Below are 137500 nucleotides of genomic sequence, written 5' to 3'. Positions count from 1 at the left end.
ACCTCTGGTCATAAACACGTCTGTGTTGTCACACGTCTGTCCGACAAAAACTAAAAGCTAACAGCTGAAGATAAAAATGACCAACTCTTAAGTCATGTCTTTTTCTGCTGTGCTGTAAAGTTTTAATTCTACCTCAAAAAACTGCAATGTGCTCTACAATGAATGCTCTACAATTGAAATGAATTATGGTGGTTCTGGTAGTTTCTATGAAGACGAGGGAGGCTTTATAGCTCTTTCTCTGATATGTATATTATGCAAGGATCCACTTCTTTCTGGGTCTTCATGGTGTTTCTAAGGTGAATTCGAGGGTTATCCCTCTTCTCTCTTGACAGGCATAAGGAGAAAAGCTGATCATCAACTTCGACTGATGAGTTTCTAAAATGGTTACCTTCGTAAGACTTCTACTAAAACTTCTCAAGTTTACCTTTTCAGCTTCTTTTGGCACACTCTCAAAAATAGAGGTACAAGATAAGGACATTTCTGTACCTAAAGGTACATTTTAAAGAAATGTTCTCTCAAAAGTACAATATTGGTCTTTAAGAGACCAGAAGCACACCTTCAGAGTACGAAAAAGGGTTCAAAGTGACATAAAGTACAAATTTGTACCATTTCGACCATAAGGGTACCGGCAGCATTGAAAAATGTAATGTTAATGGCTGTAATGTTACAAACTAGAGCAGAGTTAAGTGATGACAGTAGTACTACTTAACAGTCATTTACTAGACCAGACAATGAAGGTCAGATGCTGCAAACTAAGTGTATGGCTGGTCAATATTTGGAGTTTTTGAAGATTATTTCTAGATTAAAGATAAGATAATATTGCTAAGTTGCATGGACCAGGCCTAATTCTGTGAAAACATAAAAAAACATAACTTGATAAGGTAAGGTTGAACTTGATAAGGTACAAAAATAGACCAGAACTGAAGGTTACAGAAATGTCTCTCAAAAGAGTACACCCCCAGTGACAAGCATTTGTACCTTTTTAGGTACAAGCTGGTACCTCTATTTTTGAGTGTGCAGAGCTACTCATCAGACATTAAGTTTTCCTAGATAAACAGGGCCACTTTCCTCTGGTATTCAGTGAAAGTAATGCAGTTTTCCTTCAGGAGGAAATAACCATTTATTCCAGGCAAAATTACTCAAATAAAAAAGAAACATATATTTTAATTCAGACACTTTTGCAGAATCTTACGTGTTTCAGATTTATTTTGAGAACAGGATTATCAGTATAGTATTTGCAGTTGTTAAGATATACTTAGTTTGGATATGTAATTTCAGAAAGGAGGAAGAAAAAATGGGGCTTGTGAAGAAGAGGTTCGAATGAGTTGTTTTGCAAATCAGAACATCTGTACACCCCACAATAGATCTCATGTGGTTTTCATGCTTTGTTGTTTGTGCTTTGCCTGGTTTTTTATAGAGACAATAAACTTTGATTTTATTATATGCATGTGATGCCCCTTTTTTACCTTTAAAACAAGGAAATATTAGCAGCTATCTGCTGGTGTGCATTTGGGACTATAAAAACATCATACTTTACACACATCATGAACAGTTTCATGATGTGTGTTTTCCTAAAATGGATCTGAATATTTCATCTTCTGTGTTTTGTTATTATTTGAAATATTGATCTTTTATATTTAAATAATCTGTGATTATTATTATTATTTTTTTTAATCGTTGTTATGAAATGGATTGAGTCTCCTTGCTGGAGTGCTTGTGTTTGCTAAACCGACTTTATCCCCTTTTTCTTTTATTTCCACCAACCACAACTCTTACCCCACCCTCCTCTTTTTCTTTTAGCTACAAGTCTTACCTGCCTAGATGCATGCGAAGCCGCATCCAGGAATATAACCTGTTGACTCGAAAGAGAATCCGTTATCGCTTCAGAAAGTTCATCCGGCAGTTCAGCGACTGCAAGGCCACTGTTTGTAACCTCAAGCTCAAATACCTGATGAGTCTGGAGATGCTGCTGCCCTCTCTCTACTCTGAGCGCTTTCAGGTCGTTGACCTCTCCTCACAAGAGGTTACCATCGTTGTCATGGGCAACAAGGGAATCCAATGGTCTAAAGGGAAGGCTGAGGAAGGAGCAGATGAGGTGAATACCAGGAGAAATTTTATATTACTTAGCAAAAATAGAGAAAAAAAAAAAACAAACTGCTTAGTCGTACTTCTTTTTCTCTTCAGGAGCTCCAGAGTTACTGTGATTTCCCAGAGGTGATTGACATCAGCATCAAACAAGGCAATAAGGAAGGCTCAGCAGAGAGCCGCATAGTTTCCCTCACCCGGCAGGACAACCAGATGCTGGTATAGTACCTGATTCTACTACTGTACTGATATTACTAAATTCAGGCTTTCCTTCATGAATTTTTTAAAACTGCTTGGAAGTGCCCATGCCCAAAAACCACTGGAAAAAAAACAAAACACCATCAAAACTTACCTACACCATTAGTCTCCTCCACTACTTCTGACTATTTAGCAAACAGGCAGCGATTTTTTTTTATTCCTTCACATCAGTAATAAGATGCAGGTAATGTTGGGAACATTTTTTTAATGTTATATTTGCTCATAAATCACTTCTATTCCTCAGAACTTGAGGACAGAAAGTCATAATAAATCAGGAAGAGCAAACAACTCCAGTGTCTTACGTAACCGGACTCTCTCCTTCGGGTTTGTAAATAGTGACTCGTTAAAACTACCCAGTATCGTTCTGGTTTTTGAAATGTTACCGTAACTGATGCAGGTTGAACGGACAGTTTTACTGAGCAGCTGATCGAGGTGGTGAGAAAGTATGAAAATGTAAATAAAGATTTAGTAAATAAAGACACGGACACCAGCATGTGCACAACCCCACCCTGCTATGGAGGAAAGCTTTTACGTTAAATATGAAACAACCAGGTTGTTGAGGAAAAAAAGGAATTGACTGGACCAAAACATACTTTTTTCTTGTTCTTGCGACCTCGAGAACAACATTACAGTTCTTGTTTCTCATGGAGTAAATCACAAGCTTTTTTTCCACTCTGTCACCTCTTTCTGCACTTGAGTGAGCTGCAGTAGAACCAGACAGGAAGTTGAGACCCCAGTGTTCTTTTTTCAGAGTTAAGTTATTTGCAGAGCATTTCCTGAGTACAATCTTACACTCTTATTTTGGTCTGTAAATGTACGCTATTATAGTCTTTATGTTCATATGGATTCATTCATACCATATAATATACATTTGTTACACTTGAAAACAAATCATAATCCTGAATGCATGGTAACTTTTATTTTGCTGTGGTGATGCACCACAATCATTTACGTGCAGCATAATACTATTATTAATGATGATACTGTTCATGATCACAGGAAAATTTTAAATAGCTGTCTTCCTATCTTTATTGTACTTGTTAGAAGCCAGGAAACCAGGTTTAAAAACATTACCGCTCTGCACCAGACTGATCTGCTGATCACTTTAGAGTTGGATTACTGATTAACTAATTTGGGTTACAAGTGCTTTAGTTAGGTTTAGGCTCAGGGTCTGCAGTGTTTACTAATAATAGTCTTTTTTACCACCTGTCCCAACAAATAACATATTTAACTCTTAAACCTAATTCTATTACCGAAATCTTAAAACTTGAATTACATTTTATGCGTCATGACAAAAGAAAGTGCCAAACCTGTGCACCATCAGACTTCATTTACCTACACAATCCTGTCAGCTCATTATTGTCTGCATTGGCCGACCTGTTACAGGTGACAGAGTCTGCTGGCCCTGAATACGTTTGCTGAGTTCGGCTGTTTGTCATTAATTCAATGATACTATCCTTGATAGTCTTTGAAGGGTGACACATTTTGAAGTTTCGGAATTTTTCATGTTAGTTTTTAAGTTCAAGAGTAGATGTTTAGATATTTTAATGGCTAAGCTCCAGCTTCCCAGCAAATGAAGTGTTTTTGCTGTGTCATTGTCTTTCAACATAACATGTTTTGTTATTTGCTAATTTCACACCACAAATTAAGCATACATGTAAAGCCAGCTTTGTTGGAAATTAATGCAGAAACAGATTTTTACAGACTTAGACAAAGTAGAAGATGCAGATGTACTCATTTTGGTACTATGTGGGCCACGGTCCAGCAGGTTTCTATGTATCCTTGCTCCAATACGTCCGAAGCAATAAGTCACTGTAGAGAACCTGATAGGCTGTTTGATCCATTTAATGTGATTCAGGTGTGTTGAAGCAGGAGTGTCTGGAAAACCTGCTGGATTGTGGCCCTTGGAAGACCAAACTGAGTACCCCTAAATTAAAGGATTGAATCTGGTAGAATCTGCAGGTTACAGACCTCTGTTTTAGCTAAATGTATAAAAACTTGGGTTTGGGAAGGACAACAAATGTGGTGATATTTTTACATAACATACTTCAATTTTATTTACCCAATATAAAAAAGTTAAATAACTCACATTATAATAAAAGCTGCGTATAAATGATTTCCCACCAATAACTCTCTCATGGTTTCTTGTTTAAGATGCAGAGATGAGCAGTTTAACTTTACATGCATTTTTTACAGTCACAGCTGGAGTTTAGTTTGCTTTATAGTTTAACCTTTGTCTTGTACAAGGCTTAAGATTTCACATTTACGCAATTCAATTCAACTTTACGTGTATTGTGTCAGTTTAAATCATCATCTCAGGGAATTTTACAGACAAATCAGTTTAAACCAAATTATCACGATGTTTTATTTATATAAACCAGTTCCTAAAAAAATAATAACCTAGCTAAGGAAATGACATCGTACGAAACTGATCTAATTTTAAAATCATTGACAGAATGATTTATTTTTGTCCGTAACTGGACTTCTTGCTGTTCCCTTTTATGTATTTGGACCACAAGGAGCTGGAGTTTCATTCGCTTTCAGAGGCGCTCTCATTTGTATCGCTGGTTGATGGGTATTACAGACTAGTTGCCAATCCCCATCATTACCTGTGTAAAGAAGTAGCCCCGCCAAGACTTCTTGAGTGCATTCAGAGCTACTGCCATGGCCCTGTTTCGTGAGTATCACACTCACACACAAGTAAAACACAGCACACATTGCTTTGCATGTACATCCACAAACTAACAAAAGCACATTCTGTTGATCACAGGATGGATTTTACTATCAGTAAGCTGCGTCGATCGGGTAACTACCAAGGCTTGTACATCCTTCGCTGCAGCCCCAGGGACTATGACAAATTCTTCATGTCTTTTGTGGTTGGGGTAAGAACATTTCCTGTTGGATTGTCTTCAGTGTTGGGAAATGATGCATCGTTAAGGGATTCTTCAGACCATAAAAAGCATGCAAACAAAATGATCTCATTCATTAAAGACTGATGTAAAAATGCTTCTGGAAAAGAGGAAGGGAGACATTTAGAGTTGCATTAAGTTTTGCATCACTGTTTTGAAACTGCGGCTATATACACTGGTGAACAAAATGTATTTGTTCATTGACTTCTCATCATGCAGGCCTTTCATTCTCTTCTTCCTTTGTACTTCACATACTTTTAACCACAAGAGGGAGCAGTAGGATTTGATTTCTGTGGCATCACCAAGACAAACTGCATGTGTCTTACATGTCTTATCTGCACCTACATTGACATTAGTAACAGTAATGATGACAGTGTTGTTTGTGTGTGTGTGTGTGTTTGACTTTCAGTATGAAGCTAAGGTGGAATATAAACACTGTCAGATTCTGAAGACAGAATCAGGAGAGTATATTCTGAGTGGTGCCAAGAGGAGCTTTGGTTCACTCAAGGAACTTATGTATTGCTACCAGAAGGAGGCACTTCGCACCGATGGGTACACATTTCAGCTGAACAGGTGTTGCCCACCCTGTCCGAGAGGTCAGTGTTCAAATTCACACAATGTCACACAAAGCCATAGGGACTCTGTAACATGACTGAGCCAATGAAATTGGAATTATTACTCATGATAGCAGTAATCCACAAGGAAAATATGAATAATCTACAACATCCTTTACTTGTTATATGGATGAACTCCTATTTTAACCTGGATTTGGTGGAAAATGTTGAGTAGAGTTGTTACAAATGTCACACATTAATGTGTGGGAATATTGATATTCAAAACTCAGATTGTGCAAGCTGCAAACCACATAGTGGACTTTTATTTTAAGTGACAGTAATATCAATGAAAAGGATCATGAACATTAGAGATGCTGTCTGTAAGTTATTTTCATATTTATATTGCTACTTCCCAAAGCTTTAAATCTTGTTGCTTTTAGAAGCACCCACTATAAAGATTTTATTTATGCTAATGCAGTCATTTAATTATGTAATAATAAGATATGACTGATGGTCTAAATACTGTCTGTCTTTAATTCTTTTCAGACAAATCCAACCTGTTAGTGTGCAGAAATAATCAAGGAGCAGAAGTCCTTCTGTCTCCCTCGCTCCAGAAACACATCAGCCAGATGGTTTTCCACAAGATACGCAAAGAAGACCTGATCTTTGTAAGACAAAACTTAAATGACATCCTGCTTCAATTTTTCCCATCAAAACACAAGCATGCATTTATCCATTGTTTGCATTTTGTGTCAGTCCATTTGATGACGTGGGAAATGTGTTTTTACTTGTTTATTTTGGATGTTACATTTTGTTTTGGCAAATATTAAATAGTATTTAAAAGAAGAAATTATTAGCTGTAGATTTACAGGGCAGTAACTCTGGATATAAACTGAATATTTCAGTGGTCAGTTCCCTTTTCTTTTAACGCGACAGAGCTTTAAATGCACAGCCAAAGTAAATAATGGAATTCAGACTTCTTTGAAGTCAAAGAAATGTATTAATTTATTTTAAGGTTGTGTATATGGGTGAGCACGCAAAACATTTTAGCAGACAAGGAGAATTCCTGCATAGTGACTGAGCTTTCCACAGATAACTATGAACCTCCTAACAAAGACTGTCTGCTGTTGCCTTGCATCATTTGGAGTCTTGCAGGCTTAGACCAAGTTTGGTAAATGTGCTGTGTATGCCTACAGTTGTGCTCATATTTATTCATACCCTTTCATTGAAGGAGGAAAAAAACAGCTGCCTGTAAAATAGGCTGAAATTGACTAAAGTGATAATAAATATTTTATGAAAATCATTACATTATTTTCTAATTCTGGTTCAATGGAAATATTTTTTTTAAAAATTAAACAAATAAGATAATTTATTACATATTAAATCACTCATAAACTAAAATTTTGTTGAACAATCCTTTAATGTTTCTGCTACAGTCAGGTGTTTCTTTTCCTCTCAGTCAGACTTCTGCACCTTTTGACAGGTATTTTGTCCCACTGTTCAACAGAAAAGTGCACTAATTTGTCCAGGACCAATTTGTTTGTTTGTTTTTTTCTTTTTTCAACTCAATTATATGAAAACACAGTGTCTTATATTACTAAATTATATTTTTGCACATTTTTAGTCTCCAGTTATTTAATAATTAATTTTCTCATTGGTCAGTAGTCTAAAGTCTGAAAAATGCATTCTCCCTTGTTCTCCTAGTTTAATGACAACATTAAAACTGTTTCAGAATGAAAGTCTGGGCCAAGGAACGTTTACCAAGATCTTTTGCGGTGTGAGGAAAGAGCTGGGAGATTATGGAGAGATGCATCAGATCGACGTTGTCATCAAGATTCTGGACAAGGCTCATCGCAATTACTCCGAGGTTTGCATCTTGACTGAATGAATAAGCCAAAGATGATGGATTGAAATAAGAGAAAGACAAGATAAATAGAATATACATGTAATTAGACTAATGGGCTCAAATTACAGCTCTCTTTTTGTCATTTTCTTCCTCACAGTCTTTTTTTGAGGCAGCCAGCATGATGAGCCAGCTCTCCCACAAGCATTTGCTTCTCAACTATGGCGTGTGTGTTTGCAGCGATGAGAGTAAGGGCACAACACACAGTCCCACGAGCAGCAATAGTTTCCAAAAAAAGAAAAATACAGATGGTGGCTACACAGAACATTGGTGATTAATGAAGACAACATCCCGGTAGTCTCCTAAAACAGTCACAGAAAACATAAGCTTTCTGACCTGCTGACCCTGTCCTGCTGTGACCAGATTAAACTCCATGAATCAACCAGTCACCGAAGGCCAGTGCAGTCTTTATCTGTAGTGTACCTGGAATTGCACACATTCATCCCCAGATTTAAGGCAACAATTGGCAAAAAAAAAAAGAATAAAAACAATAATTAAAAAACTACAACTTAAAAACAAACATGTAAAACAGAGAATTTTTAGCATTTCACAGTTCATGTAAGTTTCTCCTCTGTTCAACTTTTCCATAGTTTATGTAAAACTCATGTAATGTTCTCATCAGTCTGCACACGCTGTGATCATAGTTGCAGAGCATGGAAGTACTCAGATTCTTTCCTTAATACTTAGTATAAGCAGCAGATTTACATGTGCTTAGCAATAATCCCAGAGGATTAGAGAATCTTTCACGTCCACTTGGGTTAGATGAGGTGTGCTGGTGGCACAGTCACTTTCTGGCCTCTGTAGATATGGGCTTTAGTCTACATATACCACATACATCAATATCCATATTATATTTCTCATTCTTATATTCATCTCATAAACATTAAACCCCTCGTTGCAATATTCCCTCAATTATTCATTATACTTTAATTTTCTTTTTATAAAATTCATAAAGGGGGCCCATTTTTTCCACGTCTCTTGTTTATTAAGTAAATTAACAGTTAGCTGTTCATAATTGACACCAACTGCACTCTGATGTGGATCAAATACGTGAAATGTGATCTGCTTGGACGCTGGGGGTCTTGGTTCACTTGCAAACAAACTATCAAGTGACCAAAAAAAAAAGTGACGTATTCCAACCATAATGAAGCATCAAGAAGCAGCAGGTGAGAAGAGTAAATCCAGAAAATGTAGGTTCTCCACACCACCATAAAATTAGGAACCCAAGAGTCCTGTATGGCCCTGTTACGACGACTCAACCCAACACTTTAACAACTCCTATGGAAATCTGGACCTGACCCGACCAGTTAATGTTTAACTCGCGACCCGACCCGCACGTTAACATTAAGTAGCCTAATTGTAAACACAACCTTGTGCCGCCCTTCATTTCATTACGTTTCTTTATTCATTCTTATATTTAATGTGATGAATGTTGTCATTTACAATAAAAAAGGAAAAGGCAAAACCACAGTAAATATATTTAAAGGTTTACTTGCAGCAGAACTTGCTCTTAAGATTTTTTTTTAACTTGTGTAATATTCCTCTAAACCACCACACCACCTTCGTTTAGTCTGTTATTTTGCTACTTGGGGGCTTTGTTCATTTGATTGTTAGAATGCTGCAGAAACCAGATATCTTCCTCCATCCCTGCTTTCAGCTGTGTTTTCTGTTCCTGAATCACATAACCTGCAGCGAAGAAATCAGTCCTCACAGTAAGTGGAAGGGTTGGAAATACTCTGCAAGGGTTCACAATAAAGGCGACCCCTGCGCCTGATCAGTAAAACACTTGTCATGTTCATAAAAGAAAAGAAGGAAATAAAGGAGAAAGGGGAAAAAAAACATCCCGCGACCCGCTCGCACTGAATAAATGTCCACTTGCGTCCATACCCGTGATATTTAATCTGTTGTTTATACCTGAAAATCTGTGTTTTTGCAGAAACATCACCCCGTAGCGGGTCGTTTTAATTATGCTACATTGTCCAGGTGGTTTGGTCCACTTGAGTTAAGTGCAGTTAGAAGAAAAAAACAAAGGAAGGTGTTAAATTTTAAGGAAGTCCACAACTCTCCTGCTGTGAGTGTCCCTGTAGATCCTCAGCACTCTAGAAAAGGGTTTCTTTTAGGAATAATTTATACTCTGCTCCAGTTATCTTTCCATCTAGCCTGACTTGTCTCTCAATCGTTCTCACCCTAAATGTCACTACAGACTGCTACAAATATTTTCTTGTGTCTTTTCCCAGACCTTTGTCTGGACACACACTAGTCTTGCTGGTCTATACACACTTCCCATGCCCATTCGACCTTGTTTTTACCCTAACACCCCATCAACCTTGAGATGCACACAAAGAAGTGTGCATTTTCTTTTGTGGTAAATTTATTGTTTAATTGTGCAGATGGAGATGTTAAGCTTTAAATATATTTTAAGATGAATCCTTAAAATATGGGAAACTTTAAAGTGTTTCAAAAGTTTTCTTCCGCAGTGTGTACTGCATTAGTGGCCTTATTCAGTGCACAGAAACTAAAGTAAGATTTGTGTTCATTAACAGCTTGTTCTGTGTTGAAGTGATGGAAAGACAAGGCTTATTGAATTAATGGGTGGAGAACATGTTTCAAACTGCTATTTACCACCGGACTACCTACAGGAAATCTGAGGAACTAAAGACAAGCTGATTTAAGTCTTTCAGGAAAAAGAGTTCCTGTTTAAATTGAAGTAAAAGGGGAAAAAATGACTTATTTGAAGTGACATTTTTCTTTTTTATTCCTGTCTCAGACATGATGGTGCAGGAATATGGTAAATTTGGGTCTCTGGACATCTACCTGAAGAAGAAAAAGACTTGTGTTAACATCACCTGGAAGCTAGAAGTGGCCAAGCAGCTAGCCTGGGCGATGCATTACCTGGTAAGACTTCATCAATTTTCACTCCTGTGAAAACAGAGACAGTATTATAACACAGTATTATAACATGTAATTCAAAAAGGCAAAAATCCACCCCGGTGTAAGAACAAAAAAACTAGTTTAATCTAACAGAGACAGTATTTTGTTAGAACATATTTAGGATTTCCTTGCACCATTTAAGTCTATATGATCTGTTATATTACAACACAGGAAGAAAAAAACCTCATTCATGGAAATGTTTGTGCCAAAAACGTCCTCCTGATCAGAGAGGAGGATCGGAAGACAGGCAGTCTGCCTTTCATCAAGCTCAGTGACCCTGGTATCAGCATCACTGTGCTGCCCAGAGAAGGTGAGAAACCCAGCTCTGTGTGCCGTCCTGAGGGCTTGTACGTCACAGCTGTGTGATGCCATGTGGGAATAAAATTCACCAGCGTTACTTTGGCCTGATTTGATTCTTTGTTAGCTACATCACACACTGTGGTTGCCTTCGCTTTTCTTTCTCTCACTTCTGTCTGCTCCTGTAACTCTGTCCAACAGTTCTGGTGGAGCGCATACCGTGGGTACCCCCCGAGTGCATTGAAAACCCCCGAAATCTGAGTTTAGCCACAGACAAGTGGGGATTTGGGACCACTCTTTGGGAGATTTGCAGTGGGGGAGAAAAACCACTCAGCACCTTGGACTGCTCAAAGGTCACACAAAACCACGAAAACACAGATTAATGTTGAATGTTTGATTGTTTTTAGGAATGAACACTACAGTCTGAGAAAGTGTGGATATTGATTATTCTGAATTGATTCAAGAAAGGGATATTAAATGTTCATTAATAAAAAGCACAAATTTACATCTGAAAGTGTAAACTTGATGCATTATGTTGCAAAAATACGAGAAGTTATTTAACTGGTATTTTGATTTAGTTTTTTTTTTTGTTTGTTTTTTTGTTTTTTTAACAACCAAAATTAAAAACACTCCGGTTGTAAATTTTCCTCTTTAAATGTGTAGAAAAACCTCTTTTATGAGGACAGACACCAGCTGCCGGCTCCCAAGTGGACAGAGCTCGCCAATCTGATAAACAGCTGCATGGATTACGAGCCTTCACACCGACCCTCCTTCAGAGCAGTTATCAGAGATCTCAACAGTCTTTTCACTCCAGGTAGAGTCAGCAGCTGATGCAAATATATTACACACCAGGCCCACACATTTGTCATTGAGGATTTTATCTCATTTTTCTGACAATATGATGTTGCAGACTATGAGCTTCTGGTGGAGAGTGACATGGTGCCCAACAGGACGCGAGGCTTTGGCTTCCCCTGGGCTTTTGAGAGCCAAGAGCCTGCTCATTTTGAGGAGCGGCATCTCATCTTCCTCAAGCAGTTGGGAAAAGTAAGCTTGACACAGGCAAACTTTCTGTCTAAACATTCAAACTCAAAATATACAGATATAATCCATCCAGGCTTATTTCTCTCTTAATCTGATACAGTATCAATGGTGGTAATTTCATTGTGCAGACATTTTCTGTGTAAGACGGGGAAGTAAAATTAGTGAAGAATTCATCAATCTTCCCCATGCCTCCTTGTCTCAGTGTAAATGTCTTTAATGGTTGATGGAAATACAATTTCAGATAAGTTATGATGAGCAGAGAGAAACATATTTCCAAAGCTAAACATCCGTTTCTTCTGACTCAACAGATATTCTCATAATTATGTCTGAAAAACCCATCAGTTCCATTTAAGTTCATGGAAAAGCATCATTATGTACCGATGATCATATTTAATGTGTTTACACCATGTTTGCTCAAAGCCTGTGTGTTTGTTTTTAAAATATTTTTTCTCCCTTCAGGGAAACTTTGGCAGTGTGGAGATGTGCAGGTACGACCCCCTGCAGGACAGCACAGGGGAGGTGGTGGCTGTGAAGAAACTGCAGCACAGCACAGCTGAGCATCTCCAGGACTTTGAGCGGGAAATTGAGATCCTCAAATCTCTTCATCATGAAAACATTGTGAAATACAAGGGAGTTTGCTACAGTGCAGGTATGAGCGTAATTACATGTGTAACGTGAAACTATTACACAACCCTGATCAAGGTTTTGATCATTTTAGGCTGACTCTTTTTTGTGGTACATTCATTCATTTATTCACATCTCCATTAGTTGTTTAAAACAGCTAGTCTTCCTGGAGTCTACCCGGCATGCTGCCATACAATATATTCACATTATTTTACAATGACCACATGAATAATTGTAATAGAGTAAAGACACAAATATGCAAAAACAAAACAAATACAAGTACAAACACAGGACCTAGTTTACATAAAAGGAAACAGCCTGTTCTCTAGTCTCGGTTTACAGGATTACTGTCAATGTTTGGCAGCACGCTGATTCATAGACTGGTAGTTCGGTTGTGGGCTCAAGAGGTTGCATTGCAGCTGTGATGTTTCTGACTGGTTTGTAAACCTGAATGGATGGACAGAACATCCACTGTAGACTCTTTTGGCAGCTTAAGTTATTGGTTGTATTTAAAACCAGATCATGAACCTTTCTGATTCTTTTGAACTGTATTGAGTCTTATGTTTATTTATGATGAAGTGACTATTAAATTGTTTGGATGCTGCACTTAATACTTGGCTAAAGCAACTTTGTTGCAGTTGTAAAAGTCCTGCAAGCTTGACTTCTCTGTGAGGTTTCTCCCATTCTGGTTGAAAGCTCCGTTTAGGCTTAACCAGAATGGATGGAGGGAGTCAGAGCATCATTACTAAGTCTCTGTAGTGACTCAAGTCTGGGATCTGGCTGGGTCACTTTAACAATTTCACAGAGTTTTCCTCAGTGTTTTCATGGTGGTTTCTTTAAAGTTCTTGTGTTGTTGAAATGTATTTGGAAATGCAGTCAAATGTTTGTTTTTCCATTAGCTCAGAGGATCTTCTTGTGTTTAAACTAATTCTAAGCAAGTTTTCACTCGTCCATTTAAATCAAATCCAATATATTCATAAAGATAATTTAAAACAAGCAGTTTACCAAAGAAATGTACACAATTTTAATGTACAATAATGAGAAATTGTGACCACTTGACTGCTGGTTTTCCTAATCTCTGTTCATCCAGTTTGGCAACAAAATGTTGTAAAGTCTATTTGTGGTTTCAAGCATCCTCCATTTTAGAATAACGGATGCTTCATTGCTCCAGAAATGTTCTGTTGCCTTTTACCAGATCTGTGTCATGACATAGCCACGCTTCACAGATATTACCGATGTGCTTTTCTCTCTAATGCACACCTTCAGCTCTGGGACCTGATAGGCAGATGCACACTTTCCTAAAAATGTCAAATGAATTTATTCAGATAGGCCCAAGTTGATTTTCAGTCAGTTTGGGAAAGAATCCAAATAAAAACCAAAACTTGCACCAGATTCACCAGAGTTCTGACAACAAAAGGTCTGAAAAAGAAAAAAGGGGAGATTTAAAGGAAAAGCTTCGCTTGTCTGCTGTAAACCTTGTAGCTCACAGTATAAGTGAGTTGGTTTGTGATGTGAGTGGATAAAACACAAGCTAAAGTAGAGTATTCCCATCTTCTCTGGTATCTAAAACCCATTTCAAATGTATAAATATTAGAGGAAAACAAGAGAAAGTCAACTTATGCACTGATCTAGTCATAAACATTCAAGGTCATGACAAGAAGGTTTTATTTTAGGGGCCCTAAATAGTTTAAACCACTGCTATAGATTAAATTAATAAATAAGAAAAACTTTTTTTTATATTGGATTTGTAATTGTAAATAAAGTTTATTTATTGAATAAAAACACATTTTAATTTTGCTAGGATATACGCTATTTCTCAATTCCCAATTCACTATTAGGATATTTATAAATGTTTACATTTCATTTAATCACTGACTTGGATTTTATACTTTGACTTTGATTTGTTGTAATTGTATTTCTTTAGTTGAATTTTGGCATTTGCCATAGTTGATGCAGTGACTGACCACTATAAATTTTATAGCTAGCTGATTCAGATATATTTTTCATTGCAGCGTCTTAATAATACTTTTTAAATATGAAATATCAAATGAAGTGTTAAAACACTAAATGTTTTTATAGATGGCTAAATAATCATGTATGTAATTTTAAAAACATTTATTTTAAATAGACTATTTTCAAAACAGCAATAAATATTAATACAATTAAGAGCAGTAAAATATTTTGCATGATGTATCCAAACCCTGAACTTGTTTATCCTGCAGCTTGTTTGCAGTCCGCAGGGCTTTTTACACGTGTGCCACCTTGGTTAGATAAACCAAATACTGTATTTTTCTTTTCACAAACGCCACTTCAAGCAAAGCATCAGCATTTGACTTCTTTCTGTCTGCAGGACGAAGAAACCTCCGACTGATCATGGAGTATCTCCCCTTCGGCAGCTTGAGAGACTATCTCGTCAAACATAAGGACCTCTTTGACTCCAAGAAACTGCTGCACTATGCTTCACAGATTTGCAAGGTAACACTGTGGCGCTTGATGAACACAGACTTCTACATCTGTACTGTTCATGCAGGTGAAGCAGTTGCAAACGTCTTGAAATGCCCTTGTACTGAACTTCTTTCAGGGCATGGACTACCTTGGTACTAAGCGTTACATTCACAGAGACCTGGCCACGAGAAACATCCTGGTGGAGAGTGAGATGAGGGTGAAGATCGGGGACTTTGGTCTGACCAAGATGCTGCCTCAGGACAAAGACTATTACACCGTCCGTGAACCTGGAGAAAGTCCCATCTTTTGGTGAGGACCATGCTGCTCGTTTCTATTTATTTTATTTTTTTAAATTTTCTTCTTTTAATAAAAAGAAGGAACACTTCTTTCTCTTTTTGGTGACTTTCGGGTGATTTCAGTTATATTTAATTTTGTTTGGCATCTTTAAAAACATGCACATTACTGTGCAAACATCTTATTGCTTTACAGTTGCTTACAGTTAGCTGTTGTTTTGTTATTATTATTGTATTTCATACATTTTCAGTCCAGTGCTCTTGACTGATCATCATCGCAGTAATGTTTTTTATTTATTAGATCACTCTTAAAGATCTTGAATATATTTTTAAAATTCTTTTGTTCTTGTGCAAGGTAGCTGTGTTTTGCGAGAAACCAATCAAAAAAAGCCACACACACTTAAAGGTAGAGTGTGTAAGATTTTCAATATTTTCAAAATAAATTAACTAATAAAATAACTACAATCATAATTAGATGTAGGTTCCAGTCTGTCCATATTTGATGCGTTATTAAATTACAAGTTTAATTAATGATAAATGACAAAAAGCACTTTTCTTTTACTGGTAGGCAAACATTTAAGAAGGGTCTTTGTCATTAATTAAACTTGTAATTTAATAACACATCAAATATGGACAGACTGGAACCTACATGTTTAAAAAAACTTTCTAATTATGATTGTAGTTATTTTTTAGTTAATTTATTTTGAAAATATTGAAAATCTTACATACTCCACCTTTAAAGTCTGTCTCCTTGGTGGGGACATAGAAAGAAGTGAGGAGGTAGTGCTTAAGTACTGCATATATTCATGTGTTCTGTGGCATTTTCCAGGTATGCACCGGAGTCTCTGGCAGAGAGTAAGTTCTCAGTGGCGTCAGATGTTTGGAGTTTTGGCGTCGTCCTTTATGAACTCTTCACATACAGCGACAAGAACTGCAGCCCGCCAGCGGTACAGCACCTCTCACTGTTTTTTTTTTTTTGTTAAACTATTCTTTTTAATTTACACATTTAGATCCACTTATGTAACCATGTTTTTCCATTTGACTGTTTTGTCATTCATTGATGTACCTGAACTGAGTAATTGTTGTGTAATGACTTTGTAGTTGAAAGAATCTGATATAGATCTGTTGCAGACGGACGTATTCAAACAAAATGTGGACTTTTTTTACACAATTAATGTTTATGAAACTGCATTTTCTAAGGCCAAATATCTGTCTTGCAGGTGTTCATGGACAAGATGGGAAATGAGAAGCAGGGCCAGATGATTGTTTATCATCTAATTGACCTGCTGAAACAAGGCTATAGGCTGCCTGCTCCTGACAGCTGTCCAGAGGAGGTCAGTAAATATTTAACCACAAAAGCTGCAACTGTAATCCCCCTGCCCTCCCCTGTTGATGTGGCTGAAATCTGTGTGACTTGTCTCTTTTGCAGTAATTTTCATGTTTTTGCTTCCGCAGATTCACAAGATAATGTCAGAGTGCTGGAGCAGTGACCAAAGATTGCGGCCGACTTTCAAGACCTTGATCCAGCGTGTGGAGACTGTACGAGACAGCAAGGATGCATGAGAGCCACGGATTCCTGAACTTTTGACTTGATGGTGTTGGGACTTGGCCGAGCCTGTCGTCACAGACAGTGGTTTACCTGGCTTTACTTCCACAGTTTGCATTTGAAGTGATGGAGATGTTCAGTTTCCATCAGGGTTTTCTCTCAGTGATCGTCATGGACGTACAAATGATGTGATCATTGAGTACACTACAGCCAACAAACATATGAATGTCTCCAATGATTTGAGATTTTTTTTTTATTCCTTTTTTGTTTTCTTTTGTGCCAGCAGCTATCGTGTACTTTTATCCGCATGTTCTTGTTTGGCCAATGAAACCAAACGTTCTGCACGTCCGTAACGAGACGGTGAAGATCTCTCCTGGTGGTTTGGAGTCAGATTTCTGCTGTTGTAAAAGACTTATTTGCACACTGAGGATGATATTGTGAGCAGGTGAAGCAATGAGTGGTTCTGATTTTCTACTATTCCTCTGAATAGTTTCCTCTTTTACATGTTTACATCATTTTATGAGGGCTCAAAGCATTCTGCACCAGGCTGGAACTCCGGCATGCAGAGTTTTTTTTTTTTTGCAGCAACAAGAGAAAGAGAGACAACTTTATAAACTTGATGTGTGTGTTTGCTATTGTGGACCCTCGTCACATTCAGTTAGGCTACCAATGGTGTGAAAGGATCTCCGCTCTCACAGAAGTTAATCAGGGCTTGGAAAAAGTGTGGAGGAGAGATCCAGCTGCAGTTTGAAGCTATGCTTGGCCACAAATGCGATACAGCAGAGACGTTGGTGGGATGAAGGGTAAGTTTGTGAAGCTGTTATTTACATCACATATGAGTATGTTCGTCTGCCTGTGCACATGCACGTGTACAGGCAGAAATGTTCAGAGACGTCAGCCTGATGTTGATGAGGTTTGCTTCTAACACGATATACAAAATGATATACAAAGAGGCTGATTTGATTGCTTTTTTTAGGGGGGGGGGTCCTGACCTCATCAGACCAGCTTTTTCTGCTGAAAAAATATCTGCAAGATTTAAGAATTCTGGATTTTTCAGGTCCTGCTGAGAAACTGCAACTGTATTATTCTACTGATGATGAGACTGATGATTAATTGACACAGTTTTTGATTAATGATACCTTAATTCTACTTATTAAAACGTGTATAATGCCCATTTATTTAATAAAAACAAGAAATATATCAGAAAAACGTCCGTAACTGCTCATTAGTCTGTTAAAGAGCTGAGTGTAGCAGCCTGCTGAGTGTGTTTTTTTTTTGTTTTTTTTTTAATTTAGTTACTGTAACGTCTTTGCAAATTATGTTTTTGCAATGAACAGATTTTTTTTATTTCAGGATGACTTTGAATGTTACAAATGTTTGGAGTGAAAGTGAAAACAAACAAAAAGGTGCCTTTATCTTGCTGCAAGCAAGATTTTTTTTTATATAAAAGCTTACTTGATTTATGTTGGTGTCAACAAAATATGTTGAGGATTTCAATATTGTATATATGCGTTGCATTATTGACCACAAAACTATCCGCGCTCCCATTACTTTCTTAGTGTTTGGGTATTTATTATTGAAGCGCTGCAGATAGTAATAATAATTACCGATACTTGTTACTGATTAGTGAGACAAAACTTAGTAATTGATCAGTAACAGTATCGAATGTTCAGACATAACCTTGAAATTGTTGTCTGTACACATATAACAGGATGTCCTTTGTCACTGGTAGTGTGACATAGTCAAGACAAAGTTTACCCATCTACCCTGACTTCAGTATGAAGGCAGGTTATAATTCATCCATAAGAATGTGTTTTCAGTGCCTTTTGCTTGTTGCCGTTCGTCTTTAAGGACAATGACACAATATTACCGAGCCAAAATGTGTAAACTGTCGGAGAGGTGAAGCATGAAAAGAAAAAAGAAAGGAAGACTTGCTTGAAAATTGTGAAATGTTATTCTTTTTTTCTGTTGTGATAAATGTGTTATGTAGCCTAAGATGTTATTATATGTAACCTTTTATTTCATGTCCAATGAGCAATATGTGGATAAATAGATGTAAATATTATGAGATGGCTGAAAAATGTAAAATTCGATGAATCTTCCTTTTAAACAATAAAAATAAAAACTTGCTTTTGGCATTTTACAGTTAAACCATAACCACACCGTGTAATCAATTGAACATTTAGACCATAGAAATATATCATGATGTGTTATTTAAAGGTCAGATGTTTGCTTTAAGTGTGAAATATAATCCATGTCTTGGCAGTAGCGCACACCTTGAGGGTGTTGACAGAAAATGATGGAGCGACTGTAATGTCAGCCATGAGTTCACAGCAGCCTGAATTACATTAAAGTTTCATAATGTTGTGTTGCCTTGTCTCACTGTTCTTATTAGTGCAGGTCAAAGTGCAGATGCTGTTCATTTCTGGAGACAATATGACACCACTCAATATTTCATATTAACGCATTATTGAAAATTTATTCCAGTATGCAGGGACAGTGACTTACAATACATACAGAACAATATATTTTGTTAAAACTAATAAGTGATATAAATGAAGACAAGGGCATGACAGAAAGGGATGAAGCTGAACTGATGCGATGAGTGCATTAAGACCAGCGGTGACAGCGTTTTGGAGCATATTTAAAGCAGATGTAGTCTAACCCTCCTTTAAGATCTACATCTACCGGTGAATTTACACTTCCCATTACAACTCTGTCATCACCCCTTCTCCCTCCACCACCCTGCTTCAACACAAGCGTCCAATATCATTCTTGGTGCAGCCCTGGTTACAGCACATCCCCGCCACTCCCAGAGAAAAGTTCCTCTTCTTCTTGCTTGGTATGGGCCAGTCGACCGCACCTTGGTTCCCCTCCTGCGTGCCTAAATCTGTGTTGTCCCCAGTCAGAGTTTGGACGTTCAGAGACGGCTGCTTGCTGTCACTTGTGCTTCTGTAAAGGCTCAAGAGGTCTGCCAGGGTGTACGAGGAGGCAACAGAGAGAGGGGAGTTGTCTATAAGCGCTGTGCCTTGTTTCCAGGTCTGCTGGTTGTCTTCTGCTGTAACATCACTGCGGGAATTCCACTGGAAGGCGTCTGGAAGACAGAGAGTCCGTCAATTATTGTTCAGTGTCTTTGCTGACCTCATAAGAACACGATTATTGTGGATTCAGAGTGGGTGTAAGAGATGCCTCTTTTGAAGGAAATAATTCACTAACTGTGTTGCTTAACAGTTTCTAATGATGTCTGTCTTGTTTAATTTAAATGAACATTTTCACAGAAAATACATTTTCTTTTTATTCCTTTTCCTTTTTTCCACTATTTCAAACTCATTCTGGTGTTTTTGTCCAAATACCGTGCACACATCAAACACTTAGTAGGAGAGCGGCAGTGTAAACTCACCTGAGTCTCCATCTATGGATCGTTTCCACCGAGAGCCTCCACAGGTGAAAATGACAGCTCTAATAAACTCTCTCCCGCACAGTTTCACTCCATAGTCCCTGGGCACGATGAGTTTGCTCATCAAATCAGCCCTCACACAGCTGCATATGCCTCCGATGCACACCACGGTCATGGCAAGACTCACTCTCCACAGCATTTTTTTGTTTTTTCCTCTCTCAGGCTGCAGCTAACTAAAGAAGGAGGCTGATTCGCGTTGCGCAGGTGGGTCAAGCTGAGTACCACCTCAGGTCTGGTCAGAGCCGCAGATCCTGCTTCTGGTTCTATTTTTTTTTTTAGTGGGGACGGGGGTGGGGGGGGGCAAAGGATATGTAATCAAAACAGCTTTAAATGGCAAAAGGACTCTTCAGTTTGTCGTTTCCTTCTGGTTCTCTGTTTGCCAGTGGAAACAACCTTTTATAGTCAGTAGTTTGCTCATCAACCTGTGTTTCAGCCTCCCTCCCTTCCTGACACACACACACGAGAACAACCACACACTCACGTCATTAGATTGATAGCAGTGACGTACTTAGAGATTTTTTCTTTTGGTGCTAGTAATATTAAATTGGAGTATGCACACATCATACGCAGATAATATTAGTGGAAAAACTAAATACAAATGATCATAAAACAACTACATGAAGGCACGTAGGAAATGGTGTGCATGTTACCAGACAGAAATTGAAGTTGTGAAAGGATTAGATCTTCATCAACAAGCTAATAAATGTGGCTTGGTCTTTAAAAGTAACCTTTTGGGACAAAACTCCGTTTGGCAGGATTTTTTTTATTGGCTTTACAAAATTTGTTACAATAAGTCAAACAAAAATTAATTCAAAAGTAAATGAAACATTTATGAATATGAGCTCATTGTCATTTTTTACATCTATTGAATATGATCATCATGATTAAAAAAAATAGAAAATTGCCAAACCTTTGGTGTGATGCTCATTAAATAAAGAAATGAAACCCCTTTTTGTGTTTATAATGTCTGTATTATATTGTAAATAAATATTACAGAACGATAATCTAAATTTAGTCAACTAAGCAAATCATAGTTCCATTGATTTAACAAAAAAATGCTAGAAGGAAAGTAAATATCGGAGTTGCAAGGCACCACATGAGTCAATAATTTATCAACATGTCTGGAGATATAATAATGTATTTTCATTTCTTCAGACTGACCAGAATCTTTCAGTTCTGTAGTGGGTCTAAGCACAATTTTAATCATGAGTATAATTACAAAGCTGTGTAGATGTATCACTAACTAACTTACCTAGTTGCACTGGGACACTTTATCAGTCAAAAATCTTTAAAACAAACAAACAAACAAATACATCCTCAGTAGAAAAGCCTACAGATACAATGACACCGTGATCTTGTTCACACTAAATCAATGTCCACCATGAAGGATTAGTGCAAACCACGGACTCCAACAGGTCTCTAAACAACCTCTACAGACAGTATTTGACTCTTATAATAAAGCAAAAGCAGCACAGATGAATGCACTGAATGGATGACTATGATTTTGACTCATGTCACAACTGATGCATCACTTCTCAAAGACAGAGATGAGGCCGCTTTTAGCACGGCGGGCCTTCTCTATGCTTTCAAAGGTTGGCATCCCTTGAGGTAAGTCCAGACGGTCGCGCTCAGATGCCATGATGTTCTCAGCCTCTCCTAAAGGTGCAACAAAACACAAACATAATGTGTTGTAATGATGCAAACTGGGCAACTTGTTGCTTTCTCCCTCTAAGTCCAACATCCTGATTTTCTTCTCAACTTGGCAGGCTGAACAATCAGCCAGCAATTATTTAACAATAATCGCTGCTTTCTGCATCTACAAGTCTGCGCTAATGAAAAAATGGTAGTCTGAAAGAATGTTTTAATATTTACAATCTTCCATTACTAATGTTTAAACCAATGCTTTGTTTTTGACACAAGTCAGATCAGAAGTCACTGATTTGATTCCTAAAAGTTCATTTTTTAATTATTCAGAATTGCAGTTCAGCAAATCAGGAAAATGCTTTTAATTTCCTAAAAAGTACATTTAAAATAAACAATTAACACATGTAAGATTACAATGTATTCATATCTGAGAATAATTAAATTAAAATAACTGAAAACAGAGTGTACTGCCACATAAACGTCTATGCACATTTTACATATGTAAAATCAGAAGGTGACGGTTATTTACAATAAATAAAGTCTTAGTTTTGAAGGGTTGTGAGTATACTCAAGTAAGCATTAACTAGTTTACCTTAAGCCTCGAAAGCTGAAAGAGGAGTTATATTTGCTCACAAAATTGTCAGCAGGCACCAAAAACTGATTTTTTTCTTTCTAAGCTCTTTCGATCTACATAAAAAGTAAAGAGCTAAAAGTTGGATTTATGGAGCAGAAAATGGCAATACTGAGTGATTACCGTGTGTCCTTACCTCTCATACGATAAATTAGTGTCCCATAGGCGCTGTCCATCTGGTAGGCAAACACAAATCCAAGAGGTAAAATGGGAGCAAACAGGGCTGGTTTTCTTTTTTTAATGGCACTGAAGAAGAATATATAGACAAAGTATTTTTCATTTGCAACCATTCATGGGATTTAAGTCAAAATAATGATATTAGCATTCAAACTTGTACATTACTTTTTGTTTAAATGGAGTTAACAAACATGGTTAATCTGAATGTGGCTGAAACAATAAATAGTGTGATTATTGTAGATTGTGAATGCATTTAATAAAAGTTATTCCAGCGGCTACACCACCTGCTGACATTGGCTGGTACCTCAGCTGCCTTTTGTTAGGTTTTAAAATATACCAGTAAGTTTTAACTGTAGTAAATAAAAAAGGGGCAAATGGCAATCTGCAGTTTGTTCTGCTGTTTTCATGATATAACATCATCCTAAATTCAAAAGACACACACACTAAGCCATAGGGGTGGGAAAATTAAATCGAAAAATCGAAAATCTGGATTTTTTTTTGCTTCACAATTTTAAAATCGATTTTTTGTTAAAAAAACAATTTTTTTTCCAAATAGATAAATATAATCCATTACAAAATTTTGGTCATTTTTATTGTTTTTATTGATCTTTTCACTTGTCATATTGGGCATTATAGCAGCAGAATGATGGTCTGGCTACTGTGTGTTTTTCCTAATTGAAATCAAGAAAAATAACGAGCAAAATAAAAGTTTTATTCATTTTTTTTTGTTTTTAATCTACAAAAAATTAACAATATCGAAGAATTGTGAGAATCGCAATTTTAAATCGAATCGGGACCCAAAAAATTGGAATCGAATCGGGACAAAAGCATATCGTCACAGACCCACTCAGCCATGTGCATGTCGTGAGGCTTCACTTATCTGTGACTTGTGACGATAACGGCAAGTTAAACCTGATGTGTTAACATGTTACAAAATGTCATACACAGAGCAGCGCGAGTAAAGGCCACTAGATGACCACATGTGTGTGATATTATGCCAAAGCTGTGAAGACTTAGCTCAGTGAGGATCACAGCTGCAGCCACCATGCAGGGGGCAATGCAGGTTTGTCTCTGCTTTGTTTTTTTGGTTTTTTTTTTACCAATAATGTGTGCATTTGTGTTACAAAGTGTTTCTCTACTCTTACCCTGCTGTGAGTCCCACTGTGGCCACAGCAAAAAAAGATCCAAAGTATTTCAGAAACTCTCTGGACCAGGCGATCTGCATAGCCATCTGTCTCTCTCTCATCTGGTTCTGCATCAGCATCTGACGCTCCAGCTGCACACAGACACAGCCACACAAAAACAGGGTAGAAAGGACACAAAAGACGTCATCGGGCGTCACAGATCTTTGAAACCACATATCGACAAGATAAGTGCTTTAATATAAAACTTTATAATATATTCATAATTTCCTAAATACTAAAATAATAAGCTGATGGATAAATTGATAAGAGCATAATGCAAATGCATTTCTATTTCTACAGACCAACAAGCAACCTTTATGTAATATCATATTGTTACATTTGATGTTTTTTAGGAACCATTTATCATTTCAAACATAAATTTTAAATGTGATGTACTGTACCAGAGTTTAGCCAGCAGTCCCCATCTGCAGTCCCCATAGAAAGGCACAGGAGAACACCATGTAACTATCATATATGGTCTTTATATAATCTGTGAATTCCACAGTGTGTTGTGGGTTTATAAAAAAAAAAAAAGGGCAGCTCGTCCAAAGGCTGTGTGGCAGAAAGGTATATTACAGTTATAAATAGAAGATATTCTAGTGGATCTTAGAGATCTAGGAGGACTTGGCAGTGTCCAGACCATGTAGGATCTTATTCGCTCCACTCAAATCTTAGTAACACCTTCCTGGATGCTCATTGATATTTAGAAAACGTATGTGTTTTACTTGTATTGATACTGTGAGAGACACAAAAAGATTATTGATAAATGCATTCATTTTTTTTAAACTGGTAGGAAAAAAGAAGATAAATTTCCATATTTGTTATGCATTTAGAACAAATGAGCAGAGATATTAAAGAAGTGACGTTGACATAGAAAAAAAGGGTCAAAGAGAGGAGAGGTAGCCGGTCCAGGTTCAGGGATGCTCCATCAATACTAATGAATCTCAGCCAGGTGAGTCTTTTGTTTAATGCTTCCCGTCTGACAGACACACACACAAACACACACACACATCTGCATCCACACAAATGCACTCGTCCTGCATGACAATTGCTCCCAATCCTCCCTGTGTGACATTCTCAATTAAAAAGCCTTTTATTCTCGAAAAGTGAACGTGTCAAAGATGAGCTTTTGTTTCCACTCAACAGGAACTCCAACTCAGTAACGATTTGGAGGCAAAAGGCCCCCAAAACATAGAAAGGACTATTCAGCAGAGTGGATGTCATAAATTACAATATGTCAAAGAAGCAGCATTTTGCTTTAAATCTGAGCCCATATTACCCAATGTGTCCTCCAAAGGATCAGCTTAACATGCTACATTTGCTTGCAACTAAACACTAGTATTCAAGCACTAAATACCAGAAATAATTTTAACAACATGTAATAAACAAATCTCTTGACTGACTGAGGAAGTCAGAAACATTATTAATAATGCTTTCTGTGGTAATTGGTTAAATGCTGACCGACTCCCAGCTTGAAATGCCAAGCACGATGACTGAGGGGCAAGCACGACCAATCAGATCACCCACAGGGTGATAATAGGAAAGAGAAATGGTCTGTCGATCAGTCATCAGCTTCATCAGCAGCGTGACTAAAACAACAATGGTATGCATCAAATGCAATACACATAAAAAAAAATGATCAGAAATAATTTTACATATGCCGCTCCTTCTTTGTTGCAGTAAACAGATTGAAAAAGTTTCATCTGCATATAAATGAATATAAAAATATTGATGTTAAACAAGGTCAAGCTGACACAACAATCATGCAAACTTTATGCCAGGAGGACTGACCGTGCTCTCTTCCTTTCTGACACATGACCTCCTTTGTTCCCATTATGTGACCATAAGGAGGAGATCAAGTGCTGTAATTAGCCTACAGATATACAAGGAAACTAATACACGTCAGCTTTAGAAAAAAAGAAAGGTGTTCAGCTGTAATCATCAGGCTGACGTGACACTGAATTGTAATAGTTGAGTGAAAGCCACTTGCTTTAACAAAGAGCAATCAACCCTTAAATCTTGTTTACTTCATGTAGTACACAGTTAAGCTGATTGTGGAGTGCATGATCGGTTCGCTCCACGGGGATGTTCGGTCACACCGCTCTGCAAAACAGAACAGAAACAACTATGCAAACATTTAACAAAATACTCTACTGGAGAAATTTGGATTGATTTATAGAGTATCGTCAGGGAGACATCCAAATAGTCACATGCTCATTGTGCAGCATGATGTCTGGCAGACAGGAACTTTAACCCTTAAATAAAGCATAAATAAACTTTCTAGCCTCACACATCCTGCATCAGCTTTTCACTGCCAGTCACCACGAAAGACTACAATATGATTCTTTAGTTTGCAACATCTGAATAAGACGAACCATCAGATGGCAAAACTACAGAAGTCATCTCACCTTATCTTCTACTACAGAACATACAGCCAGAAATTACATAAAAACATCCGTACACTGGTGAATTAATCAGTAATACAACATAATAAGCTAAATTTAACACCTTTATATATTATCTCCAGAAAATTGATAAAAATGTATCAATATAGGTTTGAAAGCTGGCATGACCCGACCCACCACCCCTAAAAGATTCATGGAGTCGGCAAGGCTCTCTAAGCATGACAAGTTAAAATGCAGCTGTTTAAAAGTGAGTTCCCGCCACCACATACTCACTGACTTCTGTTTGTTATGTTTACTTCATGTTGTCATTTGTACACATCCTCACTTGTCAATTAAACTTTGTGTGAGATAGGTGCTGCAGTGGATGGGTGTGAGGACGTCAGTGTGTGCACGTTCCCACGATGCTTCCTCATTACACGTGACGAATGAGACGACATACACTTGGGCTTTGTCTGTAAGGCTGGACTTGACTGACAGTCTGATGTTCTGCCAAATTTAGGAGATAAGCAAGTTTACTGAGGACGGAAATTGGCATTTGTCCATTAAAGATCTTACATTCGGTGTATTTTGTCTCAAATGAAGAGACGCCTGACTTTAGTTTAATCTTTATACGTTGGATCCACACATTTAACATGATTTCAACATATTGGATTTGGAGTAACTACATTTATTTTCTGCTGCATGTACCATAGGGCTGGGCGATATGACCTTTTAGTAATATCCCGATATTTTTATGCCATGTCACGATATACAATATATATCTCGATATTTACCTTAGCCTTGAATTAAGGCTTTGGTGCATACAATCACATCAGTAAGATGATTTTGTGTCTCCATTAAAACATAATTGTTCATACTGCATTAAGATATGCTGATTTTAAACATTCATGCCAAAAGGATGAAATTGTAACGAAGCAAACTGATCAAAACCGCATTTATTGAACAGTGGCAGAAACATGTCATTTTAAAACAAAATAAAGTGCCTTTGCATGATGTAATAAATGCAACGTATGAAAATAGGTGCTCTAGGGGGGGACTTTTCAAATGACGAACTATTATAAGGGTTTGCTTTATGGATACGTTTTTGAGCTGTCGTGTATTTTTTTTTAATCGCAGAGTTTAGCGTAGAAATCAGTCTTATAATACATGCAGAATGTCCTCGTATCGTCTCCAATAAACGGCTTCAGCCAGTTTTTAATTCAGGATTTGATTCCCACTGCTTTCTGTACTTTCTAGAGACATGACGAGCTAGATAAATGTTTAGCTTGTGTCTCACACACACAGTGGATGAGGTGAGTAAGTGACAGAGGTTGTGAATGTAATCAAATATAATTAATTATTTTTGCGTGACGTGAAAAACTTTGTAATTTATGTCCCACTCTACAGAGTGGGATCAGTGGCGGATTTGGCTGTTCATTGTGACTGTAGGTGGAGTCGTGCAGGTTTCCTCTCTGCTCCTCTGACTGGCTGCAGCTGCAGCCGGAGCGACTGAGTGCTTTAGGACGGGGAGAGACTCTCGTTCATAACAATAACTTTACAATATGCGCTTTAAAGTCAGTCGCCAAAACACCAGGAAAGTCTCCAATAACTCCTGTAAAAGTTGCTAGATTTGTCGCTAGTCGCCTTTCACAAGAAGTCGCCAGATTTAGCGAGAGAGTGGCCACACGCTGCCTCTCATGACGTAGCACGTAGCTCACGTTATGTACGTAACGAGGTGCGCTTGCTTTAACTCTCTGTGCAAAGCGGTGCAGAGTCGGGGAGGAGGGAGAAAACCCCGCCCACAGCTAAAAACAACTGCGTGACAACAGGATACTCGAATATGACGAATATAGGCATTTTCTATATTTGCACAGGGGACTAGCAACGATATATTGAGTATATTCGATATATCGCCCAGCCCTAATGTACCGTATGCATCGTAAGCTAAACTTGTCCCTGGAAACACTGTATGACTGATCAACTTTTTGTCTATTGTGGAGGTAAAGACATCTCTGGCCTCTGGGTAAACTGAAGCTGACCTGAAGCTTCAACTAAAACAGGAAACAAGTTCTAGTTGTGCATAATTTCACATAACTTCCATCCATCCATTTTCTAAACTGCTTGGTACAATTCAGGGTTGCGGGAAGCTGAAGCATATCCCAGCAAGCACTGGGCAAGAGGCAGGGTACACCCCGGACAAGTTGCCAGTCCTTCACACTGAACATAACTTGGGGAGTGAAAAAGATATGTATTCCGTAGGCGTCACCGCCGTATTGCAAACTGAGAACGTACTACATGTGTGAATTTCTCGTGTGTTTGAGGACTTTCAGAGGAAATTCTGACACTTGAATCTATTCTGAAACTAGCCAGAGGAATCCACGGTTACAAATACGCCCACAACTATGACACAAACCAGGAAGAGGGAAGTTACACATCTTCTAAAGCCAAGAAACACTTCAACATTCACATGCAAAATGCTGAGTCGAGCAAATAATGAAAGTGCTTGAAATTACGAGAAAGACTTCTGTGATCAAATGAGTTTCATCGAATCGGACAAAGCCGAGGCCAACACTAAATTAAACGGGAATTTTATTTATGAGTCAGTAAAAAGGTTATTAAAACTTTTTCAAAGAAGAACAGGGAAGGAAGGTGGGCCTCCCCTCCTGTGATGTCATGTTTTCTCATTCACAAACAAAACAGGAAGCGAACTAGAAGTAAAGGATGATTGATTTAAATAAATCATGTGAAAACATAGTCTGTCATTGTTAAATATCAGTGATGCAGACAATGTTGAGTGTGTCCTTTTTTTACTGACCTGTATTATCTATTTCAAAAAGGTTCTTTAAGCATATTAGTGTCCCTCACCTCATTCAGTATTTCTACATCCTGTTCCCATCTGATGACTAATAAGCTGTGAGTTACTGGCCATGATGACAAAGCAAAAGTGTAACTTTACCTCTGGTGGCAATGACATAATGTTCCTGGTAAAGTAAAATAAAAAGATTGTGAGAACACTGGACAAGATGAGACAGTGACTGGAAAAAGCAGTGAAGAAAAAGTGAGAAGACAGAGTAAGAAGAGTCCATGCTGAAGGTGACAAAGTGAGAGGAAAACCAAACTGAAACCAAGCAGGAAATTCACTGACATTTATCAAATGTAATCAAAGCCGGATAACGCTTGGAAAAAGAGACGCACGCAACATCACCCGCTGTACACGCTGATGAAAAGAAAAGAAGCAGGTGCAGACAATAGCACATTTTCTCCATATGCGTGCAGTTTTCAGTTATAGACGGACATACGCTGAATCGTATGTCCGTCTATAACTGATAAACTGATACTCGTGTATCGGAGAACTCTTCTGCTCTTTGTGTTTAACTCTGCTTTTAATTATTTTAATATCATTTCTCATTTTATTGTGATTTTGCTATTTGTATTCTCTTTTATGCTTTTTTCTGTAATGCTTTTAATGTTTCATGTAAAGCACTTTGAATTGTCTTGTACATGAAAGGTGCTATACAAATAAACTTTCCTTGCCTAAATTCATGTTAGTAATAATTGCACCAAGACTGCATTTAGAATCATCTGCTTGAGAGGTTTGCAAGGAAAAATGCTTTGCTGCAAAAGGGTGTGTTCACACTTGTAATTTGGTGTTCTGGTTCGGACCAAAGGACATATTCAGTCCTGGTTCACTTTGTTGTTCACGTCAAACCAAAATATGCCAAATAAAATACAGGTGGGTGAAGTTGCATCTCTGATGCGGATGTGGTTCAAATAGCCTGTGTACCTCCATGGAAATGCTATATGCCAGGCTATGTAGACATACCAGCACAGATTCCAGATAGAACTGCAGCTGTAATTGTCATCTATCCCTTCAAATACTGCTTTGGGACCCTTTCGGATGGGATAACATCCAAATTTTACTTTGGATGTTAGTCATACCAGATTGTTCTCCCTTTCCCTGATCCCTGAAAGTAAAGGGTGACTATACACCATATGTCAATGCCTGAATCTGAATTCCATTCAAATGTGTAGGCGTGGGCATCAAGCATGTAGTGATCGGTGGTCTATCCATCTGTACTTTGGCTAAAGTATCTGCAGCAGATTCATGATGTGTTCTTAAAGTGCTAACTTGTTGGTACTTGTGTATTCTCTTATAACAGCAGAGAATAGTGCACACGAGGTGCGTTACTTAAAATATGCTACTGGTGGAGGGGTGAACAGGACATAAGGTTTCATATTCAGTAGTGTCAGTAGCGGATCTAAAGTAACATTAAAAAAAAGGTGTATGAGATGCTGCCTTACTTTAAATGAATGCTGAATGTTCGTTTTTTAAACTCAAGACCACAGAAACGGTGAACTAGGACAAAGTTTGCCTTTTTTATTTTAATCAAAGCCATTTCTTAGTTTTGGAATCAGAGGTAAGTTCATTTTTCTGCAGTAAAATTTAACCCTTACAGCTGTAAAAATTATGCTAAATACCAAAAACCATAACCTCATTTTAACCAGATGTGCTAAATACTGTCCAAATCTTTTGACAGATTTTATGTGTGGTGCTTTTAGTCTGTTGCTACCTGACTGACTTGTGGATATAAAAGGTACTCCTTTAACTTTTACCTGGAATTTTAGGTGTTTGAATTTATTTCACTTCTGCAGTGTTATTAAAATGACTGCTTTAGATAAAAAATATATAAATAAGCAAAACATCGTTTTAATTTTCAATACATTTGCAGTAAGTGTAAATGGTGAACAATACAGTCATTAATAAGATTAAAAAAAAAAAAGCTCAGCTCATATCATGTCATAGGGTGAAGGTTCTTGCCCACTGACTTTACACTTAAACCCACTTAAGTTCAGAGACTGAATAAAAAGGCACAGACCTGTTATTAGAACCTTTCCTCAATTTAAAGAAGAAAAACGACACGCACGTCATTTTAGAGCTGCCAATTCTTATAAAAGCATGCGTCAAACAATCAAAGCCAGCAAATTATCACATAATGCTTATAATCGATGCCACTATTCAAACACAATGAGCGATGACGTTGACTTTAGGCAACAGCACACCAAGGATCAATTAGCTATGACTGATGTGAATTGAAAACACTGATGAGAGGTCATTTTGACATCTTAATGCAGTGGGAGGCAACAGTGTAGCTTTGAATAGATGTTCTAAAATTACTGGGGTCAGTCTTACTTCTTCAATTAGGCCATGTCAAAAATACATACTGAATGCTGCAGGACTCTGACCCTAAATGATCCTGGAAATTTTACTTTGGATGTTAGTCATACCAGATTGTTCTCCTCTTGCAATTTGTTCATTTCTACGCAGGCAGATGATTAGAAATGTTCCACCAATGTGTAATGTGCATCACAATTTATAAGCTATTTGCTGTGAATTAATCCAATGAAACAATGTAGATCACTACAACAATGCATAAACACGCTTCTAATATTCACTGATGAGTCATTGTTGGGACATAAATGAGGGCAGTCTGAAAAGTCATATGCCAAACCTTTATGATCATTGTATCATATTAGTCATCATCAACCACGTTTATGGCTGCGAAAGCCGAGGAACCTTTTGGATTTAAGTCATAATTTAATGACAACCACACATTCCACATGCAGCCTACAGGCATAAAAAATAACGATAAATTAAAATAAATTGGCTCCAAAAGGAGGAAAAACAACCCATCCTTTTTTTAAATTTAAAAAAATGAAATAACCAAAATGAATGAGTGCAATAAAAGCTCCGGTATTTTGATAGAAAGTGTAAAGCCTGTATCGATGGCTTAAAGCTATGTGTGAATCAAGAAAGAGCAAAAACAAAGATGTGCTGAAAAGATATTCATCTTTTTTTTCAGAATAAAGTCTTTGTGTTAAAAACTAAACAAAAACCAGGAAACCAGACGTGTTTGGCAGTTTTGAACACACCACAGATTATTACAGGGTTTTCCACTGCTGAGATTGTGTCTGGAGTTAAAGGTCAGCAAGGCAAATATCCAGAGTGGAGCGCAGGCTGCCAAGAATTTGTTTTAGATGGTGAAATACCTGCTCTTGAGGTGGGCATGTACTGAGAAGCTTTTAGTGCTTCCTTGCCAGTCAGGAAATTTTTTATTATTTTCCCAACCAAGTCTATCATCTGACTGGTCTACTGTCACACAGCCAACCTACCTGGTACATAATTTTGGTCAGTATACACGTGCTCTTATGATCAACAGGCCCAAATCATCAATAATCTCCAGCTTTAGTTCATTTTTAAAGCTAACTTGTTTTGTTTTCAGATATTCACCAATGTTTTATGCTGCTTAAGAACAACACCACTTGCACTGGAGTTCACTCTCCTCCACACTTGTATACCAGCATGTTTGTGTAAAGTAGCTGATTATGGTTCCTGAACTCTACAGCTGAGTTAATCAAAAAGATTAAAATGGCATTATTAAGTCATTTTAAAAACTTTTGAAGTTTATTAAAACCAAAATATACATTAAATATTTGATGTATTAATTGGGACTCTACTTCTCGTCTGACAGCAGGTGGGATAGACTTCAGACTCCCATGACCTTGCATTGAACTAATACTTTCCAGATTTGCTTCCATATTTTACATGCAAGCACACCTCACATTATATATGCAGTTCAAATGCAACTTACAGAACCAACCAACCTCTGAACAAGGTTTCCCATCATCCAGGCGGTGCACACGTTCACTGCTCTGTATTTATGTGTCTCCAATAACATCTAGCATCTAACATTAAATCAGTCATTCCAACATATGGGGACACTACTCTTGCATGCTACAGATGACCTTAGAAAACAGATCGATTTCATTAATTTATTTATTTTGATGTAATTCTGGGCATGTTTTGATAATTTTTGGTTAATCATGTATTAGTGGCAGAGACACAAAATGTAAATGTGTATAACAACAAGCATCCTAAAACACAGGATTCAAATCTAATATCACTTCCACAGACTGTTGTTTAAGGTCAATCTAAATTGTAATGGATAACCAATCAAAATAAATAAATAAAAACATTTTTAAAAAAAATCTTTTTTTTACAATAAGACACAAATCTAACTTTTTCTAAAATGTTGGAATCTCCTTATGAGTCTGTAGTCACGATATCCAAGACTAGTATAAAGTGTTTCTGCAATTTTTACATGTCTAATTTTTTCCATTCAGTTTGTATGCATGTAGACTGCAGTTTCATGTCTCATGAGGAGGAGTTGTATTTTTTTTTTTTTTACTTGTGCAAATTGAGAATTGCACTTGCTTTTAGTTCAGAGGACAGTGAAACAAATGCATGGTAAAGAAGAGTCATAGCAGTGACAGTTTTTTTGCTGCAACTTTTAACAATACGAGGTTTAAGTTCACAGCTTTGGTTGATATTTATGAATAAAGAAATATAAATGCAGTGCTTTAAATAAAAACATAATAACATGAGGTTTTTATTCCTTCACAACAGCAGACATTTTAAGTACGGGATCAGTTTACGGCAGTGTGTGTGGGTTCACCTTAACCTACCTGCAAGCGTGAGTTGTGAAGCATGAACTCTTGCTGCTTTCTAAAGTTTGCATCCATGGATTTAGACAGGAGAAAACCCATTTTGACGTCGTCACTGACGGACACACAGGAAAACAAAGTTATGCTACAGCCAATACAACAGTCCTGACAGCACATAGACAACTAGAAGAACACCATTGCTTTTGCTGTAGTGACCTTGTCAGAGCTTCGGTGAGTTTTGGCTTAACATTGAAATGGAAACACAAGTTTTTCTGCCTTGAAACTCCCTCTCGTAGTTTTCTGAAGTTAATGGATTCCCTGTTAAATTGTGGGACGACGATGGGGGCTAATATCGCTAACCTAAATGAATTAGCTTAATGTGCTCTTCCTGAAACTTTAGTTTTACTTTTAATGTCTGTTTGTTTTGCCCGCTGAAAATGAGAGCGTTACATACCTATTATACTATGAGGACTATAAACTAAATGGAAACACGTTGCTGACCACAGAGTCAGGGTGAATCAAGGATAAGTCTGTCAAGTCGTGTTGTGAGTTCCGGAAGTGTAATGACGTATGTCTTCCGGTTAAACTTTCAAAATAAAAACAGGTTATTTCATGTTTCTTTCTTTGCAGACAGATTTTCTTTGGAGAAAATTTCAGGTTTTTTTTTCTGTTTTCCCCTCCACCTTTAATATTAATATTAATAAAGTATTTTACGTCCTCAGAAAATAATACTGTCAGGCCTCTTGTGTGATGGTTGCTGGGTCCAGCTCATAGACTGTATATAAAAAGAGGGTCCAGCCCCTCATCACCCTGCACTGGAATAATCTGGTATAGAAAATGGATAAACTGATTATGGTTATTATTATCATTAAGACTAAAGTGATCCCGTACTGTAAAAAGTAAACTTGTAAAATATGATATCTTGTTTTTCTATTTGTTTGTTTTAACCTTAGCCTGCCCCCCCACCCCCACCCCCTTTAAAAAAATAAAATAAAATTATGATATAAGTCCCCTGACAAACAAACAAACAAAGAATGTACTAAAATACTGTTTACTAAGGTTGATTTAGCCTTAATCACTGCCAAACAAACACTTATAATGAATAGATAACGACAAGAACTTGATTTATCATCAAAAACATTGATTGTATTGCAGTATGCCTACATCAAATATAAATTAAAGACTGCACTCACTTGGGCATCTGAAGTTTGAGTTTTTTTAATCTAGTGACTCAAATTTGCAAAAGTCAGCATAGTGTCATATCAGACACCTATTCATATGCCTCGCCAGCCTTTGTATATTATATTTGTCCTGTTCTGACTGTGGCTCAGCAGTGTTTTGCTCTGGGTTTGGTGAAATATGTCTCCCTCTGCTGGCACTTTTAGAATCTGTCATTTTCAAAACACTTGAATTGCTGGACACTTCATAACACATATTAACATAATTATCACAATAATATCTAAACTAAACTTGGAAATTTCATCTAAATGTTGCTTGTATTGTTTTTGTGGGAACTAGATGAATTGGTGACTTATCAGTCTTGAAACTTTGTGAGAGACATGATTACAATAACACAAGTGATAGCTTAATTTTGCAGTGAGTCATATATTTTATATTTGACATCTTTTAGTCAGTAGAGTGATTCAGCAGTGGAGACTCCAGATCTGCTCTTATCTTCCTGAAAAGAAAACCTATAAGTTTAAAGCTTTTTAGAGATACAAAAACTGAAAATAAATAAGTTGTCATAGATCCTTGGAATATACAAATCACAACATTATAGCATTTGGATGAGTGATGTTCCACTTCTTTGGCGAGATATTCATTTATATGACCTTTAAAGCTTCACATGATACAACTTTTTGATTCCCCACCCAAAAAAAAGGTGCACACTGAAGATCCAGTGAAAGATTTTTGGAACCTTTCCTGTAGTGAGAGGTATCTTTTTTTTCCGATTTAAAAAGGGGTTTCCAAAAGACACAGCTAAAATGAAAAAGTACATGTAATAATATAGAAAAGTCCAAAACGATAACTCAAAAGGTACGACCTGACAGGCATAACAAGATTCCTACACTGAACGTGACTGAAAATGCAATTGGAGCCAGTAAGTAAAAAAAACCTACCACGTTATGTTACTCTATCAATGTGACATCTGCTAGAGATAACTGTTTAAATGATTGGATGATTTCCATATGCCTTAATGGGAATTCCACTTGGCAGGTACACCTTGTGGAAATTCAAGCTTTATTCAGATTTCCAGCTTTCTTGAATGTCCCATTGTGAGTTTGTAAAGATATCTGCAGGGGATATTGTTGTTGTTTTGGACGTGAACAGAAACATATTTACATGAACTTCCCACACGGTGAGGTCTCCCTTGTAGGGCAGTGACAGCTTTATACAACTTTAAGACATGGCTGAGTTTATAGGTGAAATCAGACAGAGTTCACCAAACCCAAAGGCTGCTGCTCCTGTCCAAATTGGATAATACTGTAACGTTGTAACAAAAACTATCTTTAAGGCATCAAAATGACACTAGCAATGGTAAGCTTTATTCTGAAGAATATGAAATATCACATTTAAACTAAGTTACTAAGTGACTTACTAAGAGAGTAACCCACTCAGTGAGTTACAATGTAACCAGAACTAAGTTCTGATAAATGGTGGGGTTTTTTTAAGTAATGTTATATTATATTTTTTTCTAGCTTTAAAATGATTCAAAAAGCAGTTTCTAGATTTCAACCTGAACATGCTGCCATCCAGGTAACTTACATGTTTTTTTGCATTATTACTTCTCTTTCCCATAGGCTTCTTTGACTTCTAACTAATTTCTGTTTAGCGGTCTTTAATACCACAATAAGCAAGTTTTGTAATAACTCTACCTCATTTTTGTGTTTAAACATAATACCTGAAAAGTCAGTTTTTTTTAAATATATATATATACAGTCTTGTATTTAATAAAGACTTTATAGACTCCAGCTGGGTGAGTTTAAACATCAGCTTGTATAAACGTATAGTCATACATAAATGTATTCTTTAGATAATGTTTATGCCTTATTCAAACCACTGTACAATCTGTATATTTCTAATTCTGTGTATCAGATTTACTGGGAAATGATATCCTTGCGCTGGTTTTTTTTTCGTTTCGGTAATTACGCCGGAAATGCTTCTGATGGTGCCGACAACGTGATGTAAATTTTTTTTTTAGGAGAATAAACTGAAACAGAGGGAGGGAAATTACTGGTATCCCTCGACTATATAAAGATGTTGCTACAGTAAAGTACATCTCATGTACAGTACGTTACTTTCTTAAGGTGAACCTACCTGTAACATCCGACAATAAAAACGTACTAACGGAGAGCTCGCGCACTGCTTTCATCTGCCAGTTCACAAGTCGGCTCGCTTACAGTAAGTATTTTAGACTAAAATAACTAGCATAACAGCGAGTAACTGTGCATAATTTTGATCTTATGTGTAGCAACTCTTTTCAGTCGACCTTAGTTTATAGAGTATGCTTGCTTGTAGGTTATCTGAACCGCTATTATTTATGTGTATCTGGTTTATGGCTGCGTGTGGCGGTCCTGCATCGCCAACGTGCGTTTGTTTGCATGGGATGGCCCTCTGATAGATCCTCCTCCTCATATTAAAAAGAGGGACTCTAAAAACTTCTTGTCAGATAGAGATGAAGGAAGAAGGAAACAGCACATGAAAACGAAAAAGACCTTTTTATAACTTGCAGGTAGGATAATAGCCCACATTACTGGATTACTGATAAGTAGCCTACTCCTTCATTTAACATCTAGCTCTTTTATGGGAAACTACGGTATTGATAAATATAATTGTAATTCACTCGTTGTGAAACTTTTTATTGGCGGTAAATAAACATTTATTTATCGTAACGTTATAAGATTTAACTCCAAACTTAGTTTTTTCCCCCCCCCCAACATGTGTAGCTTTGAGTGAAGACTAATGATGTTGAACTTTTTACTGTAAACAAAATCAAAACAAACAATATATATTTAACTTAGTCTAAGTTAAGAAGATACCACTAAGTGGTTACACTGAGGAGCTGAAGTTTTAACTCAAAATCTAGATAGAAAATTGCTTCTTAGTTGCATCACACATATACATGAACTGTATGAATTCTGTAATTTGTTTCCTGATTAGTGTCTCCTTTTCTTTAGTGTCCTGGATAACAAGTAGTTATAAGCTATGCTTCTGCTTTATCTTCTGCAACTAATAAAAGAAAAGAAACTTTATCTGACAATACATCTGGTCTAAAAGAATAAAACAACTAATATTTCCAGTCATGGTTTCAACATGCTCTTTTGTTTTTGTTCTTCCTTAGGTTTCAATGGACTGGACCCTTCTTGTAGTTTTGCAAATCCTCTTTCAGCCTTCTCTTTCTGGTGAGTTGAGTAAATATATACATTTGAGGAAGTTAAAGTAAAAACAGCGTATAATCCTGTTGCTTGAAACCTTTTTAGTTCAAACTGACACATGGACCCACGTATAGCTGCAAATTAAAATAATCTAATGAATGTGGCATAATGGGTAGCACAGCAAGAAGGTTGCTGGTTTGATCCTTGGCTGTTCAATCAGTGGACTTTTGTGTGGGGTTTGCATGTTCTCCCTGTGTATGCATGGGTTCTCTGCCTTCCTCCCATCATCCAAAGACATGCATGTTAGGTTAATTGGTTACTCTAAATTGCCCATAAAAGTGATTATGAGTGGTTGTTTGTCTTTGTGTGGCCCTGTGATGGACTGGTGAGCTGTCCAGGGTGTACTCTGCCTTTTGCCCAAAGACTGCTGGGATAGGCTCCAGCTTCCCCGCAACCCTTCATCAGACTAAGCAGTTGGGATAATGAATGAATGGAAGTTTGATGGCTTTTCCCCCTTTTTCTAAAGTAAGCACGCTGTTATTGTCGCCTTTGTGATTTAATTGCTTATGAAATTACTTTGTGCTTTATCTCTGCAGTCTTGTTCATTGTTGATGCGGAGCAAACCACGTACCAGTCAGAATTAGGAGGAAAGGTTGTGATGGGCTGTAAGTTCTCTCCAAAACCATCAAATCCTCATTCGGACTTAAAGGTGATCTGGCACTGGACCAACACAAATCAGTATCAAGAGGTGGTCCAGATAGATAATGGACAGGAGCACGCTGGATCTCAGTATCAGGGCCGAGTGAAGCTTCTCACTGATGAGCTGAAAGAAGGCTGGGCAAAGTTACAGGTCAGTACTGACAGTTTTCAGATGTGATTTGAGACTGTGCATAACATTTGTGGGATAACTGATGAGTCTTTTTGTGAAGAACTTCCCTTGCAGTGTGGGGTAAACCCGTTTTTATCTGATAGTGAATCACTGATGTCCCATTTGTGGGATTTGGAGTGGAAAATGTTACTGGAACTTTACTTGTTTTTTTTCTTTTTTCTTATGTTGAAAGCAGCGTCTTCTGTTTCTGCTTAAGCAGAACAACTTGTTTTTGTTTGATCTTATTTGTGAAGAGATATGATTTATAAATGCATGTATGCTAGTTTGAGTGACAGGTTTAATGAGTGAGGGGAGTTGGGAAATTGTTATTCAAACTTTTCTTGTCTTTTTTGTTCTCTGATAAATAAAAAAAAAATTGAGGAGAGAATTGTGCTATAGAGTTAAGAGTTAATTAAAACTAGTTCACTGTGAAAATCTAAGGATATACATTTTTCTTTTGTTTCTTTACAGGTGTCCAATCTTAGGATCAATGACTCTGGGAATTACCAGTGCCTGGTTCAAACACCAGTGGGGACGGACTATAAAACCATAAGTTTGTCAGTTAAAGGTAAAAAAAAACCTTTGTGCCTTTCTAATCTTCTTCAGTTTCAGGATTCGAGCTGAATACTTGGGAGGTTTTGTTCTGGGAACTGTCTTGCTCAATGACCACCTCATATGGTCATTTCTGAGCAGTTAAAGTGGTAGTCATTCTGAAAATAAAACTAAAAACCAGTATTACTCAATTTGGCAAAGAAAAAAAGATATAGACTTATTTCGATAGTTCCTGAAGAACCTCCAGTTGTCAGTATATCGCACAAGATATTTTGTCAGCAAAAGGACTTTTGCTAATGTAAACTCTTGATTTTCTTTTAGCACCTTACAAATCGGTGACAAAACGCATTGAGAGGACTGCAGAGGGGGATGAGGTGCTGTTAACCTGCCAGTCTGAAGGCTACCCTGACACTCCTGTCATATGGGAGGATAAACTCCTGCGGAGACACAATCCCAGCACCATTATTGAATTAACACCAGATCAACTCTATAAAATCACCAGCCACATACAAGTCAACTCATCAGAGGAAAGCAGCTATACATGTATCTTTACAAATGATGGCTACTCTGCAACATTTAATATTCCAGGTAACTTTTTACGTCTACTGAGGTTTCCTTCAAGGGTTATGCTTAAAATATGCAACTGAAAACAAGCAGCAAGTTATATTTACATGTTACTCTTATTCTGCTCACCAGGACAAATGTTTTTCCCCATCATCAGTCACAAGTGATGCATAATACACCATTGCCATTTCTTGTCTGATCAGCTAATCCCAAACATTAACTTTGAAGCGATAGATTAACAACAATTATACCTAGTTCCTTTTGCATCTGATTTAAAGTTCTTATTTTTCCCCTTCTTAATGCATGGATGAAAACAAAACTAAAGCAGAATTCTCAGAGTTTAAAGTCAAAGTGTGTTAAAAAAAAGTAGCTAGTTGTAAATGCTGTGACAGGAAATCACACATCAACCCCCCCAGGTGCTCCACCATCTACCTTGTTATTCTCATAACTTGTTTTTGATTGCTGTCATTACTCTCAGACTCCATCGCATGAAAGTAAATAAAAGATTAGCAGTTGTTGCATGATTCACCGTTGTTTTAAAGTGTGTAGGATGCAATTATGATGAGATACTTGGAAATATGTCTACCATCTTTTTTGTCTTTATGTAGGCTGTTCATGGTTTCACATATATATGCATGGGAGAAAATGTACTTTCTTGTAGATTTGTTATATTCCGAGTGGAAATAGTACACACTCAAAAGTACTGTTATGTGCAGGTATATCTCTGCACCGAAAATCAGCATCCAACTTGTTCAATGCTAAACCAATGTATGGTAATTACCCCCCTCCCCCCTTCCAAAAGCCTGACCTGCTGGTAGAGCTAAGAAAGTATTACATAACCATGAAACCTTTTTAATAGCTCCAGTTAGATGAACTCTTGACCAGTAAGAGGAAGTCTGCAACAGTTTGGCATGTTAGGTTCTTTCCAAAGATGTTAAAATACTTGTTGTGGATTTAATGTGTGTTAACAGCAATGCATCAATGTTTTCTATCTGTCTGCAGATGACATACCAGTTTCCAATGGACAAAATGACGCTCTCATTGTTGTTTTGAGCATAGGAGTAATACTGGTTGTCGTTACTGTTGGTGTCCTCATGTACAGACGGCAAAAAGGTAACCAGTCACTCTTTTTCAGCTACCGCTACATTCTGGACAAGCAGCTCTCTTACTAAATCAATATAGCCACTGTGGCCAAAGTTGTATTCTGTGTTTTAGCATTAAGGCCAGACCTGTGAGCACAATGGAAAGGATCACTACAAGGCAGCGTTTACCTTTAACATAAACTCCATTAAACTTTTGGCTGAACAACTTTTGGTGTATTATGCCTAATCTATCAGTAAGGATTCCAACAATGTCCTTCCTGTTGGGCAAGTAAACTCAGTGTAACCTTTCCTGCCAAGTTGGCTTCAGAGTTTGTCACATGTGAGATAAAAACATTATTTCATTGCAGAGGTAGAAACAATAGAGTTGCCTGTGGGTGTAAAACATGCTTAGTCACAGTTCTGCTACAAAGAGAAAGTGTTTATCAGACCTTAATGGATGAAGGTTTAGTTTGATTCGTCCCTTGTCTTTGTCGTTTAAATTTAGTTGGAAATTTACAAGCATATGACCCCTCTGTGCAAACATTCATATGACAATGACTTTGCAGTTTTTTAAAACCAACATGTGTCACGAGTACCAGCAGGCGTGGAAACACCCTGCTTGGTTTTGTTTTGTGTACCAGGGGAATTTGAGGCTATTTGGCAGTGCATGGGTGTTTTTTTTTTTTTAGCACGTGTTCAATGTTACCATCCAAACAAATGCTTTCATAATTTAAATAGTAGACTTATCACACATTCTTCAGTATATAAATGTGTCATTATGTGAGGAAATTGTACTTCAGTTACGGCTCCGGAAACTATTTTTCCGAAGTGTGAACTTTTGTAATAGTTCTCATAAGAGCATGTACTAAGCATACTGAACAATAAATTTAAGATTGATGTCAGATCATTATGAATGTAAATAGATTCTTACACCATAGCATCCCTTATGAAATAGAAAAGCAAGGAAAACATGCATTTACAAAAAAGACACTTTAATTTTAAATGACTTTAATTGTATAATTTATATTTATTGGGAGGCTGTCTGTACGCTACCAGACAAACCATCCACAATGATTTTCATGCTTGTACCCATATCTTTACACAATTAATGATTTGAACCAATACACTAAATCACATTATTGCTGTGTGACAGGGACCAGGACTCCCAGTAGAAACGGTCTTGCTGACGAACAGGACAGATGTACTTCTGCACGTGTCTGTGAGTCTGAACATCATCTTCTTTTTCGTGAACAAAATTCATAAATAATATTACAGTTGAAAACCAGTTTGAATTTGTTACAGTTTTAAGGATCAATGTGGGCTTTTTGTTGCTTTGGGTCACTGCTGAAACATTCTCACTAGGCATGAATGAAATGTTGCTTATTGACTGTAAAGCTGAACTATTCTGTAAATACAGTTGGATTTCTCACAACGATCCTTGAATTTTTTTTATTTATTTTTTTTTATCAGGCCTACAAATAAATAATGAAAATGAAGTCGAGGGAAGCGCTTATATCGGAGGTAAGCAACTGTTATATTTTGGCATTGTATTTTGTTTTTCAGGTGTTTATTTGATTTTTTTTAATACTGAGTATAAAACAGCGGGTGGTTGGTAGGGCTGCAGGATGATGGAAAAATATATATATATATATATATATATATATATATATATATCACAAGGTTTGAAAATACCACATTGTCAATTTTATATATATGTACATATGTATATATTGTGATATATAAATATACAGGAGTTTTTAACAGATGACTTGAAAAGCACTTTAAGTTCTGCTGCGCTCCTGTCATGTTGATGACAATTAACTTGCACTGACTTTTTGTGAAACTTGCGAGTATGGTTTTTCTCTGTGTTTGACGGTTATTTTTACAATCTTTTTTTGTACTAGCTGGGTAAATGTTGTATTCTATAATTTTCAAATGTAAATTATGTTTTACCACAAAGGTTTGTTAGTCAGGTTTCCTTAAAATTGATGCCGAACATGTTGAGTTCATTTGCCTCTTATGTTGCGGGACCTGCGATGTAACTATTGCACACATGTACATTGTCATGGCGATGCTCAAGCAGTATATTGTGTAGCTCTAGTGCTTGGTTTGTTCTTTTGTTAAATCTTGAGAATAAAACAAATCAAACAAATAAAAAACAGGGTTAATTAAACAGATAAATGCAATCTTGCCTTCAGATGTTGAAAACAAACAATAACTTACCTGAAGGCCACTTGGCCTATTTCCAAAAATGTTGTAATGCTTTTAAAAATAAAAACAGGATGAAAGGATTTGCAAATAACTAAATAAGTCTTGATTTTATTTAACTTGGTGCTAAAATATAAAATAGTTTGAACTGGGTTTTTTTTTTTCTTTCAAACAAATAAAAACAAAATGACAACAATTTGGCCATTTTATATGTGTAGCCAGGCACATTGGTGCAACAGTCCATTCGTCACTGTGTTGTTTCTTAACTGTACATTTGGAAAATCAAGAAAGTATTTCTGAAATAATTTCAGCTTATTTGTGCTTCGTATAGAACCAAACCTTCCAGCACTATATTTAGTTCATCCAGTGATTCTGTGGCAGATTTATTCTTTTTAAATGCACCACTGTAAGGACCAAAGATCACATTTAATAAGCATTAGTTTTCAACCTTTTCCCCTTTGTGAACACATTTCTACAGTGAACCTAACATTATATCATGAAATCATTATCTTGATCACAAAGTAATTATATTTCTGATGGACTCAGCCTGTGCAGAATATTTTTACACACAATCCACAGCAGCTTTTAACCTCACAGTTGTTCAGCACAATAATTATACATTCATACATTGCAAGTAAAAAAAATAAACCAAGTCTGCATTAAAAAAACACATTATTCCAAACTTCCCCTCAGTGCAGAGACAAAGCAAGCAAAGCAATAATGTACTTGTTTCAGTGTGGAGGAGCTGCCTTGTAGATTGCAAAATAAGTAAGTCATAAAGACATATTTCCAAACTGATTATAAGAATGTCAGACTGCCCTACTTCTTAAATCTCACATCCAGTAAATTCAGCTACTTTATATCATTATTATTCAAATAAAAAAATCTTTTGCACAAAACCTTTTTATTTTACTAGTGCTCGTCAGATCAGGCCATCCTAAGCACTTTCAGGTCCTTCAGGTATTTATAAACTCTGTTTTCAAAGTAAATTGAAAGCAAAAAAGGGATTTTTCTTTGGTTCCATCCTTTTGCACAATTTATCCAAGAGCTTTTGTCCCACATGGAGACCATGTTGACACTGTAAAAGCCATACAATTTCAAGATCTCTCAAATAAAAGTGACAATGAGAGCTGAGAATTTTATATTTGTACATGCGTTCATTTACTATGCAACTTCTCTGTTCTTTCAGGAAAAGCCGCCTCTTGATTCTTCCAGATTTACTTCCAGCAGCTGACAGGGTCCTTGTGCTGGAGGAGCCTCCAGGGAGCAGGAAGGCAACTATAGTCTAAATTCTGTTTTTATCTTGGACTGAAGGGCCCACACATGTATCCTCTAACTTCCTTGCTCTCAGCATCTCATCTGTCTTCTTGCCTATGTCAGCTGCAGCACGGTGAAGGCTGAGCAGTTAGAGGAAATAAGAGCTCTGCTTGCTCTGAGTTAAAACTGATCAAAACACAGGAAGTGAGAACTGAGTTGTCGCAGCCCATTTAGTCTTCGTTGTTGCTGGATGGTTACAAAGAAAGGAGCAACTTTTTTGATGAAGCTTTGAAAAGTTTTCTGAGTTAAAGATGAAGCTGCATGGTGCAAATAACAGCATGTCTGGGACATTGTTCCATAGTTCTGCAGAAATGAGGGCAGAGGGGTTCAGGAGGCTTAGAATACAAGCTGCGTAGCACTGAGAATACAAATAGTTGTCAACAACAAACACGTTAGGCATGTATCGAATGTTAGTATGTATATCTGTTTGTTTTGCTTGTTGTTGGATGTGTGGATAGTTTTTTAAAGTCTAAATATGCTGCCCAAGTACATTGTATGTAATAGACAGTTAAGATATGTGCAATAAATATTTTGTATAATTATTTTACTGTCATGTTTGGTTGTTTTATTAGATATTACACATTGTAAGTCATTTAACGCTTTCTAATTTATTGTACCATATCATTCCCGGAAAATCTGCTAAGTAATTTTCTCCCAACCGATTGAGCAATTCATAGAAGTCCCGAAGGTGCTGCAACTACTAAACTCTGTTTCCAAAGACGAGGTAGTAATCGTTATTTCAGTTACTGTACTGGTTTCTGTTCTGCGTAAATGCAAGAGAAATGTCTGGACAATCTGCTGGACTGCAAGCAAAGCAGTAACTGTTTCTCAGTTTGTTTGGTAAAGGGAAGTGACTCAGTGATCCTGTCAAGTCATCAGTGCTTTCAGTAAAATTTTATTATATATTTTTTCTCTTTTATCTTTGTAGGTAGTAGCAACGGTTCACAAATATACTGCAATCAGCAGTGAACAGCTTGCTGACGTTCTCATTATGAGTTATAGTTTCCGGTTTAAAGAAGCGAAATACCAAGAAAAGGAATGACCTCTTAACTACTGAGGTGACAAACAGAGGCCACAATAAGGGAGAAATTAATCTTTTTGTGTATTCTAAGCATTGCATTCAGACAATTATATATCCACACAACAGAATTTGCTGTTTTACAAAAAGAGACAGATACTCCTCAAACAAAGTATAGTACTTTGATACAGAATCATTTCTTAGTTGTTCTGAGTTCAGTTCCTGTTGCATTTTTGTTTCAAGTTAGTTTTCTGTTCAACTTTCTTAAGAGTTGATCCCCCTTCTGCACTCTGTTGGGCACACCAGAGAGCCAACTTTGAATCTGGTGAATCCTGCATAAAAACAAATGAGAGCTGGTTTATTAAAATAAAGGGAAGTTTTCTATCTAGCAGTGAAGAAAAAATGAGAAGTTAAAACAAAACAAAACCCATCACTAAGTAGTTGACAGCATCATAGTCTTGTCTTGTTCCTGTTCAGTACATGTGTTTCATGGTAAGCACACATCCTGTAATCCACTTATTTGCTCATCCAGATGAGTAAGTGGATTACAGGAAACATCTTGTTATCTGTTTATTTACTCAGCTGGATGGAAAACAAAAATGGTTAACTCAGGGAATAATTTATTTAGTTATCATATTAAAACTATCTAGCAATGCTAAATTATTGCACTTTAGGCAGGAAATTTGGATACTGTCCTTTAAGGTGCATGAATGGATGTTAATGTGTATAGCAGAATTAGCTATGAACTCTGGTAAATGAGTACCACAGTCCTGCAAATGTTAGGAGTTTATATGCTTGCACGACTGCAGCACTCGACGATCAGAGTTGCCTACCCCTGGTGTGTAGTATGCAAGTGGTAGGTGCATTATATTCTATTTTCCATGTGTGTTTAGCAGACTTTTTGTGCCTGAAGTTATTTGCCTAAATTTAACAGCATCAATCAAAGCAGTCACAATCCTACTGTTCGGACACACAGATGTGTCGAAGTTAAAAAGTTATTAATAAAGCGTTGTCCCCAGGAACTTAACTCCAAATGTTAAACAAGTTTAGAGTTGTCAGGACTCATTACATAACTTAAGAGCGCCTTGATGAGAGAAGTAGCGTAGAACCTAGAGGTAAAAGAGCTTTAAAAGACTGCAGCAGGGATAGGAGGATATTCTAGAAAGACAGCCGTCCCAGTGACACTAGTTAGATATTTGCAAAAATGATCATGAATGTTGGAATTTCGAGGAACTTTATTAGAAATATTTCAGGAACTACAGTGAAACGTTATCTGGCAATAGCTGTGCTCTACACTTGGCCAAAGCAATCCTTGCATGTGATATGATGTTTAACAGCAACGAGGCTGAACTGAGAAGTGAGTGGTGTGTCAATAAAATAACAAAACCAAACATTAACTACATTAGAGATTACAGCACATCAGTGTTTTGGACAATGCTGCTTACATAATGTGCACAGGAGGATAAATGGCGAGGATTTTTTTTGGAACAGTTTAATTCAGGGATGCATCGTCAAAGCTTTGACGTCTGCAAGGAAACATTAAGATATCTGTAAATTAGCATTAACAGATCGACTTATCCACTTTTTATTTAAACAAGAGAACATAATTTAGAAATATATAATCTCACAATAATCAAAATATACACTCTCAAAAATAGAGGTACAAGATAGGGACATTTCTGTACCTATAGGTACATTTTAAAGAAATATTCTCTAAAAAGTACAATACTGGACTTTAAGAGACCAGAAGCACACCTTCAGAGTATGAAAAAGGGTTCAAAGTGACATAAAGTATAAATTTGTACCATTTTAACCATAAGGGTACCTGCAGCATTGAAAAATGTTTGTTGTGACAAAAACTATTGTTAGCAGCAGTGCTTTAAGTGGGCCGGTATGCAGCGGTACACAGTAACGGCACTTTTAAATTCTATCCTTTTGCCCACCGGGACTATTTTTTTACAGCGTATAGTGCATACTGGGACTTTTACCAGCTTTTCTTCAGCAATCAGTATACCCCCCTACGACTTCACCACATATTACAACTTATATTTGATGATTTTATTTAAAATTTTTTTTAAAAAGTCGCCTCAAAAGAAATGTATTGTTAAGACCGGTTTGGACGCACAACACTTGCTGTAGCCCACAACGTCAGTATTATGAGTTTTTGAAGATTCTTTCTAGATTAAAGATAAGATAATATTACTGAGTGGCATGGACCAGGCCTAATGCTGTGAAAAACATAAAAAACATAACTTGATAAGGTAAGGTTGAACTTGATAAGGTACAAAAATAGACCAGAACTGAAGGGTACAGAAATGTCTCTCTAAAGAGTACACCCCCAGTGACAAGCATTTGTACCTTTTTAGGTACACGCTGGTACCTCTGTTTTTGAGTGTGTATAATCCACTACTTTAAGAAGAGCAAGCTAAAGATTTTGGTCTCTGTTAGACTTCATATAAACAGAAAGCAGTGTAACGGATGACTCTCACAGAGTTAAAGTCCTGAGAAAAGACACACCCGCCACTCGACTTGAAAATAAGTTCCTCCTCACATATCACTAATGATAGATTGCTCACAGAGCAGAATCCATTGTTCTGTTGAGCCTCAGATTGTTTGCTTTGTGTAGCAAATACTTGGATAAAAGGACAAATGCAACCTTAAATCTTCAGTGAGCGAGTAGCAACACCACCTGGAACTTTCGTTGCGTATACTTAATTTTGTTACACTTCTTTATGGGAAATCTTTATTGGTCAGCATGATGTGAACAGGAACAGGAAGTAGCCTGATGTCATGAAACAGTCAGATGAAATTTTTAAACACGACACTGTAAACTTTAGTAGCTGTTGTCATTTCCAGTCACTGCCTCAAGACATGGTACAGTTGGTATCACTGAACTTCCTTCCTTAGCTGACATCGACAGTTTATTAAATCCACCATCCTTTCTGCTCCTTCTCTGCTATCAGTCATCTCTGACTGTTCCTCAGTGCTTCTGCTGCATCTTCTTCACCTCTTTTATTATCTGATAGGTTCAAATCTGGAATATACCAGACTTATCCAGTGATGAAATGTTGCTGCTTTAGTTTTGTCCTGTATAACATGAAATAAAACTATTAAATACAATAAAAGTCTTTTTTCATACAGTGATCCATCTGCTTATAAAAACAATTTACAGTATACTTGGCACAACAAATACAGGAAATTGTGTTCGGTCAATCATTCCCTCTCTTAAATAAAACCATCTGGTGTTGTATTGTACATTGTTGGAAAGTCTTATTAGTTTCATTTATAACACAATATAATGCGTAACTGGAACAACACAGCTAAATATGTGGTTAGTGACCCAAAAAATGTGCTAAAATCCCTTAGAATATTTTCCTGGTTGGTATGTGGCTGGTATGTGGAGATCCAAAAGCTGCCCCAACAGCTTGGGAACTCCTCTTCAAGTTGGTCGCAACTTGAAGAGGAGGTCAAGTTGCAACCAACAGGTCCCATTCTGAAGTGGGATGGCATCCCATTCCTGAACCAGGAGTTGCTGACGGTCAGCCAGCATTGATGGATCGGTTACTCTAACACATGCACAAGTTTTCAGATGGGTTGCGGTCTGGACTTATGGTACGTCACTTCATTGTCTCCACTCCCAAATTCTGAAAGTGCTCTGTGGTGACCCCAGCACTGTGGGAGAGAACATTTCAGTGTTGTTTCTGTACGTGATTAAAATGAAATGGCTCCAGCAGCTTATTAAGTGTTGCTCAGAGACTCTGAATCAAATATGTTGAAACAAAGAAATGTCTTAAGCTTGCAGGATTGTGTCTCTAAAGGACCAGAAATGACCACCTGTGTTGGAGTTTATGGAGATGTGGGTCAGGTGCTCGTCATTCCTCTGCGACAGGGACACACCTAGCTGAATTTGAATCAGGGTGAATACCAAGAGCAGAATTTTCCAGGGGATTTTGACACATTTTTAGGGCACTACCCACGTGTTTAGCTGAGTTACTTATTCAAAAGAAGCACAATCCTCACAAGTTTTTTCTTGTTGTAAAGTCCCAACAGGTATTATCAAACCTGAGAAATAACACACATAACACAAATTACCTTATTGTAATCTAAAATAATGACAAGAAAAAAAATTTCATGAAAGAAAACTTATAAAAAGCCCAAATATGTCCTCTTTAAAATATATCAGGCATAAACAAAGCACTGGAGTAAAATAATAGATGCTTATAATTGATATAAAATCCACTATGCTCACAATTTCATATCACATTGAATATTGAACATAAGAATATTATGGGGACATGATTTTGACTGAAACTGAGGCAGTTCAGTTTCATATTGCATTCAGACATTTCAGACGTGGGAAATAACATATATGTTGTAATAATATGGGAAAGGAGTGGATGATGTACGAAAAGCTTCCTCTGCTTCAGAAAACATTTCAGATTTCAGCTAACATTCAGCATTTCTACCTGCTTCATGTCTATAACAAAACCATCCTCCAGTTAAATAGTCATTTAATGTATATGTATACCTATAAGATAATTAAGATAATATAAGGTTTACTTCATTTATCTCCATAGGGAAATTGAATTGTAGCAGCATCAACATCAGAAATATATACACTGTACATACAACATACCTATAGATCCTATATCTACACACACCTAGCAGCAAGTATATTTACATAAAAATAGAGCATAAAAATAAGATTAGAAAAACACGGTTAATGTAACTGAATTAACAACTATGTATGGAGTACTGATTAGAGGTATTCCACATGCTTATTAAACACTTAGTTCATACATCAGATGGTGTGCACTTCTTCCTTGCTTATATTCTTCCACTAGATGGTACCATCTTCCTTTCTCACACTGACTCAGGTTTCTGATGTCTTCTGAGAATAAAAACATAAAATCTAGTAAGAAAAAATAAAAAGGTCGCACAAGACAAACAAAAAGTAATGTTTACTGGAATTTGATTTTAAGTCAGTTTTTATTATTATTATTATTATTATTATGACAGCTCAGAGTAAGATTCATTGTTTTGTTTTAGTTTGGTTGTTTGGTTCACAAATATGAATTGCTTAAAGAAAGTCTGATGTAAGTAAAAAGAAAAGTGCAGTTGTATGTCCGCTGATAAAGCTGAATTATTTTTAAAAAGTTGATCACCATAATCTGATTTAAAAAAACAACTCACTGGGGTTAAAAAAAAAATCTCTTTTTCGCAAGGAACTTGGCCATAGCAGCAGTAAGACATCTACGGCTATATTTGTCCCCCCTCCCACCTACTCATTTAAAGACGAATGTCTTTCAATATGGAGAAAATCTGTGTGATTCTTATCTAGCAGCCCATGAAAAATTAATATCATGACTTCAGTCAAGGAAAAATGGTTTCCCCTGAAACTAAACTCCCCAGCGCAGCTGATCCTTTACTCCAGATCCAAAACCCCCTCCAGCCTCCAAACAGAGCCACAAACCATGCACACACACACACACACACACACACACACACACACACACACACACACACACACACACACACACACACACTCAAAATAAAAGTTAACCCCATCAAACAGCTCCATCTCCAACATGCAGGGCCCCCATTTCCTCCTTCAATGTCAACCCTTCAAACCAACAAAGTTTCATCAATTGGTAATTAATATTCGAGGGAAGAAGGGAGCATCAGGAAGCAATTATTCAATAATGTATGGATGTAAACGCACACTGTGCCCTCACAAAAACACACACTCATGCACAAACACATATACATCACTATGATCTATTCTTCCGCTCTTCTAAGATCAGGTTACACCAATGCATTTCACACAACAGGAGTGAATCTTGTGAGTATAGGCCTGAAAATCACACAGATGAGATGGTTTATAATTTACAACAGAGGAAACCATTAAACTACAGTCAGATTCGACATTGGTATCTATTCATATGTCGACATGACAGCATACCACTTGGTGGGATTTAGAAGTTATAAGAAGCTGCACTGATGCAATGCAGTCATGCACTAATATTTATCAGTTTGTCTAATTATGCATTCATAAGCAAAAGCAAAGTGAGCAGCAAAGTTTCTCCATGTTCAACTGTGTGTTACCAGGGCCTGCAAAGTATTACCCTTTCTGTCCTGGACACCAACGCAGACACATGGGGAGGGTTAAGGACACAGAAACACAAAATGACAAAGCAAATTATAAAAATATGGTAAACAGTGAAAAGATGTTACAGGCCACAATGTAAATGTGTGTTAAACATGACACAACAAATAGATTACATAACCACACAACTGCATTTTATAACAAAAATGTTCATGAACACAATGCAGAAAGTCCTGACAGGAGGTACCTTGATACATGTGTGTTATACCAAGTTTTACACCATAATTTAGAGCTTTTCATGTGAAAGTTTGTTATTCAGAAGAGAAAGACAAGCCAAATATAAAAGGACTTAGTGTTTGATCACCCTATAGTAGGATCCCCATACAGATTAATTTAAATTAAATTAAATTAATTAGCTTTATGTACCCTTGTTTAATCTAATGAAAAAATCTCCTTTTAAAAGAGTCCAAACTGCAGTGACATGTATGGCATGGCAAGGTGTAATACAAGGATGCAGAAAAAAAAAAAAAAGAAAAGAAAAGAAACGTGCCACACTTAGGTTGTGCAGTCCATCCTGCTCCTCTCTGGAGTCAAACAGCTCCTGTCTACATCCATATACACTCAGCTGGCATTGACCCGGTCTCTCTGGTAATTGGGATCAGATGAGTGGCAGCATAAGCAAGGCGACGTGGGTTCTCCAGGACCCACGGTAACCTGGAAGCATTTATTTTATGGAAAAGATGTTTAGTTAAAGTGCAGTGCTGCAGCCCAACCCCTCTAATGACCCTCCAAGTCTTTTGCCCATGCCTGGAGACAGAACCCTGTGATGGATATGACTGGTGAAACAGACGCACACACACACACACACAAACATATGCACACACATGCTTCCATCACTGTGCACTGTGATGGATATGACTGGTGAAAGCTCTGAACGCTGCTTCCTGAGCCCTTCACTTCCTTCCTCGCATGGTTCGTTCAGCCAAGCTGAGCCAGGTTTCACTAGACCAGGGCTGGATTGGATTGCAGATTAACAGGCTTCCTGTCCAGTTTGTTGGCTGCAGTCATCTGCTTCCCTAATAGTCACTTTTATTGACGAGCAGGCTGTGATGTTACTGAGGATGAATAAGTCGCATCAGGATGGATGACATCTTGTTCTTGTTACATCTATCTATCTATCTATTAATATGTGGAATCTTGAAATTTTCTTGTATTGGGTATGAGGTTTTTAGTTCATTCGACAAAATTCAACTGTAACTAAAAACAAAAAACAAATATAACCCTCCTCCCAAAACAAACAAAAAAAATACAGTAGCACATGAGGGTAAACAGTAATTAATGAGGGAACAAATTTTGAAAATTTAAAAAGATAATAAGTAAACGTGGGCTAAATCCCAGAAAATGTAAAAATAAATAAATAAATAAATAAAAAATGTTTTAGTTAAAACAAGCATACATACAATGAAAAATATTTACATATTTTTCTGAAAACACAACAAAATATCTGTAGTAAAATGCTCTTGTAATAATTTTTTTTTTTTAACTTTTATTCTCATTTTGTGTGGTCTTTATTTAACTTGATTGTAAATATATTAAACAAGATGTGATCAGATTTCAGTTGTTGCAGCAATGTGACGATAAACTTTCCTTACTGGTGCTTGGCTGGAGCCAAGATCTCCTAAAATTCAGCCATTTGAGCACAAAAAAAGGAAATATTTTGAAAGCAAAAGAAAATATCAGTTTCTGAAAGGGTTTTTAAAAAAATCAGTGCTGACTTTAGGGTTCCTTCTCTTAAAGGGCTTAGAAACACAAACTTATTCGTAAATGGAGTCAATTGTCATTTCGTCCTCAATCTCATCACCACAGGTCTCCAACAGAATCCCCCCCACTCTGCCCTCACTCCCTCCCTCCTGCTGGCAGCCCTTGATTACTCTTGTATCCTGGGGGAAGCTTTAAACTCCTCAGAGATAGTAATATCGAGGGCACTACTGGGCTAGTCACTTCAGATCAGGGTGGGGGGAGGAAATGGCGACAGACATAGAACTAAATATATAATTCCTCCCATGCTGGTAATCACGATGTCCAGACGATTTGAAATGACAGTTTAACCACTTTAGACTGAGGAACGCTTTGTTCAGATTTGAGAACCAGTGTGTGTGTGCGTGTTGGAGGGTTTGGTTGGTCCATGTGATGGCTGCGGAGCCTCCTCATGGATGTAGAGGCCTTTCATGGGGGGCTAATGTTCCATTGAGTTAAAGTGGCCTTGCAGACCAGACAGGAGTAATTCTGTGAATGACTGACGTGCCAACTGCTCCGGAAGGAAACACTCTTATTACCTGCAATTAGCTTACCTGATTATTGGGAAATCCAACTTCCTTCTAAAAATGGCTGACCATTTCCCTGTTAGGGGCAGCACGAGTGCCCACCTGGATAAAAGGCTCACCACACAGCCCAACAATTACATCTATAAATATTAATAAGCTAATCTGCACATATTCTTCTCCCTCAAGTCTGTTGCTTTACCCCAGACAGGGTCAGAGATACTCTTATGAACATAGAATCTATTTAAATTTTAAAGCTCACTTTGCATATGCAGAGAGTTTTCCTCAAAACAGACTCTTTCAATCCACGTTTTCCCCATCATCACATTGCAAGAGTGCATTTCGTTTTCAGGCGCTGATTGGATCCTTGATGAGATCTTCAGGGTGGCTTCCTACACTCTGATGCTCTTCACTCTTCAGAGTTGATGAGAGGCAAGTGAGGAGGGGGTGGGGGTGAGAGGTGTGTGTGAGGGATCAAACCAATTCTATCGACGCTGAAGTGGTCAGCTCTGTCTTCGCCCAACACCGCCGACTCCTTAGCGTTCTAGCTGCTGCAGGCCTGCACAGCTCAGGGGTATAATCAAAGGCAGCATGAAAGGAGGAGAGGAAACGCCTCACACACACACCTCCCCGTTCCTCTGACACTCACAGTGGCTATACAGTATAAAGTAGGCCTATTAGGCAAACATGTACGACACCACTGTCACAAGATTCTCTCCAAAGTTATGAATAATGCAGTTCTGAAGTGGAGATATGTGGCAGATTAAGGATAGAGAACAGAGGCACTGAAAAAAAGAAAAAAGTTGATTTCAACATGAATATAGATTAGAATGTTAACCATGCACAGCACCTTGCATTTTACCTGCACTTACGTATGTCCGTCGTGTATTTTTAGTCTTTTTTGTCTCTATTACTTGTGTAACCACAGTATTTTGTTTTGGATTTGGCTTTAAATGCTGTCACTCAGTGCAATGTAAACCTTCACCTACGCATTTTTTTTTTAAAGACACGCAGCTTCTGGTGTTCAACGAGTTCAACACGTTGATGGTTAAAAATGAGAAATGATTGAGTCCTAAAAAAAAAAAAAAAAAAAAAAAAAAAAAAAATTGTATTTCATATGAAATAAAATGAACTCTAGCCAGGAAAAGGCACCTCATGAGTTTTCCTAGTGTTCATTCAGTATTACCATGATAGTATCACTGTGATGACTGGCTTGCCATATTACACCTGGAAACAATTAAAATAATTCTACAGCTCTTTTATCAGCTGGTGAAATTGCCCTCTGTGATACTGTCAACCTGTCCAGGGTGTACCTCGCCTCTTGCCTGTTAACTGCTGAGATAGGCTCCAGCTTCCCTGTGATCCCTCAATTATAGAAAATGAATAAATGAAGCTGCCCCTGCTCTTTACACAAGGTCAGGTGGACCAGTTTTTGCCTTTAAACACTGTGCAGAAGTGCGCACCCATACTTGATAAAACAAACAAAACCTGAAAGAAAACCACCAATCAGGGCTTACTGTGCTTTTTCAGAGTGAAGTGACATTTTTTACTGGCCATTTTATGGAAAGATTAATGCCTAAAAGTGTCATTTGTATGATAACTGGGTTAAATATTTGAAAATATCCTTGGATGATCAAAAGAAGAAATAACAATACAAGTTCTTACCAGTTACATAAAGTAGTGGTGGTCAAATAAAGTAAACTCAACAAACAAAAGCTGAAGATTTACTAAAACAGGTTTTTTTCCCCCCTATCCTGGCAGTCATTAGGCTTTTGAGTCTTTGCATACCACCTATATGGCATCCCTTCTGTTGGCCACTAGCATCAGACAAAAGGGAAAACTTGTCTGCAGCAATTAAAAAGCTGGATTAAGTCCATTCCCCAGCAATCATTATGCAGGTTTGCTGTTGGATTTCTATGCTGTGACTGGTAACTATTGGCCACAGTGTCCACAGCAGGAATGAAAGAAGCAGGTCTAGACATAATTAAAATAACTACTTTTAGTTTTGAAAAAAAAGTCTTTTTTTTTTTTTTAAATTATGCCTTACCTTAGATTGTAGGATTTATAGTGAGGATGTGTGCTGGTGATATTAGGTGTTCTGAAAATGTAGATGTCAGGAACAGCCATTAATAAAATTACTATCCAAGGTTGAAAGTAATTAAATAATGTTGCAAAATTCACTTTTTAAAGGTTTTTAAATAGTCATGTGACCTCATCGTCCACATAGCCTGTGTATGAGGCCCAACAGTGAGACACGTGTCACCTTTCTCACTGATCCACTTTTTAGCAAATGTCTGCCAAAATGAATGAGTCTGAAATGTTTCTCTTTGTGACCTCATAAAGGGAAATAACCACTGCCCCGGTAGAGGATACTGCCATTGACCCAACTCCAGCTAGCTTAGCCTGCCCTCACTGAGGAAGTCCGTCCTGTGGAGTGGGTGTGGACAGGCACCGCTCATCAACATTTAAAGGTTCAGACATAAAAAACAGCCCATACGAAGTAGAGCTCACTACAGCCAATTGTAGAGTGGCTGGAATTAAAAACCAAGGCTGAAATGGGAGTAATACACTTTAGTAGACCTCTGACATCCATATAAAATCAGAGAAAAAAGGTATAATATGGGAAAAACAGCAGCTATTTTGTTGTGATGACAGGTTAAGTTATGGTCCTAACTCTGTTTTCAAGCAGCTATTGACATAATTATATGTGAAAAAGGTCAAAGTTGGTCAGACCACTTCTGTTTTCAAATAAACACTGTTTTCCTCTAATATCATAACTTCTGCAGTCTTAAACATTTATGCTTTGACTTTTACAGTCAATAAAGTGAACATGAAACTTGAATTCAGATGTAATCTAATAAGCCAGACATATTTTTCTTTCCTCATCGTTTGATGATCAACACAACAAAATTAATAGAATTTAACACAGACGGCTATTTACAGCTGTTCTACAAAAAAACATTTACAAAGTCCAACAGTGATGCGCTTTAGTTACAATATAGTTTCCACTGAGAGCCTGTTAATGTTGCAGGGTTACAGTGTGTAACTGGTTATCTCTCCCACTGAGCACCAGCAGTGAATAAAAGCCTGAACTATCAAATCAAACGTTTACTGAACTAATTTAGTCTTGTATATTTTTGTGAGAAATCGCCAAAGGACACAGCAGAACTTCCACAAAGACAAACCTCTACTGCTTTCCTGCTTGCAGACAAATGCAGTCTCACACATGCACGCACACACACACACACACACACATACGTCAAAAGGCGGTGCTTGTAGTAGTAGTAAACATTTGAAAGGAACAGGGGTAATTCACTTGATAAATGTCAACCGAAATGAAGCTATCAGCTGAAAGCAATTTCCTTGTGCTTGCCTGTGTTCTGCGCCAGGGACATGGGAGATTTTCACCCCTCCATCGATCATGAAGCCTCTGTTTTAGGCCAAGGTACACAATGCCCTCAAATTGCTGACATATGGACCTAGAATCACCACAAAAACCTGCCATTTCCACCCCACCCTCCTCTGTCCCAGCCCAGCCACTCCTCTGCTAAACTTTTGTTTATCCAATGACTCGGGTCTGTTTAGAGCATTAAAGCAAAGCCATAGAGGGAGACAGAGAGTCACAGCTAATGCACTAAATCTAATCTGTGTTCAGCATGCTGCTGCTACAAGCTAGTGGAACCAGAGGCAAGCGTTGCAGAGCGGTAAAATTAAAATGACTGTGTGGCTGTAAAACCCAAGTGTGTGGGCAAACTTTAAAATAAAACCTGTCTGACTTGTGGGCTGCCTGTGACCAGTAGCGGAAGCAGCCAAACAAATCACCATAAAGATGAAGACACCAACCACATAATGGTGCGGAAAGCCTCTAGCTGGTGTAAACAGCAGATAGATGAAAGCAGAGCAGTGTGTGTTGCTAAATACTGCAGGATCCTTGCTGTTACTGACTTTAAGTTTCAACAACCAATCGCACTGCGATTCCTGACAGTGGCTTTAAAAGTGCAGCTATTTAGAGACAAAGGAGGCCAAATGCACACCATTAAAAGCCACTTTTCCTAATGGAGAATTGTGGTGCCAACAGTCAGGGCCCAGAGGTCCGTGCACAGGAAAAGTCCATTATCACTCTGCCTAATGGAGGAGGGGCGACTACAAACCAAAAGTTGAGAAAATGAAAAGAAAACAAGAGAGAACAAGATGACGCACATGCTTCAAAGCAGTGTTTCTTTAATGGGGTCCATCAATAATGTTGCTTTCCTGACTTTATTGTGTTTAAAATAGAGTAGCCATGTTATCAATCCTTGACATGGACAGAAATTAAAGGGCTTTTTTTTTTTCCCCTTTCTTTAACAGACTTTGTATCAATGTGAAACAAATGTTTGGCAACATGCTAATGGTATCTGTTCAGTCAACTCCTCCGTCTCTGGAACAAACTCTCTCTTGCTTTTGCCACCAAGAAAAACCCGCAGCCAGTTTACATTCGGACGGGTGCGCTTGCTTTGTATAAACAGACAGCCCCTGTGGCAAGGGGTCTGATTAGGAGGAGGCCCACAAATCCCATTAAAAGTCCATTCATCCCCTTGCTCTGTGTTTGTTTGAAGACGGGAAGAGTTACAAGGAGAGAGGTGACAGGCAGTCTGTCCTTGTTGTTTCCGTGCCAATTCTGTTTATGCACTTAAGCCGGTAGACGCAGATATCACGCAGCGGTGACGAGTACCAACGATGTGGTCAGGAACAAAGACGCGTCTTCTGCTCGAAGGACTTAAAAATCTGCTGGAAGACAAAAACGAGTTTGTGTGCGCGATTCAGAAAACTACCACAGTGCCACAATCCAGTCACTGCTTATTTTCCACATGTTGCTGTTGTTGTGCATGTCCTGTAACCAATGCTGAAGCACCAAACCGAAGACCTGTGTGTTTCTTCTAATCATCGATGTCAGCCTAACAACTCCTTGGTTTTGGCTGCAAGCTGTTTGTCGATGTCTGCGGCGACACTGTCTGCCATCTGCTGAATCTGTGAAAACAAAAAAAAAAAAAAAAAAAAGAGAGAGGAATTTAAGGGATTGACTCTTGTCCAACTTTAGCAGGAGAATTGATCAATTTGTATTCTTTTCATTTCCTCCACCTGCTTTTCCACGAGCCGTAGCGTGTCCTCAGAGTGGCCTTCCTTTACTTTTTTCACATGTGTGATAGCATTAGAGCGCACTTTCCTCACCGAGTCTTTAGCTTTGTTGCTGAACTGTTTGGCCAGCTTGGCAAGGTTCTCTCTGTATTCCCGTGTCACTCTGCAAGGAAAGGAGAGGTCGTAACAGAGAAAATCAAGTGGTTTGATAAGAACAAAGAATCCCTGGCACAGAAAAGTTGTACCTCTAATTTTGCAACGCTGAGCAGCCACCATGTTGACCAGTTCCCCTAATGTTCCTTATGCTCATTTGTTTCAGTTCTGTGTTGGTATTTAACCAAATATCTTCCCTCAATAAACGATTTATTCATTTCAGGGTCATGGAGGGCTGACATGGGGCCAAGAGGCAGGGTACACCCTGGACAGAATACCACCTAACACAATGAGACAGACAGCATGTGTGCTATTACTCACACTGGTGGGAAATCTAGAATCACCTTTTACCAAAACTTGCGTGTTTTTGATGTGTGGGAAAAACTGGATGACTTGAAAAAGACCCACACATGCACAAAGAGAACACATAAACTCCACAAACAAATTTTCTTACGGTGAGGTGACCACATCACCTATCCACACAACTGTCAACAAACACATCAAGTTTTCACTTATCGATGGTAGTGTTTGAGAGTGCATCAGGAAGTTCTTTGACCAGAGATTTTATCCTAAAAACAGTCCTGAAAGGGGGCCTACAGGGTCAGTATCTGTATTGCATAACATATCCATGAATGTAGGAGCTGAAAAAGCAACCTCAAGTCTCCGGTTCCCTCTTCATGTCGGTGCTTTTCTTCAAGATTGGATACATGACAATAGTTTTGGGGAAGAAACCGGTTACAACAGTAAAACTGTATTTAATGAAACTGACCACGGAATAAAATATCAGAAACAGATCATTTAAAATAATCTAAAGTAAATCAGATTATGCTATATATGGAAATAATATGACGCCATGGTGTTAGTATGGAATCTGAATTTAGTTCTGACTCACAGCATCAAAACAACCTCGACGAGAGCTGGAACATCCATCATCCCAACAAGTTTGCATCCACTTTGCGTTTGCTAATCAAAGTGAATGTTGTTTAAGTCCTACTTCTAATTTTACTGTCCTTTTTTTTTTGCCCTTAATTGACTTTTTTTTGCCTTGTTTTTGATTCAGGGACTATTTGCAAACAATCCAAGTGCAACGTCTATTTACTGCAAACAATACGGCCTAATTACCGATTCCACGGCCAATCAAGGAGCGCCTTCTCTTTGGAAATGCAAATGGAGGCTTGGAGCGTGCCGAGACTGATTGCAGGGGGAAAGCAGTCTGACTCTTGTGTCCCTCCTCTGCCAGACTAACACCTGCTGCTCCACATTGACTCTTGCACACCATCACACATGCACGTAGACTCACATGCACAGTGTATATGTAAAAAAACATACTTTTTATACATGGAGAGCAGCTTGTTGAGTGAGTGACGGATTGTTTTGAGTGAGATTGTTTGATTTGGCTGTGAGGAGGAGAGACAGGGTGAGAGAGGTGAAGCCTGAATGGAGAGAGAGAGAGAGAGAGAGAGACTGACCCGACCCTCACATCAACACATTGAGGGACTCTATACATCTACAAGAAAAAGTCAATAAACCTGTCAGTTACAGCAAAGAGCATGGAGACCAGTGGATTTATTAATGGGGTGAAACACAAAACCACGGGTCAGACATTTTGCTGTGCTCATTTACATAATGGGCTGATTATTTCATTAATTTATTAGGAACAGATTAAAATGGGTTATGACACTAAATATATGATGACTGAATGGCCAAATCGGTGCTTTATCTCTAACCGGAGCGACAGAAGACTAATAGAAGTGAAGGGAATGATGGAGACGAAGGGAAGTGCTAAACAGGGAAAGCATTTCTGACCTCAGGCACATGTGTGTGTTAGAAAGCAACTCACTTGGGAACAGGCACCTTGATGATGGTCCCGTCCACCTCTGGGTTCAGGTTCATGCTGGTCTCTCTCAGGGCACGGGTGGCCGCTGCTACAGCCTGTGGGCAGACGCGTACACAGAACTGCCATTTGAGCACTGGTGTGAATGGAAAAGCAGCGCCACAACTGCAGGTAGTGGCTCAGGTCCAGCTGGCAATCATTAAGGTGTTGTGCATGTGTGTGCGTGTGTGTATGTGTATATATCAGGGGGGGATCCCATGTAGTGTGGAAGTGCCTCGGGCCACTGTCGGCACTTGCCCTCGTGGGACAGGACTGAAAGGTTGCAGGGCAGAGTGTTGACCCCTGACAGCCCCACAGGAGTCTGCTTGGGCTTGTGTTTGATAAAACAGACACACACACACACACACACACACACAAACATGTGTTTTATGTGTCCAGTTATTAATTGTCATGAAGATGGTAAACAGAGTTTACTTTAAAATGATAAGTTTAACCACATATTGACAAGTTCTACGGTCAGATTTCACATAAGACCATCTGGATACAGTAGTCAGCACATATGGATGTTTTAAACATTCGGGTCCATAAATGGCTTCAAATGGGTACAATACTGGCAGCCTCTCTTGTGTTAAGTACTGGAACAGGCTCCAGCTTCCCTGCAACCATGAACTGGACTGAGCGGATAGAAAGTGAATGAATGGTTTAAAAAAAAAAATCATATTGTTTTGTTGTTTATCTTTACATTTTGCATTCAGTGTTGGGCATCTGTGGCTGCTTTTCATTTCATTCTTTAACCATTTAAAGTAAGAAAATATTCAGCTTCACCTCTATAATGTCAGTATTAAACGATACAGCTGATATATAAATTACTTTATAACATTTGGGGCAAACATCTGTGGTTGTATGTTAGCTTGGATGACTGGTCCGTAGACACATGTAGAAAACTTTTTCCTCAACTCTTGTTCAAAATGTCTATTTTAAAAACTCTCCTGATAGCATTATGTAATATAAAGAATGAAGGAAATCAGAAGAGGATGGGAGGAAAAGAAATTAATATTACATGTTTAGTGAGAGGAAGAGTGCATCGGACAAATGAGAAAACCAATTCCCCACACTTGTTCCGTACTCAGAGGTGAAAAATGAATCAATTTATTGGATTTCTAAACTTTTATTTAAGAAGTTTAGTTTTTGTTAGGATTGTGAACAGTTCGAAAATGATGGCGTGACAAACATCATTCGCATATGTAAAATTTAACATTATCCACCACATACAACACAATCCCACTATTTAGCAAACACTGCAGGAGAAGTTGAAAGTTTAGGCAGAGCAGACGCATGAAGGAGAGGAAGCCAGGCCCTCTGAGTTGCTTAAAACAAAGTCACGTTCTTCAAACTAGCTTTACAGCTGCATCGCAATTCCCTTAGCTCAGTCCTGAAAAGTGTAATACAACGGAAAGAAAAAGCTTTTTATTTATTCCCTGCACTATTTGACTCTCCCTTTTTTTCGACAGAACCTTCTGGCCCTTTCCGCTGGGGGAAAGAAATGGCAGCAAGATTAAAGGAATTTATTTGTGTGCATTAAATTAATTCATGAGGTTTCTTTTCCTTTGTTAAAATCATCCGGAAAGCAGGCCTCCAGTTGCTCTCTTTGAGTGTGGGGTGATAGATTCATCCCATACCTATGTTTGATTGTTCTCAGCATCAAATTCATCACTGTTTCCTCTTTCCAACGACCACTGTGGTGGTTACAAAAACCCGAGTGGAATTCTAGCGAAATCGCCGGGCAGGTCCTGGTTAATATGTTGGAGAGGAAGAGAAATTACACTGGAGTTTCACATCAAACGCTCTCAGTCGGGTTCAAAGCAAGCTGGTGAGCACGAGGGAATGTGCATGAAAGAGTGTGTGTGTGCATTTAAAAAGACACTTGAACACAGATTAGATTCTGAAACGGGGACGTGTAGTCATACTTTAAAGCACACACACGCAAACACCAAATTGCCCCTGGATTTAAGCGTGGAAGAAGATGTTGTTATTCCGCTGTTTCTTTCCAGGCTGCTTTAATGAATGAACGGAAAACGATGGCAGAGCCTCTGCAGTGCCTGGTAATGGATAGGCATCATTATAAGCCTATCAGCTCTGGGTGCTGAGGACACCTCTGTGTGGGACGTGGGTAACACAGGATCTGACAGAGTAGCGCGTGTGTGAGCAAGACTGTGTCATTCAGTGTGTGTGTGGTCTGTGGTTGCTGGAAAAAGGAAAATACTCCCTGGCTCACTGACTCATTTCGCCAGATCCAGTTTGAAAACTGGGGTTTCCAGATTGGAGGTGTTGATAATAACTCGGACTTTGAAGTTGTTTTGCATTTCACAAACAGGTGAAACATCAGCACTCGTGGGCAATAGGAACACAAAGAGGTACAGGAAGATATTTGTGAACACTGTATTTTGGTTTCGCAAGCTGTTCTTCAAAAGAACAAAATATTTCAGATATTATCCGAGCCCATTGCTGACAAGTGGAGACGCTTCTTAGTTCCTGATAAGATTACCTGAAAAGGGGGGGGGGGGGAGCTTTAGTTAACAATCCTTTTCCTCTGCACTATGCTCAGTTGTAAATATATGTCCTGACCATTTCTTGTGCACAATGTGTTTTCTTATCTTAGATTATTCTCATCAATTTAAGGGCACTTTTTAATCTACTGAAACAAAACCATGCAACATGTCTAACCTTTATGATTATGTTACTGGAATGGCAATCCAATATCTTATGTATCTTGTTCTTTGTGATAACTTGAACCAACTTTTAGATTAAGGGCTTTAAACACAGTCTGAGAACTGTAAGTATATTATTTTACAAAGTGTTGCACAACAACAAAAGAAAAAAACATTGAAACTTTCTGAACAGCTGGTGAAGAAAAGAACGGTAGACTCGAAAAACATTGTGAAATGACTCCCGGTGGGCTTAATCGCTACTGGCATCAAATGGAACAGGAAAAAGAAAAGAAATAAAACTATTCTCTTCTACTGAATGATTGTGTAATGTGTTCCCCAATAAAAGGAAAAGACATTTATATTTTTCCGCCCCCCAAGAAGTCAGAACACTTCTGCACCCTTCAAAAAAATCTACAAGGGGAATAATAGAAGAAGAAAAAATCGAGCAAAACAATCAGTTTCTTCCTAACCTAGGGGTAAAATGAGGTCATTTCCTCTCTGTCACAAGTCACATGCAGACATAACCACACAGCAGTGCACACATACACACCGCTGCTATCTTTCACCCCAGAACAAAGGGCTCCCTGAGTGATCAATCAATTAGCATCTGAGAAGCAGGGCAAGGAGAGAAGCCGGTCAGGTTTCATTTACAGAGTGATGTGGGTCTACACTTCTGGCCTGGCTAGGAGGACCATCTATCTGTCTGTGCTTTGGATTATTTTTACAAAGCCTAGATTTTCCGTGCTTGTCCATGTGAGGCAAACAGATACTAGTAGGAAGAAAATGTGCTGGGATGTGTGTATGCGTCTTGGCTGTGTGTGTGTGTGTGTGTGTGTGTGTGTGTGTGTGTGTGTGTGTGTGTATCCGTCTTACTTCAGGAAAGCTGCTCATGTTGACCAAAATTAATTGAGATGACTTCATGGAGATCTGACCCAGCTGGTTGAGCGGGAACTTCCCATCTTGAGTCGTCACCACAATGTGATCCAGAGCCCCTAAACAAACGCAGATCAGTGGATCAATTTACTTCATTTACTTCCAAAGACAATTTCAGAACAGTTATGGTCTTGCCAGTCACAAGGTAGGCACATTAGTGCATATAAACAATGGAAAGTTGCATTTAAATAAATATTTCACTTAAAATTGCATTATGTAATGCTGGTTTTGGAAGTAAAGTTAATCTTTCAAGTGGAAACAAACTTTTATTTTTTTCAAATGCTCTATTATCATTACGTCAGGGTTTTAAGTATTTACTCATTTTCTAAGCATAAAACATTTACGCCCAAGTTGACATGGCAGGTTTTCCTGTTTGACAGCACTACTTCCATATAGGACTGATAAGGAATGAATGCAGTCAGTTGTTGCAGAGAGGAAATATACAAGAAAAGCCATGAATTACTTGTGTTAAAAAAAAAAAAAAAAAAACCAGTGTTGGACTATTAAAGATTTTCATGATCTATTGTCTCTCCTCACCATCAACAGCGAGGGAAACAAAGATAAATTTGCCAATATAGCCGACTTCTATCCCTCCCTCCTCTTCTCTTCTTTTTCCCCGTAGCTCCATCTATCCATCTGTCCCACTCGTCCATCTGGCTAACCTCAGACGCAGTTGTTTCCTTCTTCTCCACCTCTGCCTTACATCACTGCCTCCCTCCTTTTGCCCCGTGGGGGTTACGCTGGTGTTCTGTGTGGAAAAGTGAGGTGAAGGGGAGGTGAGCCAGTGGTGTAATTTTCTCAATAAGATTAATTTATCATCCGATTTCAAGGGCAAAAATAAAAGACAATTTGAGATGAAAGGCAGATGCAAAGTATCGGAACAAAAAGGTTGATGTGAAGTGATAATGTGGAGATCAGCTGCATGAGCTGGTCGTCTGTCACTTGTACTCTTTTTATTTTACTTCCTATGTCCTGTTGTTTGACTTATCTGTAATACTTAGATTGTCTGTTTTAACTGTGTATCAACAAGAAGCACCTATGAGTCTGCAGCTACTTTTGGATGTAAGTTAATCTTTAAAGCAGAGGGAGGGACGGTGAGGATGCAGAACAGAGGAGTTGAAAGATGGGCAGATGAAATGACAAAGAAGTTACGAAACAGCAAAAACTTGGCTTAAATTGTCTTGTCATCAGTACTATTTTCAGAGACAAATGCTATGTTTTAAGCATTTGACAACTAGTTTTCCATCCCAGAAACAAAGCTTTGCTCTTAAAAGGAAAAAAAAAAAAAAACACTTTCAGAGGAAATGAGATGATGCAATCCACTGATTAAAAAAAAAAGTTATTCACTATTCTTGCAGTATTCTCAGAACTTGAACAGGTATTTGTTTTAGACATGCAAATTAAAGTGCACTTTTTTTCCTTTTTACTTTATCTGGAAAAAAAACAACTGCAATAGAATCAATTGTGTTACATTTTTGGAGCCTCTTTCAAAGTCATGTTCATCTTAAAAATAAAAATGTGTCAAATCTTTGATTTTATTTGTTAGTTTTTCTGGCTAAATAAAACTTCAGAACCAACAACCTTCAAGATCCAACATCCTGGTAGCATATTTGGTGCCAATGGTCATGTATGATACCGGTATTCTGTGTTGTGGTTACTCTTTCAGAGAAATGCCCCACATTCCCACTGAATGCCATGATGTTACAGGATATCCTGCAGCTGGAAACTACAGAAGTGCAGCAGCTACTACTTTCCTCTACAAATGGTTTAATGCTTTAAACTAGCTAAGTCTGTGTAGTCGTCCATGTTTCCATTGCTTTGTCAAGCCAGCTAGCAGTTAGCTGTCAGAGAGATTGATCAGTAACAGTCACTATTTAGCATAAATGAACTAGTTTTTGTTATTTTTTAAGCATGCAACACAATAAAACACAATTAAAAACAAGTAAAATTAAAATAAAAACTAAGTCTTGCTGGGGTTGAAAGCCAAAGATAAAAATTGGTTTTAAAACTCATTTTAAAAATGGACGGTGAGGTGGCCTCTTGGATGTGGAAAGGTAGATTATCCTGTTGCTGTAGAGCAGCAACAGAGAAGAGTCTGTCCCCTCTGGGCTTCCTCCTGGACCTCGGTACCTGCGGGACCAGCCAACCAGCTGACCTTAGGGGCCAAGAAAGCTAGCAGGGATGAAGAAGCTCAGAGAGGCAAGGCGGTGTGAGGTCATTTAGAATAATTTAGAATAATTTCATTTATTAACAAAGAACTAAAGATAAACCTATCTCAGAGTCGTGTGTTCTGGGTTTAATAACAGAAGGAGTCCAACTGCGACACCAGCAGATACTTTGGTCTAGGCCGGCATTGATAACTGGCTGCAGAACAGCTCTTAGACACTGGAAATCAAAAGAAATTGTCCCATTTAGTGAATGGATGGTGAAAGGACTAAAATGGCCAGCTATGAACAATTGATTTCTAGGCTGCACAACAGAGAGAAGACAAATGTAAAAGTTATGGGGTCCTTTCCTGATATTTATAACAGGGAATGAGAATGTCAGCATACACTGTTAGATCTTCCTGCGATTAAGAGGCCTTGTGATGGGAACTAAAATCTGATTTTTTTATTTATTTTATTTTTACTTGATTTAAAAAAAAATAATAATAAAACAAAAAAAATTAAATTATTATTTATTTATTTTTCTCTTTTCTTTCCTAGGGTGATTTTATTTGTATTTTATTGACTTCAATGTATTTTTTTTTCTCTTTCTCTCGGGGTTGGGGGAGGAGGTTACAACTGTTCATGTATGTGTTGAAATTTGGTTGTGTAACACTGTTAAATGGCAATAAAAAGTTAATTACAAAATAAACTATTTGCTGGTTAAACAGCAAACAAATGGATTGCAATGAACCTTCTCTTCAAATCCCCATTCTGAGGAGATCCAATAGGAAAAGCCTGTCAGAGATGCTCTAAAGGATCTTCCTGTACCACACTTAGCTGGTACTTCCTGTTTCAAACTTTGTGACAAAGTTAGGACTGTCTGAACATTAGACTTAAAGGAGTCACTGGTGAATTCTAGGAAGCTGCACCAGAACCCAACCAACGGTATCCTCACAAGCCTAAAATCAGATAAACAATTGAGGAAGAGGTTAATATGTTGATTAATAGCTTTATAGATGAACATATTTTAACCATTTGAGAGAGGCACACTCATTTTCAAGTTGTTTGCTACTGCTGACCTCAGCCCTAAGGCTGTGGTCTGGGATTTCATTCCATAATTTTGACCTTTAAAATATTTTTTTTACTTGGAAACAGTTTGTTTCCAAGTCATATTACTCATGTGAATACGGCAGACAAGTCACTGACCCCTCCTTTGCTTTTATCTGTCTGACTGCTGCTGCACACAAACACATACACACCAATACATATAGTCATATCCATGCACACACTCTCACATAAGTTTAATGAGAGCCAGATGAGAGGTTTGTGGAACAAACACATGCATGTATTTGGACACATGACGTCACCCCCATTCCACCATCTCATCTCTGCTGTCAGCTCTAAGTCCTGCTGCCTCCCTGGATTACACTGCAGCTGGACAGAGGAGAGGGGGATGAACTGACTGGAGGAGAGCAGTTACGGATACACAGACTGAGGGAGAAGACGGGAAGGATGACAGAATGGAGAAATGGATGCGCATATGATAAAGAGACAGAGAGAAGGGTACAAAGGACTGGCAAGATGAAGGCAGTGAAACAGGGAGCGGTTTGGATTACTGTCCCGGGGACAAATGTTTCCTGAAGACTTAAAAATACAAACTGAAACACAAGTGAAAAAAGAAAAAGGCGTCACGGGATTGAGAAGCTTAAAACTCTTGGAAAGACATTAAATGGAAGGAGGGGTTAAATGCAGAATGAATCAAAACTGGAGAGTGATGAATGGAGAGTAGAGGTTGAAAATATTCATGGTAACCCAGGACACTGGGGGTTAATCATTAAAAAAAAAAAAAAAAAATCAAAGCTGAATTTGAGCTTTTATTTTAGTCTTCATTGTGCGTAAGAGAAAAGATTGCTCGAAGAGAAATAGTAAAACAAATTCACAACAATTTGAGTTTGAAGTCTTTCGCTGGAGGCTGCCTCCTCCTTTGGGAGCTTCCATTACACACACCATGCTTGACTCCCAGAGACCTGCTCCCATTTGTTAGAACCCAGAGACAAAAGGTCATGACCTGGATGTAGTTGGGGAAACACAGGCCAAAGCAGGGTCAAGGTAACATCACATGGGGATCTCCTCATATGAAGCCCTTGAGCCATGAAAGAGGCAGATAAAAACACGACCCAAAGTGAAAATGTGGGATGAATCAGAACATCAGGGTATCTGGAATAAATCTTCCAGATTTGGGCTTAAATATGCACTGAGTCAGGCTAAATTAATTAACACTCCATTTGTATAAGATGTGGACACATTGTTCTTCATGCACATGAAATAGGATATCATATTGAAATAAAAATAAAAGGGGAGGGGTAAGCTACTGTGTAACATGCAATTAAGGTATAGCAATTCATTTAAACCGTATTATTAAATTAAATAAATGGAGCTGAAAGGGTATTCTGACTTTGAACTTCATGCCAGAGCATTTTTATAAAGTTGACTTGAGTGATGTTTACTGCCGTGTTGCTTCACCTTTTCTTTTAACAACAGGGCTAAAGTATTTGATAACTGATGAAACTGGATGTTGTACTTTAAAAAGTTAAAAAAAAAAAAAAAGGGTTTAAAACTATGGATAGTTTTTCTGCTTTATATACTAACTCGGTTGCTTAACTGTTTTTAACTAAATATATTTAATGGGTGACTAAACTGTACAACAGGCAGGCCAGTTTGGTATCTGGACTCTTCTACTGAACATGTGATTCGTGTAGAATGTGATCCTATTTATTTTTTTTTTTATATAAAAAAAAAAACAAAACAAAACAATATTTTCTAAATAGGAGGTCATCTACAGCTTTCATGATGTCTAAAGGGAATGTCCTTATTAAATTGGTTTAAACAGGTTTCTACCTCACTTTAGTCCATCTTATACTGGTAAACTTGCACATGTGGATGTAGCAGTGACGCAGCAACAAAACGACATGTTTTACCTGCAGTACTGTGAGAATAACAATAATTCATCATAGAATTATTTCATGTGCTTTTTTTAGATTTCTGTGGTTGCTCTGTATCTTGTGTTCTTTTATTAACCAAAAAACTGGACAATGATTTAATCTGTTTAAAAATACTATACAAAACCAGGGGATTTAGATCAGGGGTGCCTAAATTCAGTCCTCTGCGGTCTATGCAGGTTTTTGTTGTATCCCTGTTCCAACACACCAGGCTCTCAGTAAAAGGATCCAACAGCCAACGAACCTCTGAACATTGACTGATTAGCTTGAGTCAGATGTGTTGGAACAGGGACACATCGAAATTGGATGGTTTTTTAACACACCTAATAAAATTAAATGGATCCAACAGCTTTCAGAGTTCAGCTCAGTGACTCATTCATTTGAATCAGGTGTATTGAAACAGCAAATGTCTAAAAGTTGATAGACTGTGGCTCTCAAGACTTAAAGCTGGAGTAGGTAATCTGGCTCAGAGGCATTTTTTTTTTTTTTTAAATCTGAGTGAAGTGGTTCCTCGTACTGATAATAGTCTACACATTTTGTATTCATGAACAATAAGAAATATACTTAGACCCCTCGGTTTACTTTAAATCTGTAAAAACTCTGACCAATACAAACGTTCGGACTGAAAAGGAGTTGTTCATTTCTTATAAAAATGCTGTGGATTACGCAAGGAGCAAAAGCACAAGGGGGAGGAGCCAAGACAGGGTGCCACTTTCAAATCTTGTTAGCTCCCCAACATTACCTACCCCAGCTTTAATTTGCCTACCGCTGTAGTAAACTATCACAAAGTACTTTCCTGCTTTACGTTCTTCTAGCTAAGCATGAAGCTGAGTTTATTATTCAAATTGAAATAAAGATGAGCACATTAAAAAAAAACTGTCTCTCTGTATTACTTAAAGGGAAATTGATTAAACCACTTGTTCTCCGTTTTTGCTGACATTTTTCACAACATGTGAAACGCTTGTGTGAAGTCTAAGCTTTAATCAGAGAACAAATCCATTTGAAAAGAACTGTATAATGACAAACAGCCCTTTGAATTCATAGTAAATATAAAATTACAGTATTTTACTAAACAAGACACATGGAATAACTTAACTGAATATGTTGCTGGAAATCCCTTGAAGTCTTTCTGTCTGAAGGTTTCAGGCTGTAGATGTTAGGAAAATATTTGCATCTTTCATGGTGATGCTCTTTTGACAAAAATGCTTCTAAAGTATGTTAAACTCTGCTTATTGTGAGGTCTCTGCCTTCATCTGGTTCCTCCTCTTCACCATGAATAACTCTTTGCTTGTTTTTGCCATCTTTACATAAATCTTACCCTCATACATGATGCTGAGGATGTACACAACTGTGGCTTTCTGGCAAACAATCCACCTTCCATATCTTTTAAACACAGAGGAGCTTTTCTGGCATCTTCTTCACTTGCTTAGTCTTGTTCTGATCTTCAGTTTAACTCCACTTTAATCTAAATGGAAACTCTCCATTAGGTCTGAGTCACTTCTGAGTTCATCTGTGAGTTGATGAATGCCGAAGCAACACACAGCTGCCAAAAATATAATCAATGCTTTGCGATTTGGGATTTATATGTTAACCCATTAAGATCTGAGTCACCTTCTAATCAATGGAAATTCTGACATGAACCTGTTCAAAAGGCAAGTTGATTATATCTGATTCAGAAGCACAAGATGCTTGGTAACCGTCTAAACTGGCTTTGTGTGCACCTCATGCTTCAGGTGCAGTAAACATGATTTAAACCTGGGAATAAATGTATTTGTGCATGCTTTGCTTTAATGGTAACTGCTGAGTTTTGCACTTTAAACATGGGAGAAACCAAATTAAAGAGCTGTAAGAAGGCAGAAAATACCAAAGGGAGTCCAAAAACACAGACATAAGCAGACTACCTGGCGATGTTCGGATGCTGAGGCTGCGCGTGAAGTCATCTTTGAGTGCATTGAGAACAGCGACCATGTCCTCCTTCACTTCGTCCAGGCTAATGATATCCTCCACCAGAGCTGATTTGATATTCACCTTAGCTGTCTGGTCTTTTGCCTTGGCTTGAAAAGAAGCGAGGCAAAAGAGGGAAAAATGAGTCTCATATCAAAGATGTATTATATCCAATCAACAAACTCATATTTGTTCCAGCTGAATCACAAAAGGTCTGCACATGTATGCTTAAAGTTGGAGCTGCCGTTTCCTCACTGACCTTTGTTCTTCTTGGTGGCATAGAACCTGCTGCATGCAACAGTAGGGTGGTGGGCGGTGCCAAGATGCAGAGGTGGTATAACGGTGAACTTAGAGGTGACCACGAGGGGAGACCTGACATGCCGTAACAAGGTGTGACACAGAAGAGGTCGCAGCAGGCTCAGCTGATTCAAAGCCATATCTGCAAACAGGTTATAAGATAAGATTCAATATTAGTTTAAAAAGACTGAATAAAGGATACAATATGAAAATAACATGAAAATGATGAATACGTGATGAATAGTCAGTTGACTGAGGCAACAGTGATACTGCATTTAGCAAAATGAGGTAATAGCTCATATCAGCCAGCAGGAGGTAGGCCTTCATCTTCTAACTTAATCACAGCATCATGGGCTCTTCTCTCCATTTCCAGGATACTTAGTTGCTTTCACAAGCTGCATTTTATCTATAACATTTGGATATTATCAGACACGTTTTCTATGAGTAAATGTGATTATTTTTTACACATCACATTCTTTTCATTTACCTGAATAAAAATAAAAACTGCAAATATCGCAATATTAATATATTTACATTATGTGTACTAAGATTTAGTGGCATTTTGAGCTACTGAACCTCTAAAATTCAGCCAACAACATTTCAAAAAGCAAATGTTGACTTTGAAACTGTTTCTTAAGTTTAAAGGTTGAACCGTAGATTGTATATAAAAGAGAGTTGAACACAAGAGCACTGTTGTGGGTGCACTTTGTCTGAAAGCCAAATAAAAAGCAGGACATTTTTCAGATTTGCAGAAAAGTGTGAACAGATGCATTCAAGTTGAATAAATGAATAAATAAAATAGGATATTTTAAAGGTTAACAAAGTAGAATTTAGTAAAATTAGTAACCCCAATGAAAATTCCTGACATTTAATTTTAGTAACAGGGTAACAACTTTCCACTCCCCCCCCCTCGTTTGCACTTTTAGTGACAAATATATCAACTATCTTCATAACCCTTTAATCAAATTATAGATTTCTAGATTAATAACATACTCATTTTGGTGTAAAAAAAAAAGTACCCCCCTCCCTCCAAAAAGGCAAAAACAGTTCACCATAAAAGCTATAAAATAAAATAAAAAAGGTTTTAAAAAATGTGAACAGTTTATTTTCTGTGAGAACCTCTGACAATACACAGCTAAGGAGGGGAAAAGTGCTTTTTATAAACTAAATTAGCATTTACACATCACTGCAGCTGCACCTTGCAAACAGCCATACAGGCTACATTACAGGTACATTATTATACAGCAGTATAATTACTTGTAATGTAGCTGTCAGGGAAGTATGTGGTTACACAAGCTACCTCTATTCCTCTTTCTTTCACCAACAGTGGGACATAAGCACATTTTGAACTCTGCCCACACAGTTGTTTGGACACTCCTGAAGGGGAATCTTCTGTTCAAAAACCCAATATGAAACCAGTCCCTGCCTTTGTATGGAAGTATCACACCCCACCTTGCAAACTGGCTCTTGACTGTGAACTGTGTCACTGACCCTCAGTGCGCATGCACAAATGAAGACAGCTTCTGAAATATTTAAGCCCACACAGACAGAAACACTCACTAAAGTCTGTCTTTCACAGTCAGTGGCTGTGAACAGCTTGTGGTGTGCTGCTGTCTGACTGACATCAGCCATTGTCTGATGAGTGTTTTTCCCACTATTACCTGAAAGGAGGAGCATACTATCCTCCTCAAATACCTAATTTGAAGATTTTAGCTTCATCTGGACTATTTTATAAAGGGAATAAGCACACAGTTTTATTTTTAATTAAATTAGCATAGATTCATATGAAGAATTGCTACCAGAAAAGATTACAGACACAAATGTGTACAAAGTGACCTTAAATAAATGATATAAATATGCTATTTGCAACTGATCCTAGGTTATAAACCATCTTCATTTCTTTGGTCTTTTGACAAATGACTGTGATGGTGTCCCTGCTACTGTGGTCTGGATGACTCCTGGAGCAGACGGCTGCTGCAATGGTCTTTCTTTACTGGGTTCATCTGTGCTCAGTAATAGCACAGACGAACGCATACCCCAAGGGAAGGGGTATGCGTCATGTTTAAGACAAATGTTGGAAATTGATTTTGGTTGGGTGCGTGTATGAGTGTGTGCATTTGAGTGTGTGAGAAGGGAGGGGCCAATTAATTTTCTTTGTTGTGATTTTATATTGTGTAAAGCACTTTGTGTTACATTTTATTGCAGGAAAATGCTTCATAAATAAAGTTTGATTTAATTTGATTTGATTAATTGTTTAATCCACAAAATCAGAGATGTTGAATGTCCTCAAGAATAACCGAAGACACAAAGCTTACCCCTATTTGTCAATCCAACAAACATGCCAGAAATACACCCAAATTAAAACATGTTCTAATGACAATATTTAGGCTAGCCTTAAGACCCCGCCTCCAATCCAAACCCAAAACAGGGCTTCCACGGCTGGAAGATTTCCTGACAAGCTGATATGATATGCCACAGTGTGGCAGAGACGATAGGCAGAGATGTGGGATGGTGACGGATCTCTTTACAGAGGAAGTCTAGCAGAAAAAGTGAAGCACAGGTGTTCCGTGGTATACTGTAGTCTCATATCCTGTAGATGCTGGAGCAGCTGCAGACAAGCCTCTGCCTCCTCCAGCAGCAGGAGCAGCTGGTGAGCCCGCATGCTCCGTTCCCTTTAGAAAACCACACTACAGAGTATCTGATCGTGTTCTGCATGCTCTTCCTCGTCAAAGATAAACAAATAAATACACTGAAAATGTTTGCTGTGAGGTTAAAATCACGAGCCTATCAGCGCTGGAGGCAAGTGAAAAAGATTATATGAATCCTCTTCAGCCCGAGATGACGTCTTTAAATGTCTTTTTCAGTCCAGTTATCATCAATCCAAAACGTTTGTAGGTTTATGCTTCTGCAGTATTTTCTTTTTCTTTTAATATAAAGCAGAAAGTCCACTTTTTTTTTTTTTAAAGTAGCAAACATATGAAGCTATGAAGGTCAGCGTGGGCAACGATGGGGCATGCATAAGACTCTTCCTTTCTTACCCTTAAACCCTAAAACTACAGGCACGGAACTAACCCTAATTGCAGCTAAAACCAAGCAAAATGCAAAACAAAGTTTATAATCCCTTTTTCAAAGTCGTACTTACTTAAGTGGAGAGTCTGTACAGAAGACCCTTGCTAACTGAACGAGGAAACATCAAAAGTTGACACATTTGTCGTCATCAACATGCGCCTACTCCCCCCCCCTCCAGTGAGGAATAGTTTGAAATTATGTACGGATTACACTGCATGGGCGGGGTTAACAGATTAAACGCAACGAATGTACCAAAGAGAGTAAACGGGATACCTCTTAGAAAAACGAGTGCCACCGTCGGGCTCCTCAGACGGTCACACACTATACGACATCATGTTGCGCCTTTGTTATCAGTCGGTAGCAGGACAGCTGTTTTACATCGAGCTAGCTAACTCACTCACTTATAAAGAATCAAAACCGGCGTTTGAAAGTATTACAATGAAGTTTTGACGTACCTGAATCATCCCGAAAGTGGGATCAGTCTAACATTAAGTCGTCGAGTCGCTATCGAAAGAGGAGTTTGACATAACGAGGTAATGGGTTGTAAGACAAGCTAGCTGCTACAATTTACTGATGGTGTGTAAACGGATGGCTCAGATTCATCTAGCCGGAGAATATGTCTGCTAGGTGGGAGGCTGGCTGGACATTACTTGGTACTATGCAGCTAAACCTGCAGTCAGTCGTCCATCTCGGCGTTGGCTGAAATAACTCACATGGACCAACTTTTTTATAGCTTGTCTGCCAAGTTTTGAACAGTAACGGAGAGGTTTTGACCGTGGATTGAGTTGTGAAAGAAGTGTACAAGTTGGTTATTACAATAAAAAAAAAAATAGACCAAAATTGTAACTAAAATGGTAAATATATACTCAGTGTGCGCATTTATCTATTTATTATTTATCTTTTACTATTAACTCACCATTTTAGTGCATGTCTGTCTTTATACATCCGTGTTTTCATAGACTTGCGTTTACACTATTTATTATTATTATTATTATTATTATTATTATTATTATTATTATTATTATTATTATTATTTGGTCAGATTAAACATTATATAATGTCTCTTACTAAACCTGTAGATCATACTGATACTGTGCTTTTTTTTTTTTTTTTTTTAATAGTGTCTGTCACTTATGTGCAAATACAGAAGTGATTGAAGAATCCATGTATGACATATATAGCAATGAAAAACAATTAATTATAATAATGAATATGCAGCTAAGCAGCAAAAATGGATGGTTATTTTATAAGATACAGCTACATAGAAAATAAGATTCACTTCTCAGATATTTGCCTCAGTTTTTGACTTTGACAAAAAAAAGGGGAACCGCTGTTTCAAATTTAAGCAGAAGATAGTGAAAGCTGTGACTCTGCAATGAAAGTCTGCTGCCTTTTATGTGCTTATACAGTCAATTTCCAACAAACCAGACTAAAGTCATTCATCTGTGATGCTTTGGTCTGGGTTGTATTCAGATCAGGTTTTGCACTGCTGTTAATTTACTCCAAATGATTAAATGCACGATATACATAGCTTTGTTTTTTCCTTTAATTTTCTTTCAACACACAGAAACAGCACATGTCTCTGTCCTAACAGATTTGGGTGTTTTGCATACCCTTCCCAACTCTTTTATCTCATTGATAGGTGTTTTTGAATTTTAAATTTTAGCATGTTTGAGTTAATTTGATATAAAAAAGATATTTTCAGTAATAAAACAATTGATTTTGCTGTTCACTGCTTTCCATTTACAAGTATACAGTAAAAAACATTCCGCATATTTGTGGATTTACCTTTTGGTTTTGTTTAAATTGAATCTGATCTGAACAAGAAACCTTGTAAATGAGCCCAGAAATGAACTTAAATCAATTGGGAAACTCAAAATTGGTGGTTTTGGTGGCCACATTTCTTCCAGTTCTCTTTATGTCCAGATAGCTTTTGTTAAAACATGTAAGCCACAGCACTAAGTAGGTATGCATTGTCATCACTCTGTCAACAAGTTTTTTTTTTTTTCCTGGTTTTTGTTTGCTTTAATGGTCGTCAAATATCTGTGTTTAAGATACTTCAAATTCCACTCGTTCCACATCATCATGATTTACAAGATGCCACTTTCCTCTCCATATTCTTCTTTTTTTTAAACTATCCTTTATTCCTGGTTCTTATAGAGAACACATGTCGTCTGCAGCGGAGACTGTGGAAAATGCCTCCATTATCTCAGAGAGCACGGCGCATGACGGAAACCGCTTGTGGATAGGTAACATCGATCCCAAGATCACAGAGTGAGTAAATCCAACGCTGGTTTAAGCTTGGCCCGTTTTTTTTCCCACACATTAAAGAAAGGTTTCAGCTTTTTTTCCCCCACATCAACTAATCCATATAACATTACAAGTACTGGATGTATCCTTTGGCATCAGACATATGATTACAGGGCCTTTGGTTTTAAAAAAGAAGAAAGGAGAAAATTATTTTAGGTGGCTTTTCATATTTGTTTAGATTTATAAGAAAGAAAGAAAGGCAATAAGGCACTGTGAACACTAACTGAGGCCTAATGTTTGTTCAACACATTTAAGACGTTAAAAATAACTGACATTAAAGCAGTGGTAAATGAAGCGAAACATTTGATGTCAACTTTAGCAGTTTCTGAGACCGGTTGCTTAGTTTTGAACACCAGGCGTTGGGTTTTAACTGGCCTAGCTTTACCTTTAGAAAAGCAACATATTGTGTGTGCGCATGTATGATTAATTAACTGTGTGTGTATGTTGTAGGCTGAGACATAGCAGACAGGGCTGGGTGTGTGAAAGAGAGGCAGTGAGGCGAAGAGACCTGTTCTGCTAAGGAGCAACCATCATTCCTCACTCACCTGCCCTGTTTACTCTCTCTCTGTCAACCTGGAGCTGCTTGTGTCTGAGTGTGTGTAGCCATGTCTGAATACACAATTGAAATTTGGGTGGCAGCTGGTCGAGGTTCAGGCTTTAACATACAGAAGTCTGCCAACATCATTAATCTGACTCACTTTATCACACGCACATGCAAATATCGTTCTGGTGTGGATGTGTGTTAGGTTGTTGACTGATGAGAGCATCCCTGCGCTCGTTGTGATGGAGAGAAGTTTTTTTTTTGTCAGGGTGAAGGGTGTGTTTGTGCGCCTGTGGGGGCTGCTGGAGAATGTATGAGCCACAGCTCTGGTGGGCGTCTAGACAGGCGTTTCCTTCCCCTTACCCTGCTCTGCTCTACTTCTCCTTAAATAGTCCACCACTTCACAGTACAGGGAAAACAAGAGAAATGCCCATGGCCTCTGTTGCTGATTGGGAAGATTAATTAGCTCCTGGATTAAACACGCAGGACTTTCTCTGTTTATCCTGGTCAGCCAAACTTTGAGCCGAGGAGGAATGTAGATACAAGATGCAAAATTTTGTTTCATACCAATAAATATTGTTTTAGTTTTTATGACGAAAAATAAATAATTAATATTTAGTTTAGCGAATATAATTTAATTCAAATATATTTAATTAAATTTTTTTTTCCAATTTTAAAGTTATTCTGAAGAACATATATTTTGTTTTGAAACATACTTGTCACAAACACGTACCATCTACAGTATTTTGTAACCCCCTCCTTTCACCTCATAGTGATAGAAGCATATTCAAGCAAAACAATGCCCTCAGTCACGGCACAGTTACAGCTGATGTATCCAATCTGTTAACCTTTACCGAATCCAGGATGCACTGAATGAAGCTCGATCTACAGAATCTTTTCTCAGTTCTACTCTGATTGGTGAAAAGATGGTGTAAGATTTTCCAGTGTGTTGTTCTTCAGCTGAACTGATTTAGACCTTTCAGTTATTATTAATTTACATATTAAAAAGGCTTTTGTTGAGATTATTCTGAATGATGATCTCCAGTCTGAAAAAAAAACATCTCAACTGAGCGTTTGGATTTTTAAGGGTTAAATTCTGTTCTGTGCTTCATTCTGTGCAGATTTCAGCATTTTTTTTCTTTGAAAATATAATCTTGTTGTACGTCTTCTTAATTTCATTAAAGATGATTCAGTAGTATGATACAGTTACCCTCAAAGAGCCAGTTTTTTATCCAACCCTCTTTTATTTGTCACTGTGAAAACACCCTTTTCCAAACTGAAATGAACATCACGAATCCTGTTCAATATGATGCTTGTCATTTTTTTCACCTCATCATTTCTGGCGCACCTCAGAAAGCAGAGGCAAAACAGGTGGAACTAGCGCTTTCACCACATATTCGTGTTTTTGTACTGTTTATTTAATGCTTGGTAGTAATCCATAACCTTCTTCTTCTTTGTTCCCTCCCTTGACCTCAAGTTGCATGTAAAGACCTGGACTTTGTCATGAGTTTTATTAACAAGCATAACTTGGATGATAACCATGAGTGAACTCATACTGGTGTCTGTTTTGTATGGTAATAAGCCTGCCTTCATTCATTTTTAAGGTTTTACGTATTAATAAATGAAAAAAAATTTCATCTGGTCCTTATCATATCCTAATATTAGGTAAATGCACCTTCAGATAAACAACTATATACAACCTATTGCATCGTGTTGTTGTTTCAACAAAAAGTAAACCTAAAAGCAAAAGCTGTGTGTTGTATTGCAGGTCTGTTGCAAGCAGGAGCTGCTTATCAGATGAGCGCATGTGTGCTGTGTGCTGGCCTGGAGCATTTAGATGTGTTAACACAATGCTAAGAAGAAAAGACCTCGGCAATGAACCTATGTTTCAGTCACATTGGTGTTGTTTGGTCCGCTTCCACAGATAGTTCAGTCCGTTTGCAGCAGTGTGAACTCTGGTCTGCTGGAAAACCAGGGGTTGGTTTTCATCAAGTTAACCTTGATGCAGTTTGTTTACAGCATGAAAACAGTCAAACTATCCCAGGGACTGCAGGTTCTAGATGCTTCCCTGCTACAACACATCTTCTGCATCAGCCTCTTGATGAGCCATTAATTGGAGTCAGCTGTGTTGCAGGACTGGAAACCTGCAGCACAATGGCCCAGTGGACTATCAGGGAACCAAAGAGAAGAACAATCTGGAACAATCTCCTTTGGTTTGATGGGGCCAAAGCAAAGATATTTGTCCATAATGCACAACAGGATGTTTGTCAAAAACCAAACACAACATCAGCATGGACATCTTGTACCAGCTGTCAAGGATGGTGATGGAGGTGTGATGATTTGGGCTTGTTCTGCAGTCTCATGACCTTTTACATCACGTAGTTACCAAGTCAACCACTAACATTTGTGTATACCTAAAATATTCAGGAGGCTATAGTTTGGCCCAAACTGGGTCATGCAGCAGGACAATGATCCCAACATTCATTAATTCGTTCGTTCGTTCGTTCGTTCTCCTAACCGCTTCGTCCAATTAAGGGTCGCAGGGAAGCTGGAGCCTATCCCAGCAGTCTTTGGGCGAAAGGCAGGATACACCCTGGACAGCTTGCCAGTCCATTGCAAGGCTGATCCCGACATACAGCAGTAAATGTATGAAGGAACGACTGAAAAAGAAGAGAATCAAGGTTTTGCTATGGTCCAATCAGAAGTCCAGATCAGAACCTGACTGAAATGCTGCGGCTGGACCTTAAGAGAACTGTGGAAAAACAAAAGCTTGCAATCCTCAATGAACTAAAGCAACACTGAAAGAACAGAAGGACTAAATTCTTCCACAGATATGTCAGGCATTGATTATGTCTTTATTATTGTTGCCAAAGATGGCTTTACTAGTTAATGAATCATTGTGGACTAAGTTTTTCACATCATGCTTCTACATTTTTGTCTTCATTTGTAATGATACTGTCATATGTCGTGTTCATCTGAGGTTGTATTAGCTTGGTGTTTAGAACTGGTAAAAGTTGGATCATTTTTCATTTTGACCTCGTACTTAAAACCCCAGAACAAAGAGAGTGTATGCTTCCTCTGTCACATGACAGTAACTGCACTGCCAGAAAGTCAAAACCTAATCTTTCCTCTTCTAAACTTCTTGCCTCCTGACCTGCACTGTTCCCCACCGAACCTCTTGTCTTATCTTTTTCTAGACTTTACTCGCATCCCCCCTCCCCCTTCCTTCCTCTTTTCTTCTTCCTAGCTCCTGGATCTGTCTCACCTAGCTTCTTTTGCCTCCTTCTCCTACACCTTTCACCTCGCTGTCAACATCCCCTCTGAAATTTACTCTCCCCTTGCCCACCTTTCCCTCCCTTTTCCTCCCCCTCTTCCTCCGGTGGTTTTTACAGCCCCCAAGAGGAGCGGCCCATTGTGGTTCAGCTCACTAGCATCTAAAACTGTTCTTGGAGAGTCTAAAATCTATGTCAAAAATAACACACATGCAGATTGGATAAGACTATCACAATATGTTTATTAGATTTCAAATTTCACAGTTATTTTTTTCTTGGCTGAAACGCAGTAGTTGTAATTTTTTCCTGTTTAGTGACCCTCTTGGGTGTTAGCACGATGTTTGGCTTTTAAATTCAGCTAAACTGAATGAACGTGTCCTCATTTCCCGATCAGTGATTCATCATTTCAGCTGTGCATTAAGACGAAAGGTAATCAATCAATGCATGACCGAAAAAAAAGGCTTAGATTAGTTTCAGTTGAGGCTTTAAAAGTGAGCGCAGTGCAGGATGAGCCACCTCCACATGGGAGACTTGCAGGGTGTTGTCTGGGAAAAGCAGAAAATCTCGCTTGCCTGTAGTTCTCGGGGGAGTCGTAGAGGGGTGGAAGACATTAGTACAACCTGTTGCTTAACTCTCCACTTCAAGCTCGCATCCAAAATTGAGTCCCATTCACACATATGGATCTACGCCTGTGTGTGCACGTCACACGGTCATTTTTATTGTGACAAACACACACGGAAAACACTTAAGGATTTAAAAATAACAAGCGCCTGAACAATAAAAGGCTGTGAGGCTCATTCCTCATGAACATTTGTACAAACCCCTGGAGAGGTGGGGGTGGGGGGTCATTGTGAGGCCTCAACACTTGTATAAGGTAACTACCAACATTTTTATTGATTTTCTTTCTCTTTGTGGATAGAAATGTGCATTTAAAAGACAGAAAAATAATAAGTGAATTTAAACAAAAACAGGCACCAGTGATAAAATCGTATTTGTGTGTGTTGTAGGTCCAAGAATTCATTGGTGTCCTTCTGGTTGATCCCGTCCCACACTTATCTTTAGTTATTAGCTGATCTTGCGCTGTCATGTGACAGTGAATATAATGTGTTACCTGATGCAAAGCAAAGTTAGATGCAGAAATCTCATGGAAAACACAGAGAACACAACGGTGATCTGTGCCGTGGCTGAATGTCGATCCGTGGTTTAGGAGAATCAGAAATATTCTGATATTGAAATGATACAGATGTTATTGTTGGTATGTTTGCATTGTTCAAACTCTGTGTTATTTTGTTGTGTTGTGTTATTCTGACAAACTGATGAAAGCTATAAATGGAAAAACATTTATGAACCCAAACATGAGAATGATTTTATTAATCCTGCAAGGATCATTCATAAATATCTTTATTATCCTCCAGGAGCCAGTTGTTTTTTTCTTTATGCAAATTGCTTAAAACAGCCACTTGTTTACAAAAGGCATAGATGGTTTTTTAATTAAAAAAAAAATCTTAGTGAATGCAGTCACGCTGGCTCACTGTTGTGTAATGCTGAATTAAAGTCATGCAGGATGGTCTTGGTTATGAAACTCCCCTTGAGTCTGCAGAAAATCATCAAGCTTCAAGTTATTAAAACTTTTCAAATATTCCTGATGCGGTTGGACTCTCCTGACTGAGAGCTACCTCGATGATAACACAACTCACAGCTGTGCAATGTAGGCATGCCTACAGCAGCTCTGTGGGCATAACTGGTGCCTGCAATACATATATTTTTCTTTCTTTCTTTCCAGATAGTGAGAGCCACTATCTGTCCAAGCAATCTCTCCCAAAGCTAATATAATTTATTTGATCTCTGTGCCGGCTCATTATCGTCGCCAGCCCAGAGATAATATATTTAGTGGCTTTGGTTTGTCTGTCTGTCTGTCTTTTAGCAATAAAACACAAATAGTCATGATGGATTTTGATTAAATTGTTAGAAAATCTTAAAAATGGAATAAGGAAAAAATTATGAGGCTTTTTGGGTGTGATCCAGATTGCCGACTGGTTCCAGGAATTTTCCAGGAAGTATTCTCTCTATGGGAAGGTTGGGATCATTTTGACTATAGAGCTTGTAACTCACAAAAATGCCCACACTGGCAAATACAAAGGCAAGGTCTTGGCAGAGGTGAGCTCTCTGAGTATTCCTGGTTTTCTTCACTTTGTTTTGTTTTGTTGTATTTGTGTTATATTTTTTATTTGCTGTAAGGCACATTGACTTGCATTTATGTAGGAAATGTCCCCCACAAATAAATGTCTTTGCCATTGCTTGACTTATTTTTCCTTTCTAGCAGGAAATTAAAAAAAAAAAGAAAAAAAAAAGCATTTGTACTGTTTTTTATTACAGGTATTTACATTTTAAAATGACATCTTCCTAAAATTGTTGATTCAGGAGGATTGAAGTGTTGTGAGTGAATTCTTGCTGCTAGATAGTGTCACACACTGTTGCTGTTTTTATACACCAGAGTTTCCACAATAGAGAAACACCAGAGTTGTGAGTCTTGAAATAATAAATACAAGTTAATTTATTTGACAGAACAAACCTCCAACAATTAAATCAGTTATTGGTTTCAGCCTCTCAGATATAAACATTTTCGGGGTTTCTTAGTATTATTTTACATAAAATCGAATGCCTTTTCCTAATATTTAAATAAAAGAAAGAACAAACCTTAATGTTTTAGCTTTTCTGTTTGTTGGAAACATTTAACCAGCCTTTGGCTATTTACAGAATGCATAATAAATATCTTCTCCGAGTGACCCTTAACTCATCGCTCCTTTCTTTACTGTCGCAGAAATATTTTTTTTTTCCCATAGCTGCTGGTGGTCAGTTACACGCACACTGCATAGCTCTTCAATGAGCAAATATGTCATCGTTCGCAGCCCAACAGTCCCCAGCAGCTCCACAAAGTCAATGGAGGTTGTTTGTGCAGAAGTCGGCGCTCAGGGGGAATTTGAGGCTTCCTCTGTTTTATTCCCTCATTGTCCTGCTACTGTATCCTCAGCATTGTCTTAATAAGAGATTTACTATCAGTGACCTGCCACACCATCTGGCCTGCTGCTAAAAAGGTGTCAAGGAGAGAAAGCTGTCGTTCTCATTAGCCACACTTGACAGATTCACATGCTGAGTGGTGGCAAAGAGACTGTGGAGCCGATCCATGAGCTGCTTTCACAGGCCTGTGCTGCAGTTGTACACGCTGAGAATCATCAGAAAAGTCCGATGAGATTAGGCCTTACATTGGACTTCTTCACCAAAGATAAAAGAAAATATATCACCTAATTTTTACTTTTGTTATTTTAAGGAAAATAAAAAACAAACAAACAGAATCTTTCTTAATCTCTTTTTTTTGTGCTCTCTTTCCCACAATGCCTTGCCAGATATAACCTTGTGAAGTTGTTGGAGAAGTTTGGCAAAGTTAAACAGTTCGACTTCCTGTTTCACAAGTCTGGGCCTTTGGAGGGGCAACCACGGGGCTACTGCTTCGTCAACTTCAGCACCAGAGAGGTAAATTAAAGCAGATGTATTTCATCTTGTATGACTTTTGCCACATTATTTAGTAGGGGTGGGAAATCAAATAGAAAAAAATCAAATATCGGGATTTTGTTTCAATATTTTAAAATAAATTTTTTTGGTTAAAAAAATTTCTTCTTTTTTTTTTTCAAATAGATAAAATAATCTATTATAAAATTGTTATTTGTCATTTTTATTGTTTTTATTTTCTTTTTACTTGTTTTCTTTGACATTATAGCAGCAAAATGATGGTCTGGCTGCTTTGTTGTTTTTTCTTAATTGAAATTAAGTAAAATGACTAGCAAAGAAAGTTTTGTACATTTTTTTGTCTTTAGTCTACAAAAACAAGCAATATCAAAGAATCGTGAGAATTGCAATTTTAATCAAATCGGCACCCAAAATATTGGAATCGAATCATATTGGGACAAAAGCATATCGTTACAGCCCTGTTATTTAGTTTTGTATATTAGAAATTAATAACAACTCAGATCCATAAAACATTTAGCTTTTGTTATTTAGTTAAAAACCCTTATAAGCTCATATAGTGAGAGGGAGTATGAGGGGTAAAAAAGAATAACTTTGCCCCGTTGCATCTGATGCTGTAGTTTTAATACCAGATTCAAAATGTTCAACAAACTTTATTCAGCTACTCCATGGTGTGTCTGACTAAACAGGACCATTTTAAAATCAATAAATACATTTAAAGGATTGTGCTTAGCTTCACAGGTTCAGCAGGCAGTATTTGCTTTGGAGTGTGCCTGGGGATCATGATAAGCATCTAGTTTCACAGCTAGTGTCTATCAGTGGGATATGAAGCCCTCCCAACAGGATTATACAGAGGAAGCAAATGTTTATCTTACACTCTCACACACACTTATATGCAGACACAGTTAGATAAAGAACTTCATTAATATAATTTAGCATAAAAGCCACTTGCACATTTGATTAGACAAAACTACATCTTCCCACAGAGACACACACCTCAGTTATGGCTCTCTGCAAACAGAGTGGGGCATTATCATCTGTTATCATATCTTCCTTCTCTCTATTGTGAGAACTAATGATTTAATGACTAGGGTGCAATTATCCTGCCTGATTTTAGTCATAATTTCAAAAGGATCTGTTCCCTTCTTCCTTTTTTTTTGTCTCTTCCTGATATTCTCTTTGCATTTGTGTGGCCGTCTGCAGGAGGCAGAGAGAGCAATCCAGTGTTTAAATGGGAAGCTGGCTTTGTCCAAAAAGCTGGTTGTGCGCTGGGCGCACGCTCAGGTGAGGGTAAGTGTCAATTTTAATCCCTACAATACAAAACAGTCAACATTTATACTTGGTTGTTTTAACTTTTGCTCCAGCCTGTGTTGTCCTCTTAATGTTCACATAAATACATGCAGTTCTAGTCCGAATTTTATACCTGTCTACTTAGTCAAACTAAAGAAAAAGGCTCATTGAAACTTTACTTTTATCCTTGAGTTGAAGATACAGACATATGACAGACATGGAAAACTTAAATCTGGCTTAGGTTCAAAAATGCAAATGATTTGTTTCTAGCATTTCAGTATCATTGCTGCTGTAGCTGGTTTACAAAGAGCCTCAAGATCCCAGTACAGCCTTAACAATGGACAGCCTACTGACGAAGGGTGAAGGGATATCCTGTATAGAGACGAATCACGCCCTGCACACACATACATGCGCACAAAGACAAAGTAGATGGAGGTGAAGGTCAGGCCTGCCGCCTCTGAGGCAACATGCTGTTAGAAAACGCACATATTCGTAAGAACAGAGCTCAAGCCACAGCTACAACTGTTGCTGCCTTTATTGATCTCACAAACACTTTTTTTTTTTTTTAGAGGTTTATCATCCAAGATGTATCCAAGCATCCTGCTTTTTGGGACTTAAACACAGAAAGTTACCTGAGCATCCTTTTCTGTGCTTTAACTCCATTGGCCTGTTTACATGTAATGAGTGGGAATCATAGACTGTATATAAAGAGATGGACATAGCCTCCGTGACGTAACCAATCGGGTTCTGAAGAGCTGAATTGAAGCTTGGCGGGCGGTTCCGGAATATCCATATATGGGGAAAGAGGTAGAGCTGAGAGGGGCGGTGTGAGCATCATGGTGGATGATTGACATCGAGCGAACTCCAAGCTTTCTGTAGCTCAGAGCTAACCCGGAGACAGGAGCTAACCAGCTAACGGCGGTAAGTGGGCTAAAGCTAAGACACGTTGTTAACCGGCTAAAAACCGCGGTTGTTCTACATTCTTCTGACTTGATCAGGTACCTGTCAATCAAAAGGACACGCCCCTAAATATGCCGAACTTGGAGATTAAATTACTTTTAGTAAAAAAGTAATTTTTTAGAGTTAGAAAGTTAGTTTTTAGAGTTAGAAAAACAAAAGTACTCCCCCCCACAGTTGTCATGAAGGTAAACCTGACCTATAAACCGAAAATGGATTTTTGAACCAGGATGTAAACATGTTTATTTCTGCTGTGAAGTTGGCCTTTGAACATGGGAGTCTATGGGGATTTGCTCTGTTTTGCAGCCCCTAGTGGATGAAGGGGGATTGCAGTTTTATGCACTTCCACATTGGCTTCACTTTTAACCGCCGAAGGCTCCATCCATCTTTCATATACGGTCTATGGTGTGAATGGATATTTAGGCAGATGAGCTGCACAAACAAGGATACTTTCCCTTTAAGAACAAAACAAAACAAAAAAAGTTTCCTTGCTCCCTGTGATGGACTGGCAACCTATCCAGGGTGTACCCTGCCTCTTACACAATGATTGCTAGGATAAGCCTCAGCTTCCCAGCGCCCTCTAATTGGACTAAGTGGTTCAGAAAATGAATGAACGTTTCCCTGCATCACTGATACCAGTTCTCTGCAATCATGCAAAGGGTCACATTTTCATTCCTACAAGTTTTAGAGGTTTTTTTTTTGTTTTTTTGTTTTTTTTGCCTAAAAAACAGGAGTGAAACCAGAATAAAAAAGGAAATATTGGGTGTGTGACAATTGGAGACTTCTGAATTCTGTATTTAACTTCCTTTATTAATAATAATAATAATAATAATTTGTGTTAAATTCAGGCGATGTCCATCACCACGTTGTTTAACTGCACTTAACTAAACTGATCTTAGTGCACTGATGGGAAGTCTGGCTCTGAGTTGTAATCACAATGAAACTACATCCTATATGTCACTTCCCTGATAGACTAGAAGCACCGAGACAACTATCATTGATGCTAACAACTAAACTTTTTTATAAATCTTTGTAGGACAGGGGATCATTTTAAGGACATTTATTGAAGTATTTCTCTAAACTCTTAATAATCCACCCATTCATCATGTTTAGGGTCATGGGGGGAATCCGCTGCAGCCCGCACAGCTCACTGTTCTGCAGCAGCTGCTTGAATTCAGACGACCATCAGGGAAAGTTAGAAAAAGCCAGAAAACAGGATATCATTTTTAATTTCTAATTGAATGTAGGCTTTAAATCTGAGCGTTAACAAGCACAGTTCTGATCCGATCTTTCGGTATCTTTTAAGGCCTTATCGAAGTTAATCTGTCAGCCTGTTAAAGTGCAACAATGGGGTCATGAAGATGATTTATTTACTACATTTCTTTACGATGTTGGCTCTTCAACTGTACAATATTAAATAGTTGTTGAAAGATCTCTGTAACACAGACATTTAACCAAACAACTAGAAACAGTTTGTCTTGGCTTTCCCATTACGCAGGCCTTGGATTGTTTACAGATCCAGTAAGGCCTCACTGGCTCTACGGTGATCTCTGTGCATTCCAGCCTCATGCCTTTAGGAATAGGTGGAAGGGAAGGGTCCTGGCTGGTGGAATGGTCATTGTTTAACACTTATTCTTGGCTATACGTGTTATTTATGTCATGAGACAGTATGTAAAAAATCTGTAAGCTTTAGTGTATTCATGTCATTTAATTTGATTTTCTTCCAGCTCCTCCAACTGCAGCTTTGTCAGATGATTTTTAAGCATTTAATTTCTGTAAATGAAAGCTGGTGCACCAAACTCTGGACATTATCACAGCCATCATCTGACCCCATGTTGTTTTTTTGTTTTTCCTTTTCTTTTTTGTTTTTTCTTCCACAGGCTTCAAGAATTCTGTGTTGGCTGGTGGAGATGTTTGGAAGGTGGTTTTGAGAGGAATGAGTGCAGATGTTGGTTGTTGCTCGTCAGCTGGTCCCACTTTATCCTCCCTCATCCCCTAGGGTGTGATTAGGAGCTGGACACACTGTCCTGCCTGGTTACTGTCTGTTTGACCCGACACAAACAAGATCAATTCAACAGTTTTAATGATGTTCATATTTGTGGAAAAGAGACAAGAGTCGACTCTCCAGAGAACTTCTGTCCGTTTTTATTATTTAGTCTGATGGTGTCGTGTTATTATCTTTCCCTCTTAAACTTATCGTCTGCAGGACAGATGCTTCTTTCTATCCTGTGTATTATTATTATAACTGTCCTCATGTCTCTGTTGTTTCTTGTTGTGCTTGTTATTTTTATTCCTTTTATTTTTGTTTCTCCGACCATCTATGTTTCCCTCCCTCGTCATATATGTTGTTTACAGAGGTTCGAAGGTTTCCGTAACGACAAGACAATGCCTCCAAGCCTGGAACCGTCTTGCAGTGGTTCGACGGAGGCAGGATCCATAACCACCAGCCACCTTAGGTTGGCATCAAGCACACAAACACACACATGCAGCATAATTTTTCCTATTTTCAGTTTTATTTTAATAAATATAGTCAGTCTTTTTGTTTGTTTTCGCGCCGTCTCTGTCCTCACATCTAAATCCAAAACATTGTTTCACTTGAAAACACACAGAGCTGAAGTGAACTTATTATTTAGTTACATTTAACCACGATGAGAGGAAGTGCCGCAGTAAATTTACTGGACATCATTTCTAATCACATCCATGCTTCAGCTCTGATAAAGGTTCATCGACCCCGGAATTTAACCCAATATAAAAAACACACATTTTTGCCATTTATATATATATATATAAACAAGTGCATCATGTTGCTGTTATGGTAGCAGGCCTCTGGCGGTGGCCCTCTAATTTCAACAAATTAAGCATATGGTGTGTGTATTTGTTCAGCAAGTGCTAGTTAACTTAATTGGTAAGGTGCACTGTTTTCACGGCGAGCATCATGGGTGTGATCCTGACTCACACCATAGCTTGTCTTTTTGCTTCCTACGAAAAGCCAAGTTAAAGTATATATCTGGTTAAAGTCTGGTTGTTAACAAGACATCAGCTCAGCGCACCTTTAAATAGCTTTAATCTGTACTACATATGAAGCGGTGGGATGTTTACACGATGCCTACATCATACAAGAGTTGTTGCTTTGACTGCTTTAGCTTTTTATAACAATCCCTACAAACTTTTCGAACAGAGGAGCTAAACTTCACACCCACTTCATGCAGCGCAGTGGGTTGGTGGAAACTTTCCAGGCTTAAACACGTCTGCCCTCAGACGTGGTCAGATGCCTCCTCAGCGTTCTGAAACTTCACTGAGGCAGCACAAATACCCCCAAACACATCCCCCACTGTCCTCAAGCTTATACTGAAGTTGTAACAGGAGAGCTGCTGGGCATTTTTTTTTTTTTTTTTTTTTTTTTGGCTTTGACCGCACTCAAGCTGGGTTCATCTGAGTCCAACTGGACCCCCACTTTGGCTCCAGAACCATCTGGGTGTAAGTGCTGATGTTCTGTCAAAGCAAATTCCTGGATGCTCCATTAATGCGGCTGCATTCGCAGCCCCGTGTTTGCACATGCATGCACACCAGTGCAGCCAGGCCGACGCAGCCCTGTCCAGTCAGTGTATGGCGTATATGTGTCAACGCCAACTTTTACAGTCCGGCCCGAGTGGAAAGCTATCAGCTACCAGGTTCTTCTGGGAAGATGTTGCACACATCGCCTCTAGCGTAAACTTCACCACATCACTGCTTCTACATTGCACACTGCAGAGGAAATGCACACTAAAACACTCTTTTCTCCCCTGGTGCCCCCACTCTTCTCTCACTCTACTGCTTTTTAGGTACTTCTCACACACTTACTCATTCGCTCCTTCACTCTCCCTCTCAAGCACTACCATTTTTTCCTACAATCTTCTCCCACTGTCTCCTCCGTATTCTGTTTCCTCATTTAAATACAAGACAGGGTTGTTGATCTCTTTTTGTCGTCTGTTCTGCCTGTCAGTAAAGGTGCGCCCCCTCCCAACCCAAAAGGCTTTAACCGTCCATCATTCAGTTTGTTCCTCATCTTCTCTTTCCACTAAAATGATCTCTCTCTGCTTCCTTTTTCTCCCCCGTTTTTTCTCCTCCAGCACAAGTGCTAAGATCCGCGCCATCGAGGCCAAGCTCCAGATGATGGAGGAGAATCCAGATGACAGCTACTCGGGCCCGTCAGCGTACGTTTACAACAAACCGCCCGAGAGGAAGCGATGGGAGCCTTACTCCAAATCGCACCACAGTAACCAGAGCAGGCCCTTCCGCAAGTTTAGGAGATGACCCATCCTCCTTCCTATTCTTAAGCCCTCCCTGCCCCTGTTTATGACTCCTCAGCCCCCCCCCCCCCCCCCCCCCCCCCCCCCCCCCCCCCCACACGGGAAGCCTCTTCTCTAGACTATACACACCCTATCGGGGAGTAGAAGACTGTGACGTTGAAGCAGGTGAACATTGTCCGGACTGATAACAGTGAAGTTTTTTGTTATTCGGAGCTTCACTATAAACAGTTATTTAGCCAGATACCCAACTCTTACCTGACTGCTGTGAAGGTTTTGCTCATTTGTCAGTGTCTTTGTCACTTGGGCAGTTTATTTGTTCACGCAGCTGCAAGTCACATGATGCACCTCCGAAATGTTGATTTTTTTTCAGGAGTCTGAATACTAATTATGATGTTAGTTGTTTGACATGTCTGCTTATTTGCAGATCACATTATTTAATTAAGACATTTCCTTTATCTTTTTTTTTTTTTTTTTTTTTTTTTGGAGGCCTTACGTATCAGTTTGGCTTTTTCTTTAAGATTTTGGATTTGTATTTGGAAAATTAAAGTAATAAGAACCATCAATCCACTCAGTGGCACCTACTGTTGCAATATTTCATTTTAATATGTGCATTTCCTTCTGCTCTCCTACTGGTTTACTTTATTTTTTGAGGGGTCCAGGGTTTTGTTTTTATTGAGTTTCTGTGTCGTGTATTTTTTATTTTATTTTATTTTATTTTTTACTATTTTCCTTCCTCCAGTGTTGTTACTGTACTTATTGTTCAGTTAAGAAAATGATCTCATCCCCAACGTGTTTTTTCTCATGTGGAAGTCATTCCCTTATAAAATTTACAGATTTATGTGCTGCAAATATAAACTTTATAAAATCATCCCGGTGACATTTATCAATAAAAGCATTTATTTAAGAAAGGAGATCCACTTCATTTGCCATTTCTTAGAATAATTACATAGCCCTGAATTATAACAGGATTTCTGAAAACTAATACATACCAACTTCCTGTCATTGTCTGATTTTGATACTTTTTGTTTCCTCCCCCATAATAATGAATATTAAAATAAATTATTAAATGTGTGTAGCCTGAATATTCTGTAAATAAATGTCTATTTTTTAGGCCTTTGTGTATTTTCAGTGTGGAGACACAGTACAAAAAGTGCATTTGGGTTTGACTTGAGTTGTATTCTGCAGGTGGAACATGTAATGTGACTCTATAAAGACAGAATTTATTTTAAAAAGACCACCAGCAGCAGTGTTTATTAGTCAAACCCGCAGGATTAATTTATACATCTGTAACATTGCTGGACAAAAGATTGAGCATGCAGCTCTCATGCACAGGACAAATAAAATCCAACCTCTTATCACGCAGCCATTCATTGCATGTTGCACAAATATTCACTAGATTGGTTCATGTCTGCATTTATTTATCAATAAAAGGCCCTAAATACATTCTGATTGAAAATATTTAGCGTTTCTGAGATGATATGAATATTTCTTCATTTTCTTGTATGTATTGTGATTGGATGGTGTCTGGCACCAGATTTATGCATATTTGCGAAAACTGCGGATCAGTGTGGCGCAAACATGTCCTGCAATTATCAGGCCTGTCTTTTCCTCAATGACTGCGTGAGCGTTTACTTAAACATCTTTATTAAATCTTAACCTGTTTGCCATTCTTTTTAAAAACAATTTTAGGACCAGGTTGTGTAAAAAATAAAGGAGGTACAGATAAAAATAAATAAATAAAAAAAATCAGTCAAATACAAAAAAATAAGCAAACGTATTTTTTTCTGCATTTAGATTTTGAACAGACATTTGTTATAAGTCATGTTTGCACAGAGCTTATATATGCATTTTAGGTTTAAAATCTTTAAAGTATTTTCTATAATAAAGTACTGGGTTAAACCATGCATGATAACAATAGTTATTAATGAATTTTTTTTAAAGAATAAAACAATGATTAAAATACAGATTTAAATTAGTTAATTAAACTATACATGGTAAAATCTGCATACATGCATCCTAATCATTTTGATCGATTCTTATTCTTTTCTTCAGAAGAAATTCAGCATAAAAAGAAAGTTATGGCTGCACAAAAATGAAGCCAATGTCGCGTTTCTGCCGATGCGTGTGTGTGTTTTGTGTGTTTCACGGTAGCAAATAAATAGCAACAATGTAAACAGTAAGAATTTGCTGCCTCCGCTGTGACTGTTTCACATATGAAACGTGCAGCTGCAGAGTTTGAGTAAGTTTCTGTCACAACTGTTCCAAACTGCGTCCACCCTTCTCACGCACATGAAACTCTTCCCTCTCCCTCCCCCTGCTTTAACTACAAGGCAGGCCAAGACAGCCGCGCAAACTTTCACTACAGCTCCGCTCAGACACTTCGGCTGTGTGTATGTGTGTGTGTGTGTGTATTGCGCTCTGGTCACCTCAGGTCTGCCCTAAAACCCTGAAGGCTACCAAACCTTTCCATCTGATTAATATCCGTGGTCAGATTCCTGCAGAAAAAGAGGAGAGATGAGGAAAGGAAGACGTCTCTTTGGTTTAAACAGAGTTATCTGAGAAGCTGCAGTCCGCTCCTCGCTCTGCTGAAAGTCTCGCGCGCTACATCTTTTTAAAGGAGAGAAAAAGCCTTCTGCATAGAAAACAAAAGTTTTCTCCAGGCTGCACCCGAGTCTATACATGGATGGTACGAGTTTTGATGCCCAAAGCCGACTCCTCCTTTGATTCCAGGCGCCCAGTTTGGAGAAACTGCAAGCTGTGAGACACCAGGGGTCCATGTACTGGAAAAATGAAGTTTTGTCCCCTCTTTCAGAGGGAAATAAGATTTTGTCCGAAGGAATTCCCACGAAACAGGTACAAACACTTTGGAAAGCTTCAAGTTTCATGTGTAAAAGGTTCATACCGAATCTGTGCAATGTTTTGGGGGTCTTTACTTGCGGTTTAAACCGTCTTTGCGTTCATGAGATGTCATTAAACCAACCTGGCCGCTAAAACGATGCATATTAACCTTGATGTGAATCACTTTAAAAAAAAAAAAAAAAAAAAATTATTAAATCTTTTATTGTGTGCGCGGGCTTCTCTTCAGTATCTGCTCGGACAATAATGCGCGGTTTAATTGCAACAGTAGGTTATCTTGTGTGAGTTTTGTGTTGTTGTTGTTTTTTTTTTGTCTCTGTGATGTCACAAGAATCACGGCTTGTGTACAGAGATCAGCTGCACGCGCCAGCCGCCGTGAAGGGGCGCACGCCTCTCTGTTATGAATAGCGTGATTTGCGGTCCGCGAACTTCTCTCTCGAGCTTCTGCCAATTCGTCTGAAGAGAATTAGATTTTAATTACAGCCATTAAAAATCAAATTTGCAATTCTTTAGGTGACCCGTTGCCTTCTTGTGATTGACAGTTGAAATTGACACTCCGGTCCCTCTTATCTGCAGCGTTTCGAGCTATTTGTAATTACAGGTAGTTGTCCCCCCCCTCCCCTCCTTCCCCCTCCCTCCCCTCCTCCATACTGGTGTCCTGGATTGCGAAGAAAATACTATTATTCTGAGAGGCATGGGTTAAGGGCAGGGAAAAATCAATCCAAATTGAAATAGCTTAATTCAACTGTGCCTTTTGTTGCGGGGGGCCCCTTTTAAACTGTTTTATTGTCGGGACTACTTTATATAGGGGTGGCTTGAAAGGAATTATCTGCAAATGTCTCCTGGAGATTTCACATCTGAAGATGAAATCGGGAAACTGATGAAAACCTGCTGTTTACTGCACTTTTTCCTGTAGGTGATCTGTACCGAGCACCAGGGCACACCGGGAGCCCCGCGCCGCAGTGTGGACTCTGAACACACATCCATGGTGAGGACTTCTCTGTTTATGTTGGAAAAATGTCCATGGATCTTCTAGTGGCCGGCCATTTGGCTCGCGCGCTCCCACGGCATCAAATATCGTTTTAGATTAAAGTGTCAAAATATGCGCATATTGCCAGACTGATAAAAAAAAAAAAAAAATAAATAAAAATAAAAATCTAATAAAATTGAAAAATGGCGACATCGACAAACTCTGCAGTGAAGGAGCATTAGTCTGCGTGATGCTGAGCTGTGCTGATGATGTCTTGCAGTCTCACTCAGACGGAGAATCCCAGCGGTCAAACATGGAGCGGGAGGACACCCGCTCGTCCCCCAGCACTCCGTCCACGCCGTCCGTGTGCTCACCGACCTCCACCACCAGCTCGGTGCCATCCACGGAGAAGAACATGCGCCAGCTGCGGTCTGGAGATCCTAGACAGATATCTGCTCAAGGTGAGAAGGAAACCCAGCTTCAAGATGGAAATGGACCTTTTAGAAAATAAATGAAAAGTTTGCGAAAACTTAACTTTTTAACTCTATTTTTTTTTTACCTTCTATTTTTTTTTTTTTTTTTTTAAATCCTGGCATTAAAATGAGGTTATCAGACTGATTGGTTGAACGAATGAGGGTGCCATGTTGACTTCAGTCTTATTTTGGATTAGTCTGGACGATTTGTTTGTTCTGATGAGCTGGAATGTAAAGAAAGACTTCAGAATACATTTATAATATCTATTTAACATAATAAAAAATGTGAAAAAGCATAATAAATATTTCCGACATGCAGGCCTATAGCTGATAAATAATTGTCATAACTAATGTTTATTTAGCCGCACATAAACAAAAACATACAAATATCCAATAAGCAGCTTTTGTTTATCTCCTTGGTGAAATGTTCGGGAGTTGAAACAAAACGGATCCATGACTTTGGGAAACCACAGACACAACAGGAATGTTTGGCTCTTTGCTGTTTTACAGCTTCTTTGTCGCTGTGCCCTGCTTTGTCGCGTGCGCTCGCGTGTTCCAATCAAAACACTTGTAACTCGCGCTCCAAAGTGTCTGTTTTTCAGGAAGTGTGGGAATCACTGGTCCATTATCTGACTACACTTTGTTCTCAGTCTGGAAAACAGATAAACCTAAGAAAACATAACCAAGAAATACTCTGACTATTAATTAAAATAGACAAACGAAAGCTATTTAATAAATTATTGTTTTTGTCATTTACGTGTTTTTTTTAGGTTAGACCAGAAAAACAGTGTAAGCAATATATATATATATATATATATATATATATATATATATATATATATATATATATATATATATATATATATATATATATATATATATATATATATATATATATATATATGTAGCAGGTAAAATACTTGCATTATGTTTAATGCCTATAAAAAGTAGGCATTTCATATCTTATATTAGAGCACTTTTATGTCTTTTGTAAAGCATATGTTGGGTCGGCAAAACATAATTCAACATCTTTTGGGGTGCATAAAATGTATTGCATGTATTGCCGCTACTTCTGTAAGTTTTTATTGATCCTGCTGAAGCGGTTAAAATTAATTAGAAATATATTTTTAGATTAAATGGACTTATTGACGATATTCAAATTAATTTTAGTTTATTAGATTTAAAAATAGGCCTACATCTGGAAAAATACCTGCCAGCTTGATGAATGAGCTGCGATTTCGACATTTTTTTTCTGTGAATCTACAAACGTATTTTAAATGTTTTTCAAGTTTGTGGCTTGTCATGGGTTTGTCATCTTCCTAAAAAGCAAAAACAACAACAAAATAAACTAACAAACACAAAAACCCAATTAAATTATTATAGTAAAAAATGTTCATTTTTGTGCAAAATACTTCCGGTGTATGTTTTCTATTTTTTTTTTCCTTTTAACATCTGCATTAAAAAGTGAAAGCGTTATATGTATATGCATGTATACATATGTAGATAATTTAATTAACAATGAGCAAAAAAAAAAAAAAAAAAGAAAAAAAAGAAAAAAAAAAGATCAACATTGACATGTTTTATTAGGATACATAATCAAGATAATCAGTGTTGCTTAGATAAACAAATAAATAACAAAAAGCAAACCGCAGCCTATAAACTCGTGTCTCCTCTCTGGAAAATTCCAGATAATTTCGTATCAAAGTTAATCACTGTTTATCAGAGACAACTTTCCTGGTCTGACACTTGTTTTTCAGCACAACACACACTGGAAGTCATTAATGGTGTTCTTATCGTCCATTTGACACGGTTGGTGTGTTTTCGCAGGTGAACAACTTGATCTGGCACGTGCGCTGTCTGGAGTGCTCGGTGTGCCGGACGTCACTACGTCAGCACAGCAGCTGCTACATTAAAAACAAAGAGATCTTCTGTAAAATGGATTATTTCAGGTAGGGCAAGTTTATGGTTGTGTTTTCAAAACACCACGTCCGGCCTCTTTCTCTCTCTCTGACTCTGACTCTCTCTCTCTCTCTCTATCACACACACACACACACACACACACACACACACACACACACACACACACACACACACACACACACACACACACACACGTATATTCAGACGCGCCAGCGCAGACTCACGCGCACCATCCTTTGAGATGGATGTGGGTTGCTTCATGTTCTTTTGAAAAGCCTTTTCAAAAGCTGAAAGTGTGTATCAAAATATAAATGTGTACTAGTGAAGAGCTGAAAGATCCGCACTGTTGTTTTGGCTGTCCGCAATACGTTTCCAGGGGGGTAAACTTAAAAATAGTTTTTTTTCCCTCATGTTTAAAGGTTATGTAAGGTAATATGCTTTTTTTTTTTTCTTCCCTGCTTTTTAATAACTACATTTTCCATCATCTTTCGCTTTAAATGGGTTTTTAAAGTTAGGGAAATTTATTTCACTGATTAATTTAATGTTACGTTCAAGGTCTGCTCGTACTCCTGAGCTACTAAAAGTGACAAGTTTTCCCTCATAAACCTACATTATCATCTCACACACGGAGTAATTATAGCAGTCTTGCTCCACGTGCCACGCGGCGCGCGGCGTTTTATCACCTGGAGTCGGACACGTCAGACAAACCAAATCACCGGAAATGCCAGTTTGACGATGTAGTTACTCGAGTTTAGTCGCTCCCAAAAGGGAAACAAAGTGTTAACAACAAGGAAAAGTGCATCTGTTATTGTTTTTTAAATTCTAGACCCAAACAAAATAATATTAATAACAAGGGTTATTTTCTGACCACAATAACTAGTAATTGTTTGACTTTTTTTTTTTTTTTTTTTTTTTTTTTTTTAGTTAAAATCGAATCTATTTTCATTTTAAATACAGCACAAGAGGCAAAATATGACGAAACAAATTGTATTTTACCAAATTTAATTTAATCAACATGAAAGACAGATCATTTAGTGGTTTTACTGACTTTTTCTGTCATTTAATTGTAGTCTTGCCTTTTAGCTGTGTGTGTGTGTGTGTGTGTGTGTGTGCTAAGAAGCACTGAACAATATAAAACTGTCCATGTTTGTGTGTGGTACCTGAGGTTAAATTGGGTTCACACCAGCAAAAACATAGCAAAGTCATATTAAGTAGCCTAGAGGTGGTTTACTGACACACTTGTCTGTATGTGTGTGTGAGTGTGTGGTGCTGTGAGAGAACTTTTGGTATTTTCTGATCAAAACCTGACACTGAGCCACCACTCTTAGGTTTATAATCACCGGCAATTAGTTATCCTGCACTCCAGACCCTCAGGCCTCCAGACCAGCGATTAGCCCTCCCCGAGAGTCTGGTCAGCATGTTTGTCATGTGAATGTGACTCCTATTCAAACTCAAACATACACACACACACACACTCACACCAAGACTTTAACTCGGGCGAACATATGTGAAATATAAAATCATGAATAAGACTATCATTTATTTAGTAGCATCAACATACTAAATAATCCTCAGCACTCTCAACACACACACACACACACACACACACACACACACACACACACACACACACACACACACACACACACACAGAAATACATTCTAAAATCTCTGTTTATTTATGCATGTCTAGCAGCTGCCAATCATTCTGCACATTTTTTTTAAAAAAAATTGAGACTTTTGTGTTTGCACTGCCAAACAATAATATTTTACCTGACCTGTTCCCCATTTAAATGCTTCCTTACTCTCAAAATTGATCTTTGAACTGTGACACAGCTACAGGAATGGTAAAACAGAACTGAGCTTGCATACAATAGTGAACCTCAGCTGTTTTGATTCATACTGTTTTCATTTGTAATGACAGTGTATTTTTTATTATTCCATCACTGGAGAGCTTTAAGACTGCAGGAGTTGGTGCATCATAAATGCATCTGACAGTTATTTTCTTGAATGTATTATTTAAAAGGTTGAAAAAGTGACAAACACCAGTGTTTATTTTCTGAGAAGCGAGTGAATGTTTTCTAAAAACTTATATTATTCGATCTGCAGTCAAAACAAGAATGTTGAGTATACTGAAAACAGGAAAGATAGCTGTGAGAGGTTAGGAAGCAAAAGCTATTGGCACATATATAAAAATTGATGGTTAATCATTTTGGGGTTTTTTTTATCGTTGAATTTGGGATTTATTTGTTGTTTGGTTGTTTCCTGTGTAGACCAGTTCAATATGGGCCTTAGTTATGGGTGCTGCTCAGCTCCATTTTACATCATACAGTATATTTACATCTAAATAGAAAAGAGAGCGAACAATTAATTTAGTTCTACTTTGCAAATCTAAAATTATCTTTAAATGCAGCAGCTTGAACTAATCTATAGCTTTGTTTCAAAACATCTCAGTCCAAATTTACCAGTCGGATACTTATTGCTATAGTTGTGTTTTTTACTCTTTACATGAATTCAGTCAGACTTCATAGAAGCTCTGAAGAAGTCGAAATGATGATTTTATTTTCATAAATATGACTTTCTATTCTATATTGTTTTTAGGCCAAACTGCTGCAATAATAAATGCATCCTGTAGCTTATAAGGTTAGAATCAATGAAAAAAAGTATAATTGTTTATTAAAAAAAAAAAGTTCTAGGTTTTGATGGGCTGGCCACATAAGTCACACTGAGAATGAGGAATTATCTGAAAATGTTGTAACAGTGAAGCCTGCTGGATCTTGCACAGTTCTTTAAAGATAAACTGCACCCTGGGTTTAGGCCAGATTTAAACTAGGCTAAACACCACTGCAAGTCCAGATCCTCTAGGCTGCTTTCAAACCTCTGGAGATACTTCCTCATCTGTGTCAGCCTCTCATCTAGCTATGGACTGACAGCTGCTTTAATGGGGCGTAATAGCAGGAAATCAGAGTGGGTTTCCCTCCTTGTATATGTGTATGTGTGTGCAGGCGTAGTGTGTGTGTATGTGTGTGTGTCAGTCAGCATTTGGGGCAGGATAGAGCCCCCGCTGTGCCTCTCAACCCCATGTCAGGCCTGAAGGAGTTGATCTCGCAGACACACACACACACACATGCACACACGCAAACCATTTCTTTATCGGCCTCCTCCCCTTACTGCCTTCGCCTCACTCTGTAGAAACCTCATCTGTGTCCATGAGCTGCAGGCCACACAGGAAGTTGCATTGCTGCACTAATCAGGAGCTCCCTGGGATACTGACACTGTAACCAGAGTCCACGCAGGTAATGAACGTTGTGGGTGAGATATGCACATGTGGATGCGTCACTTCATGCATGTGCGGTTGTGCATTTTTGTTATTTTGAAACAATAATTATTCATCAACCACCCACCTCTGGTTAACTGATTGGGTCTCCATAGCAACAAAGGCAAGTATAGTGGGCACAGAGGATAGGGTTTGAGTTTTTTTTTTTTTTTTTTAAAACTAAGACAAGAGTGAATTAAAATTATAATAAGACATCTGTCACACAGTTCAACTGATTCAATTAAAAACTGCACTCAGTTACTGAAATAGATGATTCATTAAAAGAAAAAGCAAAGAAAACTGCATGCAGTCTGAAAGAGCAGAGACTGAAAATGTCAAGGATTCCTCTTGGGAAGGTTAACCAGTGAAAGCCTGGTAAATATGAAAAATTAGTTAAACTCTGTAAAGTATATGGATCATTTTCCCACCTTTAGTCAACTTAGATTGATAAAACCAAGACGTCGGGCAAAACCTCTCTTAAGGATAAATCAATAAATTCTTGCAGCATATCAGAAATAATGAAAAAAATGTGCACCTCCTCAGGCCTCCAGCAGCAGGTGAAAAACTGAAAAAAGTACTAAATTAAAATTAGGCAAAAGAAAGAGAGAAAAGAGGAAAGTTCTTTGGTAAGAAGGAGTTTTGTGGTGTGGGATGATGTCGAGGCTCTGAGGATTAATATCATTCCAACATAAACATCAGGTTTTTTTTTTGGTACACGTACGCACACACACAAACACACAAAGTACAGAGTAGAAGGAGGGAGAGGGATGAAGATAGAGGAGGAGGAGGAGGAGGTTAAAACATGGGATGATTTGCAGCTTTTCTGCGCTCTGTCTCAGAACACGAAACTGACAAGCTGTCATGGCGGATTAGCGGCAATGTTCCACAACTTTTTCCTCTACTGTAGGAACAAGCTGGAATCATCCATTCTGTACGCAAAGCCACAAGGTCGATTTGTCTCTGGCGTGGTTTCATTGGCTCACGGGTGCCATACCAGCCCAGTCCGCTCAAAAAATCTTATCATATGTTTCCATTTTTTATGTGAAGTTTTCAACCATTTGTGGCTAAAACAGGGATGCAGAATCAGACATGGGAGATAATCTCCTCCACTACACTACATGCATGAAAATGAAAGCTCTGCCTCATGCAAGGAGGGTTGTGAGCTAGTGAGATGTCAGGGCTGTAGTATACTTTCATCCCAGACAGAGTGGATTTGAGTGCACTGATATGCTGCCAAACCCACTCACTCGGCCACTGACGTTCTTTGTAATGCCTCTTCCCTCAGCACTACAACTCTACCTCTGTCACTTAGCCTCTCTTTGAATGTCTGTGTTCCTGTTCCCTCTCCTCATTTGCTCCACTGATGTCTGGCTCATTGCCTGCTGATAAAAATGCCTCCAATTTGTGCAAAAATAAGGTAGAAATTTGGCTGTATAGACTACGAGGTGGCTGTCCTTCCCTACAAAGACTTTTATTTCAAGCTGCTTACAAATCTTGCCTCCATCATCAGAATTGGCAGCTGGTGACCTCAACAATGGCTCTTAACCTAACTCTAACCATCTCCAACCCAAAGCATTTAACACCCATTAAAGTCCATAATTTGCTCTTGAAATGTCGAGCTTAATCTCTTTTATTCTTGTGTAAAACAGGGAATTTGGGTAATGTTTCAGCATGTTTGTGTGTGTGTGTGTGTGTGTCTGTGTGTGTGTGTGTGGTGGGAGGGGTGGCATGCACAGTGATCTTTAGTCTTGGTTAAAGGCCTATAGTTTGGCAGGCTTCAACATTTTCTAAATTTGAACAAAACTAGTAAAAAAAGCAGAATTCCACTGACAATGAACTCTATACGCTGCATCGTTTTTGTATTGGTCATAAAGCTCCGTTATTATCCCAAAGTATTGATAGCCTAACCCACAAGAAAACACGAAACAGTCATGAAACAGAAAACTTTGTATTCCTGCTGATAAACATGAACTCTGCTTCTTATTTTTTGCTGACCCTCACGACAACTTTTGAAGACGACATTCTGGTCGAACATTTGTCCAACATATTTTCTGGGTTCGGGTCAGGCAGCCAGTAATCTATAGACATGACACTTTGATGCAATATCTTTTATAATAAGATGTCTGTTTTAACACAAGACTTGATGTCTTCTGAATTTGAGCAAAGTAGTTTTTAACCCTTAAATGTCCTTACTGTGAAAAAATTGTGGTATTCCTTTGCATTTTTTTCTTTTCATGGAAGCAGCAATAACTAGTTTTCTTTCTTTTTAAAACATAGCTGAGATGAAATATCAGAATGATAGTAAGTGATAGCATCACATGTTCACATTCATAACACAACATACCTTAACTGAATGGTAGAGATGGCTCAACAAGTTTACTTACGTTAGAGTGAGATTAGTGGGTCGCACAAGCAACATTTGAACCTTTTACTTTGAGCCACATGTCAACTTTTTTTTCTTTAAGCAGAGCCTCTGCTTGAAAATTGCATTTCCATGTTGAACAGTATGTATCTCTGCAATCAGAAGGTTTATTAGTCTATTTCAATATATTTTGGGTCATAGTAAGAGGAACACTTGAGAGAATCATTAAGGGATTCAAATATCAGCATTAATGTCTGTGGTGTAAATGAAGATGGCACTAAAGGTTTTCCTGTCCCCCTAAGACAAGAAAAAAAAGAGAAAGAAAACAACACCTTTAAGATATGAATTATAGAATGATGCAGCTGTAGCTCTAAATCTCTAATAAATCATGATATAATTGGAAAATATTAAATCTGCAAAAGCAGCTCAGATAATGTGAAGCAGAACAAAAAGGCAGCAGTTCAGGTGAACTGTTTTTTAGCATAGTTTGGCAATCTCTTGTCAATGTCCTCCAACTGGAGGACCCCAGGTTTTGAGTTAGTGTAAAGTCAGTTTAAGTTGGACAGGAGCTGAACTCTTGTTTTTTTTTTTTTTTTTTTTTTTTAAATAGCTCTATCCTCCATATTTCTGATTTCCCAAAATGGACCAAATTGCTTCTTAAACGTGAAACAGTTATCTTTAGACTATTTTACAGAACGCTGTAAGACTGTGCTCCTCTTTGGACTGATTTTATCTCAGGTTGCATGAAAAAAAGCTAGTGAAGATTTGGACTGTTGACATCATTTCTGTTGTGAGACTGGGTTGCAAAGACAGATGCTGGATCTTACCACATACATCTAGTCCATCTCTAATGAAACGGCCTTCCATTAAATTTATTGTTAATGCAAAAATAATCCAATTTAAGTAGCATTGCCAAAAACTACAGTTTCCAGCTGTCATACCTTTTGCAGGATAAAGAAGTAAAACATACATGGAAGGGAACCACATCTTTGGTTTTGGGAGTTTTATAGGATTTGTTAACAGTACAACAACATGCCTATGACCCTGAAAGTTGCTATAATTAATTCTGCAGCAGTCTCAGTTCTTTTTCTCTCATGTTTGTTTCATGATGTTAAAACTGGTTATTTGAGACATTACCATCTTCTGCTGCACCCATGCAGAGAGTATTACAGCATTTGTTGACCTAACATGCTCATGTTCACTTCCTCCCCGATAGCCTTTCTTTTTCTGTAACTTGCTGGCTATTCATCTTTCATCCACTTTTGCAAAGTGCCCCTCAAGCCCCGCAGCCACCCACCCAGAACAGTAAGTCGGGTGGTTTAAGTTTATATGCAGACGACCTCACTGTTGCTATCAGTTACAGTGTGGCAATCTTGGATGATGTCATCCAAGTCTTTCCTCATCCTCCACCACTCCAGTTTATGAACGTGTAGTTTTCCAAGTGTGCATGTGTGTGTGTGTGTGTATGTCAGGGCCTTCATGGATCAGCCAGGAAATTGCAGGTGTTGGTTTGTTTGCATTCAAGGCTCAGCTTGCAGCCGCACTCTGGAGTCTTTTCTGAAAGCAATATCCTCCTCTTGCACGGTTTCTTCCTTAGAACCTTTGAGCTATGCCAGAAGTTTAAAAACACACCTATTTCCAACTTCATCTTACTCAAAAAAGTCTCAAAGAAATGGATGTGATTGTGCAGGTTGAAGCTTTTTTTTTCTTTATGCATGGATTATAAAATGAGATATGATTTTATAGCTCCTGCAAATGTTGCTTCAGGCCCTCGTTTCTCATTCTGGCTCGCTCCCCCCCCCACCCCAACCCCCCACCCCTGTTGCTCTCTTCTTCTCTCTCTCACAGTAGGTTTGGTACTAAGTGTGCCCGCTGTGGGCGGCAGATATATGCCAGTGACTGGGTGCGCCGAGCGAGGGGGAACGCATACCACTTGGCCTGCTTTGCGTGTTACTCATGCAAGAGGCAGCTGTCCACGGGGGAAGAGTTTGGTTTGGTGGAGGAGAAAGTATTGTGCCGGATCCACTACGACACCATGGTGGAGAACCTGAAACGAGCGGCTGAGAGTGGTGAGTGGCAAAAGTCCAGATGTTTGCTGAATACTCACTTACCAAAACAGGATTTAACCAAAGCTGTGTGTTTTAGTGGGTTATAATATAAATAACTGATGCTTTACATCTGTTGGATCTTTATTCACAATTTTTTCTGTGGTTTGTTAGGATTAAAATGTGACTAGAAATCACAAATACTCTACATGAATAAATGTCGTTAGCTGCATTTCTACATTGCCATTTTCACATATCTTGTCTAATCCAGACTGTGCATCTGTGCATCTTGCAGGTAATGGCATTACATTAGAAGGAGCCGTTCCAACAGAACAAGACAGTCAACCCAAACCTGCCAAGAGGGCGCGGACATCTTTTACTGCAGAGCAGCTACAGGTGAGAAGCAACAGTCTCATCAGTGGGATTTTTACACAGTTTACCTCCCATCAAGTCAATGTTATGCTTTATATTGAAAAGAAAAATTCAGCAGTGGATTTTCTTATCTGTTATTTCAATATGCAGATAATGCAGGCACAGTTTGCTCAGGACAACAATCCAGATGCCCAAACACTGCAGAAGCTAGCCGACATGACCGGGCTAAGCAGGAGAGTTATACAGGTCAGTACAGTCAGATCCACGCTCTCGTCAGTCTGTGTATTGAAGCAGCTTCGCTCTACAATTATGTAACTTAATGCAAATGCAAATGATTGGATTACTAAGTACTAAGCGTAAAGAGTATAGCCACATGATGTCTGGTTACGTTGCATCTTCATAGGTGTGGTTTCAAAACTGCAGAGCAAGACATAAAAAGCATACGCCCCAGCACAGTGGGGCTCCCCAGGGCCACCCTCAGTCGAGGATTCCCTCATCTCTACCCGATGAGCTGCATTACTCTCCGTTTGGTAGTCCCGAGCGAGCCCGCATGGTGGCCCTTCATGGGTACATCGACAGTGAGTTGTGATCTATGCACATGAACTCAAAACGGGCATTCAGATCTTTAAATATTTGACATTACTTTTTGAGGCAATAATCTGAATGTTTATTTTTTTTTCCATGTCTATCAGGTCACCCTTTTTCCGTCCTGACCTCTCAGAGTCTCCCTCACCAGGCCATGTCGCTGCCCCAGCTCCCACTCAGCCGCTAGTTCTCCACCATGACCCCTAACCTCTGGATTCTAACCCTTGATCTTCCATCAGTGATGCCTCTTGACCTCATTCAAAGGTTGTTCTGGAGTCAGCACAGAGACCGGACCGGTCTCACAGGAGATCTGCCCGCACCTAAACAGAAAAAGAAGGAATAGGAAAAACTAACAGGCATTTGTGGTTATGTTCTCTTCTCTCTGAGGACAGGACTATTTCACATGCAGCCAGTCTGTCAAAGAATGACTGTCAAGCATTTATCATTAGCAGGAACTCACAGACTGTGTTTTACACCACCTAAAGGACTCATTATGTTTCATGTGTACAGCGTCCTCCACTCTGTTCTAACCTGAGAAGTTTCAAAGGGATCAAACTAATAAAGGAAGAAAGACTTAAACTTTTTGAGCGCTGTCAGAATACTGAAGAAAAATTTAGATGTTATTGTGGCTCAAGGGATGGACACAATAGGCCACATTAGAGGTAAGACGCCCTCTTTTTCGGTCTGAAGCGACCATGAAGTAAACCCAAATGTTAGCAGCATGCTCTATTTTGAATTTACTATTGAATTGATGGCATCTTAGAAAACAGGAAGTTGCCAAGTTCTTGGTTTAGTTCAATTTTCCTCTAAAAGGTGTAGAATGAGATTTTCTCCAAGGAGTTCAAATATTATGTGCCTTAACTTTTCCATTTCTGAAAGTAAGTTAAAATGTTTATTCATTACTACCTAATGATTTGAGATTTTCTAAAATGTAATGTTACATGATCTAATCTTTCAAAAGAAGTCCAGATTCTGCTCTAGCAGCTAGACATTTTCAGCTTGAAGTAAAATTACCGAACATAAGACAGAGATTCGTGTTGAATTATGGCATTTATTAGAGGCGGGAGTTACGATCCTTTTAAAAGCAGAAAGTCTGAAATGAGCATAGAGTCAAACTACACATACCTGCTAAATCGGACGTTACTTTTCTCAAACAGTTGTATTGTCACTAATTTATAATTTATAAAGTTGCTTGTTCAGCTGGCGTGTATTTCACACAGAGACACATGGAGTATTGGTACAATATGGACAATACATAACTGACTGGGTTTGTAAATAGTAAGCTGTGGATGTGAGTGTGTGAGCGTGCATGTGTTTCCATGTGTGTGTTTCTCTGCAAGTGTTCATCTGTAATTTAGTGCCACAGCCATTGTGTGAAGAACAGGATGCAACAAGACCTCAAAGTCCATGTATTTATTGAGATGGTAAATCCCTGTAAAGCACTTTTCCCTCTCTGAAAATGTTTTGTTTTGTCAAAAAACAAGAAATGAAACAAAAGGTTTATTTGATAGACTGTGCATCATAAATGTTTTGTGTAATAAAATGCAATAAAATAGTCCTGTTTGTGTCTTTAATTTTAATTAAAATATTGCAGCGAAGCATAATCTCTTTGAATTTGAGCAAACAAGGTGCAAACAAGCTAAAGGCACATAAAATGTGTGCACAGTAATTAATCTGTAATTACTTTTAAATCCCAAACTTAGTAAAGTTAATTTCTATTTCTGAGATTTACAGATACTGTTTTATGCTTTTCTGCATATTCAGTTCTTTAGTTTGGTGCTATATTATCGAATATTACTGCTTATTGGATATACATCCTCATGCATATGTGTCTGCCTCATTCTAATATCAATATTTGACATAAATGAAGGTGCCACATCCTTGAAAAGATTACTTTAATGCAACAAACTGCTGCTTATAAAAGTGCTGCTCATATTATCGCCTATAAAGCAGTGAATTTTTTTAGACAGTCTGCTGCAACAAAGCCAACACGCAGTGCCCTGCTAAATCACATTTCCAAGTTTAAACATGATATTTTTTTTGCAAGAATGCACACACAACCCCAATAAAACAGTCAAATTTGCAATTAAAAAAATGCTTTAAAATGGTCCATCCGGTAAAGGTTGTGAAACATAAACTGTCTCTGAAGCAAATATAAGTCTTTTGTTTGTGAATATAGACTATTTGATATAATATAAGCCCATTTTGTTACAGTGAATAAAGAGCATGATTGGTGAGTACAGAGAAATGCTGGAATGACTCAGACAGCATGTAGTAGATTTGGGAAGTGAAAATCTATTCAGAAACAGAATGGAAGCTCCTGGATAAACATGGGTATGCACAAACATTTATTTAGGCAATGAATTTGAATATATGTGCCCAAACTTTTTGACTGGGAAGAAAAAAATATGGCAAGCGAGACAGAGAGAGGAAGACTAGAGCTAAATATACAGTATATAGTATAAGTTCTTTTAATAGTGTTAAAAGTACATTAACAGTAGATGCTGCTACTCTCAGATGTGGATACAACGGATTTTTTAGGATCAGCAACCTCATCCGTGGCCTTCCGACAGGTCCGCACAATCCACTCATGTTCCGTGTCATCTGTCACAAATCATAAAACAAACAAACAAACAAATAAATAAATAAATCAATAAATAAATAAATAAAAATCTTTAGAGAGCTCGTAAATACTTATATAAAACACATAACATTTGTTTATAGTCTAGTTTTTGGAGACTGAAACCAAGACTGAAGTGTAAAAGCTGCAAAGCAGCTTCTTTACATGTTTAAATCAAATATCTAAAAACCTGCAAAATTAAACTGCAAGTTATTTTCTGAATGAGGCTGCTGGACTGAAGTGCCTTTCAAGTCTCAGTTAAATCTGTCAAAGCAAGATAAGTCTGACAATTAGTAGAAAATAACTTCTCAGTGCCACTTCAGACACCAACAAATAATAACCCCAAAAATGGACGCCAATTTTTTTTTTTTTTTAAACGAAAACGACCGCCAGAGGAGCTGATAATAAACCAGTTTTTCCTTGTTCAAAACCTGAAATGAGTAGCTAATTGCAGGGGAAGTGAGCTTTCTCTGGAGCGCGCGCAGCTGCACGCACTTGAGCGTCCCGCGGGCCTCACCCCCAGGGTCCACGGTGCGCGCGGTGCCCCATTGTACTTGCTAGACGGGGGGAGCAGAGTCTGCGGCTCTCGTCCTGATTGTGCGTAATTGCCAGCGACGGGCGTCGTCGCTAACAGCCGCCTCAAGTGCGCAACACCCGTCTTCTCTCTGTCTCTACCTGCACTGATCGTGAGGTCAATTGAACGTGCTATCGGCCACGCGACAGCTGCCACGGCAAACATTTTCCACCAGTCTTTGTGACACATTTGGAAGCGAGACAGGTGATTACCGAAGGCAACATATGACGGTGTTGCCATGAGACTGACCTCAATTAACCACAACCCACAACTTAATGATAATAAGATTGGGGTTATTTTCATATTTTCTGTAATTCTGCCCTCTTCAGATTGTATAGCAACATTTATCTCGGGATTTAAGTCGCTTGTAATTGTTACTTTAAGTGATCTGAGTGCACAGGTGGCTGGTGTATTTAGATTTTTTCCTGCAGTGTGAGGGAAGTATACTACTCAGATGCAGCTTGTGTCAACCAGCAAAGTGACATATTGATTTGTAGCTTTTCAATTAAATGCAGAAAACTTTGCAACACCTTCATCATCTGCATGGTTCAGAATCGCATTATTAACAACTTTCTGGTTGAATGTCTATCTGGATTAACAGCATGCATGGCTGATCTTTATTTAACATGGGAGTGAGTGTATGGAAGCGATAATGGCTCCTTGTTAAAGTCTGTTTATCTTAATCCTCAAAATACACTCAGAGGGAAAAGTGTTTCCTTCCAGCCTAATGGCAGTGATTTAACACTCTCTCTCTGTCTCTCACACACTCACACACACGCATAGACAAAGACATACACACTGGCTCAATTAAAAAGACAAAAATCTGCCTTCTTCACTTGTGGTGATTTGCATAAATGATGATGGAGATGCCCTGAAACTGCTCCGCTGACAGTGACCATTGGCTTAACAGTGGATTCAGTCTGAGTCACTGTATGCTCATATAAGAGGGATTACAGTGAAATCAAACAAAAACGTAAATGCCAAAATATTCAAAGCAAGACATCTAATTCTTCTGTTTCCAAGCTGCTGTCAACATCAGCCAGTGGTTTTCTTTTAAATCAGATTTATATATTCAGATTTAATAATCCATTTGCATCTCACATGATTCCTATTTTATGGTGAAATTAAGTCTGTATGATGTCGGAATGAGAAACATTTCAAGTGAGGCAGCATGAGAAATCTATATGTTCCACTCCCCAGAGGATTTGGCTGATTTTATCTCTGTGAAACACCTCAACTGGACGGGGACAGAGGAGGTGGGCCGTTACTTGGTCACCAGAGGTGTTTTGCTTGGCAGTGGAACATTTCCAGTTCTGAGCTCTTACTGAGCACAGCTTCAAATGGAAGCAGCTACGCCAGAGACAGGAAAGCGCTACAAATATGGCAAAACATCAGCCCCTTCTGGGGTTGCCTGTTGCCAAGCGAGAATACAGTTTACACAACTCAGTGGGTGCATGTTTGTTTGTTATAACAAAACATTCAGTCAGTCAGTTGTGGAGATTTGATTGTGCAGATGTTGATGTTATCCATGCATCTTTCCTTCCACTCAAATTCTTTTCTAAGTACTTTGGGAAATCTCTGAAGCTGAACTCCAAAACTTAAGCACCCATCTTTATTCATAACAACAAATCAAAATATGATTTTATGTCTCTAGAAATCGGCCAAAAATGGCCTCTGCAGTTGTGTTATTCAAATTACTTAGCTTGTTGATGATGTGATTTGTGTTTTTTTTAAATTTTATTGTAATCACTTCCTCATGTTTTAGTGTGTCAGTTTTAAGCAAACTGGACATGTGGTTAAATGAAGTGGAACCATGTTTGTTGGAAAATTTTCATCAAAATGGAAATAACTAAATATCTTCAAAACTCAATCAGATTCCAACTTTATTCTGAGTTATTGCACTTTATTATCTTTTTAATAATATGTGAAAAACTACTGGCTTATTTGTGTTAATGATCAAAGTCTTCCTAATCAGAAAATTCTACTGGCTTACTTTCTCACCTGTAAACCATTTGCATTTTTAATACGAAACCTGTTTAAACTAAAAGTTACCACCCTGTGTGTCAGCCAGTGAGTATTTATAATATAGAAATATTTTTGTGTCCCCTGAAAACCATTTGAGTTTGAGTCACATGACAAATATCCAGCATAGCATATCACAATCCACTGCACAGATCATTTCCATACTAAACAAGAAGACAGAGATTGATAAGTCTTGCAGTGAAAATTCAAAACAGAAGCATGATTGTCATGCTGAATGTGTTTTTTTTTTACGTTTGTCACTGTGATGTCACTGGTTTGTTTATGGCTGTTTTAAAGACTTAAGCTTGGCATTTGGCTGTCACCATTTTATCACTTTTGATGTTTGGACAAAGGATGGAACTGATAAATGCTAAATGGTGATGTTACTAGAGAAACGCATAATTACGGCCTAATATTAATTTATTTCTGGAATAGTTTTCAAAATGTAACCAAGAAGATTTAGGCAAATCATTCCACATTACCTGGACTGAACTTTGCATTTAGTAATAGAGGCTGCTTTTTGAATGGGAGTCTAATGGATCTGAGGTCAGTTTCAGATAAGTAGGGCATTACTTATCTTTCAGGTTTTGTCAACAACTAGAGCTTTTGGAAAATTCAGCTAAAACCTATTTGATCAACATCCTCGCCAGCCCCCACTGCTACTATCAGTAAAGTTCATATGTAGTGTATGTGTATATGTGTACACTATTAATCATAAGTTTAAACATACTTTTTCATTAATTTTATAGCAAAATAACACCAAAATTTTGACTAGTAGTCTACGTATGTGTATGTGTATATATATATATATATATATATATATATATATATATATATATATATATATATATATACATATATATATATATATATATATATATATATATATATATGTATGTCTATATGTATATGTGTACACTATTAATCATACGTTTGAACATACTTTTTCATTAATTTTATAGCAAAATAACTTCAAAATTTTGACTAGTAGTCTATGTATGTATATGTGAATCTATATGTATATGTATGTATATATATATATATATATATATATATATATATATATATATATATATATATGTATATATATACACATATACATATACATATATATATATATATATATATATATATATACATACACATATACATATATATATATGTATATATATATATGTATATATATATATATATATATATATATATATATATATATATATATATATATATATATATATATACATATATATATATGTATATATATATATGTATATATATATATATATATATATATATATATATATATATATATATATATATATATATATATATATATATATACATATATATATATATATGTATATGTGTATGTATATGTATTTGTGTAAAAAGAGAGGATCATTGCTGAATGCACACAGAGCGAATTTGGAGTTCAGAACTCTTCAGAGCCTTTGTGTTCACTCTCACCACTTCATCTATCAAATTACATTTTTACATTGTGCAGAAGGATTCTTCACAAGTCCTCCTAACATGGTGAGAATCAGGCTTACTCCCAAAATAATCTTCAATCTCTTGGGGAATATTAGCAAACGATCCTATTGTTTTGGTACTTGGCACCACTCCAACATGAACTGTTTGTGCAAGTTGACAACAGTTACTAAGGAGTTCAGGAATTTTGAAAAAGGTCAGTTTTGGCCAGTAAGTGAGGTTTAGCTTGATACCTCCTAGCAATTACATGGACTTCCAGGGTGTGAGATGTGAGTATGCTTAAAACTGTTTCTGTGTCATTAATGCAGCTTTTATAATGCGAGTCTGCAACAGCTGAGTTTTTCCGTGTCCGACATTCACAGCTACATGGGAATCTCCTTCCTTTTACTCGCAAACGCCCCTACTGGGAGGGTGCGTCTTCCCTGTGTCCCATCATCATCGCAGTCCTCATCCTGGGCGGAAGCCACCAAGCAATAAATTCAGTCTTCACACCCACTCTGACAAATATACCTTCACCTCCCAGGGTTGAAAAATAAATCCATACAGGATACAGGAGAATTCCTCTTAAGAATTGTATACTGAGACAAAAGGGAGAGCTCGCATGGACATAAATAGTGTGTGTGATACGGAACCCTGGCCACATACTGAGCACATCCCTCCACACACATGCACATAAACATTGACAAAAAGGCAAAAAAAAAATAGTTGTATACTTCCTGTTTGACTAAAAATGAATACAGAGCGTTGGAGTACTGTTGGAAAAAAAAATCTCTTCCAACATATTTATGTTTTCTCTGTCTTTTCACTGATTACTATCAGAGCTAAAAAACTGATGAACAACTCGCATTGATCACAAAATATGGTTTCATATTCTTAAATATACTGACAACATCTGACAGGGCAGAGGATCTCCTGTGTTTCTCTCCATCCTTTTTTAGGTAATCTGTTCTACATAGCAAAAAAACTTTTCAAATACAAATATCCTGCCCCAAACTGATGTGTCTTCTTTTGGGTCATTGATTCATTTTTGCCAGGAATCTTATCTTGATACATGTAAGCAACCACAATGGAGAAAGGCACCAGTCTCACATCCGAAATAAATCAGAATGAGAATCTAAGCATTGAAAATGACTTTCTTCTGTTGACTCGACAGTGAACGAGAACCAGAAAAATCTAAAAGACATGTTTTAAAAATGTGAACAATTTAAATTAATTTAGTTTACCAGATCATTGCAAGATTGGCCATTTTGCATTCAGATAGTGCATAACATGTTCCATAAAAAAAGACAAAATGACACAGTCTTCAGCCACAAAAGAAAATATAAGTGAGAGGATCATCACTACATGCATCGTTTTTGGGGGAATTTATTCATCAGCTTTACGGATTTTCCAGTTTGAACCAAAATAATGAAGCATTATACACCACCTGATGATATCTGAACACTGCCATAACTTCTTTGTTCATTTGCACAAATGATAAAGCATACCTGTCAGATGATAAAGAGATAACCTTGTTATGATTTCTTTTGTTGCATTCAAAAGTTGCGGTATTTAAAAATGGGACAATTTAAAAGGTTTTGCTTGAAGCATATTTACTAGAAGTGCTTCCCCATGTCAGAAAGTATGGCTTTCATGAAGCTTTGGATAGTTGTTCTTCTTCATTTTGTGCTTTTTGATAAAACTCCCTCTCATCATCAGTTGTCATTTTAGAGCCCCTCCTCACACTCTTCAACTACTTCATCATATAAATCATGGTATTATCCTTCTTAAAATAATGACATGACAGTATGCATTACATATTCCTCTCCCCTTCCATATTTCTTTAAATTTACTTCAGTGTTATTGTAATGTTAAATAAATCCTTTATCTAATAGCCAGTCTTTTCTTTTATGACTTTCTCACTTAATTCTACCTGACCAAATTGTTGGGAAAAAAGTAGTGTCAGATTGTGAAGAGTAGAAATTCTTGTTGAAGTATAGCTCTGAGTAGAAATTAGTTTCTATGAGCAATCCAACTTTTTCAACCAACAACTGCAAGATTATTATGAGAGCTTCTGAGCACACCATTAGTTCCACAACTGGTTAAAAATACATGATTTTGCAGGCACAATGAAACAACCATGAGATTTAACTCAGAACAGAGGCGATTAAATAGCAAAAATATGACTGCAATTGTCCTTGTTTGTGGCTATGATCAATTATGCAAATGGTACCACTTGATCAAGGTACAAAATAAATAGATTTAGCATATACCACTTCATCAGTGAAGTGCTCCACTGGCCAATATACACTGTTTACAGAATTTTAAATGGAAATCCATGTTTGCTCTTGACTTTCATCTGTCTGATTTTCTTTGGCACAACAGTTCTCAATGCCTGGATCTTACTCAACAGTCAGATGGATCTGATTTGACATCAAATTAGTGTAAGAAAACTTCCCAAAGGATGCAAGCAGAAAAAGAAAGAAAAGTAAGACTTTTATCATGATGTACAACATCAGATCCAAAAGGTTTTCATCTAATATTACCGTTTCACTATTTAACGTTGTGTTAAAAAGTGACATCGTAATATTTAAGTGATACTTTATTTAACATTAGATGTTTTCAAAAAGCCGTTTAACATCATCTACTATCAATATTACATAAAATAGTTGTTCATTAGATTCAGTTTTATTTCCATTTTACATTTGTATCCGAACAACATTTTATTTCTCACCTGCATTCCTGAGGAATCTGCCAGTGTAGGAGGTGATGACTCTGGTCGTGGGGTCATAGAAACCATCTCCGCAATCGTAACACCCATCAGGAATAGCTCGCGGAGGATGTAGATTAGTCATCTGAGATTCTCCTGTATAAAAAGAATTGCTGTTTTGTATCGATCAGCATCTTTGCTGTCTTTATTCAAGCTCAACACTGCAAAACTGGGCTCAGTGCTGTGGCAAAGGAAATTCTGAGTTAAAATCTCAACTAATTTAATCTCCTTAATATGTCAAAGAAGTTTGTGTTATTTAAGATTTCATCATCAATGGTACAAAACATAGCTGAAAGATATACTTAATATAGAGAAAATGTTGTGTGGAAGACAGAAAACTGAAACAAAGAAAAGGAATTTTACTTTCAATACAATTGTTAATCTCCTCAGTTATAAAACACAAAGTGTAACTGAAAAAGAAAAGGAGATTAAACAAGCTTATCTTAATGCAGTTTAGACATCTGATTACTTTTTTACTTTTTCCATTCAGTTATTCAAATATTCGTCTGACTGTAACATTTCTTTAATTATTTGTTTTCCTCTCACTTTAATGGCTTTTGGTGCTGCTCCTCTCATTATTGCATCATACAATTTTAACTGCAGTGATGCTTTCAAATGGTTTGTATGTGATGTGTCCTTGTATGGGATTGGTATAGAGAAAGAACTGTATCTGAATAAATATAAAACAAAAATCTACCTGCAGGTCTGACTCCATTGCACCTCTCACTATAGAAACGCCTGTCATAACCATCGCAGTAGTCCCAGTTTGTTTCCTGGTACTGCAAGCCATCAGCAAATGTAAATGACCCCTATTTAGGAAGCACAATGAAAAAAAAAGTACTCTAGTTATTGCGGTTACTCTATTATCATTGTTTCATAAGCTGAAACAATGCATCTGTCACTCATGATAATCCACAGACCTCAATGTTTTCCTTCGTAGTACTTGTTTGATAGAAAGACGTTCCAGAACAAACTTTTTGCATGTGAGGTCTGGGGGTTATCCTGCATACCTCGAACATGGTGTCTACTGAGATAAGTTGCTGCTGAGGTTTTCAAATGTCAACTTGCAGTTCTTTAAGCACCACAAAAGATCTTATATTTCCCTCTATTGTCTTTGGCTTCAGACAGAACTCTCAGAATGCATATCTTAACACTGACAGAAGACAATCCCAAAGCTATAGAGAAATGCCGGACATCATGCTTTGATGTTTTTTTTTACAATTCATTTTAGTAAACTGAAATGATGATTGAGGATCTAATTATCTAAATTACTTCATTTTGTGCAACATATTCATATTAATTAAATTTTGTTCTCCATCAATTCTGATTTCTGAACATGAACAAGAACACGTTTAAGGAAGTAACATTCTGTAGAAAAAGAGAAGACCTTTCACAATGGAGAATTTTTTAATAATAATGTTGCTGATGTCCTAGATTTAGTTATATATATATATATATATATATATATATATATATATATATATATATATATATATATATATATATATATATATATATATATGTATATAGCAGACTGAGCCAAATGGTTTAGTGCTGCTATCATTTACAGTACAGGCACAACAGCTATGATGATAATAACTAGAATGATGGCTATTGTGGTAAAGCCCATGAAAGATCACTTTGGAGGAGATGAGAACAAAGCTGCAACATGAAAAAAGGGGAGAAACATAATTACCACAACAATAATGGTGAGTGATTGTTGAAAGGGACCAGATGTAATATCATCTATAACCAATTTGAAACACACAAAGTTACGCATATGATTGTACACAATCTGACATGCATGCTGTAACAATCACCTGTTTAGCTATGCCATTTTCCCATGTGGCCGCATATTTACTGCCATTTGGAAAGAGTAGAATTCCTTCACCGTGAAACATCCCATCTTTCATCTGTCCTACATACTTAGTATCTGTGGGAAAGGTGTATTCACCTTCACCATCCATCCTGAGGAAGAAGAAAAATTGCAGCCTTTTTTTATGTGAATGTATGAATCCTACATTTACAGAGCGAATATGAAGAAGAAAAAAAAAGCATTTACCTGCCATTTTTTGTATTCCCCTTGTATCTTTTCCCCAAAAGCTCCATCAATGACTTTATAATTTTCTTTCTGACTTTTGAAGTATATAAACATAAAATGCAAGGATTAAATACCAACCCTGGAAGACGTACTGTTACCATGACAACGCAGCAACGCCCAACCATTGCAACAAACTACTCTTTGATACATTCCAACTTGTACTCATTGTGCAATTTTGCAGATTTAAAAAAACGAAACAAAAAAAAAAACAAACCAAAACACAAAAAACAAACAATATTTAACTAAATGTATATTTTGATGGAGTTTTAGTGATTTATTTAATTCTTACCTCGTGCCCCTGCGACTTCCGTTCTGGGCTGCTGCCTCTTGCTTGCGTCATCAGAAAGCGCTTCCTACTGAAAGCAGACAAGAAGTAAACTGACCTTCTCTCTGGCCTCGTCTCTCGTCCCTGAGCCTGACGAGGAGGACCTTGAATGTTTTTCACAAGCGATATTTGATTTTTTCCCCGCTTGTTTTTATATACAAGCAAGGAGCCATGCCAACGACGCTTGAAATCCCCTCACTGCAGGAGCTGAAGGTGGATGAGGTGAGCAACAGTGACTGTTTAGCTACGATAGGACATGCTCGCTAACTAGCATGCTAACCAGGTAGCTTCGGTCGGACTCAGTGCTTGTTAATGCTGCCACTTGGATATCTTCAAAAGTTGACAGTGGTGCTATTCAGACAAAAATATTAGTTTAAATATCTCTTTATAAAATCACTTCGTGCACGTGATGATGTTTTGTCCTAAAGAATGATATTCGTGGTCATATTAGCCAGTGTTAGCGTTGACTTTGTCCTATTAGAGTTTCACTGCATCTGTGACATTTACATTATTTATTAAAATTACCCATGAAAGGGGAATAATCCTTAAAGGTATTTCCAAATGGTTCATTGCTACTTAGTATAATCAGCTATGTCATTTGCCAAGAAAATCTTAACCTTGGAAATCAACGATCACTGTCGGTGTGTAACTGACCTGCACTTAGTAATATACGAGATAGAAGTACTTAAAAAAAAAAAGAGAAAAAAAAGTAATTCAGAAATCATATGTCCTTAAAACTTAACATATATTTAAAACACTTTCTATTTCCATTATTGCTATTTTATGTCAACTTTTCAACTGTTTTCATCCTTGGAGTACTCAAATTATTTAAATTACATGTAAAAAACAAACAAACAAAAACATACTTACTTGTGGATGAGAAATACAAACTAGATCCCAATAAATACAAAAACCCAAATAGATTTTATATGGGATAACATAACAAATATTGGCAACAGAAAAAAAAAAGAAAAATCAAAGTTCTGTTTTGGTCTGGTTTGTAAATGTTTTTCAACATTGCACTTTGCATGATAGGGTCATTGTAAGTACATAAAGTATTTATGTATATATTTGTCAATAAAGTTACCAGAGCATGACAATTCTTTTAGGCATGATATGACTTTATAAAATATCTCAGTATTTGTAAATGAAGACAACAACTCAACTGCCAACACATCTGGGTCTACATTGCAGTAACTACTTGATCCGGGATTAACTTGGTCATGGTTTCATCATGCTGGTGATTTTCTGGTTCTCAGAATCCATTTAAGATAATTTAGTCATCCAAGATGCATTTTCATCTCACGGAGAATGCATATTTGTGTTTGTATCTTAAATGATTATCAGCTGAAGGGATAAGAGGAAGATAGGAGGAAGTTTTCATTCTTTTTGATTATGTGCAAAAATATTCCACTATGTTAGAGAAGTTCATTAAAACAGGAAAATATGTCATAATGACTGCTCTAAGATAATATAGCTTAAAAACCAGCATACAATTTAGTCAAAATAGTCTTGAAGACAAAATAGAATCAGAAACATATGAGAATTATAAAATAAAACAAAAATAAACTAGATAGAAAATTAACCAGTTGTCTAAGTCAGCTAATGTTATTTTTACCAAATAAACCTGTTTCTCCATAGATTTAACCATACAAATATGCTTTTGGAATAACTTCTTCATTAATGCACATATGACAAAAAAAATCTTGTCTTTGAAGATAGATAGTTCAGTATCATGCTGTGTGTCCTGTTATTATATAAAACCATTTGGTAGTACAGGTATTTGTCATACACCATCTGCTTAGACAGACAACTCTTGAAAGAATAATCTAAATGAAAATAAAGAAACAACATCAAAAGATGCATAAAAATCTCACTCAATTTAGCTCATTATCCATAGTTGGCCAAAGCCAAATAAAAGTTCAATTTTTTGAGGGAGTTTACGATATTCCTAATCACATACTTAATGTTTAATTAAATTTGATGGGAATGAAGAGAATAACTTTGTCCCTGCATGCCTTAATAGAATACTTTGAGGAATAAACTGCCAATTCTTAAATAAATGTGTAGTTGTGTCTGTCATGACCTTTTTAAAAAAAAAAAAAAAAAAAAAAAAAAGACTAAGAAAGTTAGTTTTACTTAATTTTTTTCTTAATTAAGTTATCAATGTTTTTGTCTCTTCATCTTTCCAGATAAAAGTATCATCTTCAGTGTTGAAGGCTGCTGCCCACCATTATGGCTCCCAGTGTGACAAACCTAATAAGGAGTTCATGCTCTGCCGCTGGGAGGAGAAGGACCCCAGGAAGTGTGTAGAAGAGGGGAGAAAAGTCAACGAGTGTGCACTTAACTTCTTCAGGTACTTTGATTAGTATATTTCTGGTTCCATGTGGTCCTGGTAGAAAATGTATTGTAGTAATTGAATACAATGATTGTATAAAGATTCTGAAAAACGAAACAAACAAAAAAATACCAAAAAACAAAAAGCTGACTGAGAACTGTTATGATGGATTCATGCATAAACAGAAATGAACAGATGTGTTTTTGAAGTAAATGTGCATCTTTCTTGTTATAGAGTTGTGTGTGTTGGTATTAAGTTTCCTTGTCCTTTAGCTTATAGAAAAACATATTCACCTAATAATTGACAAAATAAGTGATATCCTGTTGATTCAACAGAGTAATTACACTTTTAGAGCTAAAGGTTGCTACACTGTTGTCATCTGCAAAACTGAACGGGGTGCTTGTGGTCAAAGAATGATTGAAAGTGTGGATGAACTCTAGAGCCAGCAGAGTACAGACTTTGAAAGTCCATGTGAAACTAAGGTCAGAAGAGGCTTGTGGTCAGAAGCTGTTGTATTTCTTACTTGGTGATGGACATGCGGGTAGAAATTGTGGTCTGAGGTTGCAAATTCTGCTGCTGGACAGTTGTTCTTCCACAGTTTGAAGTCGTTATGTATACACAGAAGATTTCAGAAGTTTCCTGTTCTGTGTCTTGTCCTGCTGTTAAGCTTTTCAGTTCATGAAGGGATGTAGGGGATCCTGTTAAAATAATGAAGAAAACTTCCTGACCGAGGAGAGTGATTTGTAATTTAAAACTAGTGCTGCAGGAGTTGAGGAGAAAAAGCTGGGATACTTATGGTTTCTGTGCATATTCTGGGGTGGTGGTGAGCAGCTAGATTATTTAGAGGCTCTGGTCCAGACTAAAGTAAATGTTAATAACAGTCGTTCTCCATTAATTTCCATGCTGTATTTATTCTGGATGGCCTGCGGTGACGAGTAAGAATTAGTATTTCAATGAAACTTGTACTGCTCATCAATTTGTCTGCAATATATTAAATGATTTCTGACTAAAAGTAGTTCACAAGGTGTTCTTAATATTTTAAAGATTGACTTGAGGACGGCCATATGTGAATGTCATCACACACGCAAGTGAAACGAAAAGCTTAGATTGTCTTTAATATCCACATTTTATGCTGAGTTTATGCTCCATGTGTTCTTAAATTTGGATTTCACTGAAAACAAAATTGTCCACATAAGATTTTGAGTAATTTCTTTAATGACTTAGACTCTAAGATATTTCAATGCATCTGGAAAAAATATTTTCCATTGTATGAATGTTATCTTTTAGAAAATCAGGCATACATTTGTACATGTTTTGGTTCATTTGGTATAAAAAAATACAATATTGTTGCAAAAAACTTTACTGACAGTGATTTTTTAAATAATTATATGTAACAGATTTGTGCTCATAGTGACTTAATTTAAGTGAGCTTTACTTTTAACTGGCAATGCCCGTGCCATTGGTTTGTAAATAAAGACAAAATGAGAGTTTTTTTTTTCTCAATAAAATGAAATACAAAAAAAATAACAACAATGACTAAAAAACTGGATTTACTCCTTTAGTTCTGGTCCTGGATAAGTTCCCATGAAGCCTGTTTGCCCAAAAAACGTTGAGAAAGGCGTCTGGCATTTTTCACTCCTAAATGCTGCATCTGTGTTTACTAAAAGTTGTGGTCTAAGCTCTGTCCTGATACCTGTGTAATAACTAAGGAGCCTGTGTGAGCGTGTATTAAAGGACTCATGTTTTTGTCCTCTTAGAAAAATGACAGGAGTGCCAGCAATTATTATAATGGGAACAGATTTGAGAAAAGTTTAATTGCACCAGAGGCCTGGATTGATTATCTGCTGTGTCTGACAACTGCCAGCCGTATTTAAGTCTGATTGAGCCGTCTGTCTGCATGTGCCTCTCAGGCAAATCAAGGGGAACTGTGCCGAGTCCTTCACAGAGTACTGGACCTGTCTGGATTATTCCAACTTGGCAGAACTGCGTCACTGCCGTAAACAGCAGCAAGCTTTCGACAGCTGCGTCCTTGATAAACTGGGCTGGGAGAGACCTGAACTGGGAGAGCTATCTAAGGTGAGACCTTTGAGGCTCTGACTGTGCATTTAGATTGTGAGCAGCTTGGTTGATGGGCTCTATTCTTACTGATTGTGGGCTATGCAAAAGGCTCTGATTGCATCTGCACAATGCTCTCATTCTGTTACACTTCTGAACAGACAAATAATATGTTTTATGGAGCGCCCCCACCACCACCACCAAAAACTTGAATTTTTAAGTGGCTTGCATAACTCTTGTGAGCCCCAATTTGGCACCCACAATCAAGACTAGGCCAAAAGCTCATCATGTCAACAGATATTTTTTTCAAAAAAATTTCATTTGGTGTTTCTATTTTGTTTATTTATGATGATCTACATAAGAGCTGTTGTGTTTATAGACAATATAAAGTAGTGAAACAAAAATACTTTACATTGCACTGCTCTGACTTTACATTGCTATAAAAAGTCTCTACTAGGTTTTTTCCCCATGATGTTCAAACATGAAAATATTTTTAATACCAGTCAGCTTTACAGATAATTATGTGGCTTCATTTTGGCTGGCTATATAGAGAGGAGAACTGAGTTGGTTTCTAGGAACACTCTAGGTACAGATTTCCTACAAAACAGACAGACAAAAAAAAACCACCCATTAATCTTTTAACACATGTAATTGGTTAAACTAGTGAATATAAAACCGAAGCCACCTGCTATCTTAGTTTGTCTAATTGCGTTTTCACATCAGCATTACAGACTTCATTGTATCACAATGAAAGAATCAGGTTTGCAGTGTGTCCAGTTGATTTCAGCATTTTAGATTTGACCTGTGGACATGTGATATTTTGTCTGTCAGTTTGCTGTTGGATCTAATGTTTGTTGGATTCTCCTTCAACTTTCTCACTTGGCCTAATGATTGTGCTACAGTTTAGTATTCTTGGATTTTGATGGTGGTTACTTTACTTTCCACAAATGAATGTTGTGTTATTCAGTCTCAGTTTCCTGTACCTGCTCGACACAAATAAAAACTTCTCAAAGAAATATAAGATGGAAAATTCTCTAAACACGTGTCTCATAAGAGATAATAAAATTAGAGTGATCGCATTATATGAACATTAATAATCAAATTGAAGCCAACATTCAGTCAGTATCCTGTTCATTTACAGTCATTAAAACACAACTATGTTGCACATTTTCCTACAATGTATTCCTTAAGAATATTCTCTCTTCTAAATTGAGCACATCCTCCCAAACATCTTTGCAGGATGACAATATCTGTTTGTTCACACTGTATGTCTGACAAGTTACCACTTGCATGTTCCTTTATTTCCATAGGTGACCAAAGTGTCAACTTCACGACCCCTCCCAGAGAACCCCTACCATTCTAGACCTCGTCCTGAGCCCAACCCAGTCATCGAGGGTAAACTGGAACCTGCCAAGCATGGCAGCAGGTTATTCTTCTGGAACTGGTGACACAGTTTCGAAACAACAACAAAAACAAAATTAAAATAAGTTAGTTACCCTCCAAAGCCATGGCCTCTGTCCAAAACCCGACAGTTTATTTGGGAGCATTGATACATCTGTTATACGTTTTATCTTTCAGGTGCAGCTAGAAAGCATAGACAATGCTGGTTTTTGCACAGTTATCAATGGATTTGGTTGAATTTGGACAGAGCTCATGACTGAACAGTGTTTTTTTTTCCAACAGCTGTACCTGCAACTTTGTCAAACAGTTTGATTAAGGAAAGAAAAGATGGATGATTGTGACGATATAGTCCATGAATTCATACACCTTTCCTGACCATTTCTGTAAATGTCATAAGTGAGCAAAAGCAGCATGCTCTTATTGTTGTCCAATAATAAAAATCTAAATTATAATACTTGATGTGACTTTTTATTTAAATTTATTTATTCCAACATCCTTCAATGGGGTCAACGTTTTAAACAGCAGGTATTGAAAGCTGCATTTACACATCTGTGTTCTGTCTGCCTTGTCAGACTGATGCAACGTGAGGTTGAAGGTCAAGGCTCAGGGTCACTACCTGCAGCCAGCGAGAGCTGCTTCTGCTTCCTTCTTTTCTCTCAGCTCGCTTCCTCCTGCTGACCTGGACTGGAGGAAGACCAGGGGGGTACAGTGCAGAGATTCACAGCAAAATACCTTATTGATGCAGGCACATGTGTGTGTGTGCAAGCAGACATGCTTTGATAACCTTGGATGGAAGGATATGTGAAGCCAAGTCAAAGATGTAGTGGACTGTGGAACACGAAGGACTCTGAAAATGCATAGACTTGGTTCAACATCAGAGGTGATCTACAACATAATGAGGGAAATCTGTTAAAGACAATTTATTATAAAAGCTTAGCTTTGTCAGCACACATCAGCTTTTTCTTTTCTTTTTTTGGAAAATATACTCCTACAATTCATTTGATTTGCTCCATCACAAATGTCAAGCGAGACGAGTCTTAAACCCTCACCATGTGGTTAATTTCAGTGGGGACCAATAGTACAGCAAGATTTGACAGCTTTCACATACTCAGCAGCAGAGATGTGGCCCAAGGGGTTTTGTACATGATTTATAGTACATGTATATATTTTTTTTAGAGCCCCAAAAAAACCACAGGGGCTTAGAAGTTTGACGGCTATCTGCTGACAGCATTCAGAGTATGTAAAATTTGCACAAGCTTGTTCTGTTTTTGCTTTTTCTAGATGAAGCGTTGATATAGCGGCTGGTTGTGACTGTTTTCTGTGCCGCATGTTCAACATTTTTCCCACAAGTTTCCTTTTATTGTGCAGACAGCAAGTTCAGCAGAGCAAAGTCACAACCAATTTCCAAAAACAAACCCTGTATTTAAGCAGCATGTATTTATGCAGACACGAGTGAGCATGTCTCCCATGTTTCTACAGGGCGGCACTGGCGGTAGTTTCAGAAATCCCCTCTCAAGGTGTGGTCTGAATCTGCGGCTTGCACAGGAAATGTTTGATAGACCCTCTTCTGACCTGGACAGAGGGACAAAGAGAGGAGGGGAAAAAGAGATGTGGAGAGGAAAGGAGGTGTGGACAGAGGGGAACATGAAGGATGAAAGGGGTGAATGGTAGGCAGGAGGTGGCAAGTAAGAAAATAGGGAGATTGCAACAAAGGAAAAGGTGGAGAAATGGAACAAAAGTAGAAAACTGTAAAGAAGAAATGTTTGGAGTATGGCATGGAATCAAGGAAAAATAGTAAACAAAAAGCAAAGTGGGGTGTGAGATAAAGCAAGGTAATGTAAGAGGACAGACAGATGGATAAGAGTGGGGGCTCTGAGGTTGTCCAGTGGCTGGCGGTGAGGCCCTGGGGCTCGTGGCAGGCCCGTCTCCATGCGACTTGCAGGAAGCAGAGGGTCATCGTTGTTTGACACGGCCCCGCCACAGGAAACGGGCTCGAGCAGAGGAAAGAAATACAATACAGAGCTTTCATAGAGCTACAGCCCGCCTGGGAGACCAATGCGCTAAAATACTCAAACAACCTGGCCTGTTCATAACACACGACTGTCAATATTCCCATTGTTCAGTATCAGCTTTGACTAAATATAATGAATGTTTGAAGTGCTGTTGAGCACCAGAAGTAATGGCTGGAAGGGATTTTTCTTTTTCAATGGGCTACCAATGAAATGCAAGATTTAGTTGAAAGAGGACAAAGATTTAATCTCCAAAGCAAATTTGTGATGCGTCTAACACAAAGCTAGATGAATCAAGTACTTTTCAGACTTTAAAAACAGTTTTAATTTACAGACACGTCTCAAATTTATCGCTTATGTCTGGATCATTGCAACAACATTAGTCCTGAGACATCTGCGGCATCAGTGCCATTAAGAGCCCTGAACATGTGGGTGCACTTTAATGGACAAACTCTGAAATGTAGGTGTGTTTGATTTGTTTATGTTGCTGCCTCTCTCTTTGCCATACAGCTCTGATCTTTCAGACAGTGCACATCATCAAGTGTTTCTCTTATGTACCCCCCACATGCTGGACAAGTTGGCTTTGAACTGCCATGCAGGTTGTAGCATAAAACACATGTCACCCAGGTCACAAGTACCACCACTACATCCACATGAACATTAATAATCTGGAGGCTTCAAAAGATTAAGCTTCTTATGAAGCGCATACATGCACATGTGCACACTTACACGTCAGATGTTGCTGGCTTTTTAGTCTTAGTGTTTTAAGCGGGCTGCAGGCATCTTTATACCAGACATGTCAGGAAGACATCTTGAGTCATACTTATTGTTAACATTTTTGTTTAAATCCATTAGGATTGGATTCATTAAATATAATAATTGAATTAAATATTACTATATTTGTTATTCTAAATTCAAACTGTCAAGCATGATTCACTTCGATGTGCCTGTGCTGTTGACCAACACCTCAGATTTATAACCCCTCATTTCTACAAACTATCATCTGCTTGTCAGGTTGTCAATAATTCAGGATGATGATAAGATTTTTCTTTCGTCAAACCTGTGTCTGAAACAAGGTTGGAAACAGGAACAGTATCAGCACATCCAGGTTTAGTTTCCACATGTCTGAGGGGTTGAACCCTCTTCTTCCAAAAGGTATTTTCCCCATTTGGTAATTTCATGCGAATGGCTCCAAAACTCCCATAAATATAAATTTCAGTCAAGATCTGGTGACAGTGAAGTCCACTGTACATGATTTATACTATATAATGCTCTTAAACAACTGTATTTTTTTTTTTAACCAAAATACAACCTTTCTTTTCTCAAACCCTCTGTTCTTAGTCTCAAACATAACCAAAAGGAGAAGTGGACCTGAACCATGCCAGCACAATGTATTGCATCAGCTTTTTAAAATTTTGTTCATCTATGTAGACTGTGCAGAATGCAGTATTTAGACACAAATATAGATGTCTTCTTCTGTGATGCATTGCTATGGCTCTTTTCTCGCAGATATGTCACGTTTGCTGGCTTTGTGTTTCAGTGGTGGGCAGAAAACATAGTTGATTTGGGAGTTTTCAACACCTGCTTCATACATCCATAAAAAAAAAAAAACTAGAGATAAGTAAACCCAGATTTGCAAGCTATATAATTTGCCCAGTGACCTGGAAGATCCTGAACCACACACTTCACCACACTGCACGTATTATTAATCTGAAACACTGTTATTATGGTACTCATTACAGCTGCTTTAAATAACATCAGCATTAACCTTTATTTGTTGAGGATAGATCTTACTTTTTTTTTTTTATCTGTAACTAATAACACTAATAACATATTAACACGGCAAATGGGATTAAGAGCCTTGCATAGAGGATGTAGAGGTGAATACATTTGAAAATCACCCCCCACACACAGATCACAGGTCCTCACAGTGCAAATCAGTGTGGTGACAGAGTGATGACCATGAGTTGTTTTGCATTCCAGCCCAGCACGCTTCACAGCCGCTCTTTCAGGCTGCAGTTTTGCCTCTGAATACCATGCTTAAGATAACATTTAGCAAAATTTGAGGTTTCAGTTAAGGTGTCAGTCAGCTGAGGACAAGATGGAGCAGGAGTGCCCTCGCTTCATGGCACAGTAATGAAGTTCAATCGCATGCATAGACACACCAACACCTCTGAATGCTGAGAAATACTCATAAAAAAAAAAATGGGAAAAAAGACTAGCAAAAGTCACAGTTATCCGCAGCAAACATCTCAGTCCCCTGATTAATTTTGCAGGACACAGCTGGCATTTTTTACTTTTAGAATTTATGATAATTACAAACTTTGTTGTCTCTGAGGGATTGAGTTCAGTTTTAAATGACTGCCAGAAAAAGAGGGATTTTCTGAGGGTTCAGTTAACTTCACTGTTTATGCCACATGTTTAAAAATAAAACTCCAACCATTTCTTTTCTCTTCGTGTTTATTCTGTGGTATCGGAGCAAATGGACTAATGTAGTATGTGATGAAAAGACACATCAAAATGACAGACCAGCCTGTTGTCACACAGCTTAACACTCAAGAAGCTGCGGTCGGTGAGCCATTCGTAACGCTGTTTATTTTTCTGCAGGTGTGTGTGTGCATGCACGAGTTTTTATGTATATGTAGGTGTATGATGGATACAAATCGCTTGCAGCCTTGTGTGTTTGAGTGCTAGTGCATTTGTACATGTATATAGTGTAAAGTTCATAAAAGTGTGTGTGTGTGTGTGTGTGTGTTTGTGTGTGTGTGTGTGTGTGTGTGTTGCAACAGCTCCTTCTGAGCTGGTGTGTTTATTTTGGCCAGATCCCAGACCTTCATCACTTCTCTGCTGATAGCTCCATTCCTCCATCGCTCCATCCCTCCGGCTATTTACAAGTCTACTGCAGACTGCTTCTCCCTGCGTGCCAACATCCTCTCCTCCCTCCTCTCCTCCCCTCTCCTCTCCTCTCCTCTCCTCTCCTCTCTTCTCTTCTCTTCTCTTCTCTTCTCTTCTCTTCTCTTCTCTTCTCTTCTCTTCTCTTCTCTTCTCTTCTCTCCTCTCCTCTCCTCTCCTCTCCTCTCCTCTCCTCTCCTCTCCTCTCCTCCTCTCCCCTCCCCTCCCCTCCCCTACTTTCATAATGTTTACATCCTAATTGTCCTACAAAGTAAAATAAAGTAGAATTTGCTGCGATGCCTTATTCAAAAGTGGAGACACATTGTTGAAACTCTTCTCATCATCAGCAAATCACTCCATGTGAAACAGACTGTAAATCAATTACTTATTGGTTTCACACAAAAAGTATTTCATGATTACAATTCCCAAATCCATCAAAACATCCCTCGTTCATACCTGACCACCTGCAGATTATTGTATGTTTGTGGTGTTTACAGGTATGTTCAGGTACATTATGCTCATGTGCTGTTTAGGTTTGTTAAAAAATTCTCCAAACATGCATGGATGAAAACTTACATAAAGAAGTCTGGTTGATGGAGAAAGATGAACATGGAAAATTGATTGCTTGTAACTTTATTTTGAAATATTATAATTCCACTTTGAGCAAAATTTTATTTTATTTTAATTTTTTCTGCACATTGATGTCTGCACTTTCAGTTTGGATGTTTTCATACAGTGACAATAAAAAGATTCTGATTCTGATTCATACACAGAATGTGCCAGAACAAGCCCATGCAACACGTTACAGTGTTAGGCAATATACCAGTGACTCCAAGCCTGTAAGTCACAGCTTTTTGTGGAATTTTGCATCAAATCTTCCTCTTCTACCTGTAGATTGTGATCTTGGATTTTTAAAGGAGGGAATCAGTGTTAATTTACATATTTGCTTTTTGTAAAACCCCTCCTGTAAAACACCACACCTGCTGGCTCCCTAGCAGACATGTCCCTCTGGGAGGAAATCCTGGGGAAGAACCAGGACACACTGGAGGGATTACATCTCAGCTGGCCTTGGAACGCCTCGGGATCCCCAGGATGAGGTGGCGAATGTGAATGGGTAGAGGAAAGTCTGGACCTCCGTGCTTAGGCAGCTGCCCCCGTGACCTGACTTTGGGATGGATGTATGGATGTTTTTGTATCTTTATATATTTATCTATAAATTAGGATATATTAAACAACAACAACAAGAGTCTTCGTCTGTTAAAAACGATCCATTCTGGTAAAATAGCTTTTTATTTTTATTGCTTTTCATTCCCTGTTTTGCCTGTTTCAAACCTTGAAGTATTGCCATTCTACTCCATTAAAACTGTGTGATTTCATGAAATTATTTTAATAAATAAACAAATAATTTGCATTACTGCTGTAGAGCTTTGTAATGCCTGACTTATTTAGTTATTAGACTAGGATTTTACTAGGTTATGACTTATTCATATCAGATGAAGCTTCTAAGGTCTAAAACCTGCCTCTGCTGAAATAAAAGTGTTTGAACCACATGTTGCACATACCTACATCTACTACTTCTATTTTAGGTCCTAAACATTCAACATTGTTGTCATCTGACAATGTTTCATAAACCACGACTGGATCAGAACTACAGCAATGCCCACAAATCTCCTCAGAGACACTTTTTTCCTGTCAAATCCTATTATTGACTGTTTACTGACAATATCGCAGCATCAAAGTGACTTTTACAGAGAAGTACCGTATGTGCACTCAGACACAGATACACATCAGCTGACGTGCAGCAGTTATTATCCTGCTGGTAGCCAGACTTGTCTTATTCCCATGGAACTCCCTGGGAAGTTGACGTTGCCCTAATTCTGTTGTGCTTGTGGTTTTTGCAAGGTATACTGCAGCATTCCTTTATAGTGTGTTCATCTAAACACAGCTAGTTAAAAAGGACACAGCGTGGCCCAGGCTGCACAGTTGTGGCAGGGCTCCTCTGGGTGGTTCCTGTGTGACACGGGGCTCAGAAAGTTTTGGGTTTCCTACGCATGTCAAGGTAAGTTAGTTGTTCCCAGTGCCTGGTCGGTTTGAGGCCCTGGTGGGCTATCAGTCACAATGCTTTCCTTCCCTCTGTGCCCTCCTCCCACACACTACCTTGTCTGCAGTGACGCACAGGCCATCTTCTGGCCGTCATCCCCTGTTTACATGCCAGTTTTGCCCTTTTCCCCATTTTTATGTCTCTTAGTCTTAACATCCTCTCTGTGTTTTGTTCTCTGTTTTCCACACAGATCATGTCGTATCATAGTACAGAGCTCACTTGTCATCTTTCATTTTCATTACCATCAAAGCACACTTGTCCTTCTCTGCAGTCTAATCCCACACAGCAAGATAAGACCATCGTCCTTCTTAATTGATATAAACCATTCTAAGTTTGCTGCACTAGTTAAGTAAATAAACTATATAGTTCTTAAACAAAATATTCACCATGTCAGTCAAGTTTGAAGTTTTGTCACAGTAAAAAGTGGGAGAAAAAAGAAAAGGAAACAAACTTTTCAAATTAGTCTTTATAGTGTTGTCTTGTTTCAGTCGCTATGAGGTAGTAAGAATAAATCCTCTTTCCATCTCACTAATTTGCTTCGTTAGCACATAAATAACAGCATTTCCACGTTTATCAAGCCTGTTAGCATCCTGCGCTACACCAGCAGAGTAACAACACCGTTGCTTAACTGTGAATGCAAGCAGTTTGTGAGTCAAAACTAAAATAACTTTATGCAAAAGAAAAATAAACCAACAGGGATTTTTCCTGAGAGGAAACCTTCAGTTTACTATATGACATGTTTCTTAATAGTGCTAAAGTGTTCAGTGTTCTTTAAATAAACAATGTGGAGTTTTGCATAGTGGGGCATGAAAGAATGCAGGAGTCTCACTGCTTCTCTCACACATGTCAGCAATTTGGCTGCCTTGTGTATTTTGGACGTTGGAAAAAAAAAAGGAACATTTCAAAGTAAACGAAAGAAGGAAAGTCTTATCCGCCTGGCAGCTGTGCTCCGGACCAAATTGCTTTCAGCTGATGCGCTGCAGCTCAAACTTGCTTGGGTAATGTCAAGTGATGCATTGCAATCCTGAGAAAACAACACAGACAAAAAAATAAATAAGAAGGAAAAGAAATGTTGGAAAGTTCCAGTGTTTATTCAGGCAAAGCCTTTAAGCGGTCAACAAGTAGATGTGTTCATGGAGGCGGTCAGTGACATGATTTGGGATTAAAAGAGCCCCGTAGAGAGACAGTGTGTCTGAAAAATATTGAGACTGGGAAGGGGTTCTTCAATCTGCATGAAATTATTTCTCAAAAAACAGCGTGGATCAACTTCAGAATTTTGTTTCTCAAATCAAATAATCAAATGATTCAAAGTATCTGTAGTTATCTCTGTGTGCAAGGGACATAGCTGGAAATAAGCAATGACTCTCAGGTAGCATTAAATTGACAATAGGCTTCGTAAAAAATGGAAATTACTGCATGGGCCCAGAAACACTTGACTATATCATCCACAAATACAGATAAAAGCTCTGTCATGCAAAAAAAAAAAAGAAAAAAAAAAGCCAGAAATGTCCTCTATGAGCCAAAGCTTTAATATGGACTGAGAAAAAGTATCAAATGTTTTGTTGTGTAACAAATGAAAATTGAAATCTATTTTTGGAAATCAAGGATGCTATGTCCTCCAGAGAAAAGAGGAGTGGTTATCAGATCTTCATTTTTAAAGCCTGAATCTCTGATTCTAAGTTGAAGGATTAGGATTTATGGGAAACTTGCACATTTGGAAAGATTCAAAATACCTGTAGAGGTTTACATAGCTTTAACAGCAATGTAAAATTGCTGTAAAATTGTAAAAATGCTGTAAGCTTGCTGTATTCCTTGTCTCTCATCCAGAAATTGAGGTTTAAAGGAAGGTTTTTCATACACAAACAAAACCTTAATGCTGTTGCAGTTACCTAAGTAAATCTCTAGACTTTTAATTTGAAAAGAAATCCTATTAAAAAAACAACAACAAAACAATACAAAAAACAAACAAACAAACTAAAGGTCCAGACACTATCCCAAATATTTTGGAGCTGATATTTTATATAAAACCAATAATGCCCATTAATCACATCAGAACATTTATGATTCTAAACTTTTTAAGCAAAACAGAGGCGATTAAAAAATATGTTATTATTATACTATTTAGCATTTTTTTTTAATGAAATTTTTTGGAAACATTTTCTGCTGTAATGTTTTTTTCTCAAAGGAAAAGGCATTTCCTCACATTTTAAGTCAAAGATGTAATTCTGTTACATAAGTGCACCTTTCATGACCTGTGGGGAGCAATTATTTCTAATAACTCTAAAATGCTCCAAATCTCAAGACACCAGAAAATTAACTTCTGGCAAAAACCAGTTGATATTATACACAAGTTAATGATAAATTACAGATAATAGAGGAAAAGATCTTTTATATGTGTGTTATCAATCACACAGGGCCACGTTTTCCAGGGTAAAATACTCAAAACATTTTAAGGGAAAATAAAAGCATTTTTTTACATTTACATTTACAAGCAGCATGTTAAAGATTTGTTGAAGACATTACTTAAGGAGAAAAATTGTTTTTAAAATCTTCATTCATCACTCAAAAATAGAAATGCATGCATAACAAAATGCATGCTCTAGCACGTAAATAAGATAGAGACAGTTTTACCATTTTTTGCTAGAGAAACCAATCCCAATGCTTTTTGGGAGTAGTTAAGAATTTTAGTTTATACAAATAAGAAGACTGTTTGTTTTATTCTTTGTTGCAAAGGAGGTGGTTAAGATTTTCACAAGAAGTTAGTTCTAACCAAATTTTGAAGTGTTGTGTAGATTGAATGTCATGCATTGCATATGCTGGACTATAAGGGCTTGAATGTTCTAATGAAGATATCCATAACAGTATTCAGTTACAGACTGAAGACAGCAGACAGGAAGTGATGGGAAGTGACTAAAGAGCATGACTGGTATCGCATAACCATACAGGCTGCCAGATACTGAGACTAAGCACTATTTAATTATGTCTCTCAGAGGAAAATTCAACATATTCTCAGGATTTTTATTTTTAGACACAATAGATGAAATGCTGACTGTGTGAAATCGGCTTTATACCTTTTTACATCTCTGTTCCACCTTTGAAAAATATTTCATTACCAGGAGTAACCCATTTAGGATTAAAAAAAAAAAAAAAGAAATGAAAAAGTTTTGGAAACTTTTGTCTTGGCAACCAAACCAAGCAGACCAGACCGAGCTTGCTTGTCTGACATGAATGCAACTGGTTCTTTCTTTCCCGGATTGTCTTAGTTCACATTCTGGCGGAAAGGGTGATCTAGAAGTGTTTGGCTCTCCTTTCACTCACTGGGAACTATCAGAAAATCCACATTTTAAACTATTTTGATATCAGCTCTATGGAGAGTTGCTGTTTCCTTGAGAACATGACTGGCCTCTGGGCTCTGGGGTCTGCTCCACACCACTAGAAGGATAAACAGAGGGAGGGGAAAGCAGAGGGAGGGGAAAACACAGGCTTTTGGGAAGAGAAAGGAAGCCACCAATGTGGCACTCGATGGATATATTTCTACAGTAAAAACAAAGAAAATAAAAGTGTGATCACCCTGCTTCTTCCTCTACTGACCAAAGCTGTGAAGTCAGTTTAAATCATGATGAAGGAAAGATGAAGACCATGTGGAAATGATAATGTAAATATCTCACATTATAAAAAGAGGCACATACAGTTCATATTCAAGTGGTGCTGCAGTGAAGTTGAGGTCAAGGTTTTCTAGTGAGTTGCTGTTAATGTTGAGGGTAAAGGAGCAGGAATTAGAGGGGAAGTCTTCAACGTGTGGTAGCTACGTAAGTAGATATGTTCCACTCTGCCCTTACACAGCTGGGTGTCTTTGCTTATGCACATACAAACATAGAAGCTCTCACAACACTGTGATACAAATCCAAAACTCTTATTTATTTATTTTTTTTTAGCCAATTATGAACATTTTAGTTTTGTTTGCTGCCTAAAGTGATATAAAATCACCCAGAAAACTATCAGCTATATTAAGAGGGGATGTAACCTCAAGAATTCTGCAGCTGTTGTGTGTGTGAGTGGTGCAAAATAAATACACCACAAATAAAGTGCGATTTAATACATCTAATTAGCCAACTACAACATCAAGACATTAGTTCCCTTTTTAATCATGACCTCACAATATAATTAATTTTGGAAAGACAAAGTAAGTTTTCACAAACAAACAAACAAAAACATTTTATTTGAATTTTTCACATTAATCTAAACATCTCCATATTGTGGCCTTTCAGCAGTGTTGTTTTGTCACTCTAATACACCTGTAATGTTACCTGCTGGTAGACCAAACAACTGGAGTTCTGCATAGATACCACGCAGCATAACAATATATGACTTAAGAAAATAGCAGCTTTTTTAATTGGCCAGGACCATTTGTAAATGGACATATTCTACATTTGAGAATGAGACACATATATGTTTAAAAACAGCTGATTAATGCATTCTCTGTATGTTATAGATTGTGTGATGTTCTATTGATGTTGGTGTTATTTTGAAAAACTCTGGAAAACATATATGGATTTAAATGATTTGTGTATTGATGAATATAGACTAACCTTTTAAAATTAATCTAATTAACTAATTATTTCAAATTCAAATAATTTTGGTACACAGCATGAAGGAACACAAATAATCCTTCAAATTTTGCACTCAGAGAAAAGCAAAAGTAACATTTTTTCTTTCCTTACAATAAATATAATAAGAATAATAAATCTTTTTAAAGAAATGGTTGAGATAACATCTGAAAAAGTTTGCTAAAGTAACAAGAAACAAACATTTATTTTTGCCATGACTTCACCAAGTTGAAGAAAGTTTCCCCAAACCTTTAATAGAAAATTACTGAAAGATCTGCACTAGTAGAGCAGGGTGTTAAAGTCATAAATACAAACACGCACATAAAAGCACATGCATCCACATGAATCCAGTCATTTTAGGTTCTTGTTTATTTTGCGTTGCACACTTGTTTAAGTTACTCTGACTGCATGCTCACATTCTTACTTAAGGCTTTTTTTTTCCTCTTTTAAATCTGATGATAAATTTATGTTAAATTAATCTTGGTCAGCCTCATTTTGTGGAACAGTTTTGTTTTCCCCTTTTGCTGTTGTATTTCTGATGTTTTGTTAGATATTGGAATGAATCATTAGATCAACATAAACAAATAAATTGTGTAATGTCAGATAATCTTATATATAAGTTTGATAGTAATGTGACAAGGGTTATACATAAGCAATTTACTTGAGATGTTTATATATTAACTCTGAAAGGTTAAATTGTTTATTATTTCATTTATTTTCTAAACCACTGAGTCCAATTCAGGGTTGCTGTGAAGCTGTAGCCTATTCCAGCAATCAGCAGGCAAGAGGTGGGATACAGTCTGGACATGTCGCCAGTGAGAGACAAACAACCTTGACTTGCTCACACTCACTCATAGGGAGACTTTAGAGTGATCACCTCTGATAATGCTCTTGGTTTTTTTTTGGTGAATCTGGTATGGTGTGCTGTAAAACAACATATTGATATCCAGTTTCTGGCACTACTTTGATATCAGCGATATCAAAACATCGCACAATGGTGCGATGAAACAAAATGCAGCTGTCCCACTTTGCTCTGGATATAAAAAAGTCTGCTTTCAGAACCAGATTACTGCAGGGCAACAACTGCTCCAGGATTGGGTTGAATAAATATCAATGTATCATTAAAACAGGTAAAACAAGTTTGAAACTTATATTTCTTTGACGGTGCCCTTTAGTTTAATAAAGTAATTGTGTTGCAGTTGTATTGTACAGTCCCTTTATTTTAGTCACCTCTTTCCCAAACAGTGATTACAACAACAAAAAAAAAATCTGTTGATTCGGATGGAAACGATTAATTTCACTTCATTACCACGCTACATCATTTACAAAAGTTGCCATAGTTGCCAAAAAGCAAACGTGTTTAAAAAAACCCCAAAAAGCCCCAAATCCCTGACGACGTCGTGTTGATGTATTATGAAGTGAAATTTATTTGGGCATTAATTTTAACTCCTCAGAATGAATATAAATACAAGAGTTGCTAATGCACATACTTAAAGCAACCCTCCAGCCAATCAACAAGCCCACCTTTTCCGCTTTAGGTTTGAATGACCTATTAGCCAAATGTGTTTATTCAGTGTTTAGTCACTATTACCCTCAGTCTGATCCCTGTGCTAAAGGGCTAATGCCTGGAAATTTCCCCAAACCTGACTTCAGCGTAAAAT

At 37.8% G+C, this 137500-nt stretch overlaps 9 protein-coding genes across 16 annotated transcripts in view; 5 read left to right on the top strand and 4 right to left on the bottom strand.

Moving 5' to 3' along the window:
- The window catches only part of jak2a (Janus kinase 2a), a gene marked incomplete at its 5' end in the record, with an annotated part of 23622 nt that extends 6455 nt beyond the window's left edge, over positions 1-17167 (top strand). The window contains 19 exons of the mRNA XM_079257101.1: positions 1801-2095; positions 2185-2304; positions 4863-5020; positions 5114-5225; positions 5662-5848; positions 6353-6474; positions 7539-7673; positions 7810-7897; positions 10477-10604; positions 10812-10950; positions 11139-11290; positions 11601-11751; positions 11848-11981; positions 12438-12627; positions 14953-15077; positions 15184-15356; positions 16170-16287; positions 16561-16674; positions 16796-17167. Of these exons, the coding sequence (XP_079113227.1) occupies positions 1801-2095; positions 2185-2304; positions 4863-5020; positions 5114-5225; positions 5662-5848; positions 6353-6474; positions 7539-7673; positions 7810-7897; positions 10477-10604; positions 10812-10950; positions 11139-11290; positions 11601-11751; positions 11848-11981; positions 12438-12627; positions 14953-15077; positions 15184-15356; positions 16170-16287; positions 16561-16674; positions 16796-16903 (2749 nt within the window). The 3' untranslated portion in view covers positions 16904-17167. The remainder of the gene's footprint in view (positions 1-1800; positions 2096-2184; positions 2305-4862; positions 5021-5113; positions 5226-5661; positions 5849-6352; positions 6475-7538; positions 7674-7809; positions 7898-10476; positions 10605-10811; positions 10951-11138; positions 11291-11600; positions 11752-11847; positions 11982-12437; positions 12628-14952; positions 15078-15183; positions 15357-16169; positions 16288-16560; positions 16675-16795) is intronic.
- A 2469-nt stretch (positions 17168-19636) lies between these two features.
- Positions 19637-20482, bottom strand: rln1 (relaxin 1; the record flags this gene model as incomplete). The annotated part of the gene is made up of 2 exons (XM_079256352.1): positions 19637-19980; positions 20287-20482. The coding sequence occupies 2 exons, from the start codon at positions 20480-20482 to the stop codon at positions 19637-19639; spliced, it is 540 nt and encodes a 179-aa protein (XP_079112478.1).
- A 604-nt stretch (positions 20483-21086) lies between these two features.
- On the bottom strand, positions 21087-34422 carry plgrkt (plasminogen receptor, C-terminal lysine transmembrane protein). Of its 2 annotated transcripts, none has more exons than XM_079256798.1 (5): positions 34321-34422; positions 33888-33981; positions 23941-24071; positions 22755-22864; positions 21087-21999 (listed from the first exon to the last, which is right to left on the bottom strand). In XM_079256798.1, the coding sequence occupies exons 2-5, from the start codon at positions 33966-33968 to the stop codon at positions 21872-21874; spliced, it is 450 nt and encodes a 149-aa protein (XP_079112924.1). In that variant the 5' UTR covers positions 33969-33981; positions 34321-34422; the 3' UTR covers positions 21087-21871. The 2 variants fall into 2 exon arrangements, with proteins under 2 accessions (XP_079112924.1, XP_079112925.1); XM_079256799.1 differs by having other exon boundaries at positions 34083-34412.
- LOC306768433 (programmed cell death 1 ligand 1-like) lies at positions 30580-45335 on the top strand. Of its 6 annotated transcripts, XM_079256793.1 has the most exons (11): positions 30580-30781; positions 30902-30958; positions 33829-33895; positions 38209-38269; positions 38839-39092; positions 39582-39678; positions 39984-40250; positions 41229-41339; positions 42462-42527; positions 42779-42829; positions 44706-45335. In XM_079256793.1, exons 4-11 carry the CDS (start codon positions 38215-38217, stop codon positions 44720-44722), a joined length of 918 nt encoding a protein of 305 aa, XP_079112919.1. In that variant the 5' UTR covers positions 30580-30781; positions 30902-30958; positions 33829-33895; positions 38209-38214; the 3' UTR covers positions 44723-45335. The 6 variants fall into 6 exon arrangements, with proteins under 6 accessions (XP_079112919.1, XP_079112921.1, XP_079112922.1 ...); XM_079256795.1 differs by lacking the exon at positions 30902-30958; XM_079256796.1 differs by lacking the exon at positions 33829-33895.
- Positions 45336-58510: 13175 nt separating this feature from the next.
- mrrf (mitochondrial ribosome recycling factor) lies at positions 58511-75638 on the bottom strand. The gene is made up of 7 exons (XM_079256516.1): positions 75551-75638; positions 72371-72550; positions 72069-72221; positions 64962-65080; positions 61387-61478; positions 59397-59556; positions 58511-59285 (listed from the first exon to the last, which is right to left on the bottom strand). The coding sequence occupies exons 2-7, from the start codon at positions 72546-72548 to the stop codon at positions 59208-59210; spliced, it is 780 nt and encodes a 259-aa protein (XP_079112642.1). The 5' UTR covers positions 72549-72550; positions 75551-75638; the 3' UTR covers positions 58511-59207.
- Positions 75639-75846: 208 nt separating this feature from the next.
- rbm18 (RNA binding motif protein 18) lies at positions 75847-91687 on the top strand. Of its 2 annotated transcripts, none has more exons than XM_079256815.1 (6): positions 75847-76010; positions 77638-77751; positions 85005-85131; positions 86326-86406; positions 89725-89825; positions 91479-91687. In XM_079256815.1, exons 2-6 carry the CDS (start codon positions 77645-77647, stop codon positions 91660-91662), a joined length of 600 nt encoding a protein of 199 aa, XP_079112941.1. In that variant the 5' UTR covers positions 75847-76010; positions 77638-77644; the 3' UTR covers positions 91663-91687. The 2 variants fall into 2 exon arrangements, with proteins under 2 accessions (XP_079112941.1, XP_079112940.1); XM_079256814.1 differs by having other exon boundaries at positions 86326-86412.
- A 2746-nt stretch (positions 91688-94433) lies between these two features.
- lhx6a (LIM homeobox 6a) lies at positions 94434-106804 on the top strand (the record flags this gene model as incomplete). The annotated part of the gene is given in 10 exon segments (XM_079256918.1): positions 94434-94511; positions 95431-95502; positions 95765-95898; positions 95900-95945; positions 97785-97906; positions 105404-105624; positions 105896-105996; positions 106123-106218; positions 106376-106550; positions 106665-106804. Coding segments are annotated over 10 exon segments (1125 nt in total). The 3' UTR covers positions 106745-106804.
- A 2244-nt stretch (positions 106805-109048) lies between these two features.
- Positions 109049-118119, bottom strand: morn5 (MORN repeat containing 5; the record flags this gene model as incomplete). Its single annotated transcript, XM_079256351.1, has 5 exons — positions 109049-109161; positions 115975-116106; positions 116708-116819; positions 117831-117978; positions 118073-118119. 5 exons carry the CDS (start codon positions 118117-118119, stop codon positions 109049-109051), a joined length of 552 nt encoding a protein of 183 aa, XP_079112477.1.
- Positions 118120-118466: 347 nt separating this feature from the next.
- On the top strand, positions 118467-124676 carry ndufa8 (NADH:ubiquinone oxidoreductase subunit A8). The gene is made up of 4 exons (XM_079257242.1): positions 118467-118658; positions 120629-120792; positions 122685-122850; positions 124140-124676. The coding sequence occupies exons 1-4, from the start codon at positions 118608-118610 to the stop codon at positions 124275-124277; spliced, it is 519 nt and encodes a 172-aa protein (XP_079113368.1). The 5' UTR covers positions 118467-118607; the 3' UTR covers positions 124278-124676.
- Positions 124677-137500: the final 12824 nt, after the last annotated feature.

This window comes from Telmatherina bonti (assembly GCF_933228915.1).
Source record: "Telmatherina bonti genome assembly, chromosome: 17".
Taxonomy (NCBI): Eukaryota; Metazoa; Chordata; class Actinopteri; order Atheriniformes; family Telmatherinidae; genus Telmatherina; species Telmatherina bonti.
Note: the sequence above shows the minus strand (reverse complement) of the source record. Positions and strands in the feature narration are given on the sequence as shown.

Bases quoted from the DNA above. Each gene is read 5' to 3' on its own strand.
- LOC306768433 (XM_079256792.1), top strand. From the start codon at position 33,803: ATGAGGTTTTTATTCCTTCACAACAGCAGACATTTTAAGTACGGGATC. The intron at 40,251-41,228 runs GTAACTTTTTAC...ATCTGTCTGCAG, and splicing joins TGCAACATTTAATATTCCAG to ATGACATACCAGTTTCCAAT. The intron at 41,340-42,461 runs GTAACCAGTCAC...GCTGTGTGACAG, and splicing joins CATGTACAGACGGCAAAAAG to GGACCAGGACTCCCAGTAGA.
- plgrkt (XM_079256798.1), bottom strand. From the start codon at position 33,968: ATGGGTTTTCTCCTGTCTAAATCCATGGATGCAAACTTTAGAAAGCAG. The intron at 22,865-23,940 runs GTAAGAGTAGAG...ATTCTTCTTCAG, and splicing joins ACAGTGGGACTCACAGCAGG to TGCCATTAAAAAAAGAAAAC. The intron at 22,000-22,754 runs GTAAGGACACAC...TTGCACCTTTAG, and splicing joins ACTAATTTATCGTATGAGAG to GAGAGGCTGAGAACATCATG.
- ndufa8 (XM_079257242.1), top strand. From the start codon at position 118,608: ATGCCAACGACGCTTGAAATCCCCTCACTGCAGGAGCTGAAGGTGGAT. The intron at 120,793-122,684 runs GTACTTTGATTA...TGTGCCTCTCAG, and splicing joins TGTGCACTTAACTTCTTCAG to GCAAATCAAGGGGAACTGTG. The intron at 122,851-124,139 runs GTGAGACCTTTG...TTATTTCCATAG, and splicing joins AACTGGGAGAGCTATCTAAG to GTGACCAAAGTGTCAACTTC.
- rbm18 (XM_079256814.1), top strand. From the start codon at position 77,645: ATGTCGTCTGCAGCGGAGACTGTGGAAAATGCCTCCATTATCTCAGAG. The intron at 77,752-85,004 runs GTGAGTAAATCC...ATGCCTTGCCAG, and splicing joins ATCGATCCCAAGATCACAGA to ATATAACCTTGTGAAGTTGT. The intron at 86,413-89,724 runs GTAAGTGTCAAT...TGTTGTTTACAG, and splicing joins GGGCGCACGCTCAGGTGAGG to AGGTTCGAAGGTTTCCGTAA.
- mrrf (XM_079256516.1), bottom strand. From the start codon at position 72,548: ATGGCTTTGAATCAGCTGAGCCTGCTGCGACCTCTTCTGTGTCACACC. The intron at 65,081-72,068 runs GTAGTCTGCTTA...GCGTTTGTTTAG, and splicing joins CAGCATCCGAACATCGCCAG to GGGCTCTGGATCACATTGTG. The intron at 59,557-61,386 runs GTGAGTTGCTTT...CTTTCCTTGCAG, and splicing joins ATCAAGGTGCCTGTTCCCAA to AGTGACACGGGAATACAGAG.